This window comes from Hylaeus anthracinus, unplaced genomic scaffold (assembly GCF_026225885.1).
Source record: "Hylaeus anthracinus isolate JK02 unplaced genomic scaffold, UHH_iyHylAnth1.0_haploid 11985, whole genome shotgun sequence".
NCBI classification, from domain to species: domain Eukaryota; kingdom Metazoa; phylum Arthropoda; class Insecta; order Hymenoptera; family Colletidae; genus Hylaeus; species Hylaeus anthracinus.
This window is the reverse complement of record NW_026534333.1, coordinates 4,099,018-4,243,196: the sequence shown is the minus strand read 5'-3', so window position 1 is coordinate 4,243,196 and position 144,179 is coordinate 4,099,018. Positions and strand designations below refer to the sequence as shown.

The 144,179-nt window shown below is 46.1% G+C and overlaps 1 protein-coding gene across 4 annotated transcripts; it reads left to right on the top strand.

The window, feature by feature from the left end:
• Nucleotides 1–39,553: 39,553 nt before the first annotated feature.
• On the top strand, nucleotides 39,554–136,065 carry LOC128887112 (nuclear hormone receptor E75-like). 4 transcript variants are annotated; one of them, XM_054142610.1, is made up of 5 exons: nucleotides 39,554–40,086; nucleotides 117,547–117,635; nucleotides 127,965–128,109; nucleotides 131,324–131,565; nucleotides 131,906–136,065. In XM_054142610.1, exons 1-5 carry the CDS (start codon nucleotides 39,918–39,920, stop codon nucleotides 133,943–133,945), a joined length of 2,685 nt encoding a protein of 894 aa, XP_053998585.1. In that variant the 5' UTR covers nucleotides 39,554–39,917; the 3' UTR covers nucleotides 133,946–136,065. The 4 variants fall into 4 exon arrangements, with proteins under 4 accessions (XP_053998585.1, XP_053998586.1, XP_053998584.1 ...); XM_054142611.1 differs by lacking the exon at nucleotides 39,554–40,086 and adding an exon at nucleotides 63,225–63,414; XM_054142609.1 differs by lacking the exon at nucleotides 39,554–40,086 and adding an exon at nucleotides 116,603–117,184.
• Nucleotides 136,066–144,179: the final 8,114 nt, after the last annotated feature.

Here is a 144,179-nt window from a genome sequence, read left to right as displayed (position 1 = left end):
GAATGTTTATTCTCGTTTACAGTTCTCGATAAAAAAGCGAAGACTTCATGTTCGCTCTGTAGAAATTAATTTTCTACATGCAGCATTTTCATTGGTTAAGTGTAGAAATGAATTCTCCGGTTTCAAATTCGATCACTTCCTAATTATTTACTACTTATTTGTTGTTTGTAGCTCTAGTTTAAGTAGAAATATTTACTCGTCGAAAAGTACCGACCTGATGAGTTCTTCTAACAGATTACGAGTTAGTTAAAGAAAAACAAAGGAATTGCATTCGTCTCTCAAGGGGTTAATATACTAAAATGTCGAGAAAGTACATCTATGTAAACCAGAGTTATAAAATAATTGAATACACTAATTTCCACACCCGATAAATTTCGAAATGATGTCGATCGGCGTTTCGACCAATAATTTCGGCCCTCGTGCATTCATTATTATTTACCACCATTTATACATTATCGCTTCTCGTGTCAACTATCTAATCGATCAGGTGAATTAACCATCCGCGACAGTCCCGATACCCCCAATTTGCCCGCGGTACCGTATCGTGGCGCTCCACTTTGTTAATTTGATTTTCCCCAGAAACGGTTCGTTTCCGCGTGGCTCGCGAAACCGTGGTTCACGATCCAACGTAATTCACGGTTGATGCACACTCGTTTGGTAAACCAACGGACGTAAAACTTGGCGGGCCGGTGCCAGCCGAACGAATATTTCCGTCACTTTCGAATAAATCCACTTAAACTCTGGCACTAACGCCACTTGATTCCCTGCCAAATAACCTTCATTGATAGCGGCCCAAGGATTACAGCGAGACTGTCATCGCGTGGAATACATAGATCGGTTCTGGCGTTACCTTTGAACGGGAACTAATCGCCGTTCGACGATCAAACGATCCGATGGTGTCATTTGTCGTCGTTAATCCTCAACGAACACGTTTCTTTTTAACGATGTTGTCTATGGGTTTCTCAAGCTTCGGGTATCGGCGATGATGGCGAATCTCTCGGCAGAGGACTGATTACTTCGTGGTTAATTTTGTGAAATCTGTTCGTCGATATTACGCAAGGAACTATTTAGATATTTCAATAAATAGGGAAAATTGAATCACTCAGAATTTGCCTGAGTATACGATACATATGTATATATGTTTCGACCGACACTGGCTCATCGGAAGTCAAGGAATTAACGATAAATGAACATTTATGTTTATTATGTAGAGATTGTAGATGTAGGACAAGGTAAAATACCAAATAATATGTACTAGACTTACTTAGATTTTTTCCTTGTGTACTTGACGAGAATCATACACTAAACATGAACACACAAGTCAAGTACACAAGGACTAACGACGAAAAAACTCTAAGTCTAATGAATACAATAAGCATGATTCAGTAACCTTAAAAAAGATCTGATTGCTCGACAAAAATCAAACACTTCAGACAGTTCAAATTCAGATGAACCACGTCACACTTTACTGAATTCTCCAAATATGAATCGTCCTCTATTTGATATGAAACCAACAAGAATCGAATGCCCACGTTTACTAAACGTTTCCAAACCAATGAATTCCTTCTAAAAGGAACTTCCGAAAAAACTAGAATCACCCTAAGTTGAACCGAAATTCGGTAAAATAAAAGGAACCACCGTGGAATTCCGTGGGACGCGTCCACGAAATCCTAGCGAATTTGTTTCTCCATTCGGCAATTACTCGGTTTATCCAGCTTAACGACTTCTCCAGCGAACCAAAAAAATAGGAAAAAAAAAAGAGAATAGAAGCAACAGCAAGTTTATCGGGAAATTCGAATCGATACGAAAGTAGCGCTGTTTACGAGAGACCGTTCGCAGCGGGGAAAAACGAGAGAAAAATGAGGCGACAGTTCATCGACACCGGACAGATTCTAAGTCGAACGAGCGATTTAACGAGAGAGAGAGAGAGAGAGAAAGAGAGAGAAAGAGAGAGAAGAGAGGGGATAGGGACGATTGCGCAAACCGCGATCGGCAATAAACAGCCAAGAGATAACCGATTCTCGTATCCAGTGGTGTTGGACAAAGTGTAACCCGTGATTGTGTTAGGCGGGTAATCGATAACCGCGATTAACGATCTATGAATAATTAAACACGATTTGCTTGGAAAGATTACAAGTTACCGGTACACGATCGCAGATTATAGGCTTTTGCAAGAGGAAACTCGAGGAAACGTCTAGGAAACATGTGTACCGAGTAGTTTCTATAAATTTAATGAGAACTTAATGAGGAGATCTTGCATTCTTATTTTATTCATTTGTAAACAGGTTCCCAGGTTTATGTGTTTTAGGAATCAATCGCAACTATACGATGTACTAAATTGCAGTAGATGAAAATTAAAGAAACTAGGATTATTGCAAGCTAGTCGAAACTCACGAACCCTATCTAGATTTCCATCGTACCAATTCGTTACACTCGAATTCCTAACGAATTAAATAAATCAATTCTAAGGTGAGGTGTCGAGAAAAATAAATCTGGAAAGGATCGTGTAAATTTTAAAGAGATCGCAAAAATAAGTTCTATGGCAAACGATAGATTACGTAATTTTTAATTGTACGACAACAACACTTTAACCTCGTAGAACTTTTCACGATCATCAGCTAACGTATCGATAAAGAAATTAAATCGGTAACGAAGAATAGATGTTCCACGTTTCGATTATTATAAGATCAGGAAGTAATCGAGTCGCGCAGGCGTCCGGAACCCGCCTTCTCTGAAAGCCTCGCGTTCCCTTTTGCCGTGCACCTCGGCTGTGAGTGGCACCTTTAATAACGAGTCCGAACTACCCGCGATCGAGTCCGAACTACCCGCGATCGAGTCCGAACTACCCGCGATCGAGTCCGCGTGCTTGCCCCCGACTGCATTTAGGCCGCTAATGAATTTCGTAAGAGTATCGCTACTATGAACTGCATCGGTCGCGAGTGGGCGGTCTTATCCTTGGTGCTTTCTAACGAGGCTTGTTCGCCAGTGCATCTGGTCGCATGCACTTTCTGAGGTCTCGCGGGGTTCTTGACACCGTCGCTGGTTGTGGGGATGAACGACGACGTTGCGTGACGCGAAGCTGCCTCGATTCAACGTAACCTATCAGGATACGCTCAATTTGAAATTTATTATGAAATAGTGCTACTCTACTGCGAATTATCCAGATTTTTCTTAGGTTGATTTTAGATGTCAATAGTAGTAGTTTGATTTTAGGTTGATTTTAGATGTCAAAGGAAGTAGAATGAGAGAATTTTTAGCGTAGTGCTGGATAGTGACATGGGGGGTGGTGTTGCATCGAGTGCTTCGATTCAGGGAACAAAGAAAATGGTGGCGAAAATCGAACGTCCATATCGTGGGTAGAAGCAACGGTGCTTTCCCAGATGAAGGAGGATAGGCTCGCGTGGCGTGCGTTCGATCGACTATTATGAAACTGTGAATTCATGCCGGAGCGTGGCTCGGACATCGAACCCCGCGCCATTACGAAATCAGGAACTTTCGAGTTGACGTACGCGTTTGCTAGGCCAGAATGCATTTCTGCGATAAGAATCGGCGTGGAATCGTCCAGCCTATTGATTTAGAGGTGACCGGAGGTTCATTCAAATGTTAAATGGAAACGGCGTGTGATGCGCGATATTTTCAAAGATATTAAATAATGAAAAACATACCAATTTTAATACATGTTTTCATTTCGCAAGTTAATCTTGTGAAATATAGGGCAACTATTAATTCATCAAGAAGGGATTCGAGAAATATGTTGTTTTTAGTAAGCAATCAAGGCAAAGGTACAATTTCCTCCAATAATTCCAATTCCAATTTTTAGGTGACATGTAACAGACAATTTTGTTATTTATCTAGTATCCATTCTTCGGCATTTGGACCTAGACGGGTAGAAATTTTCTCCATATTTACTCGGAAGGAGCTTCGGCGCTCGGCGCGTACGCTGGAGATTTCAATGCCTGTCGCCCGGTCGAGAGCGTGATCGCTTTCATGAAAATGGTCCTTCGTCGAGTTCGCAAATAGAATAATCAATCACATTTGAATCCATTCTTCTCCCGTTCGTTCGTATCATAAAATTACTCATTTGTAATTTTCTAATTAACCATTTTAATTTAGACGGAATTCGTAATTTACCAAATAATTTTAATTTTTATCTCAAGATGACGCATATATCGTAATTATGTAACGTCTTCGATTACTAGACTGCGGATTTTATGTTTTTATGATACACACAAAACAATAATCTTACATTAATTCTAGAATATATTCAACATACATTTTTCGCACGTGATTTCCATATTACAGCTAAAAATCCGCAGTCCATCGATAACCAATAACAATATCAATAACCATTGGCAACATCGCCGACCCCGAAACGTCGAAATCAATATAAATGCCACGTGTTTATCCGCAGAAAAAAAAAAAAAGAAATTGGACGTTATCAACCGTTCCTCGAGAATTTCCTTTGTTCCATAACGTTTTCCAGCTTTCCAGGAATCCCAATCGCGGGCTGTCACGTTTCCTCTCGCGGTTTGCACGCGTCCGCGTCGGTCACGAAGCGAGTAGCTGGCGCGCTTTTCGCAAGTGCACGAATCAATTTATGGTCGGCCCGAGGCGATGCTCGTAAGTTGAACACAGAGATAGGCGGTGCAGTTAATGGCGGCTATGCGGAGCGGATTTGCATGCCGCGGCACGCCAGGCGAAAGAGCGCGTCGGGTTGTGAAACTTCTCGCTGCGCCGTGAAACTTACCTACGAGAGGGAACTTTTACGCTCCCGACTTCCACGGGGTTCGTTGACTCCGTTCCTCCGGCTATCCAGCCTCGAGCTCGTGGAATTTCCCGTGGAACTGGACGGTTAAATGTCTCGATTATCGTCTCGTTTTCGAACGATCGTCCCTTGAGTGATCGCAGAAAATTCGGGATGTTTCGGATGCGATAGGAGGTGGCAGGATATTCTACGGGGTAGTAGTGTCTTTTTTGTATTTTTGGGAAAAGTATGATATTTTATGTTGCATTCGTACTAAATTAGCAGGATGTTTGCTGAAGGATATTTAAAATAATTAGCGATGCGAGTCTTGAAGGCAATGAAGATCGGAAGAAAGAGGGTATATTTCTTCGTTAATTTAACGTCAACTAATACACCACTCTGGCTACGTATATTATAATTTATTTTTATTTTAGGACTATCAGTTTAACTTATTATCTGTACTGGAGAAGAATGACGAAGAATGTAAGAATTATAAAAATGTTAAATAAATTTAAGGCGCGAGGTCAAAGTTTCAGCACGCTACTGTACAGGAAAAATTCAAGGATACAAATTCAATGGTAAATTTCAAGGATACAAATTAAACCTACATAAATCCGCAGAGTTATGAATACGAGTAAGATAAAATTGGCGAGACCTTTTTTCTTGTCGGAAATGTACTATAAAAATCACAGTACATCATAGCTTACGTAACACCTCGTATGAAACGCACTTAAAATGCAATAAACGTGAAATGTCGAAGAAAGGAACCGAATGCGACCTTGAAGACACGGTCGATACGAATATGCTGACAATTTTTCCTTGGACAACCGCCAGGAATTAAAAGAGACATTTCTATCTCTTGCCGAAACCCTTGGCGGGATTGTTTAGGGCTTTCCCTTTTGCCAACAGAAACTGCGAATTGTGTCTGGAATTCAAGGATACGTTTCATCGATCTTCACTGCCCCATCGTATTTAATTCTCATGTATTAAATTATTTTTTTCGAAAAGATAATCACTATATTCCATCGAGATCTAGTCTGGCTATTTCGGAAACGTGCTCTTCCACTTCCTCTCTTTACTATTGAATCGAATCAGCGACAACTGTAATTGTACTTTCCAACGTATTTGTCGATTAAATTTCACGCATCGCGGATTTATTCCAGAAATTGCAATCCAGTCTCCACGACTGCGCTGTTCCTCACGGTAACAGGATCGCTGGTGCACTGGGAACGATTTATTTTAACGACGAATGGACTCGCTTGTTGTCCCAGTTTATACATTTCTTTCAGTCGATTAATTTTTCAATCGATCCGACTTTCGTTCGTCCATGGAATTCAGTTTAGCACCTGTCCTTTTTGGACGGACGATCGTCTCTATTTAAAATATACATACAAAGAAGGATAAAGAATCTTGTTAAAGAAATCAACGTGGAAAATATAGCGACGCTTGGAACGACTTTCTGAGTTGTTTTTGAATTATTTGATCTGCTAACGTGATACTTCTCTTCTAGCTGGTTTGATTAATAGATCCTGCTGACGCCTCGCTGTCAAACATCTATCGGATTTATATAAGAAATTATTCACGTAAGACGTCATGGCTTAGAATATATTGCCATAGTAATAGAAATATCGACGTTATATATGCACGACCTGGCATTCAAAATTTGATAAATGCTTGATCAATTCAAGAATAAATTATTTTGTTGGATGTAAACCAAAATGCAACCTATTATTGACTCAGAAATTTATTGAGAGATGCAATTCTGATATACGAGCCACTCGAGAAGAAAACACATACTCACCAGCAATCACGAAGATCTCAGATTCGGAATCGAGTCATGAAACCATGAAGCGAGGTGCGTGAAATTATCCGAGGGGCCCAGAATTAAAGTCAACGAAATCGATCGAGAAATAATTAAAGTTCGACTGACTCAACAAAGGCTTCGTAAATTTATCCATAAAGATCTCAGGTTCGGAATCAAGTCACGACACACCCTGAGAGATAGCCACGCGAAATTATCCAAGGGACTCAGAATTAGATCGACGAAATCGATCGAGAAATAATTCAAGTTAGAATGACTCAACAGCTAGAGGCTTTATGGATTTACAGAGGACATAATTGCGACACGGTGCGAGGCAGTACTGTAAAAAGAATGGCGGATTAAAATAAAGGAAAACCTTACCCTACTGACCTAGGCCTACCTCGTCGACAAACACGGCCACGAAGGTCAACCGTGTATAAATACTTTGATCAATGAAATTCTAATCGAAGGGGATATAAGATTAGTTGAGGATCACTGTACGGTGCAAGGCCTCGAGAGTGCATTGCGCCCCGTTGCACAGGGCGAGCGAGCTCTACTCCAACGCACCGCAGAAGGGGGAGTAAACGTGGCGCAAATGTGTCAACTAGCCTTCCCTCCCCACTCCTGCCCTCCCCCTTTGACATTTCATCCAGGTTTCCTTCCGTCGGGATCTAGACCACATCCAAGCTTCTTCGCTGGAATTGGAACTGTTTGCGCGTCGAATCGATGATCGGGAACGACGTGATCCTTGGATTCATCGTACTTTGTGAAAATAATTATAGCAGCTCCATTTCGGTGTACGTCGCGAAAGGTTTATCGAACGTTGCGATAGGTGCGAAACGGTCCTTCGAGGATATCGCTCGGATTTCTTTAGCTCGTAGAATCGGATGGCGTAGATTTCGTTAAACTTCTGGTAGATGGTTCTACTTTTATTCAATTTCCTCGGGTCGGGAGATTCGATTCTAGATCTTGAAGGGTGCCAACTTTTGGGTGCTTCGCTGAGAAAGTAGGGAGAGAAGTGCAGTGGTCGAGGTTCATTAAGTCGGCCCTAATTTACAGAAGTCAGAATCGAGCCGTGATTCATAATTCGAATTCCAAGTTTTAAATGCTTGCGAACTTTTTATCTTTTTATGGTCACTCACCTCTAACCGTCTAACTTTAATTATTTCATAATTAAATTTCGCATATCTCCCTCCGGAGATGTCACAGCTTTGTTTTTGGTGACAAAGGTGATAAAGGAATTTTCTTCGATTTCCAATTCTACTATTTTCAAGCCCTAAGGATCATCGCAAATCTGACAGCATTTACGTCCGCGAAATTTGTTAAAATTCCTATGGATTTATTAGACTTTGGTACGTGTCAAACCTAGATACAGTTTCTCTCAATTTCTTAGGATAAATGGGAAGCCTTAGATTTTTCTTTTGACTCTACACTTTCCTACAAAAGAATCTTCACTTTTCAATTGCATTCCCCCTCGAGTCTGAGCAAGAGGATCATCCTAAACCTCCCACCACCGATTCAAAAAATGTCACGCCTCCTTCCTCCACCATATTCCTCTTCGATCCCGAATTTTCGAAAAATTCCATCGAACTAGAATTAACGACAACCATCGACGAACCTTGTCTCCCACGGAATTGTTTAACCCGCGTGTCTCGTTCCGCAGTGGATCAGGACTAGATCGATCTCGAGTCCAGTCGATTCGGTTAAGCCCGAGTCCCAGGCGTTCCCGCGTACTTTCATCTCCGTTTTTCAATCTCCTCCCTCTGGGAGTACGACGAAGCGGCCGCCTTTCGCGAGGAAGCCGGAGGACTTAGCGAAAACTTGTCCCAGAGATAGTCCGAACCGGCAGTTACCTTCGTTTTTCTCGCATCTCTCGCTCGGCTGTTTCACTTCTTCGTCGGTCTGGGATTCCCTGGGATGATGCTGCCTCGCTCTGCCAGGCTGGGGAGCTTCGCGAGGCTGCGAACGAACGCCCTCCCATTTCCGAAGGCCGTCAGCGGACGACGAACCACCGACACCGAGGACGGGGTGAGCTGCTTCTCTCGGGTCGGAATTGTTAGCCTTAGGCCGCGTTCATAATCGTATGAACCTGCCTCGCGTGATTACTCAATCTCGCGGCTTTCGGCTCCTGATACGAATTATCGCAGAGACCGAAACACCAGCGCGACCGATCGTATCTCTCGGTCTTCTTTTCGTTGTTCCGTAGTTTTAATACCGTTTAACGATGTTTTTATCCCTGTTTGTACATCTGTTGAGACCCACTGACTCCCCCCCCCCCTTCCCCCACAGCTACATTTACAATTAAACGTAGCTACGATCCCTGAGAGCCTTAATAGACGTCGCAACAAAAATTTCGTGTTTTTCGATACGCACGGTTTGGAGTCCAAGATCCCATAAAGTTAAGAAAGAGGTCGCTTAATTACTCCGCTGAGAACATTGCCGTCTAAATGTCAGCCGTGCCAGCCTGGCGCGAATATTGCACACCCTTCGGCCTGATTCATAATGAAACTGTCGTGCGTAGGAGTTGCTCAGACAATTTTCTTGGTAAAAATCATCGCGGCGCGTTTAGCAAATGAGTGTACCGGTAGGGTTTGTGGAACTGTAGTCGAGATTCTCGAGGTCTCGGGACGCGTATGCCCTTAGGCCGAGTTCATAAGCCTTGGAACTTTCCAATGGGATTGCTCAATTGATTCACCTCGCCTTTTTTCCTAGATTCGAAATATTACGAGTTGGCAAGCTGAGCGCGCCTAGCGATATCGCGTACCCTTAGGCGGTACTCACAACTGTATTCCGTGTTTTGAGTTTGATTTTAGATCCTAGTCAGGTGTCATATAATTATCTTAGTTTTAAAACCATCTCGGAAGTTTGTAGATATATAGAGATCGATGCTTTATCAAAATTTAATCTTGGAGGAGGCTGAACCTGACTGACAATTCTTTTTCTTTCGCGAAAAACACGAACACAATAACGCGAAATATTTAAGAGAATACTACGCGAAACTTCTACTTTGTTAAAATATTACGATCTACTGTCTACTTGAAACACAAATTTCGTTAACTATTTCTTCGTCGACCGTGCTCAATGTAAACCCTTTTTACGCAAGTTTCAAAGGTTTCCTGTTTCCTAATTTCGATTGAATTTGAGTTTCCGATCGAACGAAGGAGGGTAGGAAATATAGTGTCGAAAGTTGGTCGTCGCGAAACAATGCACGCCCGTGTGTCTTTTTTTTTTATTCAAGACCATCGTTCGTCTTCGTACGTCAGCGATGTCCTTTTCCGCCCCTTAGTCGCAATGCAATACGTGTCCTCGATTCCGAAGGTCGATCAGACGACGAACCAGCCATCGGGAAATGGGGTGATCCGTCGGACGTGCAGGCCACCACTCGGCCGTCTTCAACCACTGCTATAACCTTCTCTCCCCGCAAGGATCAATTTAAAGCTGAGGGTCCTGCACGCTCGCGGCCGCCGTATTACTCCCGTGCGATTAGAAAATCGACGGTTAATTAGCTCGACGATAGAAATTGCAATCAGGCAGCCGTGCCTCTAACAATCGCCTCGTTGTGTAAACGCTTTCCATACAACTGTAAACAATAGAGAAACAATTTCTCCGCTCCCATTGAAACGTCGGTGGGTTTCTAAACGTTAAATAATCTGTCGGCGTTCTCTCTCTAGAAATGCAAACCAAGTATTCTCGCCTCGAAGCACGATAAAAAATTTTATCGTATTCGACGGAAGTGAAAAGTTTCCCTTGATTTGGACAAAAAAATGAAGGATTTCAGTCGTTTCAAAGGTAATTGAAAATTTCACCGTGTTCGAAATTGGAACTTTTAATTGGCTCAAAGGTATATAACAATGCCACTTGATTTAGGGGAATCTGACAATTGAATTTTGTTCAAAGGGAAATTTCTCTCAGTTCGAAAAGGAATCTGTAAAATTCAGTGTTTGATAGAATTACGGATTTCTCTTAATTCGAATGGAATTGAAAAAATTAAATTCATTCAGTGGAAATTAAAAATGACACTGCATCATAATTTCTGATTGTTCGGTATTAATCAAAAATATCACTCGACTCAGTGGACGCTGAAAATTTCATTTTACTTGAAAGAAAAAATGTGATTTACCTGAATTGATCTAAAAATTTCACTTCAAATTTCACTCATACGAAACTAAAAGTTCCCCTCGATGCGCCCTGTAATATTAGTTTGTTAGGGCTCTTTGTGTCCAACGGTCCATTAAGTTGTACTAATCGAATTGAAAAATCGCGTCGTTTCTTCCCAATGATTTTTACGCGTCAGAGAGCCACGAAATCGCCCGGCAACCAATTCAGGACACACCCTGTGTGCGTATCGTAGCAGCGTCGCTAATTCATCCGAGATTTCGACCTCGTTCGTCTCGCTGAACACGAACGCGGGTTAGACAGTCTTTGCGGCTTCGATCGCGATTATTAAAATGAACTTCGCCGCGCGGAAACCGGCTAAAGGTTTCCGCTGGGTCACCCGTCATCGTCGAAGGATTTTATGCTAAATCGTTCCATAATTTTTCTAAATCTACATCAAGCTTTATTTCACGATTTTTGAAAATATTCAGTTATCGCGAATAATCGAGAGTTACGTCTTGGTTCGATATCGTTCAAAGATATTTGCTGAATCGTTCCATAATTTTTCTAAATTCTGATCAAGTTTTAATTCACGATCGTTAAAAACATTCTGTTACGGTAGACGAACAAATCAACCTTGACAAAATCAGACGCGACTTTCTGTTCCGTGTTGCATGTAACGTACTCGCTTACCTGTACACGAATGTTACGTTGGCACGTGAAAGATTATCGCTAATTACGTCCAGCTCTCTTATTATCTCTTCTATTTCCGTCGTTGCAATTACTTTATCAGAATTTTTTTGCCACCGTATAATCACGCGGTAGCGTTAAACTATAAGCTGGCTTCTAAAGAATGATTGCGTGGTTCAACATTTTTTAGAATTACTGTGATTCGATACAAATTATAAAGCTAAACTTTCCCTTCATTTTATTCAATTCGTAGAATGAATTCGATCATTCTTCTGGGAAGGCATTCATGTATTGAAGAGGACGCAAATTAAGGGATGATAATTTTGCGAATCACGGACTATTTATTATTTATTTCGTTTATTTATTTTATTTACATACGATACATTTACTTGCGAATGTTACTTGTGAATGTGAATTTTCTTCCGAGTTGTTCGCTTTCTCAGGACTCGTACAATTCCAAATTCGCCCAACGAAAGCGAAAAGTCGAACGATCGAGAAAGCGGCGTGGAACTCGTTCGCTCGGCTTTGAACTTTCGCCGTGCGTGCGATAAAAAGCGATTCAATGTGGCTGAGAAAGCGCGTCGCTGTGTAAACACTACAAACACGGCAAATTAATGCAATTAAAAGTAACGTAAGCGCAGGAGAAGTCACGGTCCGTAGATAAAATTCTTAATAGTTCTTTAAACAATGAAACACGCGTTAAACATAATAAATCCAAATGCGCATCGAAATAGTCGCTCCGTGTAATAATTGTATTCTTTAAGTAACCCGATTAAAAATTTCGTTCATTCAATTTTCTCACCTCGAAGAACGTCGATCCACTGAACTTATAATTTATAAATGCCAAAAGTAACAACAAAAATACGAGATTTCACTTCAAATAAGCACAAGAGCACATCCTCGTAATTCCATTAAATCTTCAGCTCGTTTTGCCCCCGATACCGGCCAGTTTCTTTGTCCCCAATCCCGTCTACTTCGTCTCTAACATATTTAAACGAAACAGCGACCGGCTGGTCTGAAATTTGTTCAATTTCGCCCTATCGTATTAATTCCGGCGCGTTCGTGGTCGCCGTGTTTCGCGGCACACGGACGGTGATAATATCGAGTTATAAATTTTGCGGTCTGCCCTCGAAGAAGCGGCGTGGCTCATGGTTATTTCACTCGGCGATGGCTCGGCTAATAAAGCGGCTTTCCAACCCCATCTCCCGTCGTAAAATCATATGTCCCCGATTGCGAAGGTCTGCAGGCCGTTGAACCATCGAGGACGGGGTGAACTGCTTTTTCCCGGAGATATATCCGACTTTTAGGTCACAGTCAGACGCGGAGCGCTCGCCTCGACGCGTTCGCGAAGCCCGTGCCTTCGCCGATTAATCGTCGCTCGAGTATTGGCCCGATCGTTGCCTCTGCTCGCTTCCACTCGTCTCGTTACGCACGGTTCCCCGACTACGAGCCCGGGGACTTGGCGAATCTGAAATTGAATTTCTGCATCGAACGATAATCGGATTCCTGTTTCACTTATTATCGGTTCTTCGTAATCTCAGCCAGGGTTTCTCAATGCTCGCGACGGCAACGACGAATTCAAGTGGCGTCGATAAGAGATAGGAATGATCGGTAAATACTCTCGCGACGATCCATCGAAAAATATAAACGTGTGTTTCGTCACATGCGTTATTAGATTGCACTTACGTGCGGACTATTATTAATTGTACAGTTTCTGAATCATTCTTGGAATAATTTTTCGCAAAAATTAACGTAGAACTGAATACGAGAATACGTTTTTCTATTTTTAATTATGTCCTCGCGAGAGTGTCGGTTCAATGGGTTGCTTCTAATCGCTACCATGTCGTTTCGGACGCTCTAAGATCGGAAACTTGCCACTTCGCGAGTCCGAAATTTAATTTCAGCGTCGAACGGTAGTCGGATTCCTGTTTTACTTTTTGTCGGGTCCATCGTAATGTTAGCCAGTGTTTTTCAATTTTCCTTGGCATCTAGGATTCGTTTTTCTCCAACTCCACATTTTATAATTATTATTCGGTAGCAAGGGTAGATGGAAGAAGTAGTATGGTTTCAACAGCGAATTGAATTGGTATTAATGAAAAGTGAGAATGCGTGGTAACGAAGATTCATATTGCTCAGGAAAATAATATTCATGTTCCTCGAAATTTCTGTATACCAAAACTAGTAAGTTCAACATTTTTATTACACTTGTGAAATGAATTAAATTTCAAAATTAATTTCGTACTCGACCACATATCGTTCAAATTGCCAGAGATTTGTTTAAAAGATCTCACTACACCTCGTGATATATTCCTAAAAATTATTCGAATTAAAAACTCGAAACATATAAAAATACAAGTCACGTAGAAAACTTGAATCGTCCACGTCGGTACAAAATCTCGTCAGCGCTCTAAAATTAGTCCACCCGGCATTAATTCGCTATCGCTGTTCTAAATTGTGTCTGGAGCTTAAAACGATTAAGAAACCGCTGCATTAGGCGATATCAGCCCGCGGAGTACCAACGACCGACAAGCTCTCGGTGAATTTCGTTCTGGTCGGTTCATCGGCCTGTCCTTCGTATCTGGGCCGCTCCTATCCACACGTATCAGCCTCTTTATCATAATTCATACTGGCCGAGTCGGTGCATTGTTAACGTGTCGCGGAATCGTTGCCTGCGAGCGTGGAGCTGCATAATTTAGATGAAAGTGAACTGCAGCCGAACGCTTTCGCAACGAGACCGTAGGTGAGGTCCCGATCGTTCGCTCGGAGCGTTAATTCTTCTTCGATGGTCGGTACACGCCTATTTAGCTGCTCTGGCGCTTTCGACTTCCGGTTGCGCGGCTGCCGAGACAACGTCGAACCGTTTCGGAGATATTGTATCGTGGTTACGAAACGAGCACGGGAAAGGCAGCTATTGCTTTCTCATTAGTGACGAGTAGAAATCGTTGATTCTGGTGTATATCCTCGATTAAAAATTTTATTAGTAGAAGGAGGTTGTTGGAAGTGACTTCCGCGTACCTTCAGAAGGATTATTCTGTTTTAAGAAAAATAAGAGGATGTGTTATCACTTCCTGTTCTATCGAGCCTCTGTGCTTTTCTTCGGCTTTATAGGATTCTTTGTAAACAGGATTCTTTGTGTTAGCAGTCAGTGCTTGAGATATCTAAAAATGGTATCGAATCTCCGTTCTACTGAGGTATTCTGGTGGTATGGAAAACATCAGTCCACGGAATGTTGAGCGCAGAATCGACCCCAAGATGGGTTCATACTTTTCGGCATGTGGTCCACGAACGAATGTCGCTTAAAATTCTCTGGATAATATAAAAAGGATCTTATATTTGGATTACGGGATTCCTTCGAGAATATCAGACGAGAGGAAAAGCTGGGGAGGGATCCACGAGTATTTACCTTGAACAGCGGCGAGGGAATCGTCGAGATGAATCGTCCATTGTTTATGAAGTGTCTTAGAAATTTTTCTAAGCTCGAACAGAAGCGTTATTGCGGTGCACTGTGTAAGACCATTATGGGAGAAGAAACGCGCAGAGACTTAACTATTATTGCCCCTAATCCCAAGGAAAATCGAGACAACCTTCGAGTCAATCTTCCAGATCGCCTCGTCGAGCGATCCATTATCCATTTATCAGGCCTCGAAAATATTCACTGGATCATTTGCATCTTCAATCGTCGCTAATTCCTCCAAGACTATAAACTGCAATCACGCGCGACCCTGTCACTTTTCTCTCTTGAGAGGATCGGATTATGAGGGATCATTAAAGCCTCGGGAATTTTCAGGGACGAAAAGTCTTCAATGAAAACACCATCTTTGAGAATTAGCGTTATCTTTCAAATTTGTCAAGATTGACTCATTTAACTAGATCTGCTTTATGCGTTAGACCTAGAACGGCATTAGAGTAAAAGAACGAACCGTGTCTTTTCGTTGTCGTATCTTCTTCTACGAAAGCATTGGAGTAAATTTTTTCGAGTGAAATAACGAACAAAGTGAAGGAAATGCAAATATCCTGTGCGATACCTCTAATCGAAAAGGAATAACTCGTGAGATTCGAGTCTATTTCTCAGGTTGATAGACGTGGAAGTTCTCTGTAGTTTACTTAGAAACTGCAGTGCCTAATCTTATCTTCTCGTTATCGCATCTCTGAGTGAAACCATTCATGGAAGAGGAAAACACGAAATGTCTACACTATCGTCACCACCAACAAACTAGCGAAACATTCTACGTTAAATACGGTAGCCTGTCAACTATTTACCTAGTAAACAGGAAGCCATCTATTTGGTATTCGCAACATTGGTTACTTGCAATCTTCTGGTATCTTCATTTTTTTAATTTGTTATTGCCAAGTTTAAAAGAAAACATGGCATTATATGTTCGTTACCGAATCTCTAAACGAGTTTCGAATTATCCAGTTACCGCTTCGCGTGAGAAGAAACCACGAAGAGCCTACATTAACCTCGAGTATTGAAGAAAATCTCGAATGGCATCGAATTTATCTTTTAGATTACCTCATTAAATAGAGCTACTCGGGCTGCTCTGTATCAGCCCCTGGAACACGTTCATCTGTCATTCGTATCATTAGCTCACTTTGGCTTTCTTGATGTCTGCGAACCGTAGGCTTTTCGAAACTACATTATCGAATCTTCGTGTGAAGTCATGGAAGAGAAGAGAAGTTGCGAGAAGTTTATTAGATTAACGCTACGTAACCCTACATCACGGAAAAGCTATGTGGAATCTACATTCTAAATTATATCATTAAATCATACTGCTCGTCAAGTGTTTGCTACGCGAAGTATCTATTTGCCACGGATATCATTAGCTCCTTCTAGTTTCCACGGTGTTTGCAAAATCTTATTAAATCTTTAAGTGAAGTCATCCGAGAAGAGAAAAATCTGAATTCGCTCACGAAAGAAGAGCATCGAATATATTCTAAGACTCTTCGAATATATTTTCCAGGATACCTCGTTAAATTGATCCGGTTATCAACTGTTTGCTGAGCCCAGATATCTATTTGTCGTACGCATCATTATTTTCCTCTATCACTCTAGGAGCTTGCAAATGAAGATCTTAAAAAATCCAAGTGAGACCATTCCAATCTAGGTTTCTTATGTTTCCTAGACTCGCGAGAGATTCCTCGCTGAGCCTCGATCTTTTCCCCAATCAATTCCTCGAGTCAACCAACAGAACAAACCCCCCCCAAAAAGGCCCTAACAACTATTTCCGAGATTCAGAAAAACCCTTCCTCCTCTCCATTCCCAATCTTCTCAAGTCCCCAACAGCTATTTCCTAGGCCTAGAAAAACATCCTGCTCCTCCCCACCCGCAACCTCCCCAAAATCTGCAATCTCCACTTTCCAACTCCCCAAACCATCGACTTCCCAAATCGACTCGCACCACCGCCGAAAAAAAAAAGTGTAAACCACGGAAAAGCCTCCTCCCAACCGCGCTTCTCCTACAAGCGAGAAAAAAAGAAAACAAAATAAAATCCCTCTCTAAAAAATGACCCCCTCGAATCGAGCGTTTTCGCCAGTTCGCCATTTGTCGCTATTTAATCGGTGTACGGAACATATTCGTTTAGCCCGTTCCATCCCTCTGCATCTTTAATCGGCTCCAGGGCTGCACGGTGACACCCGAGAAAGCATGCAAGCGTGCGGCTGAATGCACAGGTTGACTCGACTGGTTGAGTAAGTGAGCGAGCGAGCGAGCGAGCATGACGTCAGAGCGGAGTTGCAGCGCCCTAGATCGAGGGAGGTCACCGTGTGCCAGGCCGACGGCCCGGCGAGGTCGTACCCTCGGTCTCTCCGCGCCGAGTACGCTTTTCGTCTAGTCGTTTCTAGGTTAGGTTGGGTTACGTCTCCAGAACGTGGGAGGCCGCCGTGTGCAGCCTCGGAAATCCGATACGTTGTCTACTGTGCCGGCCTCTAGGTCATCCAGGTATTCCGCGGGGCCTCTCCTCGGCCGCTCGACCGCCGATTTGCACAGCCACCGTGCTCCAGTTGCCACCCTGGATTTCGGCTGGATTGACGGCCGGAAAGGGGTGGAACGGCCGGAGACCGAAGGACGAGACCGGGCGAGAAGGATACGCGTAGTTCGGGGCGCATCGGGCGCGTCATAGACGCCGGGAAGCGTCTTCGAAAGGATCGTCGTCGGAACTGGTCTCTGGAAGGTTTCCGGGCTAATTAAAGATGGCGATGTTGGCGCGGAGTTGAGTTTCGAAGGTTTTGGTACCGGGAGCTTTTGGGTGGAATGTTTGAGATCGAGGAGAGGGTGAGGGGGAGGTGGAGGAATAAAGTGGGTCATTTTATAGTTTCGTTGTCTCTGGGAGATTCTTGTGAAAGTTTTTCAAGGACTCGTCGATCTTTAGCTATCTATAGAATCAGACGTGTTACGAGAAGTAGCGCACACCACTATATTGCCCTTTATTTAAAATTAAGAGGAAAGTGCATGTGTAATTGTACTCCAGCCCTCTACGTCAAGATCTCCCGAAAATTCTCATCGAACTTTTCCAAGGACTCGTCAATCTTAAACTCCCATCGTTGGGTTACAATTGACCCGAGATGGAAACGTTCCCCCTACTTCATTTCTCAATCTGGAATTCAAAGGAAAACGCTCTAATGTCCCCGAATAGCATAGAAGAGAAATGACCATCGAAGGGTTGAAGCGTATCAAAAGGATAGCCGTCCCGTTTCGTCGACGGATTATCGTATGGCGCCTGCTCGCATGGTTGCGCTATAAGTCACTCGATTCACAGTCCAGTGAGTAGACTGCACACGAACAGAACGCGTATGCAAATGCGGCTTATGTGGGTTATTACTTGGAACGCCGAATATCCTTGAATTGACGCCTATGAAGTCTCAAACTTTTCTGTGGGAAACGCGCTGGCTGGAACGGGATCGATGGTTTCGCGAACCTTGTCTTCCTTTTCGAAGAGACTAGCAGAAAAATTGTTGTCGGTGGCCTTCCGAAAGTTCTGCTAGGTAATGCTCAACGGATCGAGGCGAGACGATGCTTGATGATGGTTTATTGCAGAGACGCTTTATTGGGATATTACGAAAGGTTTAGTGTCGTTGATGAAGGAAAGAGTTTAAGTTAATAAGACACATATGTCCCATGCTGAGAAGGTTATTCAGTTGACGGTGGATCAAGATGGGATAGTTTAGAGGTCGCAAAAATGTAGTTTGCAAATATCATCGACTGGGAAGCTAGAATTCTTCTCGCGAGGGACTGTCAACTACCCAACACACTATAAGAACTCTAGTTGTTAAAACGATACCAAATGAACATAAGGAGCTATCCTTCATGAGAAATCATGTTCCCTAGCCACGTGTTGACGTGTGGTCTACCACTCCACCTCCAAAAGTCTACTTTCCTCATCTTTCACTCCCCATCGAATCCTCTCACTGACTCGATTCCTTCAAGTCTCGTTAATCTTCAGCAACACTTGTCACCAACGTTTCCTTGCCTAATATAAATTATATTTTCGTGGCTATTATAGCCTGTGATTGTATAATACCCTCGCTAGTCCCTGCTCCGGCGATACTACTGGCCCCTACCAGTATCCTAAATGTACCAGTCGTTGCTCGAACCGATCCAGCGAGAGGCGATAAATGATTGCGTATAAATCGCATTCGAGGAACTATCCCCGGTATCTGCAATCTCGATCGAGGGTGTCTGCATGGCCCCACGTCACGTAGAACCGTAACGTAAAAAGCACGTAGACACAGGGGAACACGTGCCAAAGCTCGAAATAGCGGGACACGGCACACCGATTCGCAGATATGTCTGCTATCTGGTATTCGCGAGCGTGCTGCTCCCCGTAGCCGGTGAACAATGACACCGTCTCGGGACGATCCATTTGCGACGGTGTCCCTCACCTATATTTAGGACAATGTAGGATATCGGTCGGTGGACTTCCGCGGCCCCGAGCACTGTTATACAGCTGGCACACATCGGCCAAGTCGCGTCGTCAGGTTCAATCGCTGTCATTAACGAAGAAGTAATCTCGATCAACGTTCGATGCTCGATCGCGTTTCGTTCGAACGACGCTGTTATCGTTTTCTGTTAAATCGTCGCGTTCCGTGGAATTAAGTACCCCGTGGCAGCTCGTTGGGATCATTTTATCGCGAAGAAGGTCATCCTATGTAGGTCGAGGATTGAGCGAACAAATTACCGTGTTGACTGAAAAATGATGCTTTCATGCGGCGGTATTCCAGGGGATGATTCCGAGATGTGATCGAGGTTGGGTTAATTACACGGTTGCACCTCGACCGGCGTTCCGTAACGTGTACTTATTTTTATTTTTACGCGTTATTTTCCTCTCTTGTTTACTCAATTATTTATTTCCTTTGACGAGGATGTGTAATTAGTTATCGATATTCAGAGTAGCGGTGGTAGCTTTAATTCCCGTGCATTATTAGAGGGTTTACAGAAAAGACGTTTCGTTAGGCAGACTCATTGGGGCAATTCGAAGCGAAAAGTTCTTTTCCACTTTGCAGTGGGAGACTTTGTTGTCGAGATAGGAGCAGTTGTAATTTTTGCACGTGTGAGCACATGGACGTGGGTTCCCGCGCGTGAATCTACGCGTGCGCAGTCGCGCGATCCGCTGATTGGGATACGAACGGCGCGCGCCAGAAATCACACTGGTAAACTTCAATTGGTGATATCTAGGCAATGGAGTTTCGGGTTTCAGAGGTAAACAGGTTGGTTTGAGATTATTTTGACTGAAATATTAATTGTTTCTTACACGTCCCATTGCATATCATAATATTGCTAGGTGAACACTTAGCACTTGCTTAGCATGCGATGTTTAAACATACTTATTAGCGATACGTACTTATTATCATGGTCTGTTTTACAAGGCTGTAGAAGTAGAAAGCTATTTCTCCTCGTCATGATTAATTGAAACTGTCTGAAATTATAACTGTAGTTGCTGAAACTAATTAGAGAGCCTCGAGAATAAATCAAACGTCGGATTCTGGACAATGTACCAAATACCAGAAGTGAAACGAGCACCGTGTATTTAAAGGTTACGCTTACATCACGCACCGTGAATAACTTTTAAGGTATTCGTTACCTAATTCTACTGGGCAAGTCTCTAATTATTACAAAGAACGATTCTTAACGAATCGGCACTTTTTTGTGTCCTAGGTTGAATGAATAAAATAGTCGAAATTTTATCGACTCAGAGTTAATATTCCATGATCGATATTATCTTCTACGACTTTGGATGCCAGCTTACTAGACCAACTCCGCTTTCGTCCACGCACGGTGATACTCGTTTCTTTCAAGTTTAAAAGTAAACAAAACAAATTACAACCTATAACTTTGAGCACTACGAGCTTCGATCTGAAATAATCGCTCGTTTCAACCTCAAAATTATCGTCCACCAACCGAAATAAAAATGTCAAAATTGCTCGAAATTCCCGCAATGGAAAATAATGAATTTCCAACGTTGTTTTGTGTCGTTTGGGTTTATCACGAATGGCTCGAAGTTGATTCTGAATTCGCGTTCGCGATGAAACGGTTGGATTAAGGGAAGAGAACGAGAACCAGCTTGGCCGATTGCGGGGGCGAAGGGGCGAGGCGGGGAGTCTTCTGTCAGTGGAACAACGTACCGCCGTGAACCCGCGACGACTCCGTTGCACCGCGGAATCGCGTATCACGCGCGTCAAGTGCAACGATGCATTCACTGCAGATGCATGCCTACGGACACTCTCGCGTCTACGTGCATACGCGTCGTGCACGCCTTCTGTATACCGGGTGCTCGAGACGGCGCAATCCCATTAAGAAGACAAACAATTCGTCCAGTCGTTAAATTATCGAATACTCGTGTTCCCTGTTCGCGCACGTGAGAGCGGAATCGAACGTTGTATAATGCACAGAAGGAGTTTCAGTTTTCTAACGATAAATCCTCGCGTGGAAAGGGCTAAGGGCGAACAATGAACCAGGGATTAAAATAACGGAAAGGGGTCTTGCAATGGGTGGGTAATAGATTCATTTATTTATGGGAGTAATATTCTTTCTTTTGGTTGGAATTTTATGACAACGTGTTTTATTAATATTAGACTCGTTTAATCTGTCTTAAAAAATAAACCATCTTTCATCGCCTACCCGCGTAATAAAAATTCCAATGCTTCCTGTGAAATGATTCTGTTCGTGTTTTGTAGCAACAGCCTATCTTAATAATCACGTAATCGAACGAACCTCGCGAATAAATCGTCCGAACAGAGAATTGTCGAGCAACTAAAAATAATCGCACGTATTGGATCGGTCAGATTAAAGATCAATGCTGGCCCCGGAACGATAACTTTGACGTCATCGCGAATTAATCGCGAGTATCGAACGACGCGTAATTTACGAGGCGCGAAACAACGAGGGGGGGGGGTGGCGATGTTTATTCGACGTGACGATAGACGTTATCGAAATGCGATTAAAAATTCCAATTACGCTCGGCACACGAGGTACATTCGTTCCCAAGTGCAACGTTCACCTGAGCGACTCAAGGTCCCCCCCCGTCGAAGAGAATGCGTGTAAAGCGCTTTTGATCGGTATCGACGAAAAAAGAATTATGCTCTCAAGTACACGAGCGTATGACACGAACGAGAAATATTCATCCCGTTGTTCCCCGTCTCATTGGAAGGACTGGCGCACTTGTTGGCTTGTGCATCGTCGCGCGGCGGCATTTAACTCGCGATAAATGTTAGGTAGTCTTGATTTAAACGACGCCGTGACATTCCAACGCCTCGCGCATTTTATTAAGTGCCAAAGTTTATTTTAGCTGGCCACCATCGTTTCGAGCCACTGGAACACGAATTTTAATACGAATTTTGTGAGCAGTCGCGGATATGCTCGAGTCTATGCAAATTAGGGGATGATTATTCCGCACGGGTGTCTTAATATTACTTGTTTCATGTTTCTTCGAAATTCAGAATTTATCTACTTTTTCGAAGTCGGTTAAAAAGAAGAAATATACCGCGTGATGATACAGTTGATAATAAAAGTATCGATCTTCAATTGTTTACGTCTGAAACGGTTAATAAAATTAATTTTCAGGGTTGAGGTATTAATAACAATAAATCTGAATTTCTACGAGGTACAAAGAACGTTGGACCCATCGTTCTTATCAAGAATGGAAATAATTGACCTATAAATCCTTATGTATTGAACCAGCCATGAAAAATAATTTTCAGAGTTGAGGTATTAAAAATGAAAAATCTGAATTTCAATGAGGTACAAAGAACGTTGCGCGTATCATTCTTATCACAGAATGGAAATAATATTATTGACCTATAATTCGTTACGTATTAAAAAGCCAGGAATACCTAATTTTCCGAGTTGTTGCGTTAAAAATAATAAATCGAAACGAATTCCAAGTTAACGCAGTTTCTAATCGTTAGAAGACAAAATATTGACCTCCTGTAAAATTTCACGTTTAATCCGATATTCGACGCGTTAAATGACGCGATTAATGCTGATTGGTCGCATGCGTCGCGATCGATGCGCGATCGACTCGTTCCTAATAAGCGAGGCAGTCGTCTCTTTCCCTTATTACGCTCTACATACCGCGCAGATAAACGTTCAGATTAGTTCCCCGGTCGACCGAAACCCGTCTTGAGAAATCTTTTTTTCCTTGGCGTTTCTGTGGCTTTCGAGCACCTAGAAATCGATCGAACCGAAGTGCAACGATATCGAAATCGAAGAGGGAAGGCTAAGGGGTATTTTGAAACCTCCTTCGTTTAGCTAACTACGTAGTATAGTATATTTAATTTTCACTCGTAAAATGTACCTTCTAGGTCAGGTCTGGTTTAGGTCTGCTTAAAATTTGTCTCTTTTGGATACAAAAAATATTCCTCACACGCCCCAAGCCAGATGATATTTAGTAAACGTAAACTAAAAATTTACATCTTATACACGAAAATTGTAGTAACGATCACAGAAAACGTAACTACACATAACCTTTATATTCGTTCAACCCGTTTGCATCACACGGAAAAGTGGACAATTTGAATTTAATTTCCAAGTAAATTGCGCATATATGCGTTAACGATGCGAATGAGTTAATATTCAATTCTACAGACTAATACTTTTATATTTTAAAGAACTGGGTTAAATAAAAGTCTGTGGCTAATGAGTACGACCCAATAAGCAAAGAAAGTTCAGAATAATCATGAAGGGCTCTAAGTCAATTTCTAAACATTCTATTCTATCGTTCTGCTTAACTCTGCTAACATAAATCACAGAATTCGTCATATTTCTTAAAATACCCTCTCGCTCCAAAAAGATCTAATTTCTCTCGTTTCTACGAAAGAGTAACGCATTGAAATAAACCATGCAGTGCTTTGATATTTGAAGCACTTTACTGCAATTGGACGTGCGAGTTTGTACGGTTGTTAGCGACAGTAGCCTCGCGCAGGGTATGTTAAGGTATGTCGCGGAGCACACGAGCGTAACCCATTCGCCTGTCAGCGATACGAGCCAAGAGACGGCTGCTGCCTAACCCACCGATTTCACCATAAACCGGGCCCGATATTTCTAACCGACGACAGCCTTAGCTACCGTAATTTGTCGCTGCCTTGGTTGCTTAGCGTTTCGCTCGCTTATTATCGTCGATTGCGCGGTTTACTCCGTTGATATGCCGCAACCGCCGCTGCAGGTGTCTGCCCAAGATGCAACATTGTTCTTGCTAGAAAACTTTCGACGATGAATAATTGTCCGATGGGGCTAAAAACATGACCGGGGAAATTTATTGCATCCCGTCCCCCTGTTGGGCGTACAAGTCGAAATCATTTCGTCATTACGATGAAAATTCATTTTCTTTACCGGAGGAATACGTGTCTTTGCATTTGGATATATTTATTATGCGATATGGTACATAACGAAATGCTACGTTAAGCTCCCGGAGGCTATGTTGCGTACAGAGAAAATTTTATGTATATTTTTGTTGTTACATTCATTGCTTAGACCATAGAAATAATAAGGAAGATAATAAGGTTCTTCCCTTGGAAGTGTTGATTCATAATTCAGGTGGATCGTGTTAGTCGATATAAAAATATGAATTTGAATGTATCATTGAAATTGTAGCCACCAATCGCTACAAGTAAATAATCAAATAGACTCATACGATATCGTCTATGAAAATTTCCTCCTCTCAAGCACCATACTTTATATTTTTAGTACCCATGTAATTTTCCTCGAGTAAAATGAATTCTCCGTTAATTTCATGATACATTTCGAATTCCGTTCTCCACTAAAAGTGGGAAGACCTCTGCGTTCTGAGATGAAATATTCCTTTAAAAACAAAAACAAGCGCAAGGGGATGCAAGCGTTCCGCAAATACATTGCGAAATGGAAAGCGTCGACGACTAAGAAAGTTTTGGGAAACGCTGACGCGTTATAATTCCTGGTGGCCTGAATGGAGTTCAAAGGCTCGTGGGAGAAGATCTAGACCGAAAACTGGAGTCCAGAGGAGAAACAACGACGCGTGTTCTCGAAGGTACCGTCGAGTCGATATCCTCGGCGAAGAAGTGATGCAGGTCAGTGGCTTACGCCTACGCAGATGCACCCACACTCTTGGACAGGCTTATGTACACGCGCGTGCACTACGCGATAACAGCCGGTCGGAAAAAAGTCGAACATTGCTCCTTCGAGATACAGCTAGTAGCCGGCGGTAAAATTGCGCTGTGAAATTCGCGCGCAGCGAAGACGGGTGAACAGGGAATGTATCCCCCGATAATTAAACCGAGTCGACGTATCAGGGCCAGGCTTGTTGCTTAATTACTGAAAATGACACGTCGATCGATCGGATGTTTCTTGGACTGCCCTAGAGCTTCTTTCTAAATTTCAGATAATTCCGGAAGCCTTCTCGATTAAAACTTGATCATTCTCGGGGGGAAAAAAGGACGAATTATTCTTTACTTTTTTGGGGGAGAAAAGAAGAGGAAATAATTATTAGAAATTTTAATGTAGGATATGTGTATATGTTATGGAAGTTTATTATATTAGGATGTACAGCCAGTCACATAAGTATTCAATCTTCTACGTGTATTGCAGACATTTGTCGAAATTGTCGAATAGGTTCGGTGTTTCCAAACAAATGTGTTTTTTATAAATATGTACACGAATAAATTTAACACATGCATGTATTCACAATGAAAAATTTATTTGGAAACATCAAACCGATCATTTAATTTAGTCCGTCGCGTAGGGCAAACATTTGCAACGCCAGGGGAATTTAGAATCACGATCTTATCCGTTCGTAGACACAACCCGCCAGCCAATTACGAATTACCTCGCGCGGTGACGCAACTGGTCGATACAGCTCGGCTAAAAAAGAAGATCGGAATTTTTATTTTTTCATTTCACTTTAGGAATTATTACGATTTTAATGAAAGTGCCAAAAGATTTTCAATCTCTGATATTTGAGTGAAATATTCTGTATTCTATATTAATCGTAGCTAAAATTGTCATCTTCTGTTTCTAACTCGATTTTTCCTTTATGTTTCAGGTGAGTCACAAAACCTTAATACAGAAGAACGTCCAGAGAAACTTTTCGTGGCAGGTATGTAATTACAAGAAGTCTCGTAGCGAAAGGGTTTCACAACAATTTCAAGGGATGAATCTCTCCCTCCACGATGATAATTATCGGAATGATTACAATAATCGCAGTGATCAAAAATCACGATCGTCCGAAGTATCAGAATTTCTATTATTGCCGAATTGGTCACACCGATCACAATGATCTCAATAATCACAAACATTACAATTGTCACAAGGTTCGCGATCACCAGAACCGTCGCAATAATCGCGAACATTGCAATCGCTACAAAGATCACAATCGTCGCAATCGTTGTACTGGTGACAACGATCACATTTATCCCAAAGAGGCACAACCATCGCGTCGATCATAAGAATCACACTGACCTCGATAATAATAATAATGCGAAACGTCACAATGATTCACAATCGACGAGTAAACCCTCCCTCCGTCAACTCGAATCCCTCCCAAGATCCTAGCATCCCCGATCGAACGTTCTCGAAGGAAAATGGCGCTCGGTGGCGTTCCGAAAATCGAGCTAAAGAGGTGGCTCGCGACGGAGATGGTAATCGGAGCGGCGTCTTATATTAGACGCGGTCAAAGTGCAACGTCCTCGGTCGTAGTCGGGGTCTCGCGGATCGAGCTCTCGTGCGCCACCGCGAATATTTCGAGTCCCGCGGTTGTCCGCCGGATCGGTTTATTTGTATCGTCGCGGCCGCGAACGCCCCAACCCGACGAAAGATGCAAAACGGAGTCTAAATCCGGAGATAAGAAATCCCGATCCGTCGCGGGGCGATCCGCTCCGCTCCCTCGCTCGGTCCGCTTCGCTCGGTGCTCGGACCGAGAGCGCGGGTGAACGACCGCTCACTGGGACAGCCAGGCCGTTGCATCGGAATCGCATATACGATGCATTCGTCACGTACCGTGGCCGTGTGCAGGTGAACGCGATCCAGGCGATTGATTTTTACCTCACCTCCCCCTCTTGTTTCATCACTTGCCCACCCCTCCTCGTCATTCACCGGTGATTAGCGATTAGCGTTCACCAGGATATTTTCAGCCCGGGGATTAGGTTCGATGAGATGGGAGGAGGGTGTTCTTTTTAGTATTTGGGATGACGTTGGTTTTGGTGGAGGTGAAGAGAATTGCGATGACGATTCGAAGGTTTGGGTTGGTGACGATCGATGGGAAACTTCATGATCTTTTTAGGGGATGTCAATTTCCCTTTTAGTGTAGAGAAATCGAAGGTGTTCAGATCGGAAGCCCCAAAGAGAATTAATAACGTCGAATGCTTTGAATATCATCATTTCGTTGAACTTCACGTTCTTTAAGAAAACACTGTCATTTTCTCTTTTAATATAGAGAAATCGAATTAGAGGCCACGAAGAAGGATAATTGTCGTCCAATGGTTCAGATATCATCGTTTCGATGACGTTTATCAACGATGAACTTCGCGACTCTGCGAACGCAGTGTCATTTTTCCTCTTACATCGAGGTTGTGAGTGTAGGTCGTCGTGTGTAATGGACGCATTTCATCCTCTCACTTTTTCTTCGTGCGATGTTAAGTAATCCTTTTGCGTTGACATTCCATGCTTCGAGACGATCGGCCGAGTCGAAATGTCTTTTGCATTTGGTACGATTAAAGCGTAAGTGCGTCGGTGATATCGACTGGATGTTTGGATAGCATCGTTTCGGCGACGTTGATGGATGCCCAGCTCGACGACCCTTCGCGAAGACGCTATCATTTTTCCTTTTGAGGCAACGAGGTTGTGAGTGTAGGTCATCGTGTAATGGGCATTTCATCCTCTCACTTTTTCTTCGTGTAGTGTTAAGTAATCCTCTTGGTTGACATTCCATGATCTCGATTCTTCCTCGTGTAATAGATTTCTCTTTTAGGTATCGACGATCTTGGGCAAAATGTAATTTAATTAACGATGGAGTATTGACAATTTATCATTTGATGATTGCAATCGCTAGCACTCGATACCTATAGCAATTACAATTAACCGACATCATAGCAGCAATTTATTAAAAATTTTTAATAAAGTGGTAAAATTAATTGCAGTAGGTAAATGAATCCTACCAATTAAAATTGACCAATTGTCGAACATAGTAACAATTAGTCACAAATTAATCAGAAATTCGTAATGAACTACAGAAACGTATGAAATTCGTAAAAGCTACGTTTTCGTTACATTTGATCGCGAAAATGTGCACGTTCAATGCTCGCCGTTACTGGAACGTGCTCCGTTCGCGCCGATCTCGTCGCGTCGCGACGAGTTTACGTCGCTGAGAGCGACCGATTTTCGACGCGATCGTGTCGCAACTTCGAGCTCTCCGAATTTCAACGTGTGCCAAGGTCGCCACAATGCGGACACACGCGAGCGAGTTTTCGCGATAAAAAATATTAAACACCGGCCAGATTGTTGTCAAATTTCCGCCGATCGATTGTCAGCTTACGCAAAACGACCGCGCGATTTCGCAATCGTAACGCTTACGCGTTGGGCAACGTGCTGTTACGGAGCAAACAACAAAAATTCGGTCACAAGATCGCTCATTGCGAACGCGAGAAAAAAATAAACGAAGATCGTCGAGTTACCGGCGAAAACCTTCTTGGAGGTCTGTCGCAGCAATTCCGCCTCTGGTGACAAGGAAACGTTTCCGATGGGACGAAGTCGCGTTGTACGGGCCAGGGAATCGAATGTCGTCGTTTCTTCGTGAAATCTTTCTTCGTTTCGTATCGATTTCATATCGCAGGCTGGCGAATGGAAAATCTAGACGATATTGCCGCGTGTTACGCGTTTAGATTCGTGGGACGCGAATCTCGTTGCTGTTCTGATTTATAATTGACGGTCAAAGGGATGGGATTATATATCGAAGGGTTCTTGAAACTTTGAAGGCTTGGCTTTAAGATTTCTAAGTTGCTACTAAACAATGGTGGACAGAAATCTTCGATTTGCTTCGAAAGCAATTTTGCTTATGGGAGAATCGAAGTTTTGTACTGTAATAACAACTTTTGTTTGAGTGTGTTTTCATTTAAAGCAGAAAGTCTGCCACATTTTATACCAATTAGCGTTTTACTAGATAACGAAACTGAGAGCTCTTCTTTGCTTTTCTTTGCTTTTTCTTCGTTCACGCATCGCTGCGTTATTATTGCTAATTTGTGGAGTGTGAAAGGGTGTATTGTCAGTCTCGAAGGAAATTTGCACGACAAGGATCAGCGTTGACCTTTACCGGAAAGAATGTATTTACAGGAGAATGGATATTCTACAGGACACGGTTCGCGTGGATAATAGAATGTTCGAGTATCAAAATGTTGAAATAGTAGACCACTTGGGTAACAGAGATAAGGGTAATGAAATATCTACTTTACACTTCTCGCATTCGAAATTTTCGACTGGTCATTATGCTATTTAATGTTATACCCCATTGTAATTTTGCAACGTGTTATCTGTAATCATTATCGCGTGCAACAGGTTTCTGAAACTAGGTATTAACGCGAATTTACGACCTTCGTGCCCGAAAGTTTTTCCTGGATCAAAAGTGATACGAAACGTTGGTTCGTAAGTTGTAATTTGAATAGATATCAAATAACGATGATGATTTAAGTTTGCCAGGACTTTCTCAGGATAAATTAGGTAATCTTAAATTACGTTGTTATATAATTTTATAACGATTTCACGTATAAAGATGTGCAGAGTACCAGGCGAAAGAAAATTCATGAAAATACTTACATAAGAAGGGAAAAGTGGTCATTAGTCGTTATTGTACAATTAAAACGATGCCGAGTGTTTTATAATACGTGTAGACATCGGTCAGGAAATTGAGTAAAACAAAAGTCGTCAGATATTTAGGCCCACGTATGAAATAAAATAAAATAAAGGTGGCCACGTATTTAAACCTACGATCTACAAAATACCATATATTTAATTACATACAACAGCACTTGTTTCCAACAAAATATCTACAACCTTGAGATAATAAAATAATAAACTAATGTTCTTTCGAGTTACGTACATAAACATGAAAATATGGATTTTATTCTCTTTCCTAATCACCGGAATAGTTAACATTTGACGAGCATGTTCTTCGCTCCCACGTCGAAAACAAAGCGACTGCTCGTCGTGATTTCAGCCGGTAGCCTGACTGTTATCGAACTGCGATCTCGTTCAGGAATTTATCGGCCACTCTAACGAAACGACGGGCGATTATAATTACCCAACGTGCTCGGAGTCAAACAAATATGTTCCACGTTCGCCATTATTAAGAGGTTCTCGCGCGAGGGATCGATTTGTACGAGCGTCCAATAGATCTTCGATACTTGGCAGCTTTCCCACGACGATGGTGGTCTAAGAGACGGAGATACGATTCGAACGTCGCTAATTAATTGTATCCGCGTCAACGTTGCCCGAGAAACGACTCGCCATTCTCAAATAAATAAGAAACTTGAAATACCAAGTTTCAAGTTTCCCTCTTTCTCGATCGATGATGATTCACTCTGGGTTACTCGATGGAATCAGCAAGGGTCTCGATATCAGTTTTATATTGGAAAAGAATCTAGGAAATTAAACAATCGACAGCATTCGTTTTTTTATTTGTGTTTGGTATCTTGATGGGCAACGAATTTGGAGGTCTTAGATTAGGAGTGGGAGGCTCAGGACATAGATTAGGATAAATTATTACTAATATCGAATGATATATAAATAGCTGAAATCAATTTCACGCCACTAATTGAACAAAATACATGATAATTATGGTACGATCAACAATGGAAACAAAAAGTTAAAGGGACAATGACACTGACATGTTCGGTGTCCAGGTACCAACGAGAAAGAAAGCGGGAACAGCTGGCAACAAAATTAATCGAGTTCGACGATTCCTAATTTCAAGTATACGAGATTACGCAATTTTGCGAAGCATTAGAAAGTGGATGTCGGTTACATGATCGGTATACCGCGCGACTGGGTGCGTGCAGCTCTCGGAGATTTTCTTTTTCGATTCAGCTGTTTCGTGGATTCGGCGTTGCGTAATTCGTATGCGAGCCACGACTAATTAGATGACAAACAGCGTTTAGAATTTGCTTAACCTTAAAATTCGGTATTTCTGGTGAATGTCGCGTCCGTGCCCCTACGCTAATAGTCCTAAAAGGTGAAAACAATCGGGAAGGATCACCAGTAGGCGAGAAGAGGGATTAGAAAAACATGATTAGGTTAAAAATAAAGAATTTTTTATTTAGAAGGCTTTACTATCGGGCGCAACGAATTTGTTTTTAATTTTGTTGCAACATATATTTAAACAATTATTAGATTTTCCAGACTAGACTGCAAAGCAGATTAGGAAAACACCGGGGTTGTCTTCCTAGAGAGAAGGGTTCAGTTTTTGTAATTTTTATTTTACGAACTAATATATTATAAAATATACCAAAAATCCTCAGAGGGTACAGGAAACTAGCATCGCGAAACTAGAGAACTCTACGTGGAACCAAATAGAGGACTTTCGGAAACGACAGACTTCGAGAAGTGTGAATTTGGAGAAATTCGTCGAGGCGAATCGTGGCTAAACGTCGATTAGCAGGTGCCGATCGCGCAACTCTTTGATTTCTCAGCGCTCGGAGGGGCCAGACGTTAAAAAACTCGAAGAAAATGTCTCGTAAAGCGACACGAAATCGGAACGTATACCGATAAGTGACATTTGCCGTGGCGAACGAAGCATGACGTCGCTTCGAGTCTAGGCCGCGAGGCAAAAGGTTGGCGGAAAATCGGCGGCTATTTAATTACCGGCCAATATCTAGCGCAGAATGTGGGTAACTAGGTCTCGTCCCTGTTTCGCAACAGCTACATTGAAGCGTGGGCCTAGCGCGAGGTAGGTTGACTGGAACGATCAAGTCCTACCCCACATCCAAAGTTGGAAATCAGGCGAGATACGCGATACGCCGATGGCCCGTGTAAAACTTGCTAGAAATCTATTCGTTCCTCTTTTTGGGGCATTTTCTCGAATCGTAGATCGCAAGTGCAATCCTTTCGAGTTGATCGATCGAATGAAACAAAAAGTAGAGATCACGTAGAAGTCCTCGGTTAAGTATTTTGTTTGATTCCTTCCTTAACTGTATAAAAATGGAAATACGCGTAACCTTGTTCGGTTTTTTAATTCGGAAAATTCAGGATAATAATAGGGTATTAGGTGTACTTAGAAATTTCTCCACGTTAGACGGTACGACAACGTAACATGAAAGAGATACTAACTTCAATTCCGATTGATTCGTTTTTTTCTAAGATCAATCAATTTGCAATCAATCAATTCCTCGTACAATTAATACAGAATCTTATCGGCAACGACGCACAAATAATGTAATTGAATTCGTTTCCTAAATCGGTCTGTATCCCACGTGCTTGGATTTTTCGAGGCCGCCTAGAATCGGTTGTATCGCAATCGCGTCGCGATTTTTCCCCATCGTCGGTACTCGCGGGAATCGAAAGCGCAACCTGCTCGTCAAAAATTTCCCCAACCGGTGGGTAGCTGTCGCAACGCCAGAGAAGACGAAGTCCCACGCGAGTTCTCCGGCGGCGCGAGTACGTTGTACCGACGTATCTGTCCTGGTCGGTTGCATATCTCGCTGGAGCCATTGTCTCGATGCAAGTAGGCCTGCATCAGAATGCAATAAAATTCTCCCCGTTGAATGGCCCGCGAACGTGTGGGCAGCGCGGGCGTGCGCACGAGGACGCGTGTATGCCTTTTCTCGGTTTATGCGTATTTTCACCCTAAAACACACTTAATCTCTAGAAACCATTGAACCAGTGAAAAAAGATTTCATTCAAATGAAAAAACGTTAGCGTAATAGAATTTTCACTTTAACAGTAATGCATGTTCTAGCATCGCTGAAGTACTCTGCCAACAATATAAATCTCTGTCGCTGGGCAATTATTAATTGCACGTAATGTATTGCGTTGCTCCTTTAACGAGCATCGATCCGTTTACGCCTCTAATTTAATATATTCCCACGAGAGAGGATCGGGCGCAGAAAAGAGAACGAAGTTGCGGAGGTGTTTCGAAAACGTTGCGTCGCGTAATCGTTCCTCGTGCTGCTCGAGCGAGATGCAGCCTCGCACATGCACTCGCCGTTGCAGATGCAATTGCTCAATGAGCCGCGTTGGTATGCGCAACCGGTCACCGACTCCCAACGTTTCGTTCGATTCGCTAAATCGACCGCCTTGCCGGTCGAATACCCCGCGGATAACACGCGGAGAACATTTTTGAAATTCGCGAACACCCGGTGTGGACAAATTTTAATTGAAATGGAACCGAGAAATGGATATTTGAAATCATTTATTTTAGGCCGTTAGTTTCAGTCTAGTTCCTTTGAAAATGAAAATGACACTAATTCGTTTAAGATCGTTTATTTCGGATTGCTGGATTCAGTGTAATAATTTGGAAATAAAAGTAGTATCACTTCGTTTAAAATAATTTATTTTATAATTTATTTGAACTCTTAGTTTTAGTGTAGTCACTTGACAATGAACATGATATCGATTCATTCGAGATCATTAATTTTGAACAATTACTCTCGATACAGCTATTTGAAAATGAAAATAATATCGATTCGTTAGAATTATTTCGTTATTTTTTATTCGAAATTTAACAAGAAGAAAATGATGTTCAAAATATTATGCAACAAAAAGAATTCATTTTACAAGTAATCTCTACAGGAATTTGCGTTGAGTAAAATTCTATTTCCAAAAAGTACCTTCATAATTTTCAAGCATGTGATACTACGTTCAACGAGTATACATTCTCCACGGTAATTCCAACGTTAACCAACTCTCCACCTATCAACAGTACCGTCCCAGATATAGACGACAAATAAAATGGAGAATTTTAGAAACCGAGCCAGGATTTACAGCGCCAATTGCGTCGAGAGTAGAATTAAGAAGCGTCGGTAAAAATCGTTTCCATGAAATCCAGTCGCTGTTCGTCCCGTTTGCGGTAGGTCAGTTCGTTTATCTCTCGGATTCGAATTAGACTCTGTCCGCGGGCAATAATACGAGTCGGTATCGCCGTGCCGAATCGGACCACCCGTGGCAAGCTTTTTGTCCGCGAAAACAACGCGGGCAATATCGGTTGGTTGAGTCGAAACGGGACCCGGTTACCATAAAATTGCGCGGCGTTCGCATAAATCCGTGGATCGATCGGTCGATAAACGAGGCTTGGTTCGGTGTGGCAACGTAAACGCGTTCACGACGGGTGAAAGAACTTTATCCGTGCATTGAGTATCCGGTAGCGTAACGCCTTTTGGCGGATTACGTGTCGCTATTGCGACCGATTTCCGCGTTTCTGGCTCCCTTGGCTCCGTAATCCATCCTTTTCGACGATCGCGCCATTGTTTCTTCGGGAAAAATTTAATTTTGAATGGTGAAACTGATGGCTTTCTGGGAAGCAATCTATTCAAGGGGGTGAACTTCGTTTTTGTTGGCGAGAAAAGAATGTCAGAATAGCGGCGTCGAGGAAGCCCCCGTCGACAGGTATCTCGAAGAAGCAACGAAAATCGTTTCGCTGTTTCTCGGGTGATTTACGAGTGCGTAACGCGGGCACCGTTCTTCAAAATTTATGGTCATCGCACGAAAAGAGCGCGAAAACCGCAGCCATAAAGTTTGGCCGCAACCCCGTGACCGCTTCAACTCAATGTTCGACCATAAATTTTCTACCTGGCGACTCGAAATGTCGGAAAACCCCCTGAGAATTTTTGGAAATCTGCGAGTCATGATCTCGTTTTAATGGCCACGAATTCACGCGTGTGTTTAGTGCTCTCTGAAGAGACAATAATGAACATTCTTTTGTTCTTTAATAATTCAATAATAAATTCTCGCGAATCTTGGATTCGCATTTTACAAGTATTTAGTATCGAATTCTTCGACAGAAATCTTACATTTTTGGGAGTAATTAAAAACATAAATTGAACCTTCTGAGATTTCACATATTTCATATCTCGTAAATGTGTATACTTTTATTTCTATTATACAATTAAAACGACGTTGCACTGTAATCAAATTTGCATTTGTTTGAAAATTCGGCTTCCAGTGAAAGGCGAAGCGTGTTCTCAACGAAATTACGTAATTCCGTTATTACATCCATCGTGCAGTCAGCCGACCTCCTCGAATACTTGATTCGACTGCATAGAGACCGAGTCAAAGACCTAGAAAGTATGATTCATTATTCATTATCGCAATTCATTACTATCTTATCGTGCAAGATTCCAGCATTACATCTCAATTACCCCTGGCCCTCCACCTTCTGTCGGTGTTCCACGGTTCTGCCCCCCTCTTCACCGTGTCTTCTTAAACGTTTATCTGGCTCGTTATGCCCCCAATGCTGTTGGTAACTTTCCAAAAACGTATCAAACCTGAATATGGAAAACTACTTACCGTTCGGGTTAACCTTGAATTGCATAATATTCCCAATTAGGAGCCTGATCAAATTTATCCTCGCGGTGGGAACATTCTAAAGGACTCGAGCATTATGGTTTCTTATTAAGACATTTAATAGCTCTGAAAGTTCAACCATTTATCGGTTGGAATTTTAATTACATCAATGTTGAATTGTATGTGTGTGTAAACACGTGTGTATATATATTAATTGTATTATCATTTTATTAGAATATAATATATGTTTATTTAATGTAGTTTTATTTATTTCGATAAACTGGTCGAAAACCAACACATTGTGGATAATAATATAAAGCCGGTTTTCGAGCTGTTCATTGTAAAAATAATTACCTAAATTTCTGTTCCGAAGGATAAAATAAAATTCACGCCAACGGAGAGTTGCGAACTCAATCGAAAGGATTGGAACTATCGAGCAGTCGTAACAAAATCGTTTACCACAAAGGAACAGGACTCGTTCCTTCTCTAAAATATGTTAACCGCCGTTTTTCCACTTTCTGAGAGAACGAAGACCCTTAACGAAGTTCGCCAACGACCGGAGCCTGTTAGCTCCATTGGACGAGGATTGCTTTCACGAAGGGAAAACTTTTCTTCCGCGCTCCGTTCGCGAGCGCAGAATCCTCTGCTTTCCTTTTCCACGGCGCGGTCTGACGGAGAACAGAGAGATCAGCAAACAGGTGTTCCAGGTAAAGCTGGCAGGGTCGATTACACGCTCGCCGTGGAACCTAGAATCCTCCAGCGATAAATCTTCCCTCTGGCCACACAAAGGGGTCCCGTGCTCAACTCGGGACATTTAACCACGAATCGCGACGGAAAAGCGTCGAGAGACTGAGCGTCCCTGGTTTTATCGAGCGATTTGAGCAGCACCACTTTTTCTTTTTACTCGCATCTCAAGTAACGGAAACCAGTAATGCGCGTTGCGAAAGATCTAAACACGAGGAACGATAAAACACGATGAATCTGAGTTTTCTAATTTCTGCGAAATATTAAGGAGCACTGGTACAAAATGATTCGTTCCTCTACATTTTATTTTACTTCTGGAAGTTGATCACCTTTTCTCAAAAAAAATAATATGATGGCATATTTGCTAGCTGAAACACCAGTTCGTCATAATTAATATTAATCAATTTCCATTTGCTCTGGATCAACCCTTTGGCAATAAAACTAATGGAATCCTATGGAGCTCCGAGAAGTATTTAAGCGTAAAGAGTATGAAGGGAAATTGTAAAAGAAGATCGTCGGCTATCTCCTTGAACGTTTGAGCTCGATCATGGCGTGTCTCTATGGTCGCAATCCGTTAGGGTAGGTCAAGCTTCGATTATATTTAGAATAGTCACATTGGGTCTGACAATCTATAGTAATATATTCAATTCGAACCGTTTAACCGATTTGCACGATGACCATGATCTAGACAAAACGAAGTCACCCAACAACACGCGCTCGGATCGTTGAGTTGCAAGACAAGCGATTAACCCTTGGCGAACCTAAAATCATTGTCCTATATTGGTACGTGTGGTTTCTCGGCTAATAAATATTCCAAGTACAGAATACTGAAAATATAACGTATCATTTTATTCGTTAAACTTAAAATATTTATTTATTTATCAATTTTTCATTTAGTGAACATCTTTGATAGGCATGGCAAATAATTGTACAAAAGAGTAAGTTCAGCTGAAATATTATTTTTAAACCTGAGTTTTAAAACATCAAATGGTCTCACAGGAACGATCAGGGCTCAAGTAACGATGGTCCATCGGCTGCTGCATAAAAAAAAAAACGGTTAGATAGCGAGAGTGAAACCAGACGAGCTTGGACTCCGAAAGGAATCCATCTGGAGCTAGTAGTACTCCCGTTAGACGATACTAAAGTCCGTCACACTGGCTGCTTTATTCTAACTGTACATTCAAGGCTCGTAGTTAGGGCAGGTTAAGCTTGGACAGCGCCCAGTTTGCATCAATTTAAGCTTAACCTTCCGTCGTCGATAACTAGAGTTACCCAATTAGGATAACGTGTCCATTATTACTCGTGTTACTTATTACCATACTCGTTTCCTGAAACAAATAATTTTCTTGTCCCCTTCTCTATCACTAAACGTGCGCTATAACGGTCTTCAAGATAATAATTTTATTTAAATCTATTGCTAAACATTTGCAGAACTATTAGCCATCTTTATATTTCAAATTTCTAACTTGATCTTCCAAGAACATGAATCTTAATGCACATTACTAATTTTGTTAAAATAAGAAAGATGATTACACATCAGCATCACTCGCACTTTTATATTCGTTTTTGTAAACAAGTATTTTTTAAGCAAGAGTAGAATTTAGATTAGATAGTAAAAGCAGAGGCTAGAGGTTCTACTAATGGTTAACGGGCCAAAGTTGGGACAGGTTAGGCCTAACCCAAGCGAGAGCCGCATTAGGGAGGCGCTCTGTTTAGGCGCGCGTCAGAGTCCCGCTCACCTGTGATCTAACTTCTCCTTTCCGTAGACGTAACCCACGTGTTCAGCGAAGGTGCGAACGCACGCACACATGCTCCCGTGTACGTGCCCGCCAGGGGTTACGTTGCTTTCACTCTTCGAGTGTTAGTGAGTCAACGACGTGGCAGGGGAACGCGCTGTGTTCACTGATTGTGTATCACGCCGATCAGGAGCGTACCTGGCATCGTCATCCGCGGACTCTCTATCACAGAAATTTCGTCGAGTATTACGTAAACATTTGGAGACGCGATTCGAGTCGACGTTTCTCGACCTTTGTTCGTCGTTTTAGCGCCGGAATTTTGAGTTACCGCGTTATATATTTGGCGCGAGGTTGGAAGCCGCGTAAAATAGGACCACCGGTTTCATGGTGAACGAAGCGATCCTTGACTACAAATTTACTTTGTTCTAAGCGCGTTTAGGTCCGCGGTCGCGACAATACGCGGCGTTTAGCGAAACCCCGTCAGCCGTGGACGCGTGCACGCATAATAAAGGCTAGGCCAAGCCTCTTCGTTCTGCCGATAAAAATCCTTGATCCTAATGACGGGTCAACCGTGCCAATTGGCCATAGGAATGAAACGGACGTGCCTTGAGGGCGCTATCGCGGGCTTAATTCTGCTCGATAAGCCTGGGTCGTTATCAATCTGACCCCCCCTTGTTGAAAATCTGTTTTTCGGTAATAGATTTTCCGTTGACGCGGCATCGATCGCGCTCTTGCCTCCTTGGAGGAAGGATACTTTAAACGTTGATCGTTGAAACCGCTGCACCGAGTCATTTGGCGCACGTCGTGAACGAGGAAGAAAAATTGGAGTAATTCTTTTAGTCGATACAGGCAGCCTCTTTCATTTAATCGATTATATATATTTTTGGCATTTCATGCGAATTTTGCACATTTCGTACAAGTTTGTAATACTTTTGAAGACATTTGAAGAGATTTGCTTGGAACTCCTCGAAGAATTATTATGTTCTTTTTTTTGGAGCAAGTGGAGATAATTGTGAGATTTACGAAGAAGGTTCATTTTTTTTTTTTTTATTTGGAGTCGTTGCAAAAATCTCGCAAAGTATACGATGCAATTCCCTTGCCTACGATAGCTTCACTGTCGTTCGCAAGTGTTCTTGTCGAGCAATTTATCAGGCGGTTTGATTATTCCCATACCATTTAGACTCATCAGAGGAACACTATCGAACAAATATCTTGTACGTTAAACAATAATTTCAAGTAAATAAACACATAGTAGATACACGATGAATCGTGATTTTCAGAAACGTACAAATAGAATTAACCCTGAAACTAACTGAAATAGCTACCCCTGAGATGTAACATTTCGCAGTCTCGAAAGGAAAAATAAATACGCCGAATAATAAGCAACGGTTTCATATAAATAAATGTTATCGGCAATAATCGAATGTCTCCTGAGAAACCAGCGGTCCGATTTAGAATTTCCAATTCTCGAAAGAAAATAGCGTCCGTCGTGGTTGGATAATTTTGGCAGGTACAATGACACGATCCTAGGGATGACGGGAGGGAAAAATATCGAAAAGTCGCGGTTCGAAAATGGGTGGGGGAGGTGGGGGGTGCGGGAATGGCGCGCCACACCGGTGTCCATCAGCGGTTCTGCGCGCAGGCGCCGCGAAGCCGCGGTACACCACGCCGCGGCGAACTCACTCGCGCACCGCATCGCACGCCACACACAACACACCAACTAATAACGTGCAAGCTTCGATTTGCAGTTACCGCGAGGACCACGCGATCGCCATAGGAAAAGCAACAGCTAGTTTTCGTCGTGGACAGTCGTGTCGTAGCGTGCGCGAAGCGAGAGTGTTCCGATACTAGGGGGTGGCTCGTTTTTCCTGGCGATCCGTACGCTGTCGAATACGAACCATCTTCGAACCAAAACAAACTCGGGCAGTTTTCGCGCCGCGTGTCTCGCGGCCGAGGAGAGAGTGAGTTGTCAAGTAAAGTGGAAAACATCGTTTCGACTTCTGGCCACGCTGATGAACACCGTGTTATGCCAGCTCCGATCGTGTTTACGCGCGAGACTGCCGGCAGGACTGTTGGGACGTTAGATCGTTGACAGAATAGGAAAATAAAGTCCAGGCGAGGGTAGAGTCAGTGCGAACCGGAAGACTGTCGCGTCGAGAAATGACCGTGCAAAAGTTCAAGCCTCGTGGCAGTGCGACGGAGGAACAACAATCGTCAGGCGACATTTTGTCACCCTCCAGCGAGCCACTGGACGAGAAGGAACCGGGCCAAGTCTGTTATCGTGGGGCACCGCAGGATAGCGAGAATCTGCTGGGACGAGTGTTGGCCGGTAAGCAAGAAACGTGTACCATTCCGCGTACGCGAAGCATGCTCGGCGCCTGACGAAAGGGAGAGTATTATTTTCCCCTCGTGTGTGTCTGTATCTGTGTCGATTTCGAATCGCAGGGTCGTGTGCGTGGTGTACCGACAGGTTGGCAAAAACATTCCTCGCCTAGCTGTAGATCGCGATTCAGGTAGGAAGGAATAGAGAAAGAGACGGTTTCACTTTCCAGCGGGGTTGGAATGTAGGTCGCGGGGCCCGGGACGAGGCTAGTTCGTTGCCCTCGGTCGGCGGCCTTCCACTCGGCGCACTGGCAATTTTTCTCCCTCTACACACAGTAGATCGTTCCGTCCTTCTCGCTCTCGCTACCTCTCCGTTCCTCCGACGCTTACGCCTTCCCCTCTCCACTTTTTGCTCGCGGTTCTAGCCTAGATAGCGAGCCTCTCTATCGAGACTCCCACCCTACGAGTTTTCCCCCTACGCGTTCTCTTTGCCTCCCTCTCTATCTCGTTTCGTCGCTTCCACGTATCCTCTCGTTCTCCGATCTAGTCTTCTCACTCTAGCCTGAACTCCTCGTGAACTCTCGGTGTACACAGTGGCGTCACCGGGGAGTGTGACTCCAAAATGACGGCCTATTATTTTAGTGCGATAGGAATTGGTCCAGATGAATTTACTAGAAGAAAATATTCGGATCTTCTTAATTTCATCCCTTAATTTAGGAGGTGTTGAACACCGTTCTCCAAAACCTAAAGTATCATTAAAAATCAAAGTTTCTCTGGTCGTGCGAGTTTCCACTTCTGGCCTACCTACGAAAAGTGTGGTTAGGTTCGCGAAACCCCAATACCTCAAGTTCTCCGCTCGCCCCCGCAAAGCTGTACGAATGTAAATACGCGTGTACTCTGCATTTTAATCTCGTGGCTCGTGCCAGTCACACTCCCAATCGCCGGCAATGCGTGATCAACAAGAAGCATCGGCGCAAACCAGATACCCGAGGATTTTTAAGGGTGGAGGTGGGCGAGGGGTGGCATGACGAGTTTCCTTGGTTGGTGACGGTGAACGTAGTGACGCCACTGGGTGTATAGAGAGGCGTTCGGTCTCTTTTCCTCGCGGGCGGTCCGTAGAACAGGAAAATAGGTCGGTGGGGCCTTGGCGCGAGGCTAGTTCGTTCACCCTGCCTGGCCCGTAACTGGGGCAAGATGAAATTAACCGAGCGGCCCGCTACCTCGCCCCACCGCCTCATCTCGCCTTCTCCTACCTCCGTTCGGCAAGTATGTAGAGTGAACTCCGCGACTCGTGTGGCCAATCGCCGCCGGGTCGGTTCAACAAACTCGAACTGGGTTAGGTCTCTCAACCAACCCGCCACGTCCCTCGTCCACCCCTTCCCCTATCGCGAACAGTTTAGCTACTCGACCAACCTCCCCACCTACGGTTATCATCGAAGGTCACCAACACACGCTCTGCTCCGTTCGCCCTCCTGTTCTGCCCGCGTAACAGATACTGATGCGCTACCGCTCTTTGTACAGTTACAATCAGCCGTTCATAAGCGTTCCACCCACCCTTTTTGTTCGCGTCCCCGGCCTCCCTCGTTCTCCATTTTCGAACGGGACCCCTACGATTCGGGGGCTGCGACACGGCCATTCCGTTTGCCACGCGCAAACGAGCCTCTAACGAGCTATCAACCCTTTACGAGGCTTGGATGCACACCGGACTTGGGGGTACTTTTGCCGGCTTTCGACGCACTTTGGAAAATGGAGGCCTTTAAATGGATCGATGATAACCGATGTTTTTGGTAGGTGGTACCCTGTTTGCGAAGGGTCGGGTTCGCGAGGTAGTCAAGGGGTTGAAACTACTTACTTTTTAAAGAGTTTTTCTTTTATTATGGAGTCGGCATAGAAGGCTCCTGTAAAAACTCGTGGAATTCATGTTTCCAGATGTTGGGCATTTATTATTAATTATTCTGACCTCGATGTGGGTCCTCCTTGGTACATTTTTCTATACATACATTTATACGATACATTTCAAAGAATGCTTGCTCAAAAGCAAACAATTTTCCCCTATTTGACTATAGAGACACTTATCCCCCATACCCTGGACCTCAATCCTGGAAATCAATCTAAAGAGTCGACGGTAGCTTCTAGGGGGCCTAGACGTTGTTATCTTCGCGATGAATTTGCTCCTGGAGCGAAGTGCACCGTTGGTCGCGAACAAAAGAAAGAGAGCGGCTGTTGTGACAAACCGCGCATACAAACGCGTGTACATATGCCGTACACATAGGTCCGTTCAACCGGCTGAGAATTCTCGTAGGCCCCGTTACGTAACCTCGCGATAGCGAATTACGTGCGGACTACCTACTCGCGAGCCCCTCTCTCAGCCTCGTTCTTCCCGCTCTCCGATTTCTTTTCCCTCCCCGATCTCCCCTTCTGTCCCCCCGGTGAAAGTACATTAGCCACGCTGCTGGACCGTGATCACTCTCGCTGAGAGCCGTGGAATGCTTTCACCGTTTCCCCAGCGCTGTTCCTCGACCGCGCTGCATCCGCTGACGGAGCACTGACCTGCCTCAACGAGCGTAACTATGAGGTGGGTCGAGAGAGATCTCCCGTTCGCCTACCGATTCAATTGTTCCGTCCCGTTGCACGGCCGAATTCTCCGAGGATTTCGTCGACCGTGCGACGCGCAGATTGCCTGCCTATGGGTTGTCCGGTGGGGTTGCTCCGTCTCTCGTGCCATACCGTGCTGGAAAGAAGACCAGAGGTAGAAATTCGGGTAGGATCGTAGCACACGTTTACAGACCATGCTCTAAAACCACGGTCAACGCATGCTGATAACGAGATTACTCCAGAGATCAAGAATACAGATAACAGAGAAACTTGAACGTCACACAGAAGAATAATTTCCATAATGAAAATAAACTCGTCCAACGACCACGATACTCGGAGGAAGTCGACCTTCCTCCGAATCGCGAGGCACGTATTCAACGAGATTATCGCGAAAAACCACGTGCGAAAAAGTGAGCGCCAAGTGTCGGGCAGGTTCGAGTCCTCGAGTTGCTGAATCATCCCCGCGCCCGAATCACGCGTCTTTTGAAATCGCGTCGTCGGCAACGAGTAACCCTGCGTACCAAGGTATGCAGAAGGTCCGAAGGAAACGTTGCGTCAATCGATCGCGCGTTGCTAAAATTACGCTACTCGTGGCGAGCGATCCTCAGCTGAGAAAAGCGATCGACCGCGCATTCTTGCACCAAGAGCGCGACGAAGCCTCGAGGCGGTTACTATTCGCCTACTCGTTCGATGTTTGGACCGATAGCCGAATACGTGGACGGACGATACTCTGCATATGTCAAATATGTACATATACGTTTGGCTATTTGTGGAATGTTCGAAGAATAAATAAATACGACGAAGTCGTCTTCGTGACTTCTATATGTTTGCAGACGGAGAATTATGGGAGGATCATCAGTGAGGATGGTGGATGGTTGCTCCGGTAACTATTTGTACTTATTGCCATTTCCCTAGCAATCGATATTTCAAAATTTTTATCAGAAGGGGAACCAGTGGGCTCCAACAGACTACTGGCATCCCTAACGAGAGAATCGTGACAAAGTACAACTATACGACTTCGCACCCTTGTAAATAAAACTCGCCGAAACATCGCCGTCCCAACCTAACCGCGACACCTCTCGAAGCGCGCTTTTCGGTGGCCGGTTCTCCAGCGCGCGAATGACCCCTGCTAAAGCGCGAAAACTCGGCAAAGGATAACGCACGGTGGGGGGAAAAAAAAGCTCGTTTCGACACCGCGGCGAACTCCGTTGGGCATTTTCTAATTGCGCTTGTGCCGACGACTGGCTAACCTCAAAAGCAAGACACACACGGGCAACGGCCTGGCCTCCTCCCGGTCCCCAGTGACCTCGATTGATGCACTGTGTCCTCTCCCAGTCCACGCGTACCCTCCCTTCCCGCCCCCGCCTCCCACCGTTCTCCAAACGGACCCCTCCTCCGCCCCCACCTGAGAGGAGCGTTGACTCGACATCGCCCAATCAGGGACCGGTTCGTCGACTCTCCGAGCTGCTCTTGGGGTCGTTCTAATCTCGCAACGTCCCTACGTCACAAGCCAAACCGACGAGAAGCCCGATAAGAGTACAATCCCCATCCCCTCCTACACCTCCTCCTCCTCCTCCGTCACCTCCTCCTCCCCCGCCATCCCTTCCTTGTCCTGTTCTTCTTCATCTAATCTCGCGTCTCCTTTTCCCGCGTTCGCGCTCCTAGCATCTATTTCTTTCGGTTGATTCGCGCTGCGTAGAGCTCGGCATCCTCGTTTTCTTGATCGTTCCATCCCGTTTCCACCGTTCGCGCCCAAGGTGAACAACCTCGAACCGTGTCGTGGCTCTTATCGCTCCCGAGCTTGGACCCTTATCGAGCCCGAGCGCACGTTCGCGCTGCTTCTTTACCAGCGCGGAGTTCGGTGAACCGGTTTCGCGAAAAATCTGGGGAGCCTCCTCTTGGCGGTTCGGAGGGTTCAGAGGGTTTCAGAGGGATTCGGTAAGAAGCTGGGAAGCTCGAGAGAAACACACGTTAAGGGTGGCTATTTAGGTATTTACATCCGGAAGAAGGGAGTGACAGCTTCGTGATTTTCTTCTTTTCTTTTTTTCTTTTTTTTGTTTTCAGTAGGAAATATTCTTGTATTAAAAGTTGCAATATTATAACTTTTATTTACAACAACGACGTTAGCTTTTGAGAGTAACTTTTGCAGTGGTCGGTAATTTTCAGTAACATTTGAATGAAACAAATATTTTCTTCTATTAGAGTCCGAAAATCAAGCCTTTATCGCAAACCGATATCGCAAACCAATTTTAGTCAGTTTCATCTCCCGAGAAATGGCGACTTTGTAATTACTTCGTAATTAATTTATAAAAACACAGCTGCGACTATCTGTAAACAAACCACACGGCAAGGTCTGATTCGATAAAGAATGGCCGTGCGATTGGTTCATCGGTCGATCGCGAGCTTGTTTGGCAGTTTTTCGAAGTGAAGGTAAAAAAGCGTATCCTTGTGGTTTTCGCAACGGAAGCGCGATTCCGTTCTAATTCCCGAGTTTCGAAAATTCTGAGTGTCCAGGTTTGCAGCAACCTGTCCTTCAACGTCTACGCCCTCTCGCAAGCGAAAAAACTTTCGAACGCAGCCGGAGATAGGGACACCGAAACGTGCGATCTCGTATCACGGTTGCGATCGTTCCTCTTTCGAATGATTCACGGTTCGACGTTCGCTTTCACCGCGCGCGGTATTAGTTACAAAACAGGTGCACAATTCGATTGATATTCTTTTTTCGTTTAAAGAATTCTTTTGGTCGTTTCGACGATATCCCACGGGAAAGAAGAGTCCGATTGTATTCGAGGGTTGATTTCACTCCTTCGAACAATATTATATTAAGAACGAACAAATTTAATTTGCTATATAAAAAAAAAAAAAAAAAAAAAAAAAAAATAGGAAATATTTAGATAGATTATGTTCGACGAAAAATATAATTTCTTTCTATAATTTAGCTTTCGGTTCTTATTAAACGTGGACGTGACGAACAAATATAAAATTAGAGCAATTTATCAAAATTGGAGTAACAAGTTATAACTATAATATCGTCTATCTTACATTCGCGCGTTATTTGAAAGTTTCATCCAGTTAGAATCCCCTTTCCGCACGATGCAAATTAGGTGACTGGGTATCCGCGTAACAGGTACACTCGCCAGGTAACGTCGGATGCATTGTCTTCCGTTTTGCGATCTCGAAAGGTGCGCGGCGATCGAGTCACGGTTCACCTGGAAGAAAGTAAGAGTGATCTAACCAGGAAGTTAAAGTACCGACGAAGGTGGTCCGTCCGGATGCCGATGAAAGGGAATCGTGGCTCGCGCGGGGAGTGATTTCTCTCTTTCTCCCAGGTAGTTCGTTTCCCTGCTGGCTCACACATACGTGACTCGCGACTTTCTCTCTGTGTCTCCGCCACCGAGGATGAGACGAACTTTCCCTCTTCAACGACACGTTCAATTGAACCCCCCGATCTTGGCGAACTGGTCCCCGAGCACCAATTGTGCTTCCTCGAGATCCTCTATTTTTCTAGATACGAGCAAACTGTCTCAGCCGAACACGATCCAGAGTACATTCGGCGCATCGATTTTATCGTATAGATATATTTTATATCGAGTTTCCGATGGGAGACTAAAATAAATTAGAAGCTGAAGCTATTTTATTTTCCGCTGTTGCACGACACATATAATGAACAGTATTTTTTTTTTACCCTTTCCCTTCTGAAAGTCTTAGTCGATAGTACCTAACCGTACTCGCTGATATCAGCACGACTGCAGTTACAGGGGTGAAATAGTGCTTCGAGCCTAAATCGGAGAATGGCGTGCAGGGAGAGTACAATGTTCAGTTGTCAAATGCGAAAGACATGGAAACGAGAGAAAAGTAGGAGATTAATAATAAGTACCCTTAAGGATCGCTATATCAGATATAGGTCGAGCTTGGAACGTATAAAGGAGTCGTAGATTTTACCACGCGAACTCGGAATAGTGGATGTGAAAACTGCTCGCCTCTATCCTCGCTCGTTTTATCTATAGTATCTTTATTCCTAGCGTTTACCTGTCAGCTAGCTGTCCTAATTTTCGGTACGAGAAATGAACTGTCCGCATACGATCCATGAGATTCTGTAAGAGCAAGAGTATCGCGCGTATCATTGTCCTGTGTCATATTTTTTTTTTATCAGAACTGTCAAATTAATAATAAGCCTCGAATTAATAAGAAGACCTCGATTAATTATTTCGTCGAATGGAAACCGTTGAAATTCTTTTTCCGAGCACCTACGTTTTCGCACGGTGATAAATGACGTAACGCAATTGGAACAAAACCTTCGTCGAGCGAATTCGTCCAACTTAAACGAGGCGAATCGAGCCAACGCTGGGGTAAAACGAAGGATGGCGCGTATTTTGCGGAAATTCGAACAAGCTTTCGCGACTACTCGCACAGTCAACCCCCCGGAAACTCGGTTGAGGAGCAGGTTACGGATGAAGGGTGGCCGGCGGGGGCGAGTGGGTGGCAACCCCTAGGGCAACGACCTCTGACCCACCAGCCAGTCCCGGTATTGCCACCCCCCACCCCTCCGGGGATGCTAAGTATAGCATTTCCACCAACCTGTCGCCCCTTGCTACAGATATTATATCTACACCGTGGCCACCACCCTCCCACCCCCAAGCTTTTCACCGCGGCCTCTTCCTCTTCTCGAGAGCTCGGTAATTTTGTCCTCTTACTGCTTTAGCACCGTGATAGAATCGCGTGGGGGTGTTACGACGCGATTCGCGCACGAAATTGCAGGATTTCGTCCGGTCCAACCGTCTACCGGTTCGATAAGTGTCGCGCGTTACCTTTTGCACGCTTTTCATCGAGGAGACATTCTTCACAAATGTTTTTTTTTTGGGGGGGGGGGGGGAACAGACGTACGTAGAGATACCAAACTTGGTGGACATGCTTGTGTACGGTTCGAAGAGGTGTACAAATTTGTATGCGTATACCTGCGTAGAATTTTGTGGAACGTAGACAAAGTTGAATAAGAAGTACATGGAAACAGAAGTATATGGTAGGAATTTGTGATAAAAATTATGAAGCTCGCAAGTTTTATTTTTTATTTTCGAAACAGTCGACCGTATTGATTTTTCATTCGTTTTATTTTATCGCATCGCGTTCGGATGTACAGATCGAGAAATTTGTTTACCGTCGTCCCTCTTATTCTCCGCGGACGTATTCGTTACCAGCGAGGATTCGCGCGACTATAATTGGCAAAAAGTAGACCGATCGCGATTGAATTTCTTCGTCCCGGTGCGACGCGCATTGTTCCTTTTATTCTGGCCGTCCTTGATTCTCTGAATGTAGAGTAAACTGAGGTTTGCAGTTATGAACCAGGAATATGGGGCAAAACGAGGTCTGTAATTAAACTTGTTTATTTAGGAAAAAAAGATTTAAGAGAGTCGAGAATCGCTTGACAGGCGAGGGACTATTTGGGTCGCGAAAGAAGACTGTCAATTTTAATAATATCGTGACAGTTTCATTCCTGCCCGTAATCAGGCCAAAAAATTGTAATTTGGAAGAGAGAACTCTATATACTCTATATACACCATAAACAAAATGAAATAGTCTGTGGACTCGATAAATAAAATAAAAGTGAAATATAAAGTTCTGCATAGATGCGGCAGAGATGAGAAGATGCTATTTTTGTATCAGTCTCTCTGTTAGTCATTTATTCGGTTTAATTTAAAAAAAAAAAAGGTGAACGTGTGCACGCTGCGATTGTCGGCCATAATATTGCCTTGATTTGAAAATAAACGTTCCGTTGAAACGGACATGCGTACAATTGGAAGATACTGATTGACAACGACGCTTAACACACTTTACCTACCGGCCTATTTAGGTCCGAATACGCGGCAACGAACCCCGTATAGACTAGCGCGCGGTTCGCTCAGAAAATTCTCCAACTTTTGCAACCGAAGCCCGTAGACGTATATAAGAAGGGACAATTTTGGATGACGTAATTGTGACACATTTACACAGAAACTGCGGAACTGATGATAAAAATATCGCGTGAAAAAAATAGTTTTCTAGATTTTTACAAATATTTATAATAAATCGAAATCACTCCCTTGATTTATACCAACGTGTGAGACTCGTGGCGCGGATATTGGAGTCGTGCACGAGAAGCCCGAGCCAGACACGTCGTATCGAAGCAAGGGACTTCATACCTGCGATTATAGTAGATCAAGGTGTTGATCTTGCCCTTACTCAACTTCGAACCATTCGACATATTGAAATATACTTAAAAAAAAAAAGGAAACTGCTCCGAAAACGCATCAATGACCACATGCTTTCAGAGCACGAAGCCACCTGAAATCCTCGCTCAACTCTGAACCATTCTCCGCGCTCCAATTTACCTAAGAAAAAAAGATCTGCTCCAAAACACATAAATCTCCCAGAAAATTGTCACAAGCCGATCCCTACCATAACCGCACACCCTCGTCTACGGGAATATTCCCGGCCGATAAAAGCTTCCTCGCGATTGTAATTATCGTAATTTATCCTCCGCGGGTGCGTGGACCGGCCAGCTCGAAGCAGGAGTGGGAGGACGATGGGGGAGGTAGGGGAATCGGTAGGAAAAAGCTGCGAGCTTTCCTACCCGGCAGCTCGAGCGCGCCACGTGGTGGGGGCAGGGTGGAACGGCCTCAATAACATAAATTATCCCGCCAAACGTAGGCGGACCGCATATATCCGTGTCGAGTGGCCCCCGCGAAAATAGCAGAACCATGGACCGTCCGAGAGAGGCGAGGACGACCGAGTAGGAGAATCGACGGTGCTTCGTGGTGGGGAACGGAGAACTTGGCGGCAGGAGGGGGTCAAGAGAGGAACAGCGGAGGCAAGAGAAAGACAGATCCGCTGGCCTAGTTAGGGTGAGTGCTACCCTCGCCGGTCAACGACCCCGCGACCTCGGCGCTCGCAATCCGAGCGACTCTACGACCAGCGGCGTCGCTACGCTTAGCGTCGCCAGAGGTACGCCAGAGATTATCGTTCGGGATGAAAACAAGTTTCGCGATCTATTCGTTCGGACAAATGCTGTTCTTCGGTTCCTCTTGGATTTTTTTTTTAAGTTCGTGAGTAGAAAATGGGACTTCGCGAGGCTTTGTATTGGGGGTTAGTATCACGCGAAGGTTGACGGGTTATCTATTTAACCTCTCGAGGGATACTGATCGTACAAAAATTGATTCACCGTACGAAAAGAAACGTTGCCGTAGGAAACATGATATTCATAGAAATGTCTTGTCCATTTTCCTTGTTCCGAGTTACTTTCCAATTACGTTGACCAGACAGCAGCGAGGTCGGAACGTAGAACATTTTCTAATGAAACGCATTTTTGTGATTGCTCCAAGGATGAACGAGATGAGATTTACACTTATTTCATGCTCCTTTCAACCTCCACTTGCATTATTTCTTTACGCATTTCATTTTAGTACATTCTTATTTATTTCTGTATCACAGTCACCGCTTTCGTTTTGTATATCTCTATTTATGTTTCGAGAAAGTACAATTTTTGATTTTAAGAATACATCTTGTCTTAAAGAAAAAATGCATACAGGAAACGAAAATATAAATAATTACAAACGAACGCATAGAAGAAGAGTGTGAAAATTTGTTTAAAATAGATAGACGTAATTGGAAAAATTAGTAAATTTCTGCCAGAAGTTCGGTTTCGTGGACGGTCGTTTCGGTGTCATCTGGTCGGGTACTCGCCCCCTAGTGACGTCACTGTCTTCGACCAACCCTCTCCACCCTCGCTCCCACTCCGAGCGACGAGCGTCACTTTTCGCGCGCATTTTCCTCGGCCTGATTAGACCACTGGGAGCGCGTTTTCTACCTCGATAATTCAACCTTTTCTGAAGTCCTCGCACTCGCGCGTCATGCAAATAGAGGGCGAGAGAGTGGAGGGGTGAAATGGAAGCGAAGTTTCCGTGGGAATTCTTGGCGAGTTCTTTTTTATCCTTTTGGACGTTTCGGTGCGCCACGAGTTCGGCAAAGAAGCTCGACGGTGTCGTTCGCACGTAGTTTATTTTTTCGCGGCAAGAGATATGGATTTTTCGAGGGTGTCTTGATTCCGATCCCGGTATGAACTTCTCTTTTAATTGCGTCGCTCGTTGCAGCCAAGCAACCATTCGCGACACCATTCGCGCGTTCGCGAACATTGTATCTTGGTTGTAGTCAAAATTGTAGGTTGGTTTCGGAAACGAGTTTCCTTGCTCGCAGTTTTCAGAATATATGTACAGGGTGAGGTAGCCAATACATGATCATTCAGGATTACGCATGGATAGATTTCTTCGCATGAAGAGAACTCTTCAACGACAACGGACATGGGAGATACGAACCCTGCTGATACGTGCGTGATACTTAAGTAAAGACTCGAGTAAGATACTGCAAAAGATTGCATAATTTGCACGAAATCTGAGATGCTGCTCCATTCACCATGGGCGGCAAGAGATATGGATTCATCTGTATAAAAAAAAAAATCATATTCCCAAAAATTGCTTCAACAAGTTAATGATTAATTTAACTATTATTCGGAACTTAATATCAGAATTTTTTGCGAGTTTCCCAGAATAAGAGCAGTGGAATTAAAGGTAAACTTTCCGGGTAGGCGTAGGTTGCCGATCCATTCCTGTTACGTACGACTTTGTTTCTCGTTTTCGAGCGACCGATTGGAGCGATATCGTATTTGCGTACCAAATTGTTAAGCAACGAAATTTACGGCACGATGCTGTAACAACAAGGAAAATGCTGGCTCTTTGTTCCAGAAATTTCCTGGTAACACAATCCGGCTTTCAACGTGACTTTACATTACGAGGCAATATATCTACGTCATAATGTAGTTCAATTACTGGCAATTCAATATTTCTCTGGTCCGTCATAAAATCTTTTCATAAATTTACGAGTCCAATGCCTCGTGATATATTAAATTAAACATGAGCAAACGTAGCTTAAATATTTCTTACTAACATTTTTAGATATTTCACCAAGCGAACTCAATTAGAAAGGGCCGAGAACATTAAATAAATCCCAAGACCACGAATACGAAACTACCACGCGGTATACGCCGTACCTACTCACCGCGAGCGACGACTTTCGAAACAACGTCCATAAACTCCTCGGAGATTCGCCCTGGTCCCATAGAAAAGCGTGAAAAAAAGCCTTACGAAAGCGCCTCGGAAAGAACGTGTACACGTTCAGGTAGTACCGACCCGTCCGACGAATCGTCGACCAAGAAAGAGAAAGCAATTAACTCTTTCGGTCTCGTTCGGGCTTGAGCAATATATCACGGCTCACGGAGTCGAATGCGCGACTTCTTTCCCTCCCGTTTTGTTGTCGAGTGCCGGAGTGGGCCAATAAAAAAGCGGAAAAAAATATTCGGTAAAAGCGCGTCCTCGCGACTAGAACGAACGTCGGCAAAAAAATTGAGGAGGGCAAAAAAAAAAAAGGGACGCGTTCCAGTGACTTTCAAAATTGGGAGGCTTCGTTAAAAAAGTGAAACATTTTACAGCTTTTTACGCGCGCCTCCTTCTCGGTTAATCCGCTTTCGCGGCGCAGATAAAGAATAAGGGAAAGGGGTAATAAAAAAGGGTAGGCTCGTCTAATCCTTTGGCTCTTTACGCGTTTACGAGCAAGACCGTCGTTGTCCGCGAAAGGATTACCCCGAGGAAATTGACTTTGCGACTCGAAGACGAATTTTTAAACCCGTTACCGGCCTTCGGCAGCCCTTGCCTCTTTTTTTTTTTTACTGACCGATATTACCCACGCACGACGAACCCTTGCCTTTTTAAGTACAGTTAGGGTCCCGATGGAATCGTTTCCCGTTTTGTTTCCTTCCTCCACCGTTACGAAATTTGGCTGGACGCTGCGAACCCTTCAACCCCGTAAATCATCGATCTTCTCTCGGGGAAACGTGCGAGAGGCATTGTTTGGATTTCAGTTGCTTTTTACTACCCCGGAGAATTTTTAACGTCTTCGCCCGAGCGGAATGAAAGGCAAAATCAAAAACTACGCGAGAACAATGGGGGATATTCCGTGTCTGGCTGCCGCGAGAGTAGGATTCGATATTCCTGGATGAAATTGTACGCGAAGGAGAGGTGATTCGTGGCGTGGACGAGAAGGAGGTTGCTCTGCGCGAGAAACTAAAGGAAAATCGCGGTATTACATTTTCTTGTGGGGAGCTTCGTTTGCGAATAAAGAGGGGGTTGAAGATGCCTTGCGAGCGGAGTCACTTCACTTTTCTGTTGCGAGGAGTTTACGGTTGGTTGGAAAATAATATCGATTTTGATTATGAATTATTATTGTATTAAGATTAATTTTCACGGAAAGGAAGGTTCGCACGAAAAAATTTCATTGGACCTTTTCGAGCCATTTTTTTTTTAACATGGAATCGATTCTATAAATGAAAGGGACTCGTATCGTGAACATTCTCGCGTGTAGGGATAAATAAATAAATTTTCCGACCTTCCCTCGTTAGAAACGCGAAGGCAAGTAAAGAAAATGACAGAGGCGTTTCGCGAGCGAGAAAAGCGTGAGATCGGTCTCGTTCGCGAGGAGAGGAACGGGCTCCACATAGTCGCGATTGCAGTGACGTAGAAAGTAAATTAACGGCCTCGGGTGAATGTGAAAGTCGCGGCGCCATTTCGCACACTTTCCACGCAGAGTGCGTTAAACCCGCTTTTGTAACTCGCCAACTGTCGCAAATCCGTTGCGCAACGAAGCACGTTTCGCAGCTGCTCCGATCGCGCGCCGAGATTGTTATTAATTATGGTTGACTCGCGGCCTCAAGGACGTCAACGCGCGGTTCGCGGTTCGTTCAACTCGATATCCCGTTATCGGACGTCGATCACGAGGCGCTTGGGCTCGTTGTTCAACGCTAGTGCGGAGATTTCTTATCAGATTTCTATTACCGAAGCGATGCTTTAACAGGTGATGTCGGTTTGCTGAAATTAATTAGGAGGCTTGGGCAAAAATGAATTTTTAGCGGAGGATGTGGTTCGAGAAATTAGGAACAAGTGAGATCCATGTTTTCAATCTTTTATTTCAGACACGATGGTGTTTGTACGAGATATATGAAGTGACAGCTGTAATTAACATATCTGTAAATGTTAATTGATTCCTTTTACTGACACCGACAGAATTTTTTTATCGTTGTTTAAATCTTTTTTAACGGAGATGCGATGGAAATATTTTTGCTATTTTTACTGTACTTGTGTAACAAATGGTAAACGTACCAGGGGTTTACTTTCATCCAGCCTGTCGGGGGGCACGTGCAAACGGCACGTGGATCGTTGGCAAGAATCATGATGAAAATTTCTGATGACCGGTTATTCAAAATTATACAAGTTTGTACAAGTTGAAAAGGAAGCAGAGATACTAGCAATTTTCATGGACGAAAGTATAGTACGGAATATAATAAATAAATGCTTGGAAACGTCAAAGTGCAACTTCAATTTCCATCCATAGTAACCGAAATGTATTAAATAATACACTCGTGATTAATTCACTTAAAATAATCATATCGCCCAACACCCAAAATCAGATAGTCAGATAATCGTCCACTTCAAAGTGCCAATCGACCACGTTGACAAACAACGATCTAAACCAACCGTAATATCATTTTCAATATACGTTTACCCCTTTTCATTTCCCTTTTGAAACAAAGTCCCCCCTGCATTCCCCCTTTGCTGTCCATTGGCAAACGACCCTGTACATCTCTATCGATACCGATCGAGGGCAGCTCGAGACCTTTCACCAGTGAACGGTAGCCTTTGATTACAGTAATCGGCGTTAATCGAAGGCGTTAATCGGGACCAGCGAAACTATCGTGCCACATACGGGGGAGGGAAGGAAAAACGAGGGAGAACAAAAAAAAAAAATATTAAATGACGCGCGATCGCGAAACGATTATCCTCGTTCGATGTCGACGAACCACTTGTTGCCTGGATTCCGGTTTCGAAGGACGCGGTCGCCGATCCGCGACCAACTCCTCGCGATCGCTCGAGAAATCGCCGCAACCGTTTCGCGATTTTTTTTTCCACGGCTCTCATTGCATCTCGTTAACGTACTCGTCCGGCAGCGGTTTGTGCAACATGCAAATCGCGCCTCTAACGGTTAATCATCGGGGTGACTAAGTCGCTGGCGACAACGAGACACGCACCGACGCGATTCGACATTTTTTTATCCCCCCCCCTCTCTTTCTGTCGTCTATATATTCTTCATATCACGTTGATACGTGTTTACCCGTAATTGCAGGCAACGACAGCTAGCCGTCATCTTTAATTAGAGTGACGGCGGATCGATTGGTTTCCCTTCACCGTGGAAGCTGGTTTACTTTTTATTTATTTCAGCGCGGGACAACGAGGTCGAAACGATGCGAGAGCTAGGGTGGAGGTTTTTTTATTTTATTGCGTGGGTGGCAGCTCGGCGTTTTGATTTTAGCTTTATTTACGACAAATTGCTTGGTTTTCATCCTTGGTGACGTTGCGAGGTCTGCTGCGAGATGATGTATTTCTCGTGGTGGGTCATTTTTTTTTTTTTTTTTTTTGGATTTGCTAGTTTTCGAGAGGAAAGTTGATGGGGAATTGGAGGGTTCGAGGCTGGGCAAATTTTTGAAGAGTGTATTATATTTATTCTACCGATTATAATTGAGAGTTGTAGAATTTTGTTTGCAACGCAAAGGAATGGCCAATGCTTTTTCGAGAATCAATGATAATAAAAATTCTTTAGCAGAGGATTTTAAGATCCAAAGAACAAACCAAATCGATTTTACAACTTGTTCAAATTTATTCAATCCCCTGCAATCGTCTTTTATCTCAGTCCTTCGAACCTCCAATTATTCTAATTATTACCTTTCATTTCAACATTTATTATGAACTACTAACATTACTTTAAGTGTCGTTGAAGTGCTTCCGGCCAATTCATTTGCGGTTTCGACCACTCGTCACTTTCGCGTTCGTTCCTCATATGGAACGCGTGAAGCAAAAATTAGAGGAAGAAGCTGACTCACTCGAAATCGAATCACGTGACGAATCACGCTTTCTTTGTTCTCGAAATACACCGCGATCACCACTTTTTCCCCTTGGCAGAGGACAAAGGGTCATCCTCGACGTCCCCGGGGTGTCGTTTCGCTCCCACGTTTGCTTTTCTCGGTACACGTGGCTGATCTGCGAGAAATCAACCCTCCCACCTTCTTTACTTGCCAATTTTCTTTCCACCGTGTAAATGGAACGAAGAAACTGTTGGGGACATACATTCCAACTAAATGACAGTCTCGTGCTTACAAGCCAAATAGGACGGAGAGTTTCACCCTTAATTGCAAGCTTGTATTATAGTGGACATTTCTACTCTTAAGTAGAAATCACTCAAAAACGGTTAGCGATTCTATCTTTTAAAACAGAATGAATTTGATTTATTGCAAAGTCACCGTTCATTTATTTTCACTGTTTTTTGAGAATGACCTAAAGCATGAGGGGTGGAAATGTGAAGTATAGTATAACTGTAGAAACTGGTTTGCGATTTAGATAATAACAGAGGTCATTATTTATTAATCTCAAAACAAGCGTCATTTATTAGAAAAAGTAACAAGATTTAGTATAGTGATTACGAGACATTTGTCGACCTTATTATTCTAACTACATTCAAAAAAAATTTTAATTCGAATATACCAATGGTTCTGTTGATCTTCGCGAGTGAAAAGTAAATATTTTCAAACGTCGAATTATCAATTATAATGACGATCCAATTTAATATACCCGTTTGAACTAACTTTCTCAGCGTCACTTACTTGCCTCCGAAGCTGAAAATATTCCAACTCGAGAAGTACATTTCCGATACCGCTGATGTTTCTGGTACGTTTCTGATGGTCGCTGTACCGTCTCCTCGGAACAGTATCTTTCTGTTCCACGTAAAATCCATAAATCTGGGCGATCGCTAAATCGCGAGCTCCCGGTTCGAATCGCCGCGATAAAAGTAACGAGGAAATCGACTTGCATTAAATTTCCCGGCATTACAAGACAGATATCTTGGAGCGTAATAAAGATACTAGCGCCCACCCTCCCGTCCCCCTATCACCCCGCTTTCGCTCGTTCGACCCCAGAAATCCCCGGGGTCGGTGGTATCGGGTCGCGGGGCCAACGAACTTCCCAGCGATCCCTAACCCAGTCAACCGCGACACAGATCCCACGTAGCAACCCCCCATCTCCAAACTCACCCCCCCCCCTCCCACCACCACAACCTCCACCTCCGCCACCACCTCCACCTCCACCTGTTCCTGTTTACGCGTTCCCGTAGCATCGATTTCGCCGAATTAACGCGGGCATTTCGGAAATTGTCAAGCTACGCCGTCACTTATGCGTCGACGTCCCCTTCTCCGAATTTTCATTCATTTGCTTAGGCTCGTTCTTAAAGAAGATTGGAATCGTTGATTCATTTTTATCCGATTTGGAATTTCATTAATATCGATCGGGAACAGTATTTCATTTGCGTTGGAATTTTCTTAGATTCGGTGGGGGTAGTGTTTGATTACGTTGGATTAGAGGGTACAGAAGTTTAATCTTTTTGGTCTTTGGCAAATGAGAAGCATATCCGTTTGATCTTGTTTCGATCGATTTTAGATATTCTAATTTTCGAGTATTTAAAACACACCAATTATTGACATTCTTGTCAGAATAAAAGAAATTCCTAGCCGTTCGTATGAATAAAGTATAATATCGCAATGTAACAAAACGACTTAAGGGACACCTAACCAGTTCATTTGTTAATTTCGATTAGAGAAGGTTTTCCAGCATGCAGAACTCTGCTAGTATGGTTGCGTTTGGTATCGTTCAATCATCAGTCCAATTTCCTGGTTAACAATCGTGTCAGAGAATCATGCTTTCTCTATTTCCAAGAAAGATTTATTAAACAACCGCCGAACAGTCGATATGCTTGAGAACTCGGTCGCTAATTAAGCACCTGGCACGGTGCTCCTACAGATAATACATAAACCATCGACTATCGCGGAATATCTAAAAACGCGCTACCAAATGGCGGAGGAACTTGTTATTTCCCATTGAAACAATTCCACGAACAATCAAGCGGAAAGAAAAGTTGGACAAACATCCAAAGAAAGTAAAAGTCCCACGATCCTACCTGGCGCGAAGTGGGCCAGGAACCTATTCGCGGCGTGTCAAATGCAATCGACTGGTTTCACTGGGAACCATTTCTATGAAACGTTCGATAATTATTTTCTTTATTGTTTTTACTAGCTACGGTGTTGATTTCATTTTTTTTTTTTTATTAGACTGCCGCGCTGGTAATTTTAAAAATCTAAATATTTCAGACATGCCTCTTGTTGTTCTTTGGTTTTATAGAGACATATCTGAAATTAGAAGATGAAAATTGGAGATATTGTCTCTATTTGTTTTGAATTTATAATTTAATGTCTCTGCGTGAAGTGGAAGCGAGTGGAATTGTATTTAGAGGAAGAAATGAATTTTATCGAAATTATCTTGAACGAAGGGGATCCAAGGCCAAGTCCGTGTATGTATTACATACATGTTTTTGTATATTTTTATACCCATATACTACAGGATAAATGGCACGGTAAATTAGGAGCAAGCAGAGTCCACGTTTCCAGTTTTCAAGTAAATTCAAAAATTTACGAAATTCTTCAACGCGTCAGCGTGTCATCGAAATTAAATCAATCCTCTTCGGGGATAAACAAGGTTTTCGATCCACTAACTTGCGGCGCTGCGAATGAACGGTGGCCCACTGTGACGCGAATCAAAAACACAGAAATGAAAACATCCCGCGTTGATATGCAGAAGCCGTTCGAGTGCAGTTTTCACTTTGCACAATCGGGACACGCGTGCACTCGGTCAGCAGAATCAGTTCAGACGCGAGAGTTTCATCAGGCAGTCGCATTATGCAACTATTTCATTAACGCGCGCGAGTTCTTCGACCCGTCCTGGGCCAGAAATAGAGCGACTGGCATAAAAATGTAAAGAGGGGAAAGAATACCGTCGAAACTTGCGGGGAAGCTTTCTCTAGCCGCGACCGTCGTTATCCGTCGATCGATCTGGCATTTCGCTCGAGTGCAAACTCGCTAGCGCACCCTCGATTCCGTGCACCCGTTTCACCTTCCGTTCCTTGCGTAACGCCACGCGATTGCGTGCTCCGCCAGGGCGTGCATACTCCACGCACCATCTACGGGGTGGACGAAGACCATCCGTTGCTGATATCCTCGATCTCGAAGTATTATCGAATACCAGAGATCACAGTTTCCTTTAAGATTCCAAACTTTTGTGCTTTCGCATCCTCGCGAAAGGGGGGTGGGGGGCTGGTCGGTGGAATCGTTTCGTATTTTTCAACACCACCGAGAAAAGGGGAGGGAGAAAGAGCGTAACCGAAACGTAGCCCGCGGCGTCGTGTAACCATGAAGTTTACAACACGACGCCGTCTCCGTGCTTTCACTTTCCGAGAGGCGCACCGATTGACATCACCAGCACCACGCCGCGTTGTCGTCGTTGTCCTGGTTTGCCGTCGCGGATCCGTTCGACTTCCGGCAAACCGGACGATTTTGCAATCGGGATTGCGCGATCGAATCAGAATAACACTTGCTCATCGAATAACAAAATATTTTAAATCGAGGACTTCGAATATTCGAGTTCTAGATTTCTTTTCGCTTCAATGGAGATTTCTTAATCCTAACGGAAGTTTTAGGGGTTGATTATTCTGAGGTTACGTTTCACCGATTCAATTTGTTAACGTGGTCTCTAGCAGAACATGGATTGTATCGAATAAAATATTTTACAACGAGCGCATGCGAGGTTTAAGAGAAGACACGTGAAAGAAATATAAAATATGAAAGACAAAGGCTTTGTGTTACAGACTAAGCACGAGTGAATTATATAATTGAGAAGACATAAACACACGTATACAAAAGAAAAAATTTGAAATACAAAATTAACCACTTCACGATGACGTTGAGACATAAAAATTAATTTGAGTCGTACATATAATTTCCAGTAGCCACAAAAGGTCCACCTCCGGTGTCAATTTGAATCAGGGGAAATTCGATTCGTTCGCGAAACGGGCCAGCCGAATCTGATCGTACGAAAGTAGAGCGAATGGGTTCTCGACCGTATCAACGCCAGGGGAAGCTTTTAATCGCGAAACGTGTGACGCACGTTCGATTTTAAGGTCGCCAACAGATAAATTTCAGCCTGAGGAGATTAAAAGTGCGTTGACGTCGTTACGTCAACGCTTTTAAATCGGTCGTGCGCGTTGCGGAAACTGACGCGAGGACTTATGTAAAACTGCGAGCGCGCATAAATTCGTTCGCGGGTAAACGAGGCGAACAACCAAATAAAAATTCAGACGCTTGTTGATTTTTGTTTACATTTTCTGTGACGTCTAACTTAGAAATCGAAGTACGTGGGCGAAATTAATTGTATATGGAATTAATTGTCCTAACAGAAATAGAATTTCAAACTTTCCTCACAAAATTAAATTGCACTCTAAAATTGTTTAAAAGACAACACATTCGAAGCAAAATATGTATATCCTTCGAAAAAGTTTACACTTCTCTTCAACTAATGAAAAATTCACTGTCCCACGCGAATAAATCGCTTCACCTTGGCTCTATTCCCACCCGAGTAAAGTGTCGTCCATGTCTGTCAGTAAACGCGTGTTTTCGCCCCTTTGTCGTTCCCGGCCCAAAAATCACAAAGCGCCGCGGACGTGTCGCGCGATTCAGTCCAGTAATCGACGCAGAAAGGTTCATCGAAAGAGGTCGAGACTGTGAACACAGAGTCGGAGACACGTGGAGGCGTGGCGAAAGAAAAAATTGCAATCATAAATCGAGGTCGTTCGCCGCTCCACTTTCCATCCGTCGATATTAAAAATTAGCGCGCCATCGTCCGTCCCGCAATTAATGGGTTACATCGGGTCGAACGTGTGAAATGGCCAAAGGATTTACGAAAATTCGTTCCGGTAGCATTTCGAAAGATGAGAATGAAAACAATTTTTCGGTGACGTCTGCCGTTGCTCTTGAATACCGTGACTCGAGCAATCACTCGAGTTATCCAAGAACCAGGATGAAAATGCGAGACCATCAAGGTGTTGCAAACGTCCGAGGTAAACGACCATTTTCCAGCTGGTCACACGTGTTATCAACGACCGCCACATCGCCAGGGGTCAAAGGGACCACCTCGTCGAGTATTGCAAGAGAAATTCAGCGAAGGATAACGAGAGCGTGGAGCGGCCATTATGGTTGCAGCGAATTTTCCTCGTTTGCTCGCGCGATCGGAGAGAAAGGACGCGTTCGATATATTCTCTCTCTCTCTCTCTCTCTCTCTCTCTCTCTCTCTCTCTCTCATCATGTCTCTCTCTGGTTCTGCGGTTCACAGGCGTCCTCCTCTAACCGTCGTGACGCTCCTTCTCGATCTTTCCGCGCGGACGCATGCGTCAGTGATCCCTCAAGGCCTTCGCGCATTAACGCTGAGTGCTGTTTGCTTCGTCCCACTTTCCTTAGCGCCCGGTCAACGACCCGGTAGGTAGATGAGTTTCCAAGGTGCACCAACACGTACACGCGTCGCGATTCTATTCCATTCGCGAATACGTTGGCGCAGTGTCTCTCAAGCTGCCCCGTTTTACAATTTTAACAACGACTGGTCCCGTTTGGGACAGAACAGATCTTCCTCGTGTGTCCCAGTGACGAATGTCTCGTCATACAATGGAGAACGATTAGGGGTTGTTTTGGCTCCGTTTAGGTCAGTTAGGTGGACCAGAGAATTGGATCTGCAGTTCTTCTGCTTGGTACCTTCGCGTCAATCGATGGGGGTTTCAACCAAATTTTGTTTCTTAAATTAGAAACGATGTGATATAATATTCGTGTTTTTCTCAGGCTTCTTATTTTCTTTAATACCTCATTTTCAGACTTAATGCATTCAATTTCTTAGCGAAAATCCTTGTCGATGTTGTGGTGATATTGTAGCAATGTTTATATAAACAGGGACAACCTAATATCTCGCCTTCAAACGGATATAATATATTTCGAACTTCCCTCGACGCTTTCAAACGAAGCTGGCTCGTTAGCTGAGATTCGCGAAACGGTTCCGGCGCGCTCCGCCGCGAGGCGCCACAGTCCTTTCGCGAATCCCGTCCCACGAGTCGGTACAACAGGAAATTCGCGACTCGTGGGTCGGTATCGGGACGCGCGAATTCCTCCCGATAACATTATCGTCTAATAGATACCAGAAGGACCAATTTCGTAGCGGCTGGATTTGCGTGCGATCTTCGAATCGCAGGTGGGCGCGGCGAGGGTCGCGAAAAAGGTCGACTACCTGGCGAAGGGTCAGGTACGAGGAACGAACCAAGGGGTTTTGAAGCCCTGTAAACGACGAATAACCCTTGTTTGGAGCTGTATGCTTGGCTTCATAATGGGGTGCTTAAAATTCAAATTGCCTCGGGGGGAACGACCCGTTGAGGCTTTGGTATGTCTTCCAGGATGGAATGGATATTTATGGTTACTTGTAAAATTTCGCTTTGCCTCGGAATCTAGCGGGTAAACGTGATAATGAATAATTTTAGCTACCGTCGGGGCCACGAAACGTTGCAACTTTTCTAAATGCCTCTAAAATTGAGTTTTAAATTTCAAAAAGAAATGTTTGTGGCTGAAATTTTTTCCAACCAGTCTAATCTTCGTTGCACGTTATAACTAGATTTCGCTCTACGTGGAATTTATTCTTGGTCTATTTATTTATTCTAGTCGCTGTACACGCGAATATAAAAGCGCGACGGACGATTGTGTGACACTGAAATGTAAATATCGCGACAGAGATGACGTATTCAGTCGCGAGACAGGAAAAATTCTCGAAGTAACCATGACTGAAGATCCCCATGAACTGATCCTATAATCATTCGACATTTCGTATTACTATATCGCTTTCGGTCTTTAATAACGATGCAATTTTTTTTCTGTTACAGGTAAGTTGATTGTGATCTCCCTGTCGTGCCTTTGCGAAACTGTAAGTAATTATTTGAATTAATCGCAGATTAAACGATTAACGCGAATCTCGCGAATTATCCACAGTAGTAATCTATACTGCAATAACTTTGAAAATAGTGTAACTACTTAACTCTAAACATAAGAAAGTTACGTAAAGCCTGTCGAGTCTATCTCGACTCGATAGACACTGAACTCTAAAGTCTACCAAATTAGGAAGATCCTCGTCGCAATCGTTCCCCGATGTTTCAAGGAAGGGACTGCAGCCTCGAGCGTCCTAAAATATCGGAATAAATCCGTCCATTCGCACCCTTACCGAGTCCAGGAACGTAAAAACGTTGGGATAAACAGAGCCCCCGTGCGTCATCAATCCTACGCAGGAAGCGGGCAACAAAAGAGCATATACGTATCCATCCAAGAAGGGTCACTTAGAACAGTCCGAATCGCGTGGGTATACCGACGCTTGCGCAAACAGTCGCTCACCCTCCCGAACCCACCCCTCCCGCCCCCATTCATGGACATCAACCCTCGAGTACGTGCTGCCTACCATTAGCACCAACAGTGCCCGACACGTTGTCATTAGTGCGGGTATGTCAGCGAACGCGGGGTCCGGTGATCCGTTCGATGGTGAGATTATCGACGACACCATGAACTCTGCAGGCAGCTTCAACCCCATAGACGTGTGCGAGGCCACCATCGCGGTCACCGAGACGCAAAACACCGAGGGGCATCGTCACCGAAACAGAGGTTCGTTTCCCGTTTCCTTTCGATGTTTTCTCGGTCATTTACGGTGTCTTTTCGATTCTTCGAAACGGTTCTCTCGAGGTCGATCTTCGTGGAAGAGATGACCGTTGATCTCGTTAAGGTAACCGGCATTACGTATCGATGCCAAGACAGATCGATAGCTATGTTGATCAGCTGTTGCGACACACAAGGTGGGGTTTACGTTGTTTACGAGAGCAGATCCGTGAATTCAGTTGATACTATCTGCCTTTAAAGACGCAAGGAACCGCCTGGCAAGGGGACAGGGTGTGACAGTGAGTATTTCGCGGCGCAGTTCGCGGTGGCCTTTTGGTAGAGTCGCCTTTAGCGGAGTGGTTATCTCCATAGGACGTGCGGTAGTCGTTCAACTTTGACATAAGGTGCAGCCCTGCTGGGGCATTGCATATCGCGAGTGAAGAAGAAACATTGCCAGAATCGGTGCTATTTTATTCAGAGACGGTGTTAGGTAAGGGCGATCAAAATGATTCGCAATTAAAATTATAATTTTACCTAACAACGACGTGAAAATTCATTATTTGAATCGATCTTCTTTGATATGCGAATTGTCATTGACAGCAATTAGTTGTACCATCTTTCTATAAAAGTGATACGAGTCCAAAGGATATCGTCAGCATCGAAGAAATAAATTCACCAACGGAGGGACAAGCTGGACGTTCTTTTTAAGGCTCGAAGGAGGAATCCAGGATGTAAATAAACATTTTATCGCATCGTCGACGATCCCTCGGATATTCCCGGGATCGTTTCGCGGATGCAGCTACCCCCTTTTCGCCGGGAAAAGCTTTGACACTGAGGCGTATCGATTTTTCCTCGAGCGGGGCTCACGTGCTCGTTGACATTGACATTGCCCGCTGCCACGGCCAGCCAACCTGCCACCTAGCGTCCGCGAACCGATGCGTACCTGTCGACGAACTTCCGAGACTTGCTGCTCGATGGCGCAGCGAGCGCACGCGATTCATCGTTCGATGTGTCTACCTCGGTGTTTCCCAAGTTCAGCGCCTTTGCGCAGGAAAACGACCCGCGAACCAATATGACTCGCGCGACACCCATAGAAATACTCGGTGTCGTTGCCTTTTGGGGGTTGTTTACTGCCTTGAGAAACTTCCTGTACGGCTAGGTGACCTCAGAATTCATTCTGGAATTTAGGATACATATAGTTTTCCAATGCGACGCTTTTATCCAGGGGTCATGATCGGCGAACCAATACGACTCACGCGATATCATAGAGCTACTTGTGTTTTCCACATTCCTGACTCTAAAAGATTCATTTTTGCAGTTAGTTTGCTATCTCAGGAAGCTTCCTGCGAATTCATTTGAGTTTAGAATTCATTTTGGTGTATATCAATTGTCGAAAGCAATATATGGCTCACGAATATCCTGTTTACGACAGTCATTTTTGTTTCATATTTACCTTTAGATTTCTGTCTCGTTATTCATCTTGCCAATCATTTTACTGTAAACTCCCTTTCGCAAGCCACGCGTAATTAACTGTACAATTAGTTACAGAAGGTTACATGTACGTAAGGTGTGCTGATAAGTGCCAGGCCTCCTCCCGCCTGTAAGTTAGTCCACGCGCAAAAATTTCGGTGACGTCTGCGGCATCCTGATTTACCGAAGGCAACTGGGTCGACGTTTGCAAATTCGCTGTTCCATCGGCGCTTGTTTTCGTGGAACAAGAATGTGCCGATGGCCCACATTTTTAACGACGCGATGGGTTTCCCAACACGGCCTGGCCCGAAACGCGCAACGGGGTCATTGCGCAACGTTTCGCTTCGCTTTATCCAGACTAGAGACCTGGCAAGCGTTACATAAAGGCGTTTATCCGTCAGGAGCCAAGCGTCGAGTCCTGCGACGTCTATTTTCGGCATCGAGCACGCCATCTTGGAAATTATCCGGCAACAAGTGTCCGACCGAAGGCCATTCTCGGAAACGTTTCTCAAGAAGACTACGACTTAAGGGATGATCACCGGAGAAATCATCTACCTTATATCGCACGCAAAGCTGGGAAACTCCACGTCGAAAGTGAAAGCACGCTTTAATGCCTGAATCGTTCAGGCCCACTCTCGATCCCTATAAGAACATCTTTACTTGAGTTTTTCTTCACTACAACATAAAGACACCTTTCTAACAAGAAGCAGGTGACAATGACTCCAGCTTTGGATCAGCTCCGGCTCTCCTTTCCATCTCGTTCCAGGATCCTAGATCCCTTTTATCGTTCCACATCGCAGCAACGACCCTCGGTATCGTTTAATCCCATTTTAATCGAGTAGCTCAGGTGCGTGGGCGCGAGCCGGACACCTGATCCCGATGGAAGGCTACACTACTAGCCGCGGCCCTGAGCTTGGCGAAAAGAAAAATCACGTAATAATAGATACGAGATCGTGCACCAGCGGCTGGCTGCCTCTTGTGTTTCGCAACGCTTCACAAAGGCTCAGGGACGTTGTTCTACGACTACAACAACCGCTCGCGGGGTCTACGCCCGCTATCGAGGTCTCTTTATCCCTTCGCCGGTATTCAAGACTCGCTGCTCCGCGTCCCACATAATGCTCCCCGAAATGACGCGACTTCCGGGACTATGTCGCGGTGACTGGTTGACGATTGGCGACCGACCGATCGCGCTGTTCCATCGTCTCTAATAGCGAGATTACAGCGAGAGATCTGAACCCTGAGTGGATGCTCGACGCTGGTTGGTCGCTTACAGAGGCTGTCTCTGCAAATCGACGGAAGACTAGGCGAGCAAGGGATGCTAGCAGTTAAGGGAAGGTTAAGTAACTTTAGACGGGGTGTAGTTAGCGAAAGTGTATCGATCGTAAGTTATGGACACCATCAAACTTCGTACCCCTTCATTTCTAGTGTTTGCTCCTTTGCAAAAGCTGGAAGTTGTGGAGACACTAGATGGCTCTTTAAGAGGGTGTAAATAACTCCAAGCAGAGTGTACTTAGCACTCTAGACTCTAAGCTATGGGTACCTTCAAACTTCATTTTCCTCCGCATCCAGTCCAAAGCCCAGCCGAGCCCAGCTCCACCCGTAAATACTATCGCACATTTCGTCGAAAGGTGCCTGCATCCCATTGACAAAGGTTAAACTGGTCCCATGCAGTCGGTTGCGCAACCTCCACTCCACTCTTCCAATTAACACGAGTTCCTCTCGCGAACGTTACCACGTGTAACACGTGTCCCATTTCCGATCGACACGACCGGTTCCCCTTGTCACGGATCATCTCTAAACACGGTCGATCGCAAGATTCCTCGGCGACCCCGATGGATGCCGGATCCCGTGGACGTCTCTATCGTCTCACCTGTCACAAGCGGACCACTCCTGGACCCTCGAAGATGACGTATGGACGCCTGGGTGTCTCCAGCGGCCACGTAACTGGGACGCGGTCCCTCAGGCTCCGCTGGAATCGTATTCCCGGCGGAGTACGACGTAAAAACCGAAAAGATCGTCGCTGGCTACGGAGTCAAGGTGAGAGTGCTTTCACCTTTCTCCCTGGCGTTGTATTCTCGCTTCCACGGGGCGCGGAGACTCTCCTACTCGCTCTTTCACCGCTTTTACTCTCGATCGCCGGTACTCGCTGCCGACTGCTCTTCCACGGAGAAAGCAGCTCCGACCTCGGCGTCTTCCAGGCGACATTTCTTTCCGCGTCGTCTTCTTTCTCTCCCTCCTCGAAATTCCCTTGGCGTGCGACTCCCGGTGACTCGTCGCGCTGGTTATGTCATATCGTAGGTTCGTGTAACAGACTTGCGTTCAGTGGGCCATTTTCGGACGCAAGGTTTCGGTGGTGTCGCAGTTGCTGCGATTAGATCCTGTCCGTTTGGGTTTAGAGGAGATGATCTGATTAGATGGGAAGGGAGGAGTGTTTGGTAGTACGTCCTCTGCTGAAGCCTTCTGATGGATAACGTTTGATGACGTTTGACGATGTTGAACTGATTGGCTCGCAGATCCTCGATAGGGACGAGTGTTCGGGAGGTTGCTTTGTGCTACGGAGTGCAAGCTTTTGGTAGTGTCTAGGCTTCTGGGGTATTCGGGCTCAAGATGCTGCGATTGGTTGTTGTATATGTGCGTTCGAAGGCGTTGATGTGATTGCATAGTGAATTAGTTCGAGGAGTGAGTGTTCTATTGATCATCTCTGCTTTGGGATGGGAGTTCTCGTGTTTAGGCTTCTGAGATATTCGGGTTATCGCGACAGTGTGAAACTGAAGATGTTGATCTGTAAGATGTCTTTTTGTAAGATGTTTGACGAATCGCTTCGTGCTTCAAGCTGCTGAAGAACTTAGATTGTCGCACCCCGTCACGAGTTTGAAGAGGTTTGATTAGCGATCAACGGTAGAAGTAGAAGTAAAAGCTTGCCAGAAATTCCAGAGTCTTCTCTCCGCCTTAAGCAGCCACAGGACAAGAAATCTATTTCTTCTAGATGCGAAGCCTTTTACATTCCCGTAGAAGTAGACCCCGGTAAGACGCTCGCACCGAAGGAAACCTAGCTCGATCCGCGAACTAGGCCCTGCGTTGCCCCACTTTCTCGGACGCTCGTTAACTTCGTTGTTACAGATCGATCGCGCCAATGAATCATCAACCGTGACGATTAAATAACTCGCGTACAATTTCCTAATCTTGTACATATCGATATTTCACCAGAGATTGCGGTCTGGCTACTTGCGGTCGCAGGTGGAACACATTCCGGAATAATTGCAACACGCGTCAAGCATTCGCCAATGTTGCCATCGAAGTTCATCGAGATCCCAACATTGGAGTTCTCGCGTAGAAACCGATGCACTTTCACTTGGAACTCCGGGTCGCTGTGATCTCTCGATCGCGAAACGGAACTGTCTACACCAGCGCGGGATGGCTTGGAGATCGATAGCGATATGCAATAGCGATCGCTTCGTGGGGCAATCGCGGTCTGATCAAAATTTTTTCCAACTGCTGCAAGTACGTCCCTCCACACTTTGGACTTGTTGTCAGGAAAACGAAGCCTGGATGTCACCGAGGATGTTGAGAGAACTGTTCCTGAAGGATGCAGAAAGAAACGAAAGCCTAGGAGTGGTTGAAATATCGGTCAGTCCCCTTCTAAAGGTTCGAAGGCTGGCGCTAAAGAGTCGGTAACAGGAATTTCGTCACGGCGGCTCGCGAGGAGGCCGGCTTTTACGATATCCAGCGTGTTGTTGAGCAACATCAAACGGGCCTCGGCCGTCCTGGATGTCGGACGGTAACCCCAGCCGAATCAAGGCCGGCGCACACCAACGGCTCTTACTTTCACGCGTTAGAGACGGCGCTTGGTGCTCGCTTATATCAGAGACAGAATGTTACGTGGACCATTCGGGGACCTCCGAGGCTGCTCCTCGCCTGCCCACGCGTCCAACGATCTCCTTGGTTCTGGTTTCTCGAGTGGCTTAACCCGCTTTTACGAGCCTCTTAACAGTTGCGTCCGACGGAGTTAATTGTACGACTGTAGCCCAGATGCATGGGGAATGTCTGCTGGGTACGTTCAACCCGCCTCTTACGCGATTCATGGCAGTTGGATGATAATTAGGAGGTATATCGAGACTGGAGGATATCGACTGCGAACAGCTCGATGGTGGTTGACCGTGTCGGTGAAGTCTCGAAGAGGAACTGAGGCTTTTTGTCTGGTTTGGGTCGAGAAACAATTTCCTGGATCGGTCGGATCGAATAAATCCTTGATTCACCTTATGCCGAGGATGATAAGAAATTGTTAAAATAATTGCAGAGGAAATTGGGTTGTTTTCTTTGGTGATTTGCGGGATCTATACTTGGTCTCGAATAAAATTCTTTATAATGGAGCAACTTTGAGTTGAAGCTGGAGTTCTTTTGTCATTTCTTTTACCTTAAATTCAAACAAATACATTCTTAATAAGTTTCTATTTTTAATCAATTCTGTAAGTGTGCAAATATCGAATGCCAGATGGATAAAGGTCAACGAGCTGATGAACGATAAAGAAGTATCGAGATTCACAGAAACGACATTACCCTCTGGTTCGCCTAATAATTAGGAGGAATATCAAGTCTTTGTACGGTGATTAATATTGTGGTCAACTGGGAGGAGCTTGATGGAGGTTAACCGTGCTGATGCGCAGGACTGATTCATGGGCCTATTCGATACGTTGCCAACGAACTGAGACCTTTTGTTTACGAAGTAATCCTTGAATCTGTCCCGTTCGCCTTATTTGAAGTGAATTGAGTAAGCACTGCGTTGCATAAGAAATTTCTTTGGCACTTTGCGGAGTCTATATTTGGTCTCGAATAGAATAACTGATAAGGGGACAGCAACAGGTTGGAACCGAAGTTCAATGATTAATTGCAATCAAGTGGAAAGAGCTTGATGGAGGTTAACTGTGTTGGTCCGCAGGAGTTGACTCCGAGACCCGCGAGGCTATCTGGCATCTTGCTGACGAATCCTGTCGTTTCGTCTAGCGTGGGTCAACGAAGTAATTCCATATATACTTGGTTCATTTATGCTTGGATCGGCTGGACTCGGTTCGCTTTACTTGGATCGCGTTGAAGATACGAAACGGTCGGAACAATCATGTAGGAAATTCAATCGACCACCGTTTACGCATGTTGGGTGCTTTCTTTGGTGCTTTGCACGGTGTTGCGTAGAATAGCCGATAACGGGACAGCGACAGGTTGTAAAAGGAGTTCCTCGATTGTTTCGTCGACAATGGCGAGAAGAGACTTTCGAACGTTCGGTTGAACGTAAACACCGCGGAGAGGAAAGTTACTTTCACCGTGCGTGCAGTTTTCGCAAAAGTGTAATATCCGAGCGTCCAGCGAACGATGACGAGGTTGAAACGTCATCGGGAACGAGGAAACTCTAATAAATGATTTCGCCTGCGACCTCCGGTTCCTGGAGATCGGTAAACTCATCTCGAGCGGAGGAAAGCTGGCGAGAAATGCTCCAGCGATGGAAGCGGTGAGATTTAAGCGTGATATGGTTGCTCTCGGTGTGTTCGACGACATGAAAAAAATTAAAAGAGAAGATATAATGGAAAGTAAATTTCACTTTCTGACGAGCGAGCACTCTATGAAGCGCAACTGCTCGAGAGTAGAACGATTTACGTCTGGATGCAGATTCGGAAGATGAAGAAGTTGGAAGTAAACACGATTTACAACTGGAATGATGAAATTTTATGAGGAACGGATGGAATACAGTTATTTGATCTAGAGTGGAATAATGTTTGGAGTAGGATAAGGCGCTATAGATACAAGAAACATTGCAAAACAATGTTTTAATTGGTCATAGGAGGACTAGAATAAAACTCACAGCCAAGTTGGTACGGTAAAACTTCACGAAACACTATACGAAACGTAGTCGCTAAGGTAGTCAGAAGAGTAGAATAATTCCTGTATGCAGTGGGACAGCCTAAGTTACAGAAGGTACGAGGAGCAAAACCTGCAGCAAAGATGACGCAGCAAAACATCGCATGAAACATCGTCGTTCGATAGCCAGAAGAGTAGAATACATACAAGGAACATTCCAAGGCGCCTCTCATTGCTCAGACCGGCAACGAAACTTACATCCAGAGTGGCACAACGATATTTCACGATAGCTATCATTACGCAAACAATACTGCTGACCGTTGGCAAACCGATAAACGCGTCCATCGCCGACTCTTTCTCTGTCAGCGAATAGGCGTCGATCGAGCGATGCCTACGACCCCAGCTGGCCTTGCTATCCGCAGCGGACCGGAACGCCTTGCGAAACCAGGATTATTTTCGATCGTCCACCTATCCGTACGCGTCGAATCTGCCTCGTTTCTACTTACACGAGTAATGGCGAGCGATCTGCGAATGGTATCGTCCCACGATCCTCGGACGTCTAGGATTGTCGCAACTGGATGTGATTGATCGTTTCCTCCCATCGATTTCTCTTGCAAAGCAATATCTCGATTTTCAAAAGTAACCACTCCGCAACCACTCCGCAACCACTCCAAAGTTCTCCGCTCCAACCCCAAAGGAAACCAAACCTAAAAAATAATTCCAGACCTACCCTCGGTCAACGACGATCGACGGACCCCGAGTTTCTAAAGTTACGTAAGCCGCTCCCAGCCAGAACGAAAGCGGAATAGACGACGAAGCTTCCGTCGGAGCTGTCCCAAAGCGTTGGAAATTTTCCATTGCCGGGCTCGACATACCGATCGTAGAACTCGTGTCCCGTTCGCCGTGCGCGCAGCACGTCGGTAAACACCGTGACGATCCTAATCGCTTGCGCAATGGCTCGACGCCCTTAATGAAATTTCAGGTCGCCGTTGACGAGACGCCGGTCGTTGCCCCCGACTCGTTTACGTTCCACTTTGCGGCCACTGTTTCCTGGTTTCGTTCCGCGGCTCGCTTTTGGCGCGGTTGTTTTGGCGAGTCGCGGCTACGATCGGACGCGGCTGACCCACAAAGACGCCGATCCGTTCTCACCGGGAGCGAAATTAGTCGTTTAATCTGCGATTAACCCCGATACGTACGCCGTTTCGTTATCCGCGTTTGCTTAGAGACTTAAGTCGAGTCGTTTTCCGCGAGGGGATTGCGCGTGGGAGTGACGGTTTTTTTTTCGCTAACGGGGTAGGTACTCTTCGAGGAGGATTCATCAATTTTTATTCAGTTGAAGCAATTGGCGCGATTCTTTGAAATTTGGTAGATTTATTTTTACGTATGCATATAGGTGATTCTGTCAAATGTAGAATTGCCTTGTTCAATTTGTACGAAGATTGCCAAAATAGAGCCCCTCCAAGTTTATCGACATCGTGGTACAGAATTAGAGTAGAACGTGACAGCACGAGTTAGACACGTCGTATCGAAGCCTGCGTAAGACAGTATACCCGACTGTGGCACGAGAAATCCCGAACGAAATTTTAGACCAAAGAGTTTGCTCTCAACCTTTGCTCCAAACCTTTGCTCAAGTTGCACTTGAATGCATGAACGTCAGAAATGCAACCCTCGCAAGAAACCCTTGCATAGAAATAGATCAATCTTCGATCTTCCAGCGAACCGTGGCGATACGTGCGAACGATTCCGCGCGCGTAAACGGCAGCTCATCAAGATTCGGTGACGCAACCGAGTCGCAGAAAGTTCGATCGGTCGCTCGAAGGTCCTGGCACGTGTGTCCCGAACCGCGATTCCGTTAGCCCGTAGGATCCTGTGCGCGTCAAGGATGCGAGACCGTGCGCAGAAGACGCGCTGCACACGCCGCGGTGAGTGACCTATGGCTTCTCTCATCCCTGCCCTCCGCGGAGGACATTTCGTGTCAACGCACTTAGGCTCGAGCGCTGTGTCCTCGTGCTCGCGCACGTGCACGAGCAGCGTCCTCGCGAAAATGGGACCGGTTCTCGATGGGGCGAGAAAACGACGAGCTCCTTCGGAGTCCTTCAGATCTCGGTTCGCGGACTTCGAGCGAGGAATACTCGCGGGGTGAACGTCCCTTGACCGTCCTTCGTTTACGGTGGACTTCTGAGGACGCGGGAGTGGTTGCCGAGTCTCGTGGTTGTGGGATTCTTTAGCCGAGGCAGGAGGGCTGGTACGAAAGTGCTATGGAAGCTATGGACAGTTCGGTTACTGGATCCTATCAAGGTGTCGCGTCTTGGAGCGAATCTTCGAGGCATGAAACCTCGTTGACGATGGAATTAGATTGCTTGCTTTTAACCTCCTATACTAAATAGAAAAATAGTTTCAGGTAACCCCGAGAAAATTGTTGGCATACCAGGAACCCCATCTTCTCCAGCTACCTCAGCCTAACATATCCACTCCAAAGAACAATACATCGAATAACTGTACCGAACGCAAATTCCAAGTCCCCCTGGAGGCCCATCAGCCGTAACTAGGTTAAAATGGAGAGGGGAAGCGCACGGGCGAATGTTCCTTGTCAGAGGTTGGACTCTGCCCACGTTACAACGCGCGTAACACGTGACGTAAACGACTCGGATGGGCGAAAATTGTTTACGGTCTCGGGGTCTCCCCGTGTAAGTTAGCGAACGCGCGAGGATGGGAATCGGCGAGCAGAGGGGGATACCGTGTGAGTGGAGTTCCCTGCTAGACCTCTGGCGATGGTGCTTTTTGCCGTTGATTAGCGTAACGGTGAATCCTTAAGCGAGATCGCGGAAGGCTACCGTCGAGCGTTGGAAAATGATTGCCCGGGACTAGATTCGCGATGTTATTAGCGTGGCTGGCGATAATGCTCACGAACTCGTTCCTGAGTCATCGAAAACGGATATCGAACGTTTATGCGCCTCGATAATTAATTGCTGGAGGTAACCGAACTCGGGTGTCTTCGTGAAAACTGATAACTCGAGATATAATAGCTAATCGACGAGTCGCCCGTTAACCGAGGAAGACAATTATCTAATCATCGAGGACTTGTTTGTGACTTCTGCTGTACACATTCATTTCCCTTTTTTTCAAAATAAACTGTGGTGCATTTATGCCAAGACTGCACAACTTCAACGTACTCTCGTGCCACGAACAAAAGAACGATAAATACAACTAACGGCCAGTACTTCGCCCAAAACAGGATCGAAGATGCAATGATAGAGAGACCAAGGCAACGGTTAATCTGAACCTGGTGAATCGACTAAAATTCCACCTTGAACTGATACCGACTCGGCAGTTTCGAGAAACCTAATAACGAAAGGAATGATCGATGAACGCGATTGTAAGGGATAATTAACGGATGCGCAACTATCAACGCGCCAGCCAATTAAGATACAGGATGGAACAGGAGATCGCGAAAAATAACTAGTTAACGCGGAAGTCTGGTTCTAGCTCTGTCTAACTCGCTGGCTTAGAGCGTCAGTATCTAACGCCAACGAGGCCGAGGTGACGCGGTGGCAAAGCCCGAAAGTAACGTCTGTAAACAGTAAACACTTTCGTTCGTGGCTTCCCGGTAGATTTAGGCTGACCCCCTTACCTCCTGGCCCCCTCTGTCGCGTTAGATTCGGATTAGACGGCGCCCGCCACGCGCGACTTTCTCTCTTCCGTTACCGAGACCAAGCTGTCCTGGCATCTCGTTACGTCACTCCCATACTCTCTACGAATTTGCATACGGGAAATTACAAAACGTGGCGAACGTAATCCGAACGTTTTCCAACGAGGTTGTCCAATGGAATGCGCCATCGAGAGGTCCTTTCGAATAAGAGCTCAAAGGGTTGGTTGGAATGTTGTTCAAGTGTCAGGTGAAGTCAACTCGGTAATCTTCAACGTCAGGATAATTATAAGGCTTCGTTCAAATTTGAAAAAAAAAAAATAAAGATGAAGCTGCTCCAGGTGAAATAAGTTCGATAATAATCTTTAACGTCAGGATAATTGTGAGGTCCTGGCGAGGTTCCATTCGAATTTAAAAAAAGGATGAGACTACTCCAGGTGTCAGCTGAAGTCTGTCGAGTAATCCTTCTTAATGTCAGAATAATTGTAAAGTCTCGAACAAGGTCAAGCTTCAGGTTCGATAATCCTTCGCAAACATCGGAGTAGGTTTGTTCCGCAAGGGCTCTCTGTAATCCCCCAAAGTCTTGTATTGTTCTTTCTCAGACCACGTGGCTTAACCTCCTTCCACGACCCAACGTCAACGCTGTCGCCGGTTTCCTTGTTCAGATTTTAAAAAAGGTGAGGTTACTTCGGGAGTCAGGCAGAGTCGGTTCGATAATCCTTACCAATGTCGGAGCAACTGTCTAATGTTCGCTCCAGCCAATCGTCAGGTTCGCCAATCCTTCATCAACCTCGAGAACGCGTTCGTTCCACAACGGCCCAAAATCGTCCAAAATCTTTCGTGGTTGTTCGTCGGACCATGCGACTCCCTAACCTCCTTCCACGACCCAACGTCAACGCTGTCGCCGGTTTCCTGCGCGCGGCTGAGTTTCCACTCGAGGAAACCGGCAGGCGTCGCGAACAATGGCGGGCAATCCGCGCAAAAAAGGAACTTTCGCGAAGCCGAGCATTGGCATTTCGTCACTGGTCAGCCAACCAAGTTGAATAACCGGCATTACGTCACTGCCGCACGCGTTCGCAGACGCCCGAAGGAAAAGAGGGGCAACAGTGCCAACCAGAGAAAGAGGAAGAAGAGGAGAAGGTAAGGGACGGAGGTTCTCAGCGGAGCGTGGCGAGGTGGGGGCTATGGAGGTCGATGATCACCTACGTACGGGAGTCAGTGACACCTTCGGGTGAGAACGTTTATTTTTTTTTTTTTTTTTATCCCTTCCCTTGATATACGACCGTTTCCTCCTGTCATCGTAGGACAGATCCGAAACCACGTCGATGACGAAACGCTCGCGGCGAATGACTGGCCGACTCGACGACATTGACTCGGGTCTAACGAGATCTGAACGCTAGAAGTCACGCGGAGGCGGAAGACTGCAAGGTCAGTGTTTGGAGGGAAGGTTCCGATGGACCTGTTCTAATCCACGCGTGGACGTTAGGATGCGTCACTTGTTCTATGAACTCTGCGTCATCCTATGTTCATAGCTCCTAGGAAGCTTGATCCAGAAATGAGTTATTAACTCCTTGGTTAAGAACGTTCGTGGCCTCCCAAAAATTTCGAAGCAAAACGAGACCTACAACGTAGATCAGCGATAAGGTGACCCTGAACGAAACGCGATGGTCGTCGACCTCTTTTTCTTCGCCCGTATCAATGTTCCCCTCGAAACGGTGCCACCGAGTACAAGTCGCTGTCCGGTTCGCAGAATCCCTCGCAAATTATTTTGCGCGCCTCCGCGACGCCATGAGCGGCACCACGTTGGGTCAACGACTTCGGTTGTTGTTCTTCGTCGAGAATATCGGGCCAAAGTCTGTGAACGGTCGGTGGTCAAGGTCTTTCGAGCCGGAAGAACCGTCGAATGGTTTCGTTACTATTCGTATGGGAACCACGCGTTCACCTCTGACGGCACGCCCGTCCGAGACCAGGCTGGTTTACTTTGGATCGGGTAGGAGGATTTCGATCGGATCGAGATATGTTGCGGTCCATGGATAAATAGGAGGGGTTTAAGTCATCATCTTGCTGGTTTTCAAGTTGTTTGGAAAATAGAGTTATTCAAAGTCGGCAGTCTTTCAACTATTTTTAGAAAAAATGTGGTGTTCGTATGAGAATTTTTAGCTTTGGGCCTGATGAATGTATAGACGTTAATTTTGTGTAGAATTTACTCGTCGATTGTCTTGTGAGTTTTGTAAAAAAAAATTTGTGCTTGTACGTAGTTGTAGAGATAGAAATTCTTTTGAAATTTTTCATGAGAATCAGAGAGAAGTGTCGCTTTGGAGGTCTGTATTTTTGAAATAATTTTGAAAATCGGTAATCGATGACTTACACTCCCCTTATTGCAGCGTAAATTAACTGTTCCATTCAGTTGTGAGTATAATAAGGCGTCGAGGAGTGTATGAATCGTCGATTGTCATAAGAACTGGCGTGACACCAAAGTGCAGGCCGCGCGGCGTTTCATTGACGGCGTAATGAATATTCAAACGTCGACTTCTGTCGTCTAGTCCGCGTCTAGGAGACTGCAATTAGGACTAGATGTGCCACGCGCTCCTGACTTTCGTTTTACTATTCGTTATTTTAGGCTACCGATGGTCGTTGACCTTAGGAAGACTTCCAGGGTCTCGACTGACCCCACTGTGTTCGTAGATTCTATTGCTCTCCTAAATTATTACCTCTTACTTTATATGATCACGTAGTAACATGAGCTGACGTGAAAGTAAAACATGATGTTACACGAGGTTAAAAAAATAAATAGGTAAGTCTAAATATCTTCATATAAATTTCTCGATAATGACGCGATTAACTACATGGTACGTTATTTTAAATTATTGACATAGCGATGAAGTGTATTCGCAGTGTGACAAATATTTCGAACAATTTCGTGAATACATGCGAGACAAAACAATCCCTAGGACTTGGAATATCTCCATTCTGAACGTTTCGTCCGATAGATTATTCAGTTCATGAATGTCACACCGAACGAGCCGAGAAACATTGTGACAGCTTCCGCCTGGCACCATAAAATTTCGAAGGAACGGCCCGCTGAAACGTCCATGGTGCCGATGACCGAAGAAGGTCGACGAATATGGTGCCCCTGTACTTTGGATCGTTCCTGTCCTCAGTTAACGACGTTACGGCAGTCGCTTTCAAGCGTAATAACCAACGTTTACGTTGCCTCTAGCGTCTGGAATGCTCGGAAGCTCGAGTAACTTTCAAAATTAAATCGAAATCGATCACCGATATTAAGCGGTTACGCGATTGGTGCGCGCTAAGCCGATCTAAGACGATTATGTTTTTCCTCCGGGACGTGGCGTTGCGATATTCCGATCGAGGAATGAAGAAAAAAGCGAATTTCCATACAATGATCGCACGTCGCCCGATATTGTTCGCGCTATCTGCGTAAACTCGCTTTCGTCGCAGCGGCAGGTGCCCTTTAAAGGAGAAGTCGAGCAGATCGCGTGGGCGGGATCGACGAGATCGAGCACCGGTCGTGCTGGATCGATCGAAGCGGGTTAATCGGAATCGAGAGCACGTAACGAAGCCGATCGAAGCGCTCGCGGCTACTTGGCCTGGGCTGGATCGACCAGGACGAGGCGAAACCGATTTAGAAACGTGAGAACAGGGGAAAACCGCGACGGGTCGGTTTGCAAACAAATTTTCCGGCTCGCTCGCGTTTGCCACCTTCGCGGAATTAACGGCCGATTGTTACAGAGAATTTTCTGTGTAATTTGTAATGAAACGAATTAATCGGTATCTAACGCTGTTGGAAAGCGATGACTGGTACTTGATTTGTTGGTATTTTTATTAGTTAAATTGGTAGATTTCGTTGATATTTTTACCATATAATTTTACCTCAATGCATATTTTTAACAGCTTGTTTCCCCCTTCCCTCTTCACTAAAAATTCATCAGACTTTGTAGAAAGCTTCTCAATCATTTTTGGCGATCGATGCTCTTATCAAGAGAAACTGAAATTTGAACGAGATCAAAGTACTCCTAATAATTAAAAACCAAATTCTGATCTATACGTAAATTTACAAATGCATCATGTCCATGGCCTAACAATCGCCCTCTGTTTCTTCTAAAATTTATGCTACTCTGTTCACCGAGAATCCATAGAAACACACTTTCAAAACGAAAAACGGTTGGAGATTCACGCGATCATTAAAAAGAAATCAAAATTCAATTGAGATCAAAATGGCACTGGCTGGTCGAAACGCTGGGTGCTGGGCTGGCGATTGCTAAAGAGGACGTTGACCCGCTGGGCGAAAATAGGGGATCGATTTCCGTTCTCCAAAAAGTCGATGAATCACTGCTCGGAGCGCGGAAGGAACGGGAAGATGGGCCATTTAAATTTACGCGGGTCCGCGCGCTCGCGGTCCTAAAAATAGGTCGGACGGTGAGCCGCGGCTGACTTCCTCGTTCATTGTCGCGAATTCGGTTCGCCTAACTGTAGATCCGTCGGTGCACTAGCCGATGCACATGCCACGACCGGAGAGAGGTCGATGCATCGTTAGAACCGAGCGCTATACTCTGCTTGGGAGAACTGCGGGACCGTTGCGATACACATTCCTCCATATCTTTTGAAAATATCCGTTCACGAAACGGGTCGGTCAACTTGGAATTGACTAATTGACACGATTCTCACTAAGGAATTTAAAAGTTAATTCTGAAGTTCGTGTGTTAAACGAAAACACGTCTGGATAGGATTCGTGAATTTCGATCGGGTTGTAGAAATAAATAGTGACTCAAATGTTAGATTATGCAGTTTTCAATTGTACAAGAATACAATTTTAGCTGTATGAGTATTTCCATGAAAATGTTAAATGATGAGGGTGGAGGGATGATTAAAAAATATTAATAACAGAGTACAAGGTAAATATCCAAGATCACTTGCGATGTTATGGAAAGCTACTGTTTCAATGACGTTTCGATTCTTCGAGTCGACTCTGCGAAATCTGTAAATTGGTTGAACTTACGGTTTTTCGAAAGACAGAAATTCAACGAAGAAAACAGAATATTAAGTCCAACGAATGAAACGTAACACGAAAAATTGCATATTAATCAAGCAGAACTCGAATTATTTCGCGTGCGAGTGCTCAGGAACTTCCCGGTCACTCTGTATCGCGTGGGTTTTTCTTAATGGATCAAGATCGTAAATAGATCTGGCCTGGAGGACCTGCGCCAGGCATCTCCGACGCTAATCAACCGTGCATTCCGCGCGGCGCAACCATTGACAAGCGATAACTAATTAGCTACAGAACCCTCCATTAATTCACTTCTCGAAACAGTTCCCCCGCGGTCGGTAACAGCCTTCGTCGCTGACCAATGACCTCGCCCGTCGGTTTAATAACACAGAGAAACAAAATATTTCACCGACAGGATTCCGTTAGCTGGGAACACCAGTACACGCCCAGAAGAAGAATCGATCCCGAGCGCGTGGGTCAACAGGCGAGTTTCTCACGAGCACCGCGCGGCAGTCAAACTGTCAAACGAGGCAGTCAAACTGTCTCTAAAATTCCAAGCCGAACGACCTGTAATCGCGCGATGCCAAGGCATTCGAGCCGCACGCAGCCACGAGCAACGGGGTTTCCGTGCAATCCACGATTATGAATTCTAAATAGAAGAATGAAAATTCCGAGGCGGGTAAGACTCTTTATTTTTCTCGATGGATCATCTTTGATTCGTATAATTTTCATTTTGTTGGGTACAATATTTCATGAATGCCTCTGTCTGTTTTTGTATTTAGACAAATTGTTTGGACTGTTTGGTAACTTGTATACATTAGTGTGTGCTGTCGAGCATATTTCACGATCCTCTTATATTCTTTTCTTACGTATAAGACAAATTTCTACCACTGTCCCTCGATGTACGTATTTTACACTCGTCTTACCTCATCTTATAAAATGAGTTGTCCAACCGTGACCAATATTATCCCACAACCGTATTCGACGATCTTGTTTCATTTTCTTCTTTTATATGTATATAAGGTGCATTTCTACTCTAGGAACATCTAGTATCAAGGATCACGACTCGTTAAGTGAGATATACACCGTATTCTTCACTCATTTTACGTAATTGCCAAATTGGCAATTGCCTATTGCCAAACCAGATATAAAATTGTTTCCCTACAACGATATTCGAAGATTCATTCTCATCTTCTCCTGTACATGAGGTACCGGTACACTTGTACCAGTGTCCTTTAAAATAGGAATACGTAGTACCAAGGACATAGGAACGCCCCTGGTCGAACATCTCCGTTCTGCGAGAGCGTGTTGCCACTCGCTTCGCAGATTTACAGCCTTGGCCATTCCCGTTCCGACTAAAGGATGGCGGACGACGGTCCCTTCCGGGCAGTTAGGCCAGGAACACGTCGACGGAGGCACCGCGAGCGGCCCGGTTGCGGTAACGAGCAACCGTGCCGGCCAATAGGCCGTCCACCGTTGGTCCCCGTGCTGCGTTGGCGTGGTCCCGCATTAGCATCGATATAGCGAGGGTCAGGTCGGGTTCAACGAACCCCGATGCATCGTGGCGGTGCGCCGGTGCATCGCGAGGAACGAGCGAAGAATGAAAAGTGGCTCCACCGGGGCGTTAGAACGCCTCGATAGCCGTTTCCGACGATGCTCGCCTCTGGGATCGCTGGCTTGGACTCGTTTCGCCGTCCAACGATTGTGAATTTCGCGTGGGTGGCGGGATTTTCGACTGGCAACGAGACAGCCGATCGGTTGAGACTTCGAGATGCCGATCTCGGGAAGTCGTGTTTCGCGGGTAATACGAGATTGGAAATGGCGAACCGTAGTATCTCTGGTGCGGGCTTTAGGTTCGATGGAGTTTACGTCGTCGCGGTGGAATTGTTGGGATAGGCTTCCGGAATGTTGCGCGTAGTTTGAATAGTAATCTATTTGGACGTGGGATGTTTATGAGTTTTAAATGGAGTGGCGAGGTTTCGATCCGGACCAGGGGGACTTGGGAGACTATCAGATATGTCTTCAGGTGTTTGTTGGTGACTCGAGTTTTGGAACAGTAGATTGAACTGATCTTGCCTGTGTTATAGCGTTTGTTCGTTGAAAGAAATATTTAAAAGACCTTTTCTCACAGAGTTTGATTAACTATTTCTAATTTCACCCTGTCTCTACAAAAGCAATACTTTTGTAATACCATCGCAAATAGATATCGAAGGAGCTACAATTTTTATCCTTTCGATCCGATATTGTCCGCTGCGAGAATATTATACAATTCCAAACACCGACAGATCCTCACTTTCTCCAGGTTCCCAAAATCTATAATCCGTCATTTCCGCGACTATTAAAAGCGTCGACTCAAGCTCCCATTCCCCTGGGGGGACATCAGCATCCGATGATCGATGAAAGTTGGTCGTAAAAGAGAAACGTCGAGGCGCCGTTCTCAACTGTAATGAACTTTTATTGATAGAAAAAATTCCCACACGGCGCAGGAAGGTTATTCTTTTCTGTGCTTTCTCGCGGCTCTCGAGGAACACGAACCGCCTCGTGGCTGGGCGGCGATTGGTCCTCCGGGTTGCGCTGCTGACCGAATAACCAAATTGGTGCTTGCCTACTTTCGTCGTTATGTAACGAAGCGACGTTTCGACCGAGTCTGGGCCCCAGGGGGGCTTCGAATGGGCCTTACGCGCCATTATTCTTCTCGTTCTACTCCTAGGAAACCAAAATCTCTGCTTCAAAGGAATCTCGTGCACTTTCGCTACGATGTCTACAAATAATGGTCCCAAGGAAGCTTCAAAGAATATATATATCAAACAAAATTTCCAGTTAAAACTATGCTAAAAAAATCAATCGAAGATAAAACTTGGAATAGTCAGGGCCCCAGGCGTAAGTGGGTTACAGAGTATCGCGATCGAGCGGTGTATTTTCATCCTGTCGTGCTGGAATACGGTTTACCGGAACAAAGGATCCTCTAGCAAGTTTCCACAGGTTCGTGGATCTCGAAAAGTAGTCGCCGTCTCGATGACGGATACGCTCGTCCCGCGACGAGCGACTTTTCCAGATAGACGCACTCCGCGAATACTTTCTCCGACGTCGCCATTGTGTATTGTTTCGCGACACTCTCGCCAGCCGTTGCCAGGTATGCAACAATAACCTCGTAAACAACTATATCCGTGGAGGATCGTCCGACGAAAATTAGACAAGAGCTGTCGCGACCTAAATCCGCCTGCCTCTTGTAGTAGCAGTGCAAGTGTCCGCGGTGAAGCTAATCTCGTTCTAAGTCTTTAATCGAGGAACTTGAGAATTGTGTATGCTTAGTCTTCATCTTGATGGTAACCGTGTACTTCAAATTTCTTTCTAAAGTGGTACTCTTCTTTTCTGAGTCAAAAATAGATTCTTCCTTTTGGTTACTTAAGGTCTTTAAAATACTTCCACAAAATTTTAGAGGATCCTCTAAATGTATATCTATAAATGAAGGTATCAAATTTGAATAGTTTTTGTCGAGTATTTCGAGTGCGAACAAAAATAGTCACAGTTGCTTTGAAACTGGTCCAAAAAGAGAACGCTATATTAAAATCGCTAAATTATTAACACTGATTTAACCGACATTATTGAGTACGTCTATTTGTGGTAGAGAATCAATTTTATTAACAAATTAGTTCGTTCCTCCTTCCTGAGCTTGATATATTGCGAGTACCGGTATTCGAGTATTCCTTAAATCGTCACTGTCTACACACCTGCCATCGATCCTTATCATTATCGCTACGCTTTCATTACGCGAATTAATATAAAGTGCCCCGCGTACCCTAACGCAGAGTGATTACACGTTTGCACGAAAGCAAACCACAGCTCCCGAGCCTAATCTCAAGCACGCCGCGACGAAAATAAATAAAAAGGAAAACAAAGAGCGAAAGAACAAGGAAAGTCAGACGAAGCGTCGACGTCGACAAGCGATCCCGATAGCGCGTTTAAACGCAGAGTTGGACGGAAGAGCGCGTATCCACGGAGAAAGGGAATTGCAAGAATAACGATCTGTACGGGAAATTTTTCATCCTCGGATACGATCTGCGACCATAAATCCGTCTATCTGGAATCTCGCCCAGATTAGCTTCGATCACCGGGCGAACACGAGTCAACTTCAACCCCCGAAACGCCAGATTAATATCCACTCCCCCTCGACGCGTGATTAATTAACTCTCAGGTGCATCGTGGCTCTAATTGCCATCGAGAAGACGAAGGTGGCGGGGACGAGTGAAATTTCGCGCAATTGCATAAGTCGGGTCACTCGTAGCCGATGCATAACTCCAACGGAGGGGGAGAGGAACCCTCTCCAGCTCACCCCTCCGCTCCTTTATCTTCCATGGATGTGGAGCAATATGGTTGGAGGTGAGTGACCGATGTCCAGTTGCGTTCACTAACCTCCCTCCCCTTCTATCTCGCCTAACTCCCCCTCCCATCCTTCTCCCCTCCGCTTCTGACGGCACGAGTACTCCCCTACTCGAGCTCTGTCGTCCCTGTTCCACCGCCTCGCCTTCTTCCCCTTTCACGCTCGTTGTAGAACTCCAGGCACGCGAACCAGCGGCCATTCGATCCACGGATTGGACTCGATTGCACTGTCGGTACTTATGAATTTAGAGCGACGGATCTGGAGCGGCCGAGGTTCACCTAGCTCGCCTAGCTTTGTTGCTTCTGGCGCTTAGCACGTCGATCCACTCCGACACCTGTCAGACCGATATCCGTGAAATCTATCGGGATGGCGATCGGAGGGATGGAGGGGTGGGGGAGGGATCGCGATCCACCGTTTAGGGCTGTGCCAATTTTGTTTTAGATCGAGCGAGAAGTTGCGAACGAGGAAACTGCCAAGATAGTACGGACTCGAAAATTCTTTGTAAGGTCGCTCGACTTTGGATCTAACTGTCAGTGAAAGTTGTCACTATGTTTTTGCTTAGTTGTTTTGCTTAGACATCCCCCAGGTGTCTCGATAGAAATGCATCACGAAATAGACGAGCATCAGTTTCAAATGATTACAACATAATGGTAATCGACAGAGATTCTAAATTACTATAAGCTAGAGTATCCCAGAAATTCTTCTTCCACTTTGAATACGAATTTTTATCTCGTCTCTTTAGATTTATCTTCTTCTTTACCTTCTCGCCTACGAAACCCTATCCACAGAAATGTCCAAGGCCCAGAAACGATTCGCGACCTAGGTCTAACCCACGAATTCCAAATTATTCCAACCCTCTTGACCAACACATAGTGGTTGAGAACCTGAACCTAAACACCGATCTAGAATATTCTAAAATGCCTTCCACCTGAAATCTGAACTCTTGCCTAGCAAACCCCGTCGACAGAGAAATCCAAGGTCCAGGAACGATTCGACAGGTTGTTCCGAGAAGGCCCAGGTGCTCAGGATTTCCCAGTCGAAATCTCTCTCGTCTGTTTTCCTAGCAACGAAAGTAGTCTCCGGTAGAACCACTTTCGTGTCGCGATACGAGCGATCCTTCAGAAGGTTGGATAGCCCAGTGGTTGTATCTTATCGTGTCCCGAGTCCGTTGTTCCCCGTGTTCGGTGGCCCGTACGATTGGTCCAATTGGGGTCCAGCGTTTCACAGTTAAACGTAATGGGAGAAACAATTACGCCCGCGGAAGAATGTCGATGGGGGAGCCGTTTACCGTTTCCGTTCTAGCGTCAGTGGACGTCGATGCGTTTCAAACCTCGTCGATCGCTCGTTTTACGGGCCGTGCATTTATCGCCTCACTTTTACTCAGCCCAAACTTACTTTCGGCAGTGGGCATCGCTCGAGACGGGCATCCATTATTTACGCTCGCCTCACGATCCAGTCTTCGACGTTGGAAACTTTCATCGTCGACGGACGAATGTGACCCAGTGATTCTTGCTGTTCGTTTGCCAATCGATGAATTATTATTTTTAAAAATGATCGATTCGAGGACGAAACAGATTTGGGATGAATTAGATGTCGGTTTTGGTTTGGTTTCGTCAAAGCGTGGACGAAACAGCGAATAAAGAAAATTGTCGTTTCAGTTAGGAATTATTAAAAAGAAACACTTTGTAAGATATCATGTGGGAACGTTTGAAATGTGTTTACGCTTAGAGTGGTGCTTGTTTTCCACCTGATCGGTATATTCCATCCTCGTAACGGTCCCAACTCGAATTAATTATACAAATCTTCCAGAAACCCGTCGAAGGACTAGCAAAATAAAGAAATCGTTGAACTGTTGCTCCAATTAACGCGTTCCGCGGCGAGTTTACTTTTAGGAAGACTAGTCGATGCAGTTATTTTCCATCGCTCGACGAACGGTATGTTACCCTGTACGAAGAGTTTCACGATTTCCTAATTTTACCACGGAGGAGATGACGAGAGAAGTCCGAAGTAATCGTTCCAAGGAAGCGCTGTTTTCTCGGCTGTTCGAGCTTCTTTCAAGTCTGAGTGAGTATTTTCGACGTGGAATTTGAATTTGCGCTGGCAGGTGCGAACTTTGCGTTCGAAAATGTAGCGCACGCTGCTTGGACTCGTTTAGGCATGGGATGTTCTCGAACCGTTGCGTGGGTGGAGAGTATCTGGGTTGCCAGTCAGAGATATAGAAGGCAATCGGATGTGACCTCAGGTGATGGTCCTGGGAAGTCCCGTTTCGTTGGCAGTTTCAGTTTGGGAGCAGGCTGGATTGACGTTTCTCGTATTGGCGGCGAGGTTTCGAGTTGGCATTGAAAAGTGTGATTATATGTTATCTAAGCTTCTGATAATGGGAAATCCAATTATTTGATAGTTTGGATTTGTCCGCCTTTATAGAAGTCGATAAAGTCCAACTCCGGAACTTCTTGAGAGACCTATTTTCTTTTTAACGAAACTCGTTTCGATATTATTCCGAAAATACCTCTGAATGCTACCTAAAAATATTAATTTCTGAAAGATACATCCGCTATCATTATTCCGTAAACTTCCATCGACGAATCGAACAACTCTCGACTAGCGAAACAAGCCCTTCGATTCTCTCGGAACATTCCAAACGAATGTTTCAGGAGCTCCTCGGGCAGGTTATTCGCATCGCGAAGCAGACGGGTCGAAGACGCGTCCACGGTTTCTAAAATTAATCTTCACCAAGAGATACGGATCGCGAGTAGCTCCATCCGCGTTCGTAGACCCCGATGGCTGGTTCCTGATACGATTCATCGAGCTGCCATCGGTTGGACGTAAGCGATGCCCGGGGAAGACGAAGACCAGCGCCAGGACAACGATCCTGGCGCAGCTTTTCGCTCCTTGGGTACAACGACGAGGCTTGTCTAATACACGGGGAACAACGTGGCGTCGCAAACGTGTGTGCAGGCGGTGGTATCCCCTTATCCCCCTGTTAGGTTCCTTCTAACTACCCGGGGCAACATGTGTGTGCGCGCGCGCGTGCGTGCACGTAGATGGAGCCACCGGCGCGTGTGGACGTTGCTGGCCGAGGGTCGTGCCGATGACCGATCAAAGAGAAGTTCGCGTTGTGAATACGTGATACGTAACCGTCCAAGGCACACGGCCACTGACCGACGCTGTACCGACTCAACCCGTGCATTGTCCTCCCAGCACCGCGATACCGAATCGACGCCTCATGGTTGCGCCTGTTGGTTACGCTTTTGATAGCACGATCCTCGTAGTCGTGGGATGGTCGCGCGGTAAGGCGGCTCGGGAGGTTTGGGCTTGTGTGGCTGGGGTGCGCGAGGCTGGACAAAAAATGGTGAGATTGAAATATGACGGATAAGAGTTCGAAGGGTGTCTTGGCGAACCATAAAATTTATAAAGAGAGAATTGCGACGTAAGGATGTTGTAGTATGTTTGAGCTTATGTGGATGGTCTGTAGGATCGAATAGGAAAATACCTAAAAAGATGTAACAGATAAGAGTTTGGATGTCACTCTGGTATCTTCGATATGGGCCTAGTTGGGGTTGGTGTTTCTGTAACGAGCATTCAATGAGCAAGGGGAGCGAAAACTGCGGAAAACGCGGCTCCGTGTTTGGTTATCTAGATCCCCGCTAGTTCGGCGGGTTCACTGGACCCCGCAATGGCCAGAGATAACTGAATCTGCATCCCACTTTTCACGGCGCCCGCGCCACGATACTCGAGTAACCGCATTTGGACGGTGTTGCATCCCGTGGATGCTTCGAACGATACTATTTTAATGCTCGACCAGTCTTACCGGTCAACGAGAAATATGAACTGTATCGCTATGGTTCAGTGAACCACGGCGAACATTACGCCGGGGCTTTGTGTATAGCTGCAGTTGCTGTAAATCGCGATCGCTGGCGATGCAATAACGTTCCTCCCGTTGCGGGCGGGATTTATGGCGGAGCATTAACCGAATCGAATATAATAATGGAATAAGTTATGGCCGTGGCCGAGCCTCGTAGAGCGAACCTAACGTTTCGAGGCGAGGAGACGCGAGCCGTGCGTGAATCAGGAATCAGGGTCGAAGGAAATCAGAATCATCCCTAACGCTCGACGTTCTCGACATTTTTTATATTAGGCTTCTGGTTGATATCCCGATAGAGAATTTGAAGTTTGTTTGGTAGGACGATCGCGAAGGTAACGGAGCAGTGAACGTAGCGTCGATGCACTTGCCTGTTTTTGTTAAGCAGTGTTTCAATCGTGGCTGGCTGCAATCAAAGAGTGCAGCGTGCAGGAAGTCGGTAAACGACACGCAGGTTGTGGAAAGGATGACGTGTTCTTACGTACGTGCAACGTAAGGTGGGACACGAAGAAGTTCACCACCTACTCGGCGACGGCATCGAGGACACTGACACTCGATCCGTCTCGCTCTATCGACAGAGTACGTAAAAGTAAATAATCTGCGCCCATTATGCATCGCAGCGAAATAATTAGAGTGTCGCCTACTTAAACAACTTTCTCGCTTAACGAGGCGTTCGATCGTTTATTTACTCTTTATTTTACTTCATTTTCTTCTCTTTATTCACTTTGCGTGCCAAAACTTATTACTTTTCACTTTTCGTTTCTTATTCGTTTCGACTCAACAATGACTATTAGTTTATTAATAATGAGATATATTATCGGAAAAATTGAATTTTCAAAACTAAAATAATCGCAAAGATGAAACCGGGGGATCGAATTTCTATCGAACAAGCAGAAAATACACGTCTCGAATATTCAGACGAAGAAACGTCGATTCTGCGATACTCGGCTCTAAATAAGTAGCAGGTTAAGAGTAACTAACATCGAATTCCGTATCGAAATTAAATTCTGACGAATAAATCACCTAGTTCCCGGGGATACCCAAGCAATTTCAAACTAAAATGTTCAGGAGCCGACAATTCCGAAACTCGGTTCGCCGCGCCGCGCGCTAATGGAATGGCAGTAGAATAAGACAGTCATGGTCGGCCTTAGCCCGCGCCAATCTTCCTCGTTTCGCGTGGTTCGAGGTCAACCTCCGCTCGGGCGATCGTTGACTGACAAGATGGACGTATCCAAGGACCGATAGACGAAAATTGTAAAGGCCGGACGAAAAAGAGGGTTCACGGTCGTTGTTTGTTCGGACGTTTAATCTTCGACGCCCAACGGGACACGAGATTGGCGGATGAATCGTTAAACCGTGTGTTTCGTGCACGATTAAAGCGAATTATTCGTCGAGTCACCGATCGACACGTCCTCTGCGAAGGTTCTCGATTTCGATCGCAGCCTCTCCGTTATGTGGGACGTGAAGTGATCGAACCAAAGGGCAATGCGCGAGAGGAAATCGTTTTGATTACATCAATGTGAATGACGCGTGATTCTTATTTGAAATGATTCGTAAAATTTCTCCTAACTCCTTACTCAAACTAGATTTCAGTCTTCGGTTAGCAAATAATCTTACTATGGGAGTTGGCAAGCTTTCGCAAAGAGTTCACAGTGCCATACAATTCTATTTCAATTTTTTTTGTTTTGTTAGAATGCTTATCCATTTAAGTTGAAATCACACAAGAAAGGAATATCATACGATTCTATTTAAATTTTTTAAAAATTGCTCGTCCCTTTGCTTTACAATCGAGTGATTCTAAAACTCGAAGAACCCCGACTCGACCCATTTAAACCTTTCAAACGAACGCAACCGCCCTCTCCACGGTTCCCCGAGCGAACGCCGTGGCGAAACTCGGGGAAAACCGTTCGCAGCGTGGCGAAACGAATGACACAGACGACCATCTCGAATTTTCCGAATGCGTGCGGTTCAGGAAGCGCCAAGTGCGAGCCACAGTGTGTACCGTTACGAAATGGTAACGCTGAAGCTCGTGCATGACTCGCGGTTACGCCGGTTTGCTTTCTGGGGATTCTGCCCCAGGCCTGGCGGGCGTTCCTTATTTTTTTTTTTCTTTTTTCACTCGATTTCCTTGGCCGGCAGCTTTCGATGAAAAAGCGAGTCTCGTCGAGCGGCTCGGCCGCTTCTCGAAGATTCTCGATTTCGGGGCATCGACGACGAGGAGGCGATGAACTCGGTCACCGGGCAACAAACTGCAGACCCCACCAACGCGCCACGGACTCAGTCCTCCTCCTTTTCTCTCACGCACCTCATCCAACCACCTTCTTTCTTCCTCCGACGCGGAGGAGAAGGTCTGTGCACACGCGAGCCACGCCACCGTTTCGTAATACACCTTCATGGTGATTTCAAGGTGACCATGAACTTCGGGACACGTTCTGGAATTCCTGACCGGGAAATATTCGGAGGAGCTATCTGGAAGGGGGCACTATCGGACCCATGCTCGCTTATTAACGGGAAAGTGGTACGTTCGGTGCGGCAAATTGTTAATTGTTAGAAGGAGAAGGGGTCGGTATATTTTAAGGAAGCCTATGTTCGATGTACGTTTCTAGTATTTTGTACAAAACACCGACAGTGTTGCTCGATTCAGTTTCGTCTCTGTACAGTGATTCTGTGAAATTAAAATTCATCCATTCGTGGGTTGAAAATGAAGCGTAAATGTTGTAGACAAATTGCAGCGATTAATAAAATTCGAGTGTGCGAAATATTCTATAAAAGTTGCTAACCCTCTTCGTACTTAAATTATTACAATCAAATTCTTTTCAATGCGCTGCCTCTTTAGCCTAGAGGAAATACGGCAACAGGAAGGATCGGCGTGTATTCTGGTCAAGACCAGTTTCCCGTCCGCGGTGGCAGAGTTCGACATCGGTGACCCAACGACACGATTCGGGTAGCGGCATTAGGTAATTCGGTGACGAAACGTGACTTCTCGCTGGAGTATTGCCCCCACCTTCTCCTCGGTCTCTTCCTCTTACTTAGGCTCACGAACCTTCCTCGTCACGCGTTGGATCGTACGTGAACGCCCGTGCGGAATAGCGGTTCCTCTTGCGTTCTGTAACGACGTCTCGAAACTTCCTCGTCGTCCCGGGCATCTATCATATTCGCCAGCACGAACTCCTCCTAAATCGTGCCACCTCCACCTAGCAAAAGGATGCATCCTCTCGCGTTGAGAAGGCCACCCTTTTCCTGCCCTTCCTTACTCTCTCTTTCCTCTTTCTCTCCGTTTCTCTCTCCTTCTCCTTGCCTTCAATCTCATTCAATCCTTTCCTCTTCCTAACCTCACTTTTGCCCGCTCTCACTCTTTCGCCACTTGTCCCTTTTCTACTTCTCGTATCAGTCTCCCTTCACCCTTCGTCCCGCCATTCACACTTTCCCTTCTCGCTCGTTTTACACCCCTTTTGAACAAGATTAAAAGAGATTGTACAACTGAGCAAACGTAAGCAAACGTAAGCAAACGACGTTCAACGTTCACCAACCAGCGGAGCAAGCTCGTCGAAAATGGGCCACGAAACTCAGGTAGCCACCGGTTCGTCGGCATCGAAAGTTCTGGATAATCGAGTGAAGGATACGAAGGCGATCGACGTGGTCTTGTTCTTCCTGGCAACCGTTATCAGCGTATCCCCAGCAGGCCGTTAATATTACGTTCCACACCGTGAGCTAGAATCCCGCGTATGCAGAGGGAAACAGGGTTAAGAGTGTCCGTGGCGAGGTTTTCGTTTTGCGCGATGATCGTTCGCGCGGAATCGTTTCAGCTGCGTTGCTTTATCTCGCTGGATGCATCGAGTTCATATTGGGAACTGGACTGGTCGTTTCCTATGCTGGTTTCGAAAGGAGAAAGGTGGATTCGGGAGCGAAACGAGACCGAAGGGAGATAAAAGTCCTTCGGGAGTTAGGGTTAGAAAATTTGTTGGTAATTGGGAACAGAAGATGCAGATAATTTGGAGATAATTTGGAGATAGTTTGAGATGATAAATACATTTGAGTCGAATACATACGTTAAATACAAATTTAGATAAGATAGGAAGCGTGCTAGGAGGACGACTCTTTCTGTCAACCGATCGAAATATTCATGTATATAATTAGGTTCGTTTAAGGTCATCAGCTTCGTAATCGATGTTAGGTACCACTAGCATTTCATCGTTGAAAAACAAATGGCTTCAAAAACTCTGAAACCAGTCGCATCGAGAAGAACTTGGCAACAGGTTCTGTGAGCCTACCAACAGATTAACGGAGTTCAATTAATCGTTGACTTGAAGTTTATCTGCAAACTTTTTTAAAGCTACAGTCACTCGAGGATTTACCAACCCAACAGAGACAATTTACACAATTTATAGACTTATAGGAAATTCTCGGTTACCCTCAACTGAGAGTCAAATCTCACTTCTGAAGCTAGTTACATCAAGGAGAGGTTCCTATAGTCTTCGACCTGTTCCAAAACTATTGTCCTCTAGGACTCCACTAACCACCTCCAACAGACACAATGCACGCAAGGTTAAAATCCCTCTGAACGCCTACTTACGAGAGACTCAGCTGTAGCCAACTCCGAGTCAAGATAATCCCAAGACCATATCTCTCGGAAACGGGTTGGCAGCCAGGGTCCAGCAACCTCCCCTGGAGCCCTGTCAGCGATTCAGCGAGGATCGCGACGGGCTGGAAGGCGATGGGTTGCGCTATCTTTTGCGGAAGAAAGGGCGACGGCTGGGCAAAAGGCGGTAGCGACGAGAGTAGAGGCCAAGCAGGAATCTCTCGGCGCGCAATTACCCGCGGGTGCACCTAGCCTCCATGGTGCTGCACGCCAGGCCGAGGGGGACCATCGCGAAGAACGCTGAAAAAGCCTACAGCCGTCTATAGTAACCGTTGCTGGCGGTGGTGGTGGTGCCTCGATGGCTGCTGCCGGCGCTGCATAGCACGTTGACGTTGTTGCTAGTGTGGGTTACCTGGTTAGTGACCGGCCAACCGAGTTCACTGGCATCGGCCCTCTTCCAGGTTGGCTAATCTCGCGACGAACGGAGAACGCCTGCTCCCTCTCCCCTCCCTGTCGCGGCGTCCGCCCGCTTGCGCCTCCGCGCTTCTTCCTGCTCGCTCGTTTTGCTTGTTTTCGACGAGAAATTCCCTTCGTGACTCTCCGCGCTCCCCGACATTTCAGCCGTGCACCCGGTGGAACAGTTAAGGACACGTTTATTAATAGATTAACGAGCATGAGAACGGAATCGCTGCTGGGCTTGTTCCACCCGCGGTGCGCTCGCCTCATGATCAGTTTGCCTGGAACCAGCCTTCGACGATTACTAATTGCCATTTAGGATGGTGGATCGGTAGATTTTCGGAGGAGGAGGTTTGAGTAAAGAGAGCTTGATGTTGTGGAGGAGGCCATTAAATGGCTGATATGGACGTTTGGAGGAAACTGTTGAAGATATGGTGCTTTCTAGAAGGCTCTGGCCAGCGTGAAGATGGATTCTATTGTTGTAACAGTTTGCGGGAGGAGCTTTGCGAAGGGGGAGGTTTGAGAAAAGAGAGTGTACTTCTCTGTAGAGTTGTAATCTATAGGATTTGGAGCAAGGATGCAGTGTTTTGCTGGATGTGTTGGACCACCAATGTAATTAAACTACCTAGCTTATTCAGAACTTTGTCGCTAATCCACGTAGACGAGGGAACTCGTCGAGAACCTAATCTGTGCAAGAAAGACACGGGTTAAGTCCCTCGTATGCGAACACTATTTTCTGGGGCAGTCATGTTCCACGTCGAGAATGATCAATTGCCATTTGCTAACTGATTACTCGCCAGCCGCTAGAGCCTGAAAAGCTTCGACGAGTTTCCTTCCTGAAAACTTGGATCGATTCCGTGATGGAAACTTTCCACCTCGAGCTTCGTCTCGCCAAATTCGAGTATCCTAAACGCTGCCGCAGATCCGAGACCCGGAGGAGAGCTACGTCTCCAGCTCCTCGAATCGTTTTCCCTTCTTCCTGGGAACACTTTCTTCGTCGTCGCACCGTCGAAGGTTCAGGAAACCCAGCCGCTCCAACCGATTCTAAAGACGCGCGTTCCGGGGTCATTGACCGCGTGCATCGGAGAGTTGGTCGAAAACGTACGGGAATCCCTTGGCGTCAGGAGCTGAGAGATGACCGATGACTCAGAGGCAGCGCAACGAGAGCCTGACTAATCTAGCTCGTCCGATTGGCCGAGTGACGCACGGGATGATACACTGCTGGGCCTCCCGTTTACGTGCACGCGAACCTCACGCACGTGCGTGCCAACCTCGAGTAGGTGTGAACCTTCCCGTCGGGGATTTATCGAATAGAAAACAAGTGGATTCCTGGGACCCCGGTTCAGTAACCTGCTCAACGTCGATAGATCCGCTTTGACGCCTATTTCTGTAGCGGAGGTTATTTCTGCGCGTCGAGACGGATGTTTCCTACGCGTTGGAACCCCGGGGACGTGGAAATAAGGGAAACCCTTCGTGGAGAAGTCCTTCGTACGGTTTTCGTCACGTTGTTCGACGATACTGGATCTATCTGGATCGTTAGATACGTCTAACTCCGGCAGGGTCTGAACAAATTAATTCCCAAGACGGGGTGTTGAATTATTTTAAGGTTAAAGGGTTACAGGAATGTACAGACCGCGGGTGATAAGACTCTTCAGTGAGGATGTAAAGAGATTAATTCTGAACGATGTCGAAGAAAACGAATCTGATCCAGCTCATGCGTAGATAACAAGGTTCTGAAGATGTGAAGAAATTAATTGCAAAGTGGATCAAGAATTAAATCTGTATCAAATAGAGGAAGAAAATGTCTTCGAGATCAGTTTGGTCAAATTTCGAGAAATACGAAAGGTTCAAATCGATGCGAGCCATTTTGAAAATTGTCGAAGCACGGTTTTCATTAAACAACGAGTTTTGTAAATGGACCTGAGTGCCAAGAGTGCGGACGCGGAAACCAAGTGTTGGCAGAATTTTCTACGCCCCTCCCGTGGCCTCGGTCGCTCCCTTTATTTATAACCAGAGCGTAGCAGTGAATTAAACCTCTGGGAGTATTTATAGTCCTGGTTACTTGTTCGTGATTGGCGCTTCCAAATCGAGATTCCTCGGAAGTACTGTTTAGGTTCAAGGAATGAGAGTCCAAGGTTTCCCAAAACGCTTTTCAGGGTTTCGGGTATTTCATCTGTACAAATAAAACTACCCTTTCGACTTGCTGCTCTATTTGGGATGGTCTATCATTCGATAAGTATCGGAAGCAAACAAAAAAATTATATCCTTCCCGTGATGGAAGAGGAGGATTTAAAATTCTTGAGGAGCAAGTCTCGAAGGGGTTAATCATTAGTGTTGCATAGTCACCTATTCAGCATTTACATACAGAACTAAACAGAACATGTTTGTAGTAATTAAACAATGTTACCGATATTCCCGAAGCTAAAACATATAGTTTACTAAAAAATAAAGCACACATTGCCTCGTTTCTCTCTTAATAATCGTGCCAGTGAGATAAATTCAGAGCGTCTATGTGCCGAGTTAGCAGTAAAATTCTAAATACACTTGAAAGAGGTTTACCAAATATTGTCTGGAAACAATCGAGGCCCTCGTTTAATTCAGACACGTGGGGTCAACACATCCTCGAAGATGGTTACATCAGCGTACACACAGGATATGGTCGATGACGCCTAAGATCGTTCACCTAGCAAAAAACTGCGCAGCTACACGGGCATGGGCAACGAACTTTGGGCGATGTGGTTCAGAAAAACAATAGTCAGCTCGAAACGACACGTCGAACGGACGAAAACGAGCCGAGTTTTTCGACAACGAATCAAGAGTATTAATTAACGAGACCTCGTGATCGTAAACATCCGTAGAATCTGCGTACAATGAACTGCATATAGCTCCGTTTCGATTTAATTGGAATTAGGGAAATAAATGCTAAATTTATCGCATTAAAAAACTCCAATTTAATGGAATATTCTCAGGTGTTTGATGGGATGGAAATTTTGGCCTGGATTTGGATTGTAAATTTCGTTCGATTCGAATGGCCAAGAATGAATCACTTCGAGGTACGATTTCGCAATCGGCAAAGTTCCACTATTTTCTAATTAAGAAAAGTAATTATAAGAAATTAATGGCGCGGCCAAGAATTCCGAGAGTTCCGGTAAAGATCGAGTCAAAACAACGTTCGCAAACGAACCGTTTTCAGCAGAGAGGGTATCGGTGACGCAGTGGCCCGGGTCGACGACTTTGTCATTCATACTCTTACGCAAGCGTGCGTAAGCGTAGAAACGCGAGAGTACTGTTATGCAGGTTCACTGTCAGAATTTTATAAGAGCGCACGCTAGCCGCCAAGTTCGACTTCGATATCGTAACGTTATATTATTTCCTCGCCTTAACGAAAAGTTCCATCGACAGTGTGCGCAATTGCAGCTTTCGAAATTGGAGCAATCTTAAACATCATCCGAATCGAGATCATTTTTGGAAGACTATCGGGATCTAAATGAAGAAAATGACTCGTTCGGAACAAATACAAAATTGAGTTGTTGATTAAAACAGGTATTTCGAAATGCAATTATACACATATCAGAAAATGTACCTTGAGAAATATTTAATGGAACGAAGAACCCAATCAACGCAATCGAAAAGTTCGATTGCCCTTTCTCCCTGAATTCAAAATGTACCATAGACGTATAAAAAAAATATTCTGAGGAACATTTATCAAAATAGAGAACGTCACATCGCATACGGAGAACACCTATCTAAACCCATTTCCAAAACCACGAAATCAATATCGATCCAGCCAAACGTCGTGAAATAGAATCACAAATAAATCGAGAAATGTGTTCTTATCGTACCGAGGATTACTCCCTATTCTGAAAATTAATTTGGGCGAGGGAAAAGAGAAAGCAGCCGGCGGTGATCGACGTTGCGCAACGTAAAGTCCATGGAGGAATCGGCGACATTTTTGAAGACAATGATAGACTAGAAGCAGGAAGCGTCGGTATTATCGTCTCTGGTAAGAAAGGCACAGGCTGGCGGGAACGCGGTGAGCTGGTAGTGCACTGGCCCAGGGTCGACGCCCGACGACTCTACGATCGTTATGTCATTCATGCTCTTACGCACGCACGTAACCTCTCGCTACGCAAGCGTGTGAACGTGTGCATGCGTTCTAAGCCCAGAGACGTAGGAGTACTGTTACGCACAGTGCACCGTCGTTGGAATACGACGAATTTCGTACCTCGACGATTGTAGGTCGACCACTCTAGCTCGGGTACTTCGGGATCGCTAAACCCGTACCGTAGCTACGATAAAGCATAGCTACAGCCCCTGAGGGCTAGCGCGACTTAATTAAGAGAGTCTTTGGAACTCTGAAGAATTATAAAAAAATTCTAGCCAGGGATTAGGACTTCAAGATCCACGAGAGTCTTTCGTATTAAAAACAGAACTAGACTAAAAACCTCAGACCTAGAACGTCTGCCTGAAATGTTCCTCAGTGTAGGAACCGGTAGAGTTGATCTCTCGTGTTCCGACCTCCGTGTCGTATCGTCACGAAATAAGCATCGTAAGCGGATATTCGGAGTTAGAAAGTACATCATAAACTAACCCGTATAAACGATCTAACACTCGGTTTTATCCCTGATCTATTCCTGCTCCAATTGACCCAAAAAGAAGGGAAGCGCGCGTCATCCGCGCACCCAACAAGACCAAGCGAAGCTCGGAGAGTCTAAAATTCGGTCGAGTCGTCAGCGAGCCGTCCGAAAATAACAAAAGAGAAGAAGACGCGAAACGGGAGGAGGCCGAGCCGCAGCTTGCAGCGAGAGATCAAAGCCCTTTGCAGATGATTCTCCGATGCGCGCGACAACCAGGTGCAAAGAATAACCCCGAAGGAAGAGAGGTATCTTCCTCCTCTCAGACGTCACCCTCCCTGCGAGCGAGTTCAAGGACTCGGTTACATTGAGCCCGGGGGAGAGGCGCGCGCGCGAGAGAGAGAGAGAGAGAGAGAGAGAGGGAGGGGGGGGAGGGTGGTGGAAGAGGAACGAAAAAGAGGAAGAGAAGGCCGAAGGAAGAAGCCAGACGAGGCAGGACGCGAGAATGTGCAAGGGTAGCCGAGAGCGTTACACCTAGGTAGGGCATTGCACCGGTGCGACGCTGCAGTTCGAAGTCTTTGGCCGACGCTCGCGGTGCAACTGCAAAGAGTTGCATTCGCGTAGCCGCGTGCAGTGACCCGCCCTACCGTTAGGACGGCCCCGAGGATGCGTTCCCCTCTTTTACTTCTTCTTCGTCTTTTCCCACTTCTTTTTCTTCCCCCTTCGTCTTCTTTCTTCGGCCGTCGCGTCGCGTCTTCTTTCATCGTTTTCTTCTCCATCTTTCTTCTGCGCTCTTACCGCGCACCCCCTCCCCCCCCTCCTCGTGTGCCCCTCACCGGCGAGACCGTGGGTCTCTCTTTCGCTACCACCTCCGCGGTTCTCTCGCGATTCGCGCGATTCCATTCCGTCCGTTTCCACGACGCGTCTCGAACGTTCCTATGCACCGGGAAGCGAGAAGTGCACTTAACGCGCCCAGCCACGGGAGGGGGGAAGGCAGAGACCGAGTGCACCGGGGCACCTTCCATCAAGTCCGAGGAATATGTCTAACGATATTAATCCTTCACTTCCGAGTGAAGCACTTCCGAGTCCTCCGATTTCAATTCTATCGGACTCGAAGCGAATGGAAAGAGATTTTCCAAAGTTGAGCGTAATCTAGATCGGGTTTGGTCTGCGGAGAACTAAATTTGGATGACCGTAAATGGGCCAGAGCGCGTGTCGAAGAGAGTTTTGGAAATTTATAAGCTCAGCCATAGTATAACGTATGGTGTAACGTTGAACTTACATTGGGTGGGAATTTTGTTTGCGGAACGCGACACGATCGAGGCGATTTGGGACTCGGCGTAATGCTACCGATGTGACTGGTCTCCGTACCTTGGATCGATAGCGAATTATCATAGCTAGACGGTTCCCGAGCGTTATTTGACAACTAACGGTCGATGGTCGATCATGTCGCCTCGTCGAGCTCGTCCCCTCGCGTTTCCGAAGCGAGACCGCTTCCCAGCTCTTTCACGGGTTGACAACCCCGCGATACTTTATCGCTGTTCGCTGAATGGGCTCGCATCTCTGGGAAACGGAGATAAACCGCGTCCTGGTGCGTCGCGTCGGTCGTCTGGATCGATCGGAACGCATGAATCTGTCGCCGTTCGTTTCTTGGCTTTGTTTTTTTTTTTTTTTTTTTCTTACGCGTGTTTGTAATAAATAGGATATTGGAGTCGAGAAAAGAGTGAACTTGAACGGTGATGTTATCAATTCTATCGTTATAAAGAGATTCCGATCGTTATTTTAGGTATCAAAAGTCGTCTTCGCTATTTTATTTTAAACTGGAAGATCTTACTTTTGGTTCGCCGAAATTCGGTCGTATGTAGCAACGTTCGCCAAGGTTCGAGCACACGTGTCCTTGGCTTTTTCTAAATAGCGAAAAGTACGCCGAGATCATCTACTGAGCGTCAAAGGAAAACTATAATTATAGTTCACCGACAAATAAAAGCTGCATCGTTGAACTAAACACTAACAAAGTTACTCGTCCCAAATCCAAACGCTATAAGGGTCAAAATTGACCCGAGGTCCCGAGACCGTTGGTTAACGATCCTCCCTAGGAACAATTGACGATAACCAACCCCTCTCGTTAAGCCGTACAATCGCGATTTTTCCACGCCACCATCGCCAACCCTCGCGACGTCGCAGGTGGCGTCGAAAGGCAAAGCTCCCGGGGTTGGCGGGGAGGGGTCGCCAAGAGGGAGGTCAGTGACCGTTTTCCATGCTGGTAGGGGTCGGCGCACTCCCAAGATCGGCGCGTGTGCACGTGCGTGCATGTCGGTGCAAGACGCGCGTTGGTGCAGTCGCTACACTCCCACGTCGCTATGCAGTCCCGTAACATTCGCGGAAGCCGTCCCTCCACCTCCTGGCCCTCTCTTTCTCTTGCTCTTTATTTCCATCCCTCCCTAGAACACCTCTTGGAAGGTTCTACTCCTTCCCTCGTTTCGTGGCATAGAGCCGCTTTGTCCGTGGACCGATTTTACTTTCCCGTCTGCTATTCCATGCAACAAGGGGGGGAAACGTTGCTACAGGTCCAAATTTAAATTTCTCCTTGACTCGATTTTTTAATTTCTCGATATTTCGCGGGTGGTTCGTGCTCGAAGATGGGGAGAAAAATTGTGCATGCTTCTGAAGTACGTCAGTCTTTGTTGGGGTTCATTAGGGAATTTGTTGATACTTTCTACAGTTTATATGGTCATTCATCGGTATGGTCATCGACTAGATCGTCCAAGAAAGAATTATATTCTATGAAGTAAATCAGATAAAATATTTACTCGTTGGTATAACGACGGAGCCAGGTGAATACCAAGTCCTCCAAATTGTAACATCAATCCCTGTATTTAATAGTAGGGGATAATCCAAATTTTAGGTGATCATCTCGTTTTGCCTCGCTCCACTATGTTTAGCTTTTTAATCCTACGTATGTATTAGATCTCGAAACGCTTCGTCACTAAATCCTGAAATTCGAAAAAATGTTCAACGATTGAGACGTTAACCCAGCTGATAGCACGCTCTGTCCAGCGAAATAGAGTTAGTAGTCGGAGTGGGTTACCAGGAGAGTTCTGCGCGAACGTTCCAGGCCTTTTGACTTGGCAACCGCATCGGGATGCACCCGTGACCGAGCTTACCCTCCACGCTAGCTCAGATACCTCCAGCTGCCCTCTTCTTGCGAGCCGAAGGATCTCGTTTTCCTTCGCTCCCCGGGAGATCTCCTCGCCCTTCCTGTCTGGACGTCTCACCGGCTTTCAGGTTGGGAATGATCGTCCTGCGTCGCTCATACGTGGCGATCGCCGAGACGATTGGGTGTCTCGTCGCTCGAACTCGCTTCCCCGACGCAAATGAGGGGGAAGCAACGGGGGGAATGCGGTCCGTGAGATGCAATTTTGCCGGGCGAGTTCTGGTCCCCGGCCTCGCTCGCCATTTTGGGGAGTAGAACCGCGAACCGGGATTAATCTACAGCGAAAGGATATCGACTGACGAGGGAACCGGGCAGACGATCACTTTGGCGAAGTTTTTGCAGAAACAGTCCCGAGGTTTAAGGGAGTCCAAAGGATATCACCATTTTCTCAGACATATATTACGAAAGATGTTGAAAAGGTTTTTACAAAAATTAAACTCTTTCTAGGGACCACGTTCCCAAGTTCAGATTTCCCAATCTAAACAACGAGGCACTCCAAGCCATCGTATCCCAAAAGATCGTACAAGACTATATCCAAAAATGATAGCAACGTAAAAGGAAAAGAATATGAAGAAACTTCCGCTCCGATGGGTGGGAAACGCGAGCAGTTCGTGACATTTGAAATAGACGTTTGGGAATGGGGGAGTTACGATTCCCCGGATCGAGGATCGATCGAGCGAGGCCGGTTATGCAAAGGCCTCGTTAATCCCTCGCGGACTCGTTCTCTGGGTCAACGCTCCGAGGACGGTGACTCGGTCGGCGTTCATTGTCTCCGGCTTCGGCTCAAGGACCGTGCCTCGTTCAGGGTTTCTCGCGGTTCTGGGATCGATGACCGTCAGAGGAGATCGCCTCTCTTCTTCCTCTCTTCTTCCTTCCCCTTTTTCCCCCCTCCTCGCGGCCTCGGAAGGAGCTGCTCGGGATCGGATCAAAGCAACGCGGAAATCGGTCTCCGCTCGTTCTTCAAACTGTCTCCGCTGACCATTTTTATGGTAACGAGGATGACAATTATGCGGACACGCGTCTAAGTCGTTGAACGAAGGGAAAAATGCGGGAAAATTAACCTCAGGTACTCCGCTAACGCCTAGGGCGACGCGTAGGCAACGTCAATTACTGGTCGGTTGTGACAGGTACTTAAATATGTATTATTATTATTATTAAATAGTAGGTACTTGGATATAAACTACGGTGTACAGTGAAATTATGGTGTGAAATATATTTCTGCAATACAGTCTTCTACTCCGGTTTTTATTTAAATTTTATTTTAGAGATGCTTGAAGATGGGATTGAATTATTTTCGTTACAATTAAACAGTACTTTTAAATGTAATTACAGTATCTACATAACAGAAGTATCGTACCAAATATTTGTCTAAACTACAAACTTATATTCCAACCATTATTTTAGAAATGCTTGAAATTACGAACGAATGATTTTACTATAATTAAATAGTCCTCCGAAATAAAACCACAGTATGTCATAAAAATATCACACGTACTCGAAGATTAATTAATTTCACTGCATTTAAATATTCCACGTACCTAAATAAAATTCCTCTGAATAATTTCACAGCGAAAATACGATGAAACAATCTCTCTGACGTTTGATCACTATTTCTAAATAAAATATGGAGTGCAATAATGTTACTACCGTTCATCAATATAATGGTTTACGACCGTAATCTCCGCGCAGAGTGCCTATTTTGTCTTTGTATTTGTCACACAAACGACTCGACGACCCGAGTAAGAGGAACCCGTGAAATCGACCGTAGCCTCGAACGATTCATCACGTACAGCCTAAACGGCCTTAGGGGCGGTCGCTGCCGAAACGCAAGGTCGTCCGCAACTTCCGCGTAGGATCGTCCCTCGATGGATTGCTTAACGATTCAAACTCGTCGAGTGATTGATGATCGCCCGTTAAAATCTTTTACTAATACCGAATGAGTCTTATTAATACCCGATGAATTATTTTAGTCTGTCCAATCGTTTAGCGTTTTCTCGATGAAGGTACCTCGGTTGCTCGCTTCCCTGACCTTTTCCCGAACCGTACGAGAACAGTAGCCGTTTCTCGTCTCGCGATTATTCACGCTCGATTGTCCACGGTCGCGTTCATCCCCTCGGAACTCGTAAAACGAGTGACCGACTGCCGTGAAACGCAAAGCGACGAGCCCCGCGAGCGATGAATTTACGAGCGTGTCCTCCGTGACCGATTGACTTCTTAACCCTTTCCCGACTCGCGTCCCGCCCACGAGGATTCCCGCAATATAACGAGTCCGCCATTGTCTCCCAATTACGTTTAAATCTCCGTAGACCACGACCAGCCATCGCTCCCGTGGGGACAATGCCGACGGTATCGTCGTTTCCATCGAGGTGAACTTGGTTTCCACGAGCCGGTAGCCGACGCGTCGGTCCGAGAGGCAGTCGAGGCCGTTTGTTTTGGATAATCCTTCCGTGGACGGCAAACAGACGTCGGCTAATCACGTCGGCCGATGACAAACAACGTCTTATAATCGCATTAGTGCTTGGTTGGAGTGCAGGTACCTTTAGGGCTCATAATGCGACCAGGGGAGGGGAGGAGCCCAGTTCGTTGGAAACGAATGACAATGGACGGAGATGTCTCGTGCAGGCTGCCGGTCGATTGAAATTCGCAATAAACCAGTGGTCCTCAAACTGGGGGACAGTGGGAACCCTGAGAACGTGGAGTTAGTAGTCTGTGGACTGGGCGAGGAGGAAATGAAACGTTTAGGGGGATTTTAGGGTTCGAGGCATGAGATTCCAGAGATTTTGGCTTCTGGGATCTGTGGATCTATTCCAAGGGATGATATTAAATATTCGGGGACACAGTGGGAATCTATACGTCTCTAGATTTTATACGTGTAGTCCACATTTGATCGAATAGTCAGAAACTAGCACAGGAATGCAGCACTGTTGGTTTTTATTAATATCGCTGTTGTTAAAATGCTATAAATATTAGTCAGCGTGGTTCATGACAGTATGAGAACTGTTCTGGATAGGTCCTGACGAAGTTTAATTACGCTACAGCTTCACTTCTACGAATTAAGAAGCACTGCAATAAACCGTTAAGCGATCGATAGCAATTTCGAACGGCGTGAAATTCGAACGGGAAGCCACGAGGGGATTAGGACTAATATACGACCGATATTGTGTGGGACGAGCAACAGGGTTGGCTTTGTATCCCTTTCGAGGGTGGTATTCTCGAAAATCTAGGCGGTAATATTCCGAGTGTTTTGCTACGTCTATTTTTGAATACCTTTCGGATCAGTTTCGAAACAGGTTAAGCACCATGGCAAACGTACTAATACTAAATTAATTTCACAGTTTATCTTTTGTTTTTATAATCCATTCGAAGAAAATAATTCCATTATCAATAACTCGCGAGACCGCCCCTCCTCCGGGCATAAATACGCGAATGCAAATCGAGTACGCGCGCCCGTACACGCGCTCATGCGCGATTAAACGCCGACATCGTGCCGTCTCGATCCCTGTGCCCCGTTTTACGGACCTGGAATCACGATGATGCAACGTGGTTCACCGTGCACATGTCCTCTTTCATTCGTCGACAACTTTATTGCTCGCTGAATTACTGGCCACTGTATTTTTTCGCGATTTTAATAACGAAACGCGCGTCCACTCGATACCCAATGACAATGCGGAATATAACAAATGACTGTCATGTTTACGTTTATGACTGTTTATGTTCGCGACGGGGAACCAGGAAAATGTTAACGCAAGGAGAACCGTGGCGATGTATGCATCTTATTTGCGAGCATGTTTTCGTAACAGTGTACAGTTATCGGGGCTTCTTCTTCCCGGAATTGATTAATTAAATGTTTATTCGTTCGTAACATTTCGTAGCAGGTCATATTTCCTGTAATTATTGCGCGTAATGTCGATGGTAATAATAATATCCCCACCCGAAGATCTTTCTTAGTATGTTAACGTGGACAAGTGGATACAAACGTTTTCACCTTTATTCATAAATATTCAGAGACATTCAAAGGAATTCTCATTGTAATTCTCGCTGCCCGTAGTGGCAGCATGAATGGCAGGGTAAAACAAAGGCTTTCTATAAATTCCGGAATTTTCCCAAAAAGATGAAAACACTCATAAAGTAAGCAAAGGAATTATATTAAATACATACCAGTCTCTCAAAGGAGCAGCGAGAACAAATGATCGAATTCCTAGACTTGAAGTGACCCGCTCTCGCTCGTGTCTGAGCATTGGAAAGGTGACTGAGCATTGAAATCACCAGCTGAGTTCCCCGTACTCGCTCTGCACGTGGCCACAAAATTAGACGAGGCTTATTTCGAGCGATACATCGCGAAACGGACTTCATACCATAGACTCACATCTTAATTCCCTTCGTTATAACATATTCCATTCCACGGATGAAACTCAGATTTCTATCGAACAAATAACAAACTAAAACTTGACTACGAAGACGCCAATCGTGATCTTTATCCCAATACGAATTTCAATCCTCTACTTGAGACAACCACATTCACCAAGGGTCTCGAGGATACTTTTCCTCGAGTTTCCATTGCACTCTCGGTGGCAAGGTCGAAACGCGCGATCCCCATGCGCGAAGGATGGTCGACGACCAACAGCTCGATTCCCCCTTGGCGATTCCCAGAGAGTTTCAACGAAAGCGTCATTGTCGGGATACCAGCGAGACACCCGCGGCAAAAAGAGATTAGAACTGGATGCACGGAGAAAAGGGGACCAACGCAAAGGTGAAACGAAGACGAAGAGGGAGGAGGTGGAACGTGTGCCACTAGCCGCGGCCCCGAAGTGGCCTGCTTCGCATCGCCACTTCGAGTCGATTACAAGCGAGCGCGCTTCGTTCCACCTCCTCTCCGTCGTCGGTCGCGGTAAACCGCTTTTTCCTCTGTCGATTAATCGCGAAAAACGAGGAGAAACGAGAAGGCGGCCGGCCACACGGCCTCCTCAGCGCCCAGCCACGCCGGCTACTTGTTGAATCACGAGAAACCACCGATCAGGTTTTCGGCCTATACGCTCCGCGCCCGGGATTCGTTTCGTTCGGGCGGATTTCGTTGGGAATCGGTCGATGGAAAGTGAAAATCGGGGACAAAGATTGGCCCTCTTCCTCAGCCAGCGTTTCCCAAATAACAATCGAGAAAATCGTGTACATTGATTCTGTGCAATTTGTAACGTACGATGTTTCTGTGCTTTTCAGGTTTTACATAAATTTTCTGTTCTTATTTTAAACATCATTAATAAGTCGCTTCAATGTCCATATTTATTTTGTATTCTTCTTTACGAAAACATTTTTTTTTATTTGCTCGAGTATTGCTATCGAGTATTGCTTGAATTTGGATCCGATTGTCTCATTTTTATTAAATACGTATTACCACTTTGATTATGTTCATACACATAAATTTTATGTTCTTCTTTTAAATATCATCGATAAGTAGTTTCGATATGCGTATTTATTTTCCATTCTTCTTCCTGAAAAGGTAGCCTACGATATTTGGAGCGACGACCGTGACCGTTTCATTTCAATTATCCCCAGTTTCACGATGCACAGATGCGCTCGCATGACTATGTATTACCAAATGAAACTGTAATGGAGAAACTAGTCGGAGATGCATGTACAGCGCGTGCAACAAGGTGATCGAACGGCCTCCTTGCCTCGGTTTGCAGGTCGCGGCGCAAGTCGTCCATCGGCCGACCTGCAACGAGCAGGCGCCAGCAGGGAAATTACTTTTTCCATTTTTCTTTCGTCGCTGCCTGTATCGCTCCAGCGATTCTCCATTGGCAAACTCCCTCGCCAATAATATATTAATGATCATCGAGGCTTGGAATTCGATTCGAGTTCTATCGTAACATTTCCAAATCGAACATATTTCGGAGAATAGTATAGATTGTGATTTACAATTTCAAGAAACAAATATTGAGCACGTTAGATGAAATTTTTGGGTAATACTTATTATATTTAATATATTCAAGAACAATTTATTCGTCGCCTCGTTACTTGCGACATTTCTGAAACGTAACAGTTACAAGTCTCGATAAATAAAGATACGTAGAAATAATCTAGACAAAAAACAATTGAAACATACGTCTATAAATAACCGTAACTCACGCTCGAGGGATGAGTGGACAGAGATACCCGGTCTATCTCTGGATCCACGTTAGCTAATAGCTAATTGACTGATGTACCCGATTTTTTTCTAGAACTAGTTCAATTGATTCACTTGCGAAAGTGCTGAACCTGGTCTATTTATAGGCGAGCCTCTGGGTCTAAATCTGTCTTAACTTACTAAGTATAAAACAAAGAGGCAATGGTCACGTTGGAATCGATTGAAAGAAACGGAGACGAGAAGGAACGAAACTGTGGTCCTTCCAGCAGGCTCGGCGCGAGGAAGTCAGTTCCCTGGCCGGTAAGGAAATAATAAAAAAAAAAAAAAATATCTAACAGAAGCGCGAAGGAAAAAAAGAGAAGCGACGGTAGGAAGACGGAAGGTTTCGGTGGGCGTGGATGAGCAGCTGGCGGGCAACGTGCTCGCACCCGCTGCACGGGCATTAGGATGCACGCTGCACTCCGTTGGCGTAATTCTTTTCATGCGACGCGTGTCCCCGATCATATCTCCGCGCTGGCCCGGGATCTGTGTCAACGGCACCGAACGGGTTCGGCGAGCTCGCGGTTGCTCGCCTCTTGCCCATGGAATTAACTCATCGAGAGCTCCGAAAACGAGAGCTCTCGGATCGCTTTCGAACCGCTGCACGTCGCTTCATTGGTCTCTAGACGCCTCTGGAAGAACTTTACAGATTCTGGTGATTTTTGTAGCAAGCAACATTAGCTATTAGGTATATCTTTCTTCCAATTTCTCTGGGCAATTTTGAGAATATGACGTATTCCATTCATCTGATGTCAATTATCTTTAGAACTTGGAGGAATTGGAATTTCTATTTGTTCTATTTTCAGGTGTTTCTGAGAGGCACGCGGTGTGCTTTATTCGTTTCGTGTGAATTGAGGGCCACTACCTTAACAACTCGATTCCTTTTTACTTCCTTTCTCCTATGAGATAATAATTCAAATTTTTTAAATTAATCTCTTCCGATTACTCTTTGTACCTCATATAATTAGTACAATCTCGTGACTGAAAGATGAAAATTCAACATATATAATAATTCCTGTGCCACTGAAAATCCTTTAATCAGTGAACATACAGAAGCTTTCTTATAATACGAATAGCACAATTCCATCCTAAAAAAAGAAAAGAATAGAAACCAATACAAGTGAAGTATATACACCTTTATAATCCCTCGATACACGTTAAATTAACGTTCCCTCGCACGAAAGCTTCCTATCCCATTAATCTACATATCGCCCAGAGCCGACTGAGCTCTGAAACAATAGGACGGTTCCGAGCGGTCGTGACGGTCGATCCTAACGAACGATGAAAACTGGGAGCCTAACGAGGCGGTCGTCCAGGTAGATCGGGCGTCGATCGTCGCGCACACGGCGTGCCAGCAAGTATATGGTTATACTTCCGCAGTGGGCGCTATAGGGCAAGCTATGGGCATAACGGTGCGCACGTCGCGTCACGCACATGCGTGCGTTGATGTCACTGAACCTGCTGCTGCTGCAGCAGCAGCAGCAGCAGCAACAGCAACAGCAACCTCAACAGCAACAGCAGCGGTGGTAGCAGCAATGCAACGGGTGCGCTCCGAGACCGCAAGAACATCGCGGCACCGTTCTCTTTTCTGCACGCCTCATGCACCTTCGCGAGATTACCACCTTATTATCGCTATATGTAATCTTTCTTGGTTCTTTCTCACGAAAGAACGGACCGCGGGGACAATAGGGCCCCGCTAGGGGCTCGCACGACCTCCCCCTCCGCCATCTTTAATCGCGTTGCAGCGTTAACGGATTGGCGCATCGACCTCGCCATCGAAAAGCTCGATGATGCCTGAAACTCGATTATTTCTGGTCGGTACACTCTTGTGACAGTTACCTTGCGAGAGTTACCTTGCTTCGTTGGTAACTGTTTTGAAAAATTTCACGTTTTGGGTGATCTCGTAGGTGGTAGAAACGGTTGAGAGTCTTGTACCATTTTTGGGGAGTTCACAGGTTTCGTTAGGAATAAAAGGCCCTCTATGAATTTAGAAGATTTAATAGAATTTAAAAATTCTGATGATGGAAGCAAACGAAGGCAACAATCTCGTTATGAAATAATTGAATTATTCATCGTCGTCATTTGGAGTGCCTCGATCCCGCTTGTGCAGAAATCTAGGCGTTGAAATCACCAGCTGAAGCGAAGCCGTAAAATCGTAGATCGCTTCTATTTCTTAGCACGTAAAAGTAAAGCAGAATGGGTCTCGAATGATTGAGAAAACACATATTTTTGAGTCACGTGAACTCCTTGAAGTCTCTACAATCTCGCTCCCCTCTTTAATTAAGGTTGTTAAAATTCGGATCTCAATCGTCCATTCCTCCATAGAAACTAAAGCAGAGGAAAGTGTTCGAATAACCCGTCGAGGTCAACATCTTTACTCCACTTCCACTTTTGGTCCACCCTTTGTGAACTCTTGAAGTGACTTATGGCTCGTGGAAGCTTATCGCGACGTACGAGTTACGTTTAATGCTACTCAACCAAGACTCTCGGCTTACACTGCGACATTTATGTTCTCTTGTGGACCTCGTGGGCTTCCATGGGTGGTGCTCGAGACGCGAGGCATTGATGTAATTAAATTATGTTGTGGTACTCTCGTTGGCATAGGGCCCGGAAATTTAGACACTCAGCTTCTCAAGTGGTTACGTTTGGTTCAAGCATTACGCACGACTCGACTTAAGCACGATAAGTAGATCAAGATTCAACCTTCGCTTTATTCCAAAGAAATTCATTTGAAATGCTCAAACTAGCAATGATCATTCATAGAAACAAAGTACTGCGGAGGCAAACTTCGAGAGCGTTTAATTCCACTTGTGAAATGAAACATGAACTTTTCATAAATCTGAGAATCGAAACAGAAATCTGAATGAAAATAAACGAAATTTATTTTGACAACGGCGACAAACTTTGATCGACCGGACTGCTGAAACCATTTCTCCAGAAACCGAAGAATTCGTTAGTTCGGACATTATGTGACAAAAGAAACATTTTTCTAAATTTATGAATCTCGAAACAAGAAATCTATATTCGAATATAAATGAATTGTATAAAGTAAAAAATAGTATTGCTCAGAGATAAGGAATTCTCTTCGCTCGAGATGCCTCGATATCGCTTATGCAGAAATCTTGGCGTTGAAGTCTCTACCAACGGAATCAATAGGTAAGAAAGTTCCAGTAATAAAAGTAAAAATACCATTCTGAAAACGATCGAAGGTTCGTTACTTCCGTCTAGGCAATAGGCAAACGTGTAGTTCTGGTTGCTAAGAATTCGTTTAACGTAACGAACGATCCACCGACACACGCCGATGTAACGAAACGTATCGTATGGCGTCGACCAAATGGAACGTCCGAGAGAGCTCACGCTGCGTTTCCTTGAACAGTTCGATAAGTTTTCCACAAGGTCGACGATACGTTGGAACGTGAGCACTCCAGTTACCAAGCGTCGACGATCTAGGAAGCTGTCGACGAAGGCAAAACGTCGGTCGGCGACCGGACGTTCAGTGCCAAGGACACGGCAAGGTAGACAATGAAGCCTCCATTGCCGCGTGAAAATAGCTTCTAATTATGCTCTGGCTCGTTACATTTTTATCTTCGCCTCTGCACGCGTCGCTGGCTTCGCTGTTACGATGCTCGTCGGAAAAAAAAAGTTTAGGCGGGCGTGGAGCCCCGGTTGTTCCAGCTTTCTCGACGATTCTTCTGTTTCTTCGACTCGCCTAATGGATGCGGTCGTTCAGCGCAAAAACTCGACGCGGATAATTAGGCTTCTTTGTAACAATTCATTTCTTCGCGCGTTGCTGTGCTTAACAGCGCGATAGAAAATGATTCATCGAGGTTATCTGCATCCTTGGCTGATTAAATCGATTAAATTTTAGTTTACTGGTTTAGTGGAAATTTACTTTCGTTTAATCGTACGTGTACAAATGGAAGTACTTATTTAAATTAGAAGTGAGCAATAGCGATAGGTTTTAATCTTTTAAAATTCAAGAATATACCATATTAAAGTGAAATTTAGAGATACGGATTGCTTTGGTTTGATAATGACTCGATAAATCCATTCACGTTTGTAAGGACTATTATTGATTTGCTAATAGGTCGTATCAAACAGCTTATTTATTATTCAAATTGCTGCGTTCGAGGAAAGTTGAGTCGTACCGTTAGCAACGTTAAAAAAAAAAAAGTAGCCACATTCCTTCGACGAAACAAACAAAAGTTCGATTAACATAATCAGTGGCCGATGCAGGAAAATATGACGCAGCGAACCTCGAAATTCGTGGAAGAACTGACACGCGAGACGATGACGATGAATTCACTAATACTCTTTCTTTGCGAGAGGTCGTCGACCATCGGGCGAGTAGCCGTTTGTATAAATTTCTCAGGAGGCGCGATAGATTATGCCGATGCGGCACGCAGTCGCGTTCGTCGCGATGTCCTTCTCATTGTTGGACACGACGCGGCCATTGCGCGACCGTCGAACTCCTCTAATGTTATTCTAATTCCATAAGAATTCTGGTTTCGATCTACATTTGGATTTGGGTCGGAGTTTAAATATTCATTCGAATATTTATTCTGTCGAATACATTTTTAATCGATCACACAGTTATTTTTAAGGGTTTTATGATTTATGTAGAAGAAACAGTTTTCCTCGTGTTTCATTATTAATCTACGTTTCGATTTAATCCCAAATCTCCACAATAAAAGTAACAAAAATGAACACTAATGCCGCGCAGATCATCTCGCATTACTGTTACTATTTTCCCAGAAGCTAATAACTAATTTAACCATGCCCAAAAAAGAACCTATACCCAGAGAATCCAACGATATTACCAAACAAACCCGACGGCCCCCTATTTATATTCAATTTCACATTAATTTGAATCTAACAAAGCGAATTAATTATAGCGATCGTTATAATTAGTTTACCCGAACAATGGTACGAGACCCGCGATATTTGACGTAATTAGTCCCGGGTAACCACTTAAGTCGAGGGTACTGTAATAAACGAAGCAACCACTTCCTCGTGAAGCACCCGACGGATGATTTGAGAAGATTCTCGCGAGGTTAGGGGGAATCGTTGCGAATCTTTGTATCCTGTCGTCGGGAGGCATTAGTCCTCCGCCTCTCTCTTCGCGGCACGTTTTCACCGATTCTTCGCTGGAGTCCGATGATGCCGACACGTGCGATCGCTTTACACCGACCGATTAAAATTAGATGCCACGCGAGGGCCACGGTGTATTCGTTGCATATAAATGGGTATCGCTTGCAGGTCGCTAGCCGATTTCAAGGAAACGACTCCGTCTGACCTCCGTCGTCGCCGGCCATTATGCTCGAGGCCTGTCCAACTTTGCGCCCGACACCTTACAGATACGCAATGGGTCGCTCTTTTACCCAGAAAAATTTATGTAACAGCTCTCGTCCGCAATGTTTCCGCTCGCGGAAAGTGTTGGGCAAACGGAAGGAAAGTAAAAGGAATTCGTATCGAGGCAAATAGAAGTACGATGGAAACTCTTGGAAAAAAGTTTATTTAAGCTTATTATGAAAAGAGTTTACCCTTTTATTATGTGTGATTTTTCATTGAATATATATTTTGTTACGAATAACCATTTCAATGTAATTACTACTATTAAGACATCTTTATAAGGCATTCATGAGATGAGTTACATACCTGCGCAATAATTGCACGAGCTCCTGAGCAATATAATGTACATATTCAATAAAGTATTCACGGTCAGATTACTACCTATCCTCACCATACCAGAATATAAATTAATATCTGTTCGGTGAACCCTCGAACGACTGCAACACTTTTCAGTTCGCATCTCGGTTACCCAAACCGCACACCTCTAAAGATCGCATAATTTACGATCGAAAAATTGCAGACAGTCGACGAAGTATGGCAAAAGATCGCAGGGAGAAGGCCGCGGATTCCCCGTCCCGATCGTTCGGCGCGTCGTTTGCTCCAGAAGCGAAAAATCGTTCGGCGAGGAGCTAGCCTCGCCGGTGTATTCTAATTGAAAGCGACCCGGCTTGGCCGAACGAGGACAAAGGAATAAACGAGCGAGGACAGTAGTGAAAAAAGCAATCGACACGGGCGAAGAAGGTCGACGACGACTACGGAGTGTCGAGGGACAGGGTCAGTGGTCGTAATAGCGCTGCCATAAAATCATGAAAATAAATTATTGCGTAGATGATGGCGAACGTTAACTTCCAGGCTGGTCTCGTGACACCACGGCCGTCGTGAACGACCGTTAAGCAGCCTCGACACCCCTGGTTCCTCTATGGAAGGCTCGCGTACACACAGCAGAGAAAGTTTACGTTTATGCGTTTACGAAGCAGCAATAAACGGCGAAGCCGGCAAACGAGATGGAAAAAAATATCGACAGCGAACGTTTAAGGGAGCGACCTCACGAGTGCCCGGTGCCACGGCCAAAGGGTTGCGCGACCGCGCAAGGGTTGAGGGGACTCGTGTTTGGGTTTCCAAGTTTATTGTGGCCGACCCTTTCGCTCTCAGGGGATCGTGCTCGAGGTTTTTCAGCAAAATATCGAGTTTCCGCGCTCTACCTCACGTTTTTAGGGGAATCGCGTCTCCACAATGAGAGATACTTCCGGTTCCATCCGGAAGACACTTGGGTGCTCCCCCTTTTCATCTCCCGGGATGGGTTAGCTAGAAATAGGAATCTCCGAGCAGAGCTTCCTTTCGGTGATGGTTTTTCTCTGATTGGTCGTTGGAAAATAGATATCGTTTGGAAGTGGCAAAAATTGTTGACAAACTTCTCACGAAGTAATTAGCAACGCCATCGAGACACGAATGCGTCACCTTTCATAGCCATTTTATGACATTTCGAAACGACTTCACGAGAAGGACTATAAAAATTAGCTAGCGAACGGTATTTATACTGAAGAGTATAAAAATATAGATCCAGGCCAAGCGAAGCATAAAGGAATAAATAGATCACAATCTAAAGAATAGAAGAGAAAGAAAATTTGAAAGAACGTGTTAGCACTTGGATGGATTATAAGGGTCCATGGCAAAATTGCAGACATTTAAGCTGTCTTTATAGAATCAGCCACGTCGTATGTAATCTAGTCGTCAGGTCTTTGTCTCGTCTCGATATCCTCGTTGCAAGTTTCAAAGGTGAGCGTGTTACAGAATGAGTAGGCGGTAGTCATTCGACAGGTGGCAGCGATACACCAACCAGCGTAGGTGGCCCTAACAATGGGACCAGAAGGCAGGGAACAATCCGGCCGCGATAAATCGTGCGCGGAAATACACGACAAGCAATTAATCGTGACGTTATTGATCCTCGGGAATTGATTGGATGCTAACGAGCGAACGTCGCGGAGGCGTTTCGGCGAAGGACACTCCTAAAAGGACAACAGGAAATACAGAAAAAATGTTGGAGTAGGATTTTGTCCAGGAAAAAAGATTCCTCGAGAAATTAAAAAATGAGCTGCTCATTTGCAAAGTTACAGTAACTTCGGCTAATATCCGAGACTGAAACTTGGCACTCGAAATTAAAATTCTGCAGAGGTTTCAGTTGAAAACACTCGGAATCATCACAAATGCTACTTGATGCATTCCAAACGATACATTATACACGCCTCAAGAACCCGCTTCCAGGAAACTCGCTGGATATGAATTATTACGTTCATATATTAAAAGAAAAATACAGTCCACTGGCTGAAATATTCGCCAACAGAAACTGAGACTCTCGTTGTTTTACTGTTTTACAAATTTTACCAAAAATTAAGAGTCACGGTACATTTATAAATCATCAAATTAAATGAAATTTCTCTAATCGGTTCAATAGCTCCTCTTATACGATACTAGGTGGCATCTGTTAAGCAGGCTATTAGGATTGGTTCAATAACCATAAGAGTAGGTATACAATGGGTCCGTCAATATAGCTTAATTGCCTGGTCTCATTCTCGCTAACCCCTGCGTATTCAGGTCACTGTCCGAAGAGACCTGCTAACCCTATTTAGCTACACCCAAATATAAACTAATACCATTCTAGGAACTCGTGAAAATGTTCTTGTCTAAGTAAAGAAAAAGGACAACACGTCTATTGTAGAATAACGAATAGACAAATAACAGCAATTAGCTTGTTGGCGTAAAGCTGTAAAGTTTATTAGTTAAATTAAGGTGATGTTGCAGCCACCGCAAATTAAGTTAACTGTCACGCTTTTCACAATTGACAATCATTGTACATAGGGTATGTATCGTGTACAGAATAGATAAATAGGACTCGTTGCTTCGTGGTAAAGCGTTTTTCCAAGAGAACTTCAGGATTTTATTTTTTAACGAAACAAAAATATTATGGAATATATCCGATTTTTTTTATTCTACTAACAAATAAAATTCTAAAGCCGTTCTGAAAAAATTTTACTTCCTGTATTTCCTCGTGGTACTTCGAACAGTACCGACGATAAAAAGATTCGAAAAGAAGAAAGAATATTTTATCGGATGCGTTCCCGCGCTTTACGCGAGCAGAAATTGCTGCGCGGTCGAGGCGAATCGGGCCGCGAGTTACTCGATCAGCGGTAAACCGATCCGCCTGCAGCCGTAAAATTCCACCAGCGATGGCCTAGTCACGGGGACGCTAAAGTAAATGGCAAACACAATCCGAAATCCCGAGACAGTTTTCGCGCGAGCGTGTAACCGAGGCAGCTCGCCGAAGCGAGTTCATCGAACCGCTATCACGTTTTCTGCACTCGAGTACCCACGTGCCTATCGTCCTTCGATCGTTCTGTCTCTCATTACGTTTCACGCAAGCGGAATGAAAAGTGACGATCGCGTTAATAAAGACAAAACAATACCGTGAAAATTGGGTAGAAAATTAAAATTGGAAAATCTGAAGGGGTCGAATAGGATCGAGAAGTAATGTTCTTTTACGAAATTACTAAGCACATGCAACTTTGAAACGAGTGAAATATGAATTATTTCACAGAGATCTTGTTTGGAAGCAATAACTCCTCTTTGACCTGAACCTGATGGTATCCTACAACAAAATTGCAAGCCACGGTAAAAATCGACAAAGCACCATGTGAAATCGTTATCATTTAGGCCGCGCAGTGGCCAAACTCGCGAACCTTTCGCACTCTGTTAAAACCAGAAGCAATCGAAGCCCCCTGCGCGGTACTCCGCGGAGAGGCTCGCACCCCTGACGAACTCTCCCCGAATCGAACGCGTTCGACGCGCGACAATCGTGCGAAAGAGAAGCGATAACCGGCAGCAAAAATAATAGCGCAAGGGGAATGAATCGGCGAGAACGAGACGGATGATCGCGGTGCAGAGGATGGATCGGTCTGGTGGAAGAGAGACGGAAGAATAGTGGCGGAAGAGAGGCCGGGAGGAAGCCGGCAAGGTTAGAGGGAGAAGGAACGAAAGGCAGAAGGCGAAACGACCAGCTACGGTCTCGCGGTTGGCTCGAGCGAGAGGGCGCATGGCCTTGGCCGCTGCTGCGGGGTAATTCAGTCAAGGTTTCGGCCGATGAACTTCCTCCGATGGGAGGAAGGAGAGCCCGCCGGTAGAGGTCCGCGGGACCGGTGGGGATAAGCGTCAGCCAATAGCGTGGGCACGCGGCCCAGCGAGCGGCGTCGCGATTGGTTGGGCCTGTGACGCCGGTGCCTGGGCCCGCAGCCGGTTGTCAGTGACCTCCAGCATTGAAAATACGATGAACTCTCTCGGGGGGCTCTGTAAGAGCACACCGGTGCGCTGTGTGTCCTCTACTACATACTAGGTAGCCAGGGCGTAGACATTGTAGATGGTCGAGGCAGCCTGGCGAGCAGGCAGCCACATCAATCCCTCCCCTCCACCGGCGTCGCTCCGAGTAAGGGCTGCACGGCCCCCAGGTAACCAACACTCGGCAGCGCCGAACTCCAGTCAGACCAACGCGAACCTCCCTCGAGCGAACACTTACTTTCACTCTCTCTTCTGCCTTCCATCCGCGCTCTTTCGTTTCGTTCGTTCCTTCCTCGCTCGTGTACACCCGGTTGTCTTCCTCTCGGTATAACACGGAGGAGGTGTCGATCGCTTGGCACAGAACGCACCTGCCCTCGCTTTGGGTAGGATCTCGACTCGACGTTCACAGTGATTGCTACGAGTTTGTCCGGTTATCGCGTGGATTTGTGCTCGAGTTGGAGGTTACCAAAAACTGATATCCAGATATAGAGATAGAGAACGAGGGATTATCATTGATATATACGTGACATCGATCAGTGAGTTTGTGATTGAGTCAGTGGACTGATGTCGGTCCCCAGCTCAGTGCAGTGCCGTGCCAAGTGGATGGTTGATCGAAGATTTTAAATTATTCGGGATTCGTACGCGACGACATCGACTGCAAACATGATCCTGACGCCGGATAGCAGTGCTCAGGCAACAGTGGCGACGTCCCCGGCACCAGAATCGCCGATTTCGAACATCTCGTCGCATGGTTCGCGCGCGTTCGCTGCGTCGCGCATGTCCTGCGTCTCTCAGGGCATGTCTGGGGCTTATCACGTGGCCCAGTTGCCCCATCATCTCAGCCCCAACATGCCTACCATGGACTCTACTGTTTCGTCGGCGAAACCGGAGCCCGAATTGAACATAGGTACGATTCGAAGCTGACGTCTATCTTTGACCCATCGAAACGACACTTGTGCCTCGTTCCCCCGCGTTTTTGGGTGATCGAGCCTCGCGGATTAGTCGTGTTAGAATTAGATCGCCGTTAATGCACGGGGTCCAGATCGTTGGATCACCGTGAACCGAGAATCGAGCTGCGTGTCAGCCGAGTGAAAGCAGAAAGTTGTAACACGGCGATGCTGTAACTCGCCTCGGAGAGAGGAGAAAGTGTTCTTCTTTCTCTCCCACCTTTCTCCCTGACGCGCGCTCTCCGCCACGTGGAGAGCGTGCACACGTCGCGCGACCACCTACGGCGAAACCGAGCGTAATTCTTTTTCTCTTCCATTGCAGAATTCGACGGGACCACCGTGTTGTGCCGCGTTTGTGGGGACAAGGCGTCCGGTTTTCACTATGGAGTACACTCCTGCGAAGGATGCAAGGTGAGTCGAAAATTTGCAACGCGATACAACCGACACGCGACTCCCCGTTTCAGCAAATTTCGAAGCCGCTTTCCGTTTTCGCTTGCTCGAGTAAATTCACCGCGATTGATACGATTAACGTGACAGGATAAAAACCTGGATTCGGATACAGAAATCGCTGTAATACGGGAGTGGCGGTCGAATAACGCGAGGCTTTCGATATTTTTCCTCGTGTAGTGGAATCGTTCGCCCTCGGCGAGGAATCAGAGAGAGAAAAGTAAACGCAGCGCGACGAAAAATATCGAAAATGTCGCGCCGTGACGCCATGTGGCCAGGAAGTGAACGGAGCTTGAATATGAATGTACGATGCGACCCAAGGCTACGAGAGAAGCTATCGACCGAGCGCTGCTCGACCTTGTCTACACGGAAATCGCGAGACGTTTCAAACTGATCCTTGACGTTACCTCCGCGCAGCCTCTCTCGGTAGACTAAAAATCTCGCCAAGGTTTCTTTTCTTTCGGCCATCGTCGAGGAGAGGATCCTTTATCGAGTGTACCGGCTGACGTAGCTTCGTAAATATCGAGGACGTATTTTGCGCTGAAAATTAGCACATATTTAAACTGAGAATTAGCATTTCTGATCCGGTCGTTTCGTGGTTATTTAACGAAGAAGGGATATTTTTCGTTCGGAAAGGAAATGTAAGGCAGCTTGGGGAAGATCCACGGAAACAGGATACGCGGTCAGCTCGCAGCATTTTCGTGGAAGTCGGGGGTAGCAGGAGGGTCGATTTCCGACAATAGCCTCGCGGACGGTTACGCAAAGGAAGCGTCGTGAAGTGTGGCGAAATTCTTTGACGAGAATTCTTTCGATTCCTGATAACCTTCGGGCATTGGGAAAACGCGTGAGAAGGGTCGGGGACAGGTAGATCCTCGGACCTTTCGCTTTGTGTCCGGTGGTTTTCGTGTGGTCGAGCTCAGGGATGGTGGAAATTGCTCGCACAGGTACGCGTAACAGAGCCTGCACATCCGTCCGTTCGACTTCCTGTCCAAGTCTCCCCTCCCTCTCTCCCCCGTTTCGCTATTCTTCCGCTCGAAATTGACCAGTTTCGATCTCTTGGACATTTTCGCTGCGTTCCAACAAATCTAAAAATAAACAAATATTTCTCTAAATAAAAGCGACGGTATTCAAGATTGGAGAAGCGCGGCCTAATTAGTCTAAAAATATTCATCCACCTCGTGGAACCACGCGCGTCGCGTGAACGGAAAATCTCTCCCCGCTAGATCTCCGACCGAATGTAAATCGTTTTCCTCGAGACCGATAATTACGTCCCGCGAAGGCCAACGTCCTCGTGATCGTCATTGTGCGACTTCAAGGAGACGTTTGGTGGGGGCAGCACAGGCCGCGAATTCGCTCGCGGTGGTGGTAGAACGGTGCTCCCACCTCCGTCGCTTTGCCACCTCCACGGCAATCAGGAGTCGTCGGTGGGGATGGCGCTGCCAGGTGTCATGGATCGTGGCACCGATGCTCGCAGATCTTCTTCGTCCGTCGACCCGGCAATGTCGTGGCCCCTAGTTTCCCCTCTGTCCGAACACAAACGTAATTTGAACTTGTATCTTCTAACGGAGTCTCTTCTAATGTTTGTCCCGATAAATCTTTACAAAGAATCGATGACGTGCTCCTCTTCTCGGAGTAAAACTCCACGACGATGACTTTCCCTGAATCGATTCTACGGATGCCTGGACCGTCCAGACACTCGTAGAACCGGAAAGCACCCCGCGGTCGCGTCGATCCGGTGAGGGCGAGTAGCAGACGAAAGGAAAGAGAGAGTGGACCGGCAGGATCCCAAAAAGCCAAAGAGATGATCGCGTCCGACCGCGAGAAAGAGAAAGTGTCCGAATGTTTTCCGGTCCTGGCGTTGCAACCCCCGCTGACAGAGGTAGGCTGGTCGAGCGACTGGTCCTCTATTGTGATCCTCCGCGGAGAGAACTGGACGGGCCAGCGATGATATCTGCCCGAGAAATTTTTCCGTCTAGGCTCCCCCACCCTACGGGGATCCCCGGATCGGGGGAGCCTCGGGCTGGTTGACTGGGTCAGTAACTTATGGCCGCAGCGCCGTAACAGGCGCTATGCCGAACGAGTAGTCGCCGAGTGACCTAGCCGCTAGCGGTAGAGACCGTCTTATGGTGCTGGAAGAGGCACCCGTGGAAAGGGAAGAGAACGCGGAAGAGTGTTGGGTATCTTTAAGACTGGGTCGCTCGGTCGCACCGCTGTTGCACTATTTCGCCATAGCGACTCGCGGACGGCCGCAAGCTACTTTTCCTTCGAGCCGTGTAGCTTCTTTCGTTCGCACGGCTCTGACCTGGACATCGCGAATGCGGTACATCTGTTTCCTTTTTTCGAGACGAGGTGTTTTCGATCGCGATGGTGGGCGCTCGTACTTTCGGGTGGAATGGTCGAATCGCGAAAATGGCGGGAACCGATTGGCGTGGTTCAGCAGGGAGTAGTACTCGAGCTAGGTGGCCCAGATTTCATCGGGACGTTGCCCCACCGCGACACTTTTCGTGCACGCGTCACTGACCTGGGCTCAGTTTTACGGCACGAGAGATTCTCGTTGGCGCGATCACGTGACCGCGATAAAGGCGCGATAAAAGGCACGGCATATCCCGACGCGATGGAGCGAGTGGCACGATCCACGAAAGCCTCTTCCGAATCCGATGCTCCGCGATACGAGCACCTTGCGTTTATTTACCTTTTCGTCGAGGAGGATAAAGAGCTTGGCCGAGTGCCGTTTCCGCGACTAACCTCCAAGTATTTCCTCGAAATCTCGAATCAGCGGGCAGCTTCGTTCGAGTGAAATCGACGCGCCGGGTGAGCACTTCTGCGCCTGGTCGGAAGTTGCGCGCGAAACTCGGCTCGATCCCCCGAAATTTCTCGACACGGGGACGATGGCGTGCGCGCGGGTTGCACCGCGACGGGAGACGAAAAAAAAAAATACAGATTTTCCTCTTTATTTTCGCGTCGACGTTCCTCTGTAAATCTCCCCGGCGGGACAATCAACGGTGGAGGTACGCGTCGACTCTTTTTCCGGAGGGTTGAAACCAGGCGACCGGTGCATTAACCCTCCGGTCGTCGACCCCCGAGCCAGTTACGTCACACGACTGTTCCCTCCACCTCCTCTTGGTGCCCCCTTCCGCCCGCTGAGTACCCCCCTCCTTCCCGTTCCTCCGCTCCATCTAGCTCTTTCCTCCACCTTCGTCGCATCCTCCTCGCCCTCGCCTCCCTCCTCCCTTCCCCCCTTCGCCTCGTATCGCCGTGGATACTCTCCTCTTCCGCGCTCCCTCTCGGCTAACCGTCATTTTTGATGTCGTAACGAGTCGTGATCTCATTTTCATTTGATTGCGCGGGTATTTCGGTGCTCGGTTGGGGTTACTGACCCCGGTGCATCTACTTTAGAATCGGGTCAGCCGCTTATTATCGTGGTAGGTGTTCGCTCGACGCTGGTATCTCCGGCCAGAGCGGGAGCGCTCGAAGATAACGCTCTGCCCCCGCCGCGAGCAGCGCGGAATCGAACGTCACGCTTCTGTGCCGCCCCGATAAAGCCACCCCGTGAAACACGACACCCGGCAATAACCGGCACGATCGTTGAACGAACGAGAAATCGGCCGCCCCGTTTTAATGTCGACGGATTTTCGATTTCGGTCGCTCCAGAAAAAAACTGGCTGTACGGCGGCGTCCCTTGCGTGACGAGCTTGTTGCTCGTCTCGATGATTTGGAAAGTTCTTTTTTTTTTTTTCTAAATTTAATCTTTACACGCTCGGATACTAAGCAACAGATTTTTATATTTAACAGAGAAATTAGTATTTCACCGTTGGAGAAAAGCACACGTATCCCTGAATCACCTATAAATAAATATCCAAACTTTGAAGAAGTTATCGACACCATTTAAGACTCCCCTAATAAAAGTGATACAGCAGGCCCAGCCTAGTCATCTTTACAAAGCTGACCAATTGCCGTTCAGAGTTCAATTTCTCCGCAAGGAGGTCTCGAGTGAACATTTATATTATGTCTCAGATGCGGGTACGACGTTCGGAGATAATAACAAGCTCGATGGAGTCGAATTCCAAAAGTAGATTTATGGAGTCTGCGTGAATCGTGTTTGTTAAAATACATCTTTTGGTATATTCTCGTATTGCGACTGACGGGAGAAACGATAGAAACATCGGCAGTATTTGTAGGCTACATATCGAGTCGTTTATCAAACGATCGTTGTCTTGTTTACTGGGAACGCTGTTAATAGATTTAATCAGAGATCCGTAGGAGATACCGGGTATGGGTGGAAATAAAAAATAGTTCGAATGGTGACCTCGGCGGTCGACTTCCCTGGTATCGATGCCCGGGGAATAGAGCAGCGAACTGTTCGAGGTCAAACGAGAGTATTAAAGCTGGTCGGCCAACGGCACCATTTCTTCTCGTCGCTTCCATTGCATTTAACCGATTCTCGATCAGTGTCACCGACTATCATCAAAATCTCATGTTCTATTTCGGAGTTGTCTGAACTCTCTGCTGTCATCCTAGAATTATCCAAAATGTCAGGTGTCAATTCTTCTCAATTGTTTCTAATAAAATTGGTTCCTTAGCTTTCATGCCTTTCTATGAATTTTATTCGTAATAAAGTTAGTTCTACAATTCCTGGATTTTTCCATGCAGTATTTCGATTTAATCGTTTATTTTCTGTCATTTTTTATGTCATTCTTTACTCTGATACGTACTATAAAGAGATACGTATGTCCCATACACATTTATGGTATTCGTACTGTACGCTCGCCGTTATCACAGAACGAAGCTGTCCAAAATCATCCGCGACGTATTGAAAACGTTTCGACATGGGATAATATCGGTTTCCTGAAATCTCCAGAAGCAGGCTAAAGCGATTCGAAACAATTCTCGGAAAATTGCCTCTAGTCCCTGGAGTTAGGTGTCTTTCCGCGCGGATTAGGCGAGCGATCAGCATCTCTGACCTCGGCGATCGACTTGACCGATACATCGTCGTCCGGGGAGCAGAGCGAGCAGCGAATTCTTGGGGTCGTAGGTGCGCGTCGGAGCGAGCGAGTACGCGCGAGCGGTTAATGCCCCCGAACGGCGGCGTTTGGAGCGGGAACGCATGCGCATAGCACGGGCGCGCGCATTATGTACGTCACCGTTACTCCGTTTCGTGTCCTGTCCTCCCCTCTGCCCCCTTTTCCTCCCTCCCCGAGCCATGATATCGCTGGCTACTCCTCCCTCTCCCTCTTCATCTTTTGGTCTTTCTTTGTTGCCTCCTCTCCTCTCACCTTCTCACTCTCTTTCTCTTTCTCTCTCGTTGGTTTTCCGTCTTCGTCCTCTTCCTCCCCTCTTCGCCCTACGCCCGTGGGAGCAGATACACTCACCTTCCCCTACCGCCCCCTCCACCCTCCTGAACCGCTCGACAAGCCCCCACCAACGATGGAATCGCGCGCTCCGGTCGTTGGCCTCGCGACCACGTCGTGTGTATATCCCACACTCTCCTTACCTACATCTGTACACCAGCTCGTGTACGTGCCCCGTGTGTGCACGCGTGTGTGCATCCACCGATGCACATGCACGCGTACCCGCACCGTCGCCGAACTCGCTCCTTTCGCGGAAAATAAAAGCGAACCGGTGAACGTGACTCGCGGCAGGCATCGCGACCCCGAGGTTGTTGGACCCGAGGAATTCGCGTTAAAAGGGATGACGCCAGGCTGCCGTGTTCGTGATTTTCGGTGGTTAGGTTGAATCGAAGGAGGATGGGCCTCGTTTTCGGATTCGTTAGGTTACGGGGAATGTGATGCCTGCGAGTGAAATATGGATATAAGTAATATTAGCGTCTGACCAGACACGGTCCGCAGCCACTTCCACTGCCGATCCCTCTCTATCTCTACTACTCCACGAAACAATGAAAACTCAGTATCGAATAATTTTTCCTCAATTTCGAACCTTCAAAGCCCAACTAAACTGCTCCATTCTACTACTCGCAATCCAAGAACTAAAGCTGGCCTTTTTTCTTCTTGGTACTATCTTCTCAGATTTTTACGCAAATTCATGCTTAAACGAGACACTGCTCTATTTATTAAACGGTATAACATGTGTATTATTGTTAATGTTTATAATCTTTTGCATTCATGCACATTCTCATAGATTTCTCCATACTTTGTAACACGGCATAAATGCCTATGCATCCGTACTCCATGTATGAATAATTGAAACTGCAGACAGTGTCGTATAGTTTTAGATTGGTTGAGTGGCTCGTGTGGTGGACCTAACTCCCTACCACATCTGTGTCGATCACTCACAGAACTCTGAAGACTAACGCTCGATATGAGAATTTCTCCCAGGATTCATCTTTCTTTTTTCCCTGCAATACCATGAATAATCCTGTCGAGAAATGTTTGCTGACTCCTGAGGATCGCGAGGGCTAACCGAAACATCCGACCCAGTATGATATATCTGTTCAGGACTCGTATTTCTTCCTCCCTATAAAATCACGAGAGAAGAATCGTGGACAGCGTCGAGTCGTTTCTGCTGAGTCGCCTGGCGCGCGATGGCTGACTGTAACGTCTGACCCGGACGGTCCGCAACCCCTTCCAGCGAGCAACAAACTCACTTTGTCGACTATCGAAAATATTGATAGATTATTGATAAATATTACATCTGTTTTTTATTTATCGATCGAGAGCGTTAACGGTGGAGACTTCAAAGATGCTGTTAAAATATTTCTGCTTTATTCTTCAGCGAATGTTTTAGTCTGTCTGTGAAACAAGTAATAATTTTTGTCAAGATGGCACGTTAAAAAGTAATTTTTTTTTTTAGCGTATGAAACGTATCTTTATTTCCATTTGTTTACGAGGATGTTAAGTAAGTAGGTATTTCGTTCATAATATCGAGGTTAGTTTAGACGACTAGGAGATGAATATCAATGACAGAGAATAGTAATTTTCAGTGTTAAGATTAAAAAATAAGCAGAGGCTGACGCCCGAGTTGTGTGCGTTTCTTATTCATGCGGCTTACGAAGACTAGCCGAGGCGTCTAACCAGGCACGGTCCGCACTTCCACTGCCGCTCGCTCTCTATCTCTGCTACTCCGCGACACAAAGAAAATTCAGTATCGAATAATGTTCCCTCAATTTCGAACCTTCAAAGCCCAACTAAACTGCTCCATTCTATTCCCCCAATCCAAGAACTAAGCCTTCTCAGAACCCAGTGAAACAGAACTCCAGTAAACAAGTGTTTCGCAATCGACTCAGAAATCTCAACGCAAAAGTCCGCGACCAGGACTCTCGATAGCCAATCGTCGATATTTTGACAGATCTCGAGTTTCGGAAGAGCATCGAATTACATACACCGTTTCTCTAACCGTGCCACGAACTCTCCCCAGCTCTCTCGAAAGTTTCCCAATTTCTTGGCAGCGGATCGAAGCTGCCAGAAGTTGAGAATCAGCGGGACGAAGTTTCCGCGAAGGGAATCATCGGATTCATCGCCACGGGTTTTCAATCTTTCGGTATTTTTCGGCGTAACCAGAGATCCCCGAGAAGGATCGGCGGGGGATGTCGATAGCGATCCGTTTGCACTTTCCGCGGATGTGACACAATAGAGGCGCGTGCGCCGGCGAACGTAAGTCGTGGCAGCGCGAGAAGGTGGTCGCCCCCTGACCCGTCAGGGCGAATGCACGGTTTGAGAGATCGATGCACCGCATTCTCCCACACCCCACCCTCCCTCCCCCAGTCCCAGTCCCACCGCTGCCGGATTCCCGCCAACCAAGGGGTTCAACAGGGGTTGCTGGCCTCGTCCGGGCATCCGCGACACCAGCTCGCGGCCGATAACAATTTGTCCTCCGTGATTAAGCGTCTCGCGTGATTTTCGCGGCAGTAATCGCACCGATTAAAAATAGTCGCGAGGAGAAACGGATAACGAATTCGATTTTTAAGGAACTTGGAGACTACAAGTATCGTTCGTTAATAGAAGGTGATCTAGGAGAATAGGTACTTCCAAAAGGATTTAGAGATTATTGAATTCGTTAATGGGGAAAAGTTGTAAATGTAAGGCATTGAATGCAGCAGCTTCGATCCTGGAATTCCCATGTCGAATTCTAAACGTCCTACAACCTGCGATGCTCGTCCTACCATCTCCCAGTTTTCGAAAGCGCGCGTATCGTTGGTCGCGAGTCGGAGCGACTCGAAACGGAAACGCGACGACGGGAGAGCTTAACATTGGCAACGCTGACAGTTCATTGACTTGCATCGAACGCGTGCACCGATTGACAGGCCGGGCGCGGAGGTGCAACGGTACATCGTTCTCTCGTCTCGGGCTGTGCACGAAGTTGAGGTAGGCGAGGTCGCGTGTCTGACGTCACGAGAGAGTCACTTGACGACGAGTGTCGCCAATTCCGTACGCATACGTGCATACACGCGCGCCTGCGCCTCGCTGACATCGCGCTGAAGATACGCGACGACGAGCACGACGACGACGACGACGACGACGACGAACAAACGAACGAACGAACGAACGAACGGCACGAACAACGACGACGATCCACGCGTCGTTCGTTACGTAACCGAGCCGCGAGGTCGTTGACCGATACGCGGCTGGGAAGTTCCTCCGCCCTGACCTACCTCCTTCACCATTCTCAATTAGCGAAGCTCCCGCGTGAAAAAGCCACCGCGATACGCACGCCTAATGACAGAGCTCGTCCGTCCTCTCCCATCGATACTTTGGCTTTTCGATACAGGTCGTCGAACCCGATGGAAAAAGGGGTCGTTTCGAGTACGTTGCTACGATGCGTCGAGATCATGCTAAGAATACACGGGAAAAATTGAGAAAATATCGCGGGATATCGATGCAAGGGTAAAACTTATTTTTGGGAAGAGGTACGTTAACTAGTAACTTTTGCGTGGTAGTAGGTTGACAGGGGTCATCGAACCCAGTGGACAAAGGGGTCGCTTCGAGTTCAGTGGTACAAAAGTGTCGATCTGTATCCTAGGATTACGAGAGAACACGCTAGTAACAGCATACCTACTACCCTTCCGTGGTAGTAGGTTGACAAGGGTCGTCGAACCCGATGGGAAAAAGGTTCGTTTCGAGTCCACCGGTACTAAAATCGTCCGTATCGCGGTCCATGAAAGGAATACGCTGGAAATAGTGTACGAAAATATCGCGAGATTCGTTTAATAAAATTTCAGATCTTTTCGGAGTATCGGGAATAAACACGCCACCACGTACCCTGTAGAGGTAGGTGGTTGACAGGGGTCGTTCACCTGGAATAGTGAAAAGGAATCGTCGGTGGACGGTTCTCGAAAAGCAAACAAGCCCTCCCCCCGAAAAAAAGTGTGGGTGGCGCGAAAGCGGGGGCAGGGGGGTTCCCGGTTCCCGCGTTTATTCGTGGCTGTCAGAGGGGTCGAGGTATCGAGAATAGGAGGCGAGGGTAGGGCGGGACACTCCGGGAGGGTGGTTCCTTGCAGAAAAGCTGGCAGGGAGAGGAGGGAAGGAACCCGTTAGTAGAGCGCTCGAAGCGCGCGCGAGACTCTATGGTCGTTCGGTACGCGTTCGTCCGACGAGGACAGCGATGGAGAGGGTTTGCCAGCGCGCGCGAACGGGTCAGGCGGCGTAACGGAGACAGAGCGTGCGGGAGAGCGAGACAACCAGCGCGAATGCGCGCAAGGGGGACTCTCACTTTCACGCGGTGAACTGCGGGTGAACGTCCGGGAATTGGGTCAGAGTGTCCCCCACCTCGACGAGCCAGAGGCAATGTGCCGAGGCTCTATGCTCTCTGTGCTAGAAAGAGCCAGTCCACAGCCAAGCTCCGATACAAACGGTTGCTTCTTTGCCTCCCTCTACCCCCTCTGCCCGAAACTCGCGTTTCGACTCGCACGATCGTACTGGCGAACAGTTACGATCGGTACGTTGGTGAGTTTAGTGGTTTCAACCGAGAGACGTGCGTCCCAATCAGTGAGAGCTGCGAGAAACTGTGACAAAGTTTCTGGTTTTTACGAGCCCGTAGCCTGGCGTCGATTCGCCGCGAGTTACTCGCGCCGATTCTATACGTTCGTCGTCGGAACAGATTCACGTCGGATACGCGACTTCGAGCAAAACGAGTGATTAGCTGCGTGCGAAACGCACGCGGGAGTTGTTTACGGATTCTACCGCGAACGAAAACCTCGGCACACAATTTGGCCCAGGTGAATTAATGGGGTGCTTGTGCGAATGTGACCTGGCCACCCCGCGCACGGGGACCAATTGCTCGTCGGGGTCCTCATCGGACAGTGACGGTCAGACTGACGAGGGTTTCGTTGGTGATTCGCAGGGATTCTTCCGGCGGAGCATTCAGCAGAAGATACAGTATCGGCCCTGCACCAAGAACCAGCAGTGCAGCATCCTGCGAATCAACAGGAACCGCTGCCAATATTGCCGTCTCAAGAAGTGCATCGCCGTCGGCATGAGTCGCGATGGTGAGTCTTTACAAAATGTTTCATACTTTTCCGCCCGCGCGAAACGGCTCGAGAGAATCGATCCAGAGGGTCTAGAAGAGTCTACGCGAATCCAGAAGAGTTCAACGCAACCCTCCGGATCGATCCTCGCGAGCTCTCTTTCGCTTCGCTTGAGAAAATTCCTGTGCCATCGTTCCCTTTCGCGTCGAGTGTCGTTTTTGCGCGAGTTCGAGCGTCGTAAAAGCATAGTCGCGCGAAAAAGCTAGCGAAAAACTTATTACCGCACCTCGGGGCCGCGCTTTCCCCCTGGGACACAGCCGTCGTGTAACACATTTCTCCGAAAGAGTAGTTTCTAAAATGTAGAGTGCCAGGTCATTGACCGTTTGCGTAACGCTGCTCCCCTCGACACGGCAAGAGTGTCGCAATGGGCGAAAGTGGCCAGTTCGCTGTTTGAGAAAGCAGCCGCGATTATCCCCCGAACGGACCTCGTCGAGCTTGCTTTCTTTTCGAAACATCATCGCCGGATCCCTCCCAATTGACCTCTTTCGCCGCGAAACCCGCGAGGTGGATTCGATCGACGCGCGGACCACTCGGGGTCAACGACCCGGGCTGCATCGGCTGGCTATGTTCGCCATGAGACTACTTCGGTCTGATCTATAACCGTCCCCGTCCACTCGGGAGTCTAAATCGGCCGCGGTGCAGCGAGAGTCATCGGTACTGGGTTAAGGGGAACGCGCGTGGACCATTTAGGACTGCAGCGTCATTTTTAACAATAAACAATAGTTTACCGATGCTTGTCAAGTAACAAAACTCGCGATTTCTCTCAAGAGTATCATTTTTTCTAAGACGTTGCTTTTCGAATACCCGAAGCATCTGTATTTCGAAAAGAACAATCCGATCGATCGTACGGCCCCAAAGGTAGTCGAAGGTTCGCGAAGCAAGTCCTCGCGATGACAACGTGGACTCCGCGGGGTCAATAGTCGGGCATTGCCCGACTTGCATGCTGCTTCACGTCCGTAGAAAGAGTACCGCTACTCGCCGCTACGTACCCGGTGACCCTTCCACCTCCTTCCACGATTCCCCACCATTCCCAGCCCGTGCACACTGTCGCGATCATCTCCTTCACGCCCCCACTCGCTCGATCTCCTCGTCGAGAAGCCCTCCCCCTCCTTATCACTCGAGCAACAACGCGCCGTCGCGTGGCGCTACGCTCCGCGCGGAGACCTCGCGAACTTCGTTCCCCTCGCGATTGCCCCCCCACTCCGTTTGCCCGCGAGAGGTTCCCCTACCGCGGCGGATCACCTGGCTCTCGGGCGCATGCTCCTCTCCAGCCGTCCCGCCAAACCGATGCGCTCGTCTTGGCCGCCGCGCAATTTGCGGCTAGACACCCGCGGAGGAACCAACGTTCCGTTTCCGTCGTTGTTCCGATAGTACCTCGTACACACGATGCTGACGCGAGCAGTCTTGTCTGGAGTCGTTTCACGGCACAGGGTGCACAGAGATCAGCGAGGGACGTCAGAGAAAGAGTAGAATCAGATTTTTTAGGACTCCGATTCGATCTTTCGTTGCGAAATAGAGAGTAGCACGTCTTCGTTGTACGGTAACATTGGTAACGCGACCTCGCGATGGCCCGCGCGGTCACGGACAGGGTCGTTGCGATCTAGCCACGGGGGCGATTGTCGTTCGATGGCTTGTCGCGTCGCCTAGACTTGGCGTGGATAGACCAAGGATTCGAGTAGTCGACGAACGGGGGTTAATCTCATCGGTAGAGAGGATACGATATCCGCCGGCGGGGGATCGATCGTCCGTGAACGGATAAGTCGTTCGACGGCAGCTGGTGACAGGGCAAATAGCCAGAGCGAGGGGTTGCTCAAGGTCGTCGAGGGTAACTTACCCCCGGCAAAGGAAGTTCGCATCTGCGCACAGAAGAGTCACCTCTGGCAACGAGACCTCTGTCTCTCTCTTTCTCTCTCTCTCTCTCTCTCTCTCTCTCTCTCTCTCTCTCTCTCTCTTTTCACCGTCGTATTCAGACACGAACACAAAGCGACGAGCGTGCACACGAGCGCATACGCGCGGCCAGAGGTTTCACACAGGTACGCACACCCTCGCCACGCTCGGCGCGTACATTCGCTCGCTATATAGTATATATAGGTCGGCGGTACGCCTCGTGCGGCTGTCGCTGAAACCAAGTTCAAGGCCAAAGGCTCGGCAAAGGCCACAATCGTGGCCGGTGGTGGGAGTCGTTGATGGCTGAATAAGTGGAGGGGCTGTTGAACGCAACCCGCGGAACATCACTCAGTCGGCGGTGATGCTGTCTCGCGTCTGCACGCGTCGTACTGTCGCGCTCCTTTCTTGAAACCTCGCGAAGCAGCCGTGTGTCTGGCGGCGCGCCGTGCACGCCGCGCTACGAATTCTGGAGTGACTCGCGGGTCAGCCGAGAGAAGCGAACCTATCGCGTGGATAATCGTCGAATCAGACCGGTACACGAGAAAACGAAACGGTCGTATGGTGCGCCATACGTGGTTCCGGGGAAAGACGACCGGTAGTGATTGTGCCAGTGGGAAAATAGTTTTTTCGTGCCCTGTGCAGTTCGATACTAAGCTAAGCGCCGCAGAGGGGGACGCGGTTAAGAATCGCGCGTTTTCCTCGACCGTCATGGGAGACGAGTTACCTATACTGAAGGGAATCCTCAACGGAGTTGTCAACTACCACAATGCACGTAGGTGTCCCTTTACTTCTGTGCAAGCGACACTTCGCGTTCGCGATTTCGGATCGCTGATCGTCGCTCGTGTTCCCTTTTTCACCCTCCGCGTTGCGCACGCGGGGACTTTCTATCGGTGGATTCGTAGTACGAGGCCGAGCCAGCCGTACTTTCATTTCTCCGGCGCGAGAAAGTCGTGCGCTTTCCCCTCTCGATTTTTTTTTTTCTTCTCCCTGGGCCCGTCGCACGAAACGTATCTGGTGCGATGATAAGTTTCAACGGAGGTGCGAGCTCCGAGACCGTGGAGAACTCAGCCTCGTGTCTTCTCTTTCCGCGTACTTCGGATCGAAGCGACACACGCACGCGAGTACCGATGCGCTCGAAGGTCGTCCCGAGCGATACGCCGCCGTGTCCGTTGCATGATTCATCCATTGATCGCATTAACTATTCATCGACGCGTCCTTCGTTCTGCTTACCACTGACCGAACTTGCTCTCTTCCCGTCTAACCATCGGACATCCGTTTCTGCTTATAGCGGTGCGATTCGGCCGTGTGCCCAAGCGCGAGAAGGCCAGGATTCTGGCTGCCATGCAGCAAAGCTCCCACAGCCGTTCTCAAGAGAAGGCAGTAGCCGCCGAGCTGGAGGACGAGCAACGGCTTCTCGCTACCGTTGTGCAAGCTCACCTCGACACATGCGACTTCACCAGAGACAAAGTGGCACCGATTCTCGTCCGAGCTCGCGAGACGCCCAACTACACCGCGTGTCCGCCAACCTTGGTGAGTACTCGAAATCCACACTTTCTTCTGCTACTTTCGTAATTCTCCTGTCTGTTCTTTTTTCTTTTTCTTTTCTTTTGTTTGCATGTCCGACGAAAGATATTTCCGAACGTTGATTTTTTTACGCTCGCTTGCGTCAGCGCGAATCGGGTTTCGATAGAATCGTCGGTTTTACGCGGAAATCGAACCAGACGTCCTCGAGCAGGCCGCGAAACGAGGAAGTTCGAGCCTTTCCCGTGACCGAAAGGACGGACGTCTGGCACGTTTCTCGCGAGACGACGTCGACGACCTTCGACGACAGCTCGTTCTCAACGCGACGGTCTCTCCGTTTATGTTGCAGGCATGCCCGCTGAACCCTAATCCGCAACCGTTGACTGGCCAGCAAGAGCTGCTCCAAGACTTCTCGAAGAGGTTCTCGCCGGCGATTCGCGGCGTGGTGGAATTCGCGAAACGCATTCCTGGCTTCAGCCTGCTGGCTCAGGACGACCAGGTCACGTTGCTCAAGGCTGGCGTGTTCGAGGTGTTGCTCGTGCGACTGGCCTGCATGTTCGACGCCCAGACGAATAGCATGATCTGTCTGAACGGCCAGGTGCTCAAACGGGAGTCCATCCACAATAGCAGCAACGCGAGATTCCTCATGGACTCGATGTTCGATTTCGCCGAGAGGGTGAACTCGCTGAGACTGTCCGACGCCGAGCTTGGTCTCTTCTGTTCCGTGGTGGTGATCGCCGCGGACAGGCCAGGGCTTCGCAACACCGAATTAGTCGAGCGTATGCACAACAAGCTGCGAAACGCTCTTCAAACCGTATTGGCTCAAAATCATCCTCAGCATCCCGATATCTTGAGGGAGCTTTTGAAGAAGATCCCAGATCTGAGAACCCTGAACACCCTCCACTCGGAGAAACTGCTGGCGTTCAAGATGACCGAGCAGCAGCAGCAGATGCAGGCCCAACAGCAGCATCAGCAGCAGCAGCAACAACAGACGCAACACGTGATCAACGCTCAGCAACCGCAGCAGCAACACTGGCCCATGGAGGAGGAACCACCCGCGTCCTGGGGCTCGGCCTCGGACGTCACCCTGGACGAGGCCGTCAAGAGTCCCTTGGGCAGCGTTTCCAGCACCGAGAGCACCTGCAGCGGCGAGGTCGCCTCCCTGACGGAGTACCACCACGTCGCTCCTCCCAGCGGACATCACGCGACCAGTGCGCCCCTTTTAGCGGCCACCTTGGCGGGAGGTCTTTGTCCTCATCGTCGACGGGCGAACTCTGGCAGCACGAGCTCGGGCGACGACGAACTCCATCGCGCGTCCCTGTCCAAGACACCTCAGCCGCCCCAGTGTCCGCGATTCCGCAAGCTGGACTCTCCCAGCGACAGCGGCATCGAGTCGGGAACGGAGAAGCCCGACAAACCCGCGAGCAGCAGCGCGAGCAGCGCGCCCACCTCCGTTTGCTCCAGTCCACGATCCGAGGACAAAGAAGTCGAGGACATGCCGGTGCTGAAGCGAGTCCTTCAAGCGCCACCGCTCTACGACACCAATTCCTTGATGGACGAGGCGTACAAGCCTCACAAGAAGTTTCGCGCTCTGCGTCAGAAGGACAGCGCGGAGGCCGAGCCAGCCGTGATCGTGCAGCACACGCAATCCCAGCTGCACCTGCATCTGACCTCGCCGCCGGCGCGAAGTCCCTCCAACCAAATGCCGCCCCAGTGCCCGCAGACGGCGAGTCTGCTCAGCAGCACGCACTCCACCTTGGCGAGGAGCCTGATGGAAGGACCGCGGATGACCGCCGAGCAGATGAAGCGCACGGACATCATCCACAACTACATCATGCGCGGGGAGAGCAGCCCCAGGTCGCCAGCCGCGTCGCCATCGCCGGCGGAGCAATGCGCTTCCACAACCACGATGACCGCGCGCTCGCCCCAAGGGACCCAGGGTCTTCTTCAGTGCGCCACCAGCAGCTACTCCACGACCAGGTGGCCGGCCACATCCGTGATCACGACGACGACTGGTGCCCGACAACAGCAGCAGCAGCAGCAGCAGCAGCAGCAGCAACACCAGCAACAACAACAGCAGCAACAACAACAGCAGCAGCAGCAGCAGCATCAACAGCAGTCTTCCTCGGACTATCTAATGCTCGGGAACTCGCCTGCCTCGTCGCCGAGGTATCTGTCCGCGGCGGCGACGAGTAGTACGAGCACGAGTCCAAGGCCCACCTCGAGCACGGCGGCGAAATTGATGCTCTCCGGTTGCCCAAGCAACATGATGGAGCTTCAAGTGGACATCGCCGACAGCCAGCAGCCGTTGAACCTGTCGAAGAAGTCGCCGTCCCCGTCGCCCAGGCCGCTCGTAGGACCCTGCAAAGCTCTGTCCCTCGAGGCGTAGTGGTCTCGCGACGTCGCAGCAGTTTCTCGCGAGCGTTGGTAACCCTTCCAAAAGGGGACGTTATATTTTTTTTTTTCTTTTGGGACGCATCGGAGGCCACCGAGCGCGACGAGCATATATCCGTCGTTCTGTGTCCGTGTCGCGAGCCGCGCGGGCCTCTGTTTCCGAGACAAGTATGAAAGTGCCAGGACGCTCTGAGCGCGTGATAAACCAAATAATTTATTAATTTAAACTATTAATCGATAATTGCGCGGGACACGACGGAGAGAGACGGTAGGAGGTGGCGGAAATACCGTACGTCCAGGCCTCCTTCGCGTACACGACCCCTCCGTGTCGTATTTATGAAAGGATTATTTCCGTTCTCCAAGATGGTGTGGTGAAAACCGAAAAGGACGAAAACCGAACGAATGGAACGAACGCTCGAGTAACGAAAGATCAGTGCCGTTCCCGGGAGCAAACAGTGCCGTGTAGGATTTACCTGTCCACCTAAAGGAAAGCTACCTACCTACCACCCCCGTTTACCTATCTACCACCCAACGACGATAACGACGTTATTCGGAGACTCGTCTGGAACGATAGCGTTATCGAACGGTAAAAACAAGGAGGCGAGAGAAGCAGTAAGACGAGAAAGATTGAATGTTACAGAAATTAATAATCTATCTACATGTGATAATCATGGAAATCGCGCATCCTGTACAGTCTCCACCTCATTCATCGATCATCTTACTCTACTATAATTATTGAATATTATAAAAGTAATTAATATTATTGTAACATGTGTAAGGTATAATAATCGTAAAAGTTATCATCTTGTGTATGTGCGCGTAGGGAAAAGAAAAACACGAGTGTGCGAGAGAAAGAGGACAAACAAAAAACGAGTGCGAGAGAGCGTGCATGGATTCGACCAGGAAAACAAGAACGAATGGTAAAAAACGCGTGATAGCGTGCTTGTGCGCAAGTGAGTCGGGGCAAACAAAGTAAAAAAAAAAAAAAAAAAAAAAAAATGAAAATATATCGCATTGCAAACGAGGATAAAAATAAAGAAGAACATACATAGAAATAACGAAGAGAAAAGCGCTTTTCGTTCAACTCCGTTGGCGAAAAGCGCGATGAGGAAAAACAGCGAGCGCTGTCGCGATCATTTTAAAGAAAGAAACGAAAACGAACGTTTTGTTAACATGAGACTGACACGGCCCGCCGCGGCCGCCCCCCCCTCCGCCAAGAGTTTGCAATCAACCGTACCTTTAATCGCGAACCCGCGTGTCCGTGCCTCTCTGACGGGCGAACGAGCCGAGAACCAACCAAAACGGTCTATCCGATTTCTGATTCGCGTCGAGAAAACCTTAGGTAATCGTAGACCACAGAGGGTGACAGACAGACAGAACCCGCGTTTTATCGAGTCAGAACAACGGGTGATAAGAGACGTTGGAGGTGAAGAAAGAGAGCAACAGAGAGAGAGAGAGAGAGAGAGAGAGAGAGAGAGAGAGAGAAAATGTAAATGGTACGAGACAAGAGTCAACGTTTGAGCGATAGAGAGCGAGATAGAGTGAGCGTACGCGTATGTATGAGAGTGAGAGAAAGCATAGAGAGATAACGACGAAGAGAGAAGAGGATACAGAGAGAAGGTAGAGAGTGCGAGAAAGAGAGAAGTCGCGTGCAACTTAGATCCGGCGCGGAATGTAAATAGTAAATTCGTAAGACTAGGTTGTAGGTGTCGCGAGTGGACGAGGTTTTTTTTTTTTCTTCTTTTTTTGCTGTTGAGAAAAGAAACACACTCTGCGAGAAAGAGGTAAACGAGAGATAATGAGAGAAAGGAAACGAAGATACGCGGCGGGCCGCCGCTGACGTGTTGTTGAGACGCCCGCCCCGCCCCCCTTTTGCGCTCCCCCGTTTAATCAGCCGGGAGGATATCGGTACAGGTGAGAAACGCGTAAAAAAGTAAAAAAAAAAAAAAATGAATGAAATACAATCCGTGACGAGAACGAAACCTGAAAACACCCCGAAACAGACACACAGACACACATACCGTATACATGTAATACATACGTACGTACACCGCAAGCGCGACAAGAGAACGATGAAAACGCCGTAGCATTACGAAAAAAAAAAAAAAATAATAATAATAAAGCAAAAAGCCAAGTGAGCCTGGAATAACTCGTTCGACGAAGGACAAATCGTAGGGCAAAGATACGTAAAAAGAAAATGTAAACAGAATTGCTCAATGGGCACCCCGGAGAAATGAAGAAACCGTTGTCTCGCCACTTTGAGCCGCAGCTCTGTCGGATCCCCTCGAAACGAACAACACATCCCCGAAACAAACTTCGTAGTGAAACAATCTGTGTATTTATTGTACTCTCGCGGAAGAGAAGAAAAATGTCATTCCCTTTTAAACGCTCTGTGTATCACCGTTCTCCCTCGACTCGTTTGATCGCTCCCGACTCCGCGTAGGAAAAGAAGAACCTTCTTGCTGTCCCACGAGTTGGAAACAATGTCCCTCCGTTCCTTCGCCGTTTAGCCAATATCCCGATTAGAAGACTTAGCCAGAACCATATCCAAGTTGTCGCACGTGTTTTACGTGTCAACCCGAGTCCGTTGTTCACGATCCAACTGTAACGAAAACATCTTTTTGTCAATCCTGCGGCCCAATATTCGTCCAGTTTTCCCGTCGCTCAGGCCCATCCCGCACAATCCCACAGATAAAATCCTCTTCTCCCCAGATGCCCTACCCTCCACCCATCCCCCTCTCCCCCCCCCCCCCCCCCGGCAAGCGAACTAGCGTTGATATTCGTAATACTTGTTATGCATAAACTACACATAATGATTATTATAGTAAACGATACATAAAGTATGATATATTTCTCTATCCATTAAGAAGGAGGACACAAGCAGCTGTTGTTTCTGGTGGAATAAAGAGAAACACATGCAGACAAAAAAAGTAATAATATCGAAGGAAACGAAACAAAATATCGAACGTGTACTCTATTACATTGCAAGAACACAACACGCAGCCCCGCATATTGCCCAGTGAGCACGTCATTTTGTACGCTTGGGAGTTGTGAGGTCGTCTGAATAAACATTGTCTGGTGAATTATACAGAAAATATATATTTGTCTCTTATTTATGCGATACCCCTAATGTCCTTCCTTTGCGTTTTCGACGCAGTCTTGCGCTGAAAAAGTAACATAAAATTAAAGGAGAAATGGAAATTGGAGATCACTTTCTAAAACCTTCACATTTATCGAAAATCGGAGTTGCTCTTGTTCGATTAAATTTAAATCAAATTTATCGATCCCTGTGATCATTAATAGTCGAGTAGTTAATCGTTAAAAAGATTAAATTCCTTTCCAAAATATCCGCATTTGATATCAAAGAAAAAAGTGATGCTGTTATTAGGTCCGGAGCACCCGATACCGTTCAACGCGGACTATAAATTAGCATTCGTTACAAGCTGGCCGCTGAAACGGAGAAGGTGCCATAAATAATGGTATCGGGGGAAGAAACGAGAAAAATTGAAAGTTCGATCGAAAGTGGAGCTGAAACTGGTTTCGCGCAAAATAAGGAACACTTCAGCGGAACGAAATTGATCGAATCGCGACGGTGAGCGCTCGTCGAACGTACAGAGGAGATCTCCTTTGTTTTTGAAAACGAAATCGTCGCTGTTAATCATTGTTTCGACGTTGGCTGGGTGTCGCGCGGTTCGTTGGAAAAGGACGTGTCGCGAGCAAAAAAAAAAAAAAAAAAACACGATTAATGCGCGCAATTAAACAGAGCGAAGATCGTGAGAAACAGCAAGTAATCGGTTCAGGGTAAAGTTCCATTGCCTATGATTAAGAGTGGAGGCAGACGGGAAGTGCTGCAGGCTCGTCTTTTAGCGCACCTTGAACGCGGCGATGCGATTGCGTTTCTAAAATTGGTTTAAACTCAATTCTCTAATGAACGAGCCTCGCGTAGTTGAAAAAGGAAATTTCTCTTTTTTCTTCAGAGTTTCGAAAGCGATTTTTATCAGGGAAAAAGGGGGAATTCGAGTGCGTGGTTACTAAATGCGTCTCGGTTAGATTAATTACAAAGTAAAAACGATCTAAATGATTGTAGGAAGAACTTAATAATTTGGTCAACAAATATTATTCTTGAAGAATCTTTAGTTTGGAGTCAAAATATGAAATGATGAGAAACAATAATAATTTCTCTAGCTTCGAAATACTTGCGAAAGTAAATACAATTATTCTTTGCTCTACGCGTATCACTCGGAACTCGAGGAAAGCACTTATTCGCGCACTCTATATAGAATCATAATCTGGCTTCCCGGTTTGGATTCAATCAAATATGCATATTTCGAACATCGAAGAATAAAGGAGTTTTGCAAACTCTACCGTTGAAATTCAACTCCAATTACGAGATGGAAGCGAGCGTTTGAAACGTGAAAAATGTAATCCTACGAATCCTGCGTTTCTTTATTTAGAGATATGGAAGTGCGTGAGTAACTCGATCGGAATAGTTATCCAGGGGAAGAGGAACTGAGACTTCCTGGAGCGTCGAGGCAGCGAACAGGTGAATCACGAGGATTAGTCCACGAGTGGGCCACGGTTGCGTAATTGGCCCCGCGAGGGGTTGAACGGAGCGCGAGGGGTTGCCTTTCTTCGGGTTCGAAGAATCCAACAAAGCAGTGCCACCAACCAACGCCAAATTCCTCTGGCAGATGGTGGCGCGTGGCGTTTCGTGGGCGTCGGTTGCCACGCAACCTGTCTCACCTCTCGTCTCCTATCGTGAACTTTCCCCCTTGATCTGCGCTCGCCCCCGCGTCCACGGGCACCGCTGCTACCGTTGCATCGTGCGATGCATCCCGGTATTAAGTTGCCACGCGCACCCCCGTTAAGCGGGGTGGGAAGTTCGGACGTAGGCGGAGCGAGCGTCAGAATTATTCTGACGGAACGACGGTATTATCCTGACGTGCCCGGTTGTTTTCGTGATTTCTGTTTTTCGTTTCCCGATCACTTTTTTTCTACTATTTGCGCGCTATTTTTACCTTAGCCGGGATTCGCGTCATTTTGCCTCGAGAATCGCTCCCGATGACGGCAACGACGTCATCTCTGCGCGTGGAAAACAAATGCGGGTGCTTAACCCCCGACTGTTACAACGTAGGAAACCATGTTTTCTAACATTCGAATTTTATAGCCACGGTTGATTTCGTTACGTATAGTGATTTCTACGTTCATTGTCGTTTTCATGGCGGAAAACAGGAGGTAGAAGTTTTATTTTACGTCCTGATTCTATAGTAACTACTATGTCAACGCATCCAATTAAAAATTCTATCACCATTTGGAAGCTCGTACTTTTCAAACAATTACGAAACCATCGAACCAATATCGCGAAAATTCCCTGACATTTAGGTACGAGAGCGATCGCTTTAAAGATTGCACCCCGAAACGTGCAAAACTATTTAAACAATTACGAAAGCACCGAAACGACGACTCAAACCTCCCTTATTTTCATACGAATTACAAAATATTTTAACATCACGAGCGTCACCGGCGCTTAGGTAACCAAAATGATTGATATAAAGCGGTACATACGCACACAGATCGCGCCCACTCTCGCCCCGCATCTGTCATTTCTAGCGAGACTCCGATTCGATCGAGGCGTAGGAACAACTGGGACTCGAGGAAAGATCGACAGCCGCGGCATAAAACGACACGCGAAGCTCGTTCATACTCGGAATTCAATTATCGGCTGGCCCGATGTCGGCCATTGTCTTCTCAAAGGAATCGTTCCAGCGGACGCGCCCGACTCGAGGCCACCCTTGACTGCCACTCGGCCGTGTGTGCTGTCCCTGGGCAAACGCACTACATTCCCAGACTGGGATTTAGCCTCCGGGACGCCCTCACGGACGTGCACACCACGGCCGTGAGTATCCAGGCCTCCTCCTCCCCTTTGAGGCACAGACTACACGTAAAGCTCGGTTCACACTTGATCGGCCCACTCCCGGACAAAGCACTTTGTTCGTCCCGACCACTCCGAACTTTGCCCTTTTCCAGGATCTCTTACAGGCGACGAGTGAAAACGTTCCAGAAATCGAAGCTTTGGTTAGCGGTGCGGTTGAAGAGATTGGAGTGTACGTTGTAATCCGTATGAGATCAGAAAGGGTTGAATTATGCGTACAGCGATCGGCAGAGGAGTCCAAGCTGAGCTCTTAAAAATTTAAATAGGAGTTTGATCACTTCGACGGACCGATGGTCGAGATATCAATTAGGATCAGCTGCTTCGAACAACTCGCAACGAATATAAGAAAAAGTAAGTGTGCCAAAAGAACCCTCAACCACCACAAATGAATAATATAACATCGTGAAATCTAAAAGTCTCGCACAGAAAAGAAATTTTGTCGTTTCAAGACAAGCTTAACTCTCGGTATCGCGAGCAAACAAAAAACAGACCCGTGGTAAAAGGAATAAATTCCTGTTTGGTCACGACAAACAGAACTACCTTTCGGAGAAAGAGGAAAAGCTCTCGGTGTCCGTTCGCGCTTCTTTTTCACGCTGGAAGGTGGGCAACCCTCGATTGGGGTATGTCGAAACGCTCGCGTCGAGTAAACACGCCGAGGAAGTGTGAATCGGCCTTAAAATTCACGGTCCCGCTCGCAACGCCTCGGCTAAGGAGCGCGTTCAAGGTCCGAGCGAGGTCGCAGACACATTCGAGAGCGGGCAGCATCCCCCCTTGTAACAGAAACCCTCCCCCCTTATCAATGCGCGAGACAACGAGGCGGCGGATGTAGACCTCAATGAGACTTCGCCATCGGTCGCTCTTTCCGTTCTGAGCGCCGCGCCTCCTACGGCGGGACACGCACTTTATCCCCTCGTGGCTTTTTTCCCTTTCTCTTGCCAGCAGCTCGTGGACCAGCTAGTCGCGGGACTAAGAATTTCTGGACGGAGTCTAAACCGAATTCGAAGGCGTGATAAGGCGTGATTGGGTCACTTGGGTGCTTTGTGGCGAATTTTCCGACACACAATGAATCACATACATACGTCCGTACATACTCCTGTGTTGGTGAAAGTTCATTTTAAGATACCTGACAACCGTGTTGACCGAAAACAGAAAGGAACAACATGGGAGAAAAGGAAACAGAAGGGAAAGGGTGACGAAAAGGTACACGCTCGCGAACAAACGTTGAATGGGACGTGCGATTGGACTAGAAAAAGTCCTCGAGGTCGTGCATTTGCATAAGTATAGCCAAGGATACCGAAACACCTATCTGTAGTACACGCGGGTGTGGTATTGCTGAAAGTGTTAAATCAATTCGTTACGGCCTGTATAATTTTGTACAGTTCGTGTAATTATACGAAGTTGAATATCGGAAGAGGAGGGGTAACTTTGGAAAGGCGATGTAAAATGATTTTAAAGGGAACGATTCGTTTATTTCGAAGAACTCTATTTTTCCACATGGACGAAGATGACGGTGCGATTTAAATAATTTAAAAACCACGTACGAATCACGTGTTTACACGCAATACGTGCAATCGTTCGAGCAAATCTTGAATCGAGTAAGGTGAATCGTTGGAATTGCATGCCTTATCTTCATTCACAAACCCAGCCTATGTTTATAGTAGTACGTGAAGACTGATAGAAAATCAAGATTATGCGTGGCATTGATGCTATTTGTAACAACAAACAGGGGAGATACGGTCCGTGACGAGGTTACCACGAAGTGCCTACACTTTCTCGATGCTGTGTTTCTCCAAAAGGATGTCAACATTTACTCGAAACTGATTGTTTTCTTCCTTTCGTTTTTTATATCGTCAGGAAAAGAGTTCTTTAACGTTAATCTGAGTTATTTTAAAAATAATTTTCGATCGAAAATATTACGCAGAGCGGAATGAATTTCTGAAGTTTGTACATTTAAGGCTCCATTTATGGTTCCATGAAGGTCATCAGAGACCATATCGGAGGTGCGCACCCTCGACAGGCTTTCTCCATTGAACTCGACCTTCGTCAATGAAAAGGACTATGCGTCCCTTAATTCCGCCTGGTCCGCAAACATTGCGGATGTCGCTCGTTAACCAAAATTCGATCCAGCGGCTCCGCGACAGATCCCTGTCGTAATTCCCTGCAATCTACACGAGGTCGTGATCCGTGGGGAGAAACCTACATCTATTTCGTTTAGAACGTTCTACACTATTTGACCAAACGAGAGTTATTATATACATATTACAATTCTTTTATCGAAAAACATTCGACTTTATTCACGAAAGAATTTACTAATATAGACTTTACGGAAAGTAACAATGAAAAGTATTTCAATAAAGAATCACAGAAATGATTCTGCTGAAAAGGTTGCCAGAGATGGTGAAACGAGAAACGTTTCGTAATATTGAGAGCATTCAAACGAGCATTTCTTCACTGAACATAAATTTTTCATGCCCTGTTCAGGATGCAAATAATTTTATAAATGATGCTGTTTAAATTTTCACCAACGTTTAAAGTAATGTTCCAAATATTAATCTGAATGGCTGCATAACAAGTGGCCCGAACCTAAGGGACGATCAGACAATTGATTTGCATTGAAATCAACGCAAAATTATTTCGGCAGTTGGAAAATGAAGAAGTTGTTCTACTCAGGAACCAAGCGGTAATATAAGATCTCTTTTTCGTCCACTCGCAGAGCTAGTACGCGATGGTGGAAGTGGGTAGTCGAAGGGTGCCCAAACCGACGCTCCCCTTTATTAGACTCGTGCCGTTCTTCCGGGTTAACATTCCCTCGTCCTTCGGGGCCTCCCACCTAGCCACGAAGACCTCCACGTGGCAAGGTCACGATCCCCGCGAAAAGGCAACCTTGCCCGGATCTTTCTACCCCTCGTCGAAGGGAGAATTTACGGCTCTACGCCTACTCGCGCGCGTGCCACCACCCTGAACGGGTGTTCACGTGCCATCTACTTCGCCGTGGGAGGAAAGCAAAAAGCGATCCAGTTATCTATTAATAGCCTAACCTCTGTATCACTTTCCATATTTTCATTCTGCTCTCTTGATTCGATTCGCGTCGAAAGTCTCGAGGAAATCACGCGCAAGGGTGTTTCGACTCTCACTGCGGGACGACTTTTACTGAAACTAGAACAGTCGAATTTTAAATAAATACCACCTTATAGAGAAGACGACCACCTCAACGACAAGACGAAACTTTGTTATAGTTACAGTTTATCCATACGACGTTTAGTTTCAAAAAATAGAAATTAAAAGCTTGGAAGTCCTTTTTCCTGAAATTCTTTCGGGATCCTTTCAGGAATTCTTTCGAGCTTTCAATTCTTTCCTGAATTTCCTAAGATGTATGTATAGCTCGGATACCTCGGGATCGCTAAGCCCGTACTGTAGCTACGATCAAACGCAGCTACAGCCCCCGAGGGCCAAAGTTAACGTAAATTTGAAACGGCGAAATAACGTATCGAATTCTTGGGAACTCTCGACCTTCTTCAGACTTCGTTTGAGTGGATGTTTGGTCAGCGTGAAAAATCGCGGTGCACAATTTTAATCTCCGATTCTACGTTTCGAATTGAAAAAACGATTTAGCGAAACAGACGAATGACTATTTCGATGCGTTTAGTATACAGTGTATTTGTGAAATAAAAACTTGGGATTGCTGCTCGCAATCGATACGGTGCTCGAGTCTTTTATCCCGGGTATTAGTCTGAAAGCATCTAGACAGGCATTGTCATGGACTTTCCATGAATTATGAAAGAACAGAATATTCTGAAAGAGGGTCTTTATCGGCTTTGTGTACATTAACATTTTTATAAAATTTTCCATGGACTAACAAATGCTTTTAAGCAAAGTAAAGTTTGTATGCGAAGCACTTTTCCCCCTACTCTTTTTCCCTCTTGTTTCTGATACTATCTTCCGAATTCCTATCAATTATAAAATAATTTTACATGCATCACATCACGTACGAATTCAATAATTCTGATCAATGATATAAGTCGATGTGACGAATATTCTTACGAATATTAGAACGTGTCATATCATCCATATCATTTACTCGTGCAATTAATAAATTCGTCATAAATTTTACGACCGTCTTCGTTCGTGTCGTAGCACTCGCAACACTCGAACTTTCCCAGTTCTTCGCGAATTATCACAATCCATATTTCACGCCCGTTTTTCGAAAGCAATTCGCAATGGCAGCTCCCAGCTGTATTTGTCCCAGCACCCCATATCCGCCACTGAAAGGTTCCCCTCCCAGATTCCACCCTCTCCA

What these genes read in the sequence shown, in the direction of transcription:
- LOC128887112 (XM_054142609.1), top strand. Translation starts at nt 116,941, where the DNA reads ATGATCCTGACGCCGGATAGCAGTGCTCAGGCAACAGTGGCGACGTCC. An exon ending in GGAGCCCGAATTGAACATAG is followed by an intron (nt 117,185 to 117,546) that starts GTACGATTCGAA and finishes CTTCCATTGCAG; the next exon opens with AATTCGACGGGACCACCGTG. An exon ending in CCGCGTGTCCGCCAACCTTG is followed by an intron (nt 131,566 to 131,905) that starts GTGAGTACTCGA and finishes TTTATGTTGCAG; the next exon opens with GCATGCCCGCTGAACCCTAA.